The following is a 143,847-nucleotide window of genomic DNA, read 5'->3' on the forward strand; positions in this document are numbered from 1 at the left end:
TATCTATCTATCTATCTATCTATTTGATACATCCTGTTTGCTACTTCATTCCAAATTCAGTTAAATTAAAAAAAAAATCGTAATTCAATTCTGAATGACACACTAACCTATGCAGAACAAGACGTTCTAAAGGATTTTCTTCTAAACTGATTTTCTTATCTTCATCACTGAGTCTATTGTATTTAAAACACACCAACATGGATTTGAAATAGATTTGAAACTCATGATTTGATTTAGCAAATCATATTAAAACAGGTGTGACACTGGAGTGAACAAAAACCGACAGGGCTGTTTAGAACACTTAGTAAACCATTGATTGGTGACTACAAGCGCTGACAGATTATTGGCACAGGAACAGGTATTTGTTTCTTTTACTGAATCCGTCCTTAATTTCAACCAGGCTCCCATTATAAATAGGTCCGACCTTTGGTTGAACGGTTGATTGAGGCATACCATTCTCATTGCACAAAAAACATCTTTTGTTCCTTTTATTCACTATTATCAACATAATGGTCGTTATCTGCAGCCTTTAGCAATGCTGCTGATGGTTAATAGAGAGGGCTTTAATAGATTTTAGGAGGACAAAGGTAGGCAATGTTTAGCTGCACATGTCAGTCTTTTTGTGTGCAGGGAGAGTTTGCATTAAAAACCTCATTCACAAGGCTGGTTGATGTGTAATTAAATGTGATTACAGCCGCAGTCTGTGTGTGTCCTTTCTGAGGTCACTTGCGCACACACACACACGCTGCAACTCTCCGTCGCCAGGTTTCATCCCCCTTCCTTGGCTTCCTGAGGAGCCTGTGACTTTGGTGGCTGATGGGAAATTTTGTGCATGCCTGAGCTCACAAAGGCTCCCTTTCAGCTGCATGCATGCTTGACCTCTTGCAGTTCATCGCCCCGCTTTGTGCTCCCGTGACCTCGCGCTGACCAGGGGTTTCCCCTGGAGGTCAGCGGTTCAATCGGGTGCCTGTGTCTAATTTCTTGCTGGCTACAGAATCTCTCTCCCCCCGCTGCCAAATCTGCCCAGCAATCTGCCCACGGTCTCCCCTTCTGCTGCTTGGGCCTAATTCCAATCTTCAGGGATTAGGTGTGGAGTGACAAGACCCTCGGGCCAATAGGCTGACTTGTCAGTTAGGTTCGAAGGCCAATGGTACACAATAGCCAGACTTTTCCTGTCTCCTACCTAAAACCAGCCCCCCTAAAACAACACACTAAAATCCCCTCCCAGGAGAGCATATGCCTAACTGGGGCACGCTGGTCCCAACCTCTCCTCCAAAAACACTAGCAACAGAAAAGAAGCCTATGTTGCCCGGAATCCGCGGAGCTCCTGTTGCAGATCAACATCCCTTGTTCCTGTTTCCCTTTCCTGCTCAAATCTCTGTCCAAATGAAACAACACCGTGTTTCGTCTGTGTAGGTGCTGTTGACAGACAGAGCCATTGATGTGATCTCTGCATGCATAAAACCTACACCGTGTGTCAAAGTAAAGCATTGCGGGACTCAAAGATATTGCAGGTGTTGGTTACTTAGAAAACAAAACGAACAAACCGTCAACTTCCAATTTCAGCAATATTTGTCAAATGAAAGTGAACCTGACTAACCGTGACATGCTGTGACGCTGTAGGCAACATGTAATTCCACCCCTGGCCACTGGAGGCAACAGGGCGCTAGTGTCTTTGAGAACGCCACACTGGCAGCACTGCGCGTACTTCCTGGTTACAGATTGTGGAAACAAGGTTTTTTGTGTGCCTATTTCAGGAAATATCTTTCTAAATATTTGTTGAAACTCCTTTAACTTTATACAGACGGCATAAACATCACCGGACGTTTATTAATAATCGTTTTAAAACAGGTATGAACCGATGATGACATAGAAATGAATGACTGATGAGAAAAGTGTGGACGTGGTATGTAAACAAGCTTTTTTTTTATAGCATCCTCAGTCCTGAGATGGGAAACTTTATGAACTGTCAATGTGGTTAGTTATGAGACATGTTAATTTTTGCAATATGTATAGCATATTAAATTGGCAAATTAGATATATAGTATAGAACAACTAACGTTACTTGATGGGTTACTGTAAAGTGTTATACACACTGTCACATGAACTCGTAATATTAATCTGATAGACTAAAGTGTTTATTTTCTCCATTGATTCAAGATAAAAGCAAGCACTGCATATTTTCTGTTTATACTCTATGCAAACATGCTGCCATTTGTGATTTTATTGTAAACTGACCCCCCCCCCCCCCCCAACAAAAAAAAAAAAAAATCTTCCTACAAAAATGACTAAACAACATGTTCTATGAGTATAAAAGTACGTTACTCAAAGTGCTTCTGACAACACAACTGTTGCCATATGGCAAGCAAACCAAAAACACATTTGACAACTACACTTGCTGTTTGTAATCAGTGCAGCAATTAGATATATGCCATTGTTAATGTTTTCAAGGAATCAGGTTAGTTGAACTTGTCTGTAGACCAACTATAGAAAAATTAAAAAAATGTATTCCAGGTCATTCTGTGATGATCTGCCTATCTGATGATGATGCTATCTCTTATAAATTTAGCATCTTTTCAATATTTCAGAGTTTATTTGGAGGTGGTTTATTAGTATAAACTATATATATTATAGTATATTAGTTTATTAGTATAGAATTTGTATTGATTTTATGTATGTGTGTATATATATATATATATATATATATATATATATATATATACCAGTCAAAAGTTTGGAAACATTACTATTTTTAATGTTTTTGAAAGAAGTCTCTTATGCTCATCAAGCCTGCAGTTAAAAAAAACAAAAAAACAAACAAAAAAAAACAGTAATATTATGAAATATTATTACAATTTAAAATAATGGTTCTCTTTTTTAATATACTTTAAAATATAATTTATTTTTGTGATGCAAAGCTGAATTTTCATCAGCAAGTACTCCAGTCTTTGGTGTCTTATGATCCTTCAGAAATCATTCTAATATGCTGATTTATGATCAATGTTGGAAACAGTTGTGCTGCTTAATATTTTTTTTATAACCTGAGACGCTTTTTTCAGGATTATTTGATGAATAAAAAGTTAAAAAGAACTGTATTTATTTAGAATATAAATCTTTTGTAACAATATACACTACCGTTCAAAAGTTTGGGAACAATAACTATTTTTTTTTAAAGAAATTAGTGCTTTAATTCAACAAGGATGCGTTAAATTGATAAAAGGTGATGGTAACGATTTATATTGTTAGAAATGTTTTTTATTTTGAATAAATGCTGTTTTTATGAATAAATGCTGTTAACGTTTTACTCATCAATGAATCCTGAAAAAAGTATTCCAAAAAAATATATTAAACAGCACAACTGTTTCCATCATTGATAATAACTGAGTATCAAATCATCATATTAGAATGATTTCTGAAGGATCATAAGACACCAAAGACTGGAGTACTTGCTGATGAAAATTCAGCTTTGCATCACAAAAATAAATTACATTTTAAAATATATTAAAAAAGAGAACCATTATTTTAAATTGTAATAATATTTCATAATATTAGTGTTTTTTTTTGGTTTTGTTTTTTTTTAACTGCAGGCTTGATGAGCATAAGAGACTTCTTTCAAAAACATTAAAAATAGTAACGTTTCCAAACTTTTGTCTGGTACTGTATATATATATATATATATATATATATATATATATATATATATATATATATATATATTGCCTATGCTTTGAATTGCATTGATTACTGTTTTTAAGAAACTGTTTGCATATTCTTCTTCTGTCATACAGGATAATAAATAAACAATTGTTGAAAAATTATGTATAAATTGCTATTTTTTATTAACCTGTATATTCCTCTTCATATAAAAACCATGACACTATAAACAAAAAAATCAAAAATCTCTTAATTTCATTGCTGAATGTTTTTTGTTTTCTTCTGTGTCTCCACAGAGCATTGTAGCGAACAGTTAAAGGACATCTGTGTCAACCCACTTATCTCAATTAAACCTTGAGCCAGTGTAGAAGCACCACACATACCCGTCTGGACATTAGAGATCTCAGCTGTCCGAGAGCCAAAATGACTGGGTCAAATTCGGGTCTGATCATGAACGTTGTAAACAGCATTGTGGGTGTGAGTGTCTTGACGATGCCCTTCTGCTTCAAACAGGTAAACACATTGTTAAAGGGGTTATGGGAAAGTGTGCTGTGCAGTTTTGTGTGCTGATAGGAGGATTCCATATGATTAGGTCTGCCAAATGCACTTACAGTGGTTTACACACAACTTTGCTGGTTAATAATCTGTAAGCTGAGCGAATCAGAAATTGATAAGCTGCAATTTTAGTTTGTCCACACTAGTTTGTATCAGTACAAGAATCAGTGTAAGCATTTGACTTTGATTTTAAACATGTAGGACATCTGTGTTCATCTATTATATGGATTTTTTTATTTATTTTTATTCTCTATGCAGTGTGGAATTGTGTTGGGCACATTGTTGTTGTTCTTCTGTTCGTGGATGACCCATCAGTCCTGCATGTTTCTAGTCCACTCAGCCAGTAACACCAAACGCAGGACTTATGCTGGACTAGGTGAGAGTGAACAAAAGCAACAAACACACAGAGGTCACATTCATTTTCCATTAATAATTACTGTCATTAATAATTACTCACCCTCACGTCGTTCCAAACCTGTAAGACTTTTGTTCATCTTCGGAACACAAATGAAGATCTTTTTGATGAAAACAAAAGACCTTTCTTTCCCTCCATAAACAGTTATGCAACTAGCACTTTGACGCTTCAAAAGGTTCATGAAGAGATTGTAAAACTCTGAAGAGACTCACTCGATCGCTTTATATGATGAACAGATTGAATTTAGGCTTTTATTTAATTTAATTCACTTCTTTTCTTAAGATTAAGAGATCATTATGAAACAATATCCTGAAATTAAATGCATATACAAAGTTCGAGAAGGCAGCTAAAAGAAAATATCTAACTTTATCAATGCAAGTGAATCAAACAAATAGGCCTTTTAATTTATATAATTTCACAAAAGCTATACCTAAAACTCATCGTTACGCAGATTGAAAGATCTCCTGCCACAGCAGTGTTTGTGAAGTAGTGTCACATTAAAATGTTATTCAAGAGAAATGTACAACCTTTATTGTCAAAAAATAATAATAAAAAAAATTAACTTTTACAAGACACTTTTGGAAGAAACTTCCTTTTTTGGTTTTGGTGTTGAAATTTGCTAACTCAACATTTTTTTCTCTATCTTTCCCTTCCCAGCTTTTCATGCTTATGGAAAACCAGGGAAAGCACTTGTGGAATTGAGGTAAGATTCCGCTTTGTGGAGATTTAACTTTTTCAGCTTCGACCTTATGAATGAAGTAAGGTCTTATTGCTTGTATTTTCTACTTACATTCTCTCTCTTTTCAGCATGATTGGACTCATGCTGGGGACATGCATTGCTTTCTATGTCGTCATCGCAGATCTGGGGTCCAACTTCTTTGCTCAGCTGCTTGGGCTGCAGGTAAGAAATAACCTTCCTACTTTTAGGTTGTCACCTGGCTAAAATTTGTTAAACTCTGTTTGCTACTCCAACACCTTTCTTCCAAATCAATTAATTGTTGATAAGCAGTTTACAGAACTGATCATTGCCCTTGTTCACAATCCTCCTGTAATGATAAATTCAAAGGCCACTATCTATAAAAAGTGCTGAGCTAATAAAAAAAGAACACTTCATAGACTTTTTATAACTCTAGAGTAGATTAGATCACAGTTTCTGTGTGAAAATGAACTTTTTATCACACCTTATCGCACCAGGTGAATTGAGAAATATTACTGGCCATGAATATATCTTACTAGTGGTCAAATGATATATCGGCTTCTCAACCTTATATTGGCCTTTGGCCACCCTGCTCTCTAAGATATCGCCATTGGTCATCAAAAAAATAATATCGGTCGACCACTAGTAATTACATTTTTTATATATTTTTAAATATATATATATATATATATATATATATATATAATATAATATTTTTTCCAGTTTTGTTGCCCTGAATATTGCCAGTAACTGCTTTTTCTTTTGCTTTTTCAGGTGACATGGAGCTTCCGTATCGTGTTACTGATCTCAGTCTCGCTGTTAGTCGTACTACCCCTCAGCTTGCAGAGAAACATGATGTCATCCATCCAGTCGTTCTCGGCCATGGCGCTGATCTTCTACACACTCTTCATGTTCACGGTGAGTCGTTCCCCTTTCCACCGTTCCAAACTCCAACCCTGTAAAATGTAATATCAGATCCCATCAGCACACCTTCATACAGATGTAGGCAGTTTACTATATATATATATATATATAAATATGGCTTTGATAAGAGGAAGTAAAGGAGTAATTTGATCTTTTAGCGTTTTGAATATTTAATTAAATGATATAAAATGTTTTGTAAAACGTAAGCACTTCAAATTACAGCTGCTCATTATGGTTGCTTTAAGGACATGTTTTTGAAAGTCACTTCAGTGATGTAGTGTATTGTGTGAAATTCATTTATAGCTTTTTTAAAATTAAATTAGCCAATTTCTGTTTCTTTTGAGAAGTTTAATGTGGCGATTGGCTGATTTTTGTGAATACAATGCGAGTATGCATCACCATGGCAGCAGGACTTCAATGTCTGTGGATTTTTTGGAAGCTTAAAAGTGAAGCGTAAGCTCTTAAACAACTAAAGAGAGCTGTCACAGAACATGATAAAACTCTATTAGGAAAAGATGTTGAATGCGGTGGAGAACAGTTTTTAAATCAAATTCAATGAACATTCAATGTAAAAAAATTTCGAGTTATGTACAGTGAATAATTGCTGAGATCATATTGAAATTCTGTCATTTAACCTGTACGTGTACGTTTTAGAATTTTGAGAAATGTAAAACAAATTAGCTTCAAAATGAATAAGACCGATATTTAAGATTCTGCATTCTAGGTCAGTAATTAAATGTAATACTGATGATAAATTATTTTATTTCTCATAAATATGATATTGATCAACCTCTTTGTAAAGATGGTCAGGTGTTCTTTCTTCCATTGAAGCAAAAAATGCTTGAAGTTCAGGATTTCACTTGAATTGTGTTGATAATATAATTTGTAATAATAAAATGACAAAAAGGCATTTTCCTCACAACATAGAAGCACTAATGGTTACTAAAGGTCCTGATATAGACATTTTTGACCCAACTTTATGTAATCTGAATATTTTATAACATTGACATTGCAAACATGGATGTTCCTGGAGTTTTTTTGTCTATTGCATCACAGTGTAATCACCTTAACAGTTTATATACCTTTTATCCAGCTCCACGGTGTGTTTTTTTCCCCCCCAGCCCAATTTATTAGTCTAGCATTTAACCATCTATATGTCTTCCCTCTGCCCCCATCTCAACCTCTGCCCCGCCCCCATTCCTGATGCTGACTTCTGACTGACCATCTGATGTACCGGCCTATAGATAGTGTTGTCGTCTCTGCGTTACGGAATAATCAGTGGCTCCTGGGTGGAGCAAGTACATCTGTGGCGCTTCAAGGGTGTCATACAGTGTCTGCCAATTATCGCCACCACCTTCTGCTGCCACCCGTAAGTAATCTGCCCCGGAGAACGGACCACTCCACTGCCATGGATTCAGCTACATTATCCAAAAACCCCTTCCTCCTCTGTCCACCTTCATCCAATCCAAAACTCTGTTTGTCGGCGCTGTCTGGTTTTGGGTATTTTTGTGTGCGTCTTTGTGTGTGTGTGTGAGGTTAGTGCGTTCGTGGCAGAATTCATATGAATCGTGGGTCGTCAGAGTTGTCTTGACTCTTTGGTAATACCCAGAGTCCCCTGATATATTTCCCGCTAGAATTATACCCTATGACTGGGTAAGCAGATCTGATAGGGTTGGGATTGGTGGTGATTCTGATGGTTACACGGGCTGGCGCTCTTGATTTTGAAAGTTGCTGTGAATGTTTTCTGCAAACGTGTGCAGCAATCAGATTTTATCCTTCAAGATTGTTCTGCATGAAACTAAAAAGTTTTCCTGTTCTTTAGAGATGAACTCGTATTGAAAATCATGTGTGGAAGTTGATCAGTACAATTTGTTGCCCCTTTAGTTGGCAAATTAATTTATTTGTTTCTCTCCTTAAAGAATAGCTAACTCAAAAATGAAAATTCTGTAATGATTTACTCATGACAGAACTATTGTTCTAAACCTGATTACTTTCTTTCTTCCATGAAACACAAAAGAAAAAAGTCTATGCTGTTTTGATGTTTTCAAGCTTCTAAAAGGATGCAAAACCCATAAAAGTGGTCCATACAACTAATGCGCTGTTCTGAACCCATGTGATAGCTTTGTGTGAGAAGCAGTCTGAAGTCAGTTTGTGGTCAGTAAGATATTTTTTTAAAAGAAATTAATACTTTTATTCAGCAAGGATGCATTAAATTGACAAAAAGTGACAATAAAGTCCTTTTTAAAAATTATTTTTCAAATAAATGTTATTGTGAATGAAAATGTATCACGGTTTCCACAAAAATAAGAAATGGTACAACTGTTTTCATCCTTGATAACAATATGAAATGTTACCTGAGAGCTAAATCGGCATATTAGAATGAACAGTGCAATTGCTGCTAAAAATTCAGCTTTTCCATCACAGGAATAATTTACATTTTAAAATATATTAAAATAGAAAACAAATTTCAATACTATTTCACAATATTGCTGCTTTTACTGTATTTTTGATCAAATAAATGTAGCTTTGTTGAGCATAAGAGGCTTTTTGAGTAGTGTAGTTTTAGAAGACTTGAAAAATAGTTATCAATCACTTTTTGTGTTTTTTTTTAAGCTTTAAAATTAAATAGCCAAATTGCATTGAAAAGAGCGACTAGTCTCATTTTGTGTTCCAAAATAACGTCATACTGGTTTGGAACGACATGAGGGTGAGTAAAAGTTGACAGAATTTAAATTTTAGGGTGAAGTCTTTAAATCTCTTTAAACAGATTACAGTGTCTCCATGCACTCTTCGTAGTCAGTCTAAGGGTTTAATCACAGCATCATCACTGCCCTCCTCGTCTTCCCCCCCCCCCCCCTCCCTTCTTTCTGGGATGTTCTGTAACCCTCCTGCTCTCCCCTCCACCACAGATGGTGCTCTCCTCCTTCAAACACGGCCTCCTCACTGGCCAGTGGCTGAACAAGGTCATTTACGTTCGGTGGGACGGCGTCTTTCGCTGCATCCCTATCTGTGGCATGGCATTTGCCTGTCAGTCGTAAGTACTCCCCAATCCTCGCACTGCCTCTTCCCTCCTTTCTGTCGCCAGTTAGGCTTAATTTAAGGCTCCATTTTAATGGTGCAAAAGAACATTCAAGAGCCGATGCATCTAACACAAGTGTATTTGCTTTGAGAAAATGGACCTTTGAAGCTGCTTATTAGCTTGTCATTACTATATTCTTTATCAAATATCTCTAATCTGCGTGGAATGCCTAACTTGTTGCCTTGTGCACACTGTTTTTACCCTATTCTTAACACTAACTCTGTTCCTTAAAGGCATAGTTGACTCAAAAATGAAAAATCTGTCATGATTTACTCGCCATCATGTCGTTCCAAATCTGTATGACATTCTTTCTTTCATGGAGGAAAAGTTTTTATTCACTGTTTGTCTTGCTTCCGCTGTAGCTTTTAAATCTTTCGCACATGTGCATAATGAAAACAAAAAAAAGGGAAGAAAGTCATACAGGTTTGGAACAACGAGTGAGTGAATAATGGCAGAATGCGTTTCAGTTGTGAGTGAACTATTCCTTTCCATGAAAGGCCTCTTTTCCTTTTTGACATGTTTGAATAGCTTCGGTTTTCTTTGCAATAATGATTGACCCACAAGGCCGTCTTGATTTATTCTGTCAGTGGACATCTTGTCAGATCCGCATACAGTTGAACTATAAGTGCATTTTGATAGAAGCATAAATGATGAGTTTTTGCAGCTTTTCATAGTTCTTCCATAAGGAGCTCACCGTGACTGGATCGTCCCCTGATGAATTCAACCACTGTGCACTGACACAGTCTTTGTTTTGTATTATGTTGAAACTCTGATATGTTGTGGGAGTACCATTAACTAGTGCTGAGATCATAGTTAACATTATTACAGCTCTTTGATTCTGCTGGGATACATTTGTCCAGTGTTTATTCACATCGATAAGAATTCACATTATTTTTCTCTGTCTTGAACTAATTTCATGTCTCTATTCTTTCCTTTCCGCTAGCTCAAATATACTAACCATGAAGCGGGGGTTTGTTAATCTCAGTGCTTACCTGATCAGGTATTCTCAAGCTTGGGGAGGGAGCGTCATTTACACACTCCTTTCTGTTTCTAATGTTTCACAACATTAACGCCATTCACCACGCCATGTCCATTCATCTTCCACTCCCAGTTCCTTCTGCTCCTTTTATTCTCTTTTTTTTTATTGTGCAGATCATTCTTACTGTAGTTTTTCTATATCCACATTATATTAAATAAAATATCTACAATACACATACGGTTATCGTAGTTTTGACCTGTCTAATATTGTCTGTCAAATGGATGTTTTTTTAAACAATTAAACTATCAACATACACGGACATTAAAAAAAAAAAAAAAATACATTAATGTAATAATTTTCCTACGTATAAATGTTTATATTTAAACATTACTGTTCAAAAGTTTGGGTTCTGCAAGATTTGTAAATGTTTTTGAGATAAAAATGCACAGACAAAAACAGCAATTTGCAATTTTATAGAAATACATATCACACATACATAGGCCTATACATATAAGGTTCCTTCTGTTATCTTTAACATGGTGCATGTTTGTGTGTGTCTTGGTTTTTATGTGTTTGGAAGTGAATAGAATTGAGGTGTCTAAGTGTGCGGATGCCAGCACAAATGTGTGTGTGTGTGTGTGTGTGTGTGTGTGTGTGTGTGTGTGTGTGTGTGTGTGTGTGTGTTTGAGAGTGAGGGTGTTGGGGTGGAGGAGGTGTCAGTGTTGGATTCTGGTGTGGATGAGGTAATGTGGTTCTTGAGGCTGACTGTAACTCTCCTTTACACACACACACACACACACACACACACACACACACACACACACACACACACACACACACTCACACTCTTTCTCTGAAGGGTGATGAGTGATATTTGGCTGTGACTTCTTGGCCAGCATTGACATACAATGCCACTTACACCCGATCATTAGAAGAGCGAGACGATGCTACATGACCCCTGATCCGACCAACAGTTCCTGTCATCGCCTACGTTTATCCATCCATTTACATTTATTACTTTAGTACATTTAGTACAAGCTCTGTTTGATGCCAAATTGATTCATTAGAGAAAAGTTGACTTGTTTGCTCTTTTTACTTCGAGAACAGAAACTGTTTATTGAAGAGCAGCATTCTGGGTCCACTGGTGCCCTTATACGGCTCCTGCTTAATGTGTAAATACCTCTGTAATGTGTAAACACCATAATAGTGTTATTCCTATCGTAAAATTGTCATGTCAGCTTACATAGCATCAAGTCACAGATTCACAGCTTTAGGTGTTATGACGGAATCATTTTAGTAATATTACAAAATAATTACTGTGTCAACACTTGGTAGAGGTGTAGAGAAATTGCAGTGGGACTGTAGCATCACCGATCTTCCCCCTTCACGCACACTGAAATTTCATCAGGAATGGCTTTGCTGGGGTCTTTTCTCTCCATCATATGACACTGAATTCTACAAATCTATATAATTCTATAGTTATGTGTCTGAATTCCAGTTTGTGTCCATGTCATGGCTGTAAAAGCATTTGACTGGCCATGCTACTAACATATGCTCCCATTTCATTCTCTCTCTCTCTCTCTCTCTCTCTCTCTCTCTCTCTCTCTCTCTCTCTCTCTCTCTCTCTCTCTCTCTCTCTCTCTCTCTCTCTCTCTCTCTCTCTCTCTCAATTCAATTTGAACTATATTGGCAACATGAAAGATATTGTGAAAAAGCATTTGGAAGGACTTGAAAGATAAACTTACACTGAAGGAAATTATGTGACCCTGGATGACAAAACCAGTCACAAGTCGCACGGGTATATTTGTGGCAATAGCCAACAATACATTGTATGGGTCAAAATTTTCTTTTATGCCAAAAATCATTAGGATATTAAGTAAAGATCATGTTCCATGAAGATATTTTGTAAATTTCCTACCGTAAATATATAAAACATTTAGTTTTGTGAGTGGATGCAGCACAATCGCGAACATAAATGAAAAACTTTAAAGGCGATTTTTTTTTTTTTTTTTTTTTTTTTTTTTTTTTTTTTTTGCACCCTCAGATTCCAGATTTTCAAATAGTTGTATCTCGGCCAAATATTGTCCTATCCCTAACAAACCATACACCAATGGAAATCTTATTTATTCAGCTTTCAGGTGATGCATAAATCTCAATTTCATAAAATTGACCCATGTGACTGGTTTTGTGGTGCAGGGTCACATATTTGCATTTCCTGAAGGAAAAAAACAGGGCTTGCATTTTTTTTAAATGAAGTCAGATTTTAGATTTGGGTTCTGGGTAAATTGCGCATCACGTGTTGCACATCTCGTTGCCATGAGACTCAATATGTGACTGGTTTGTAGTGTATGAGAATCAACCATTGGCTTCTAAATGGTGTCAGTTAATAAGTATTTCCTAGGAGAAACAACGGTAGCATTTACTGGCCTTAAAATACAAATCCTCAATTATGCCTCATTCAGATCACATTTTTTGTCTTTCTGAAGACATTTGTTGATATTTATACTATACAGTATGCAAATTTTACAATGACAAGACAACATCTATTCATTTTCAAAAGTTTGGGGTCGATAAAATTTTAAATGTTTTTGAAATAATACTCTTATGCTCACCAAGCCTGCATTTATTTGATCAAAAATGCAATAAATAATTAAAAACTTGTTTTCTATTTTAATATATTTTAAAATGTAATTATTATTGTGATGGCAAAGCTGAATTACCTTAGTCTTCAGTGTCACATGATCCATAAGAAATCATTGTAATATGCTGATTTAGTGCTGGAGAAACATCATATTATTATCAATGTTGAAAACAGTTGTGCTGCTTAATATTTTGGGTTAAAATTTTAGGATTCTCTGATGCATAGAAAGTAAAACAAAAACAGCATTTATTTTAAATAGAAATCTTTTATAACATTTATAAATGTCTTTACTGTCACTTTTGATCAATTTAATGCATCCTTGTTGAATAAAAGTGTTATTTTCTCCTATCAAGAAAAAACTTGAATGGTAGGCCAAGTCAATGGGAGATTTTCAAATTTCAAATGGACTTTGAATGGAAAATGAATGTTTGAGCAATATCATAACAGTGCTGTGTTGCAAATACTGTAATGAACACGTGAAAAAAAAAAAAACACACACATAAAATGTGTAAGTCTACATAGATGTCTCTCTCTCCTCCTTCTCTGGTTTTTATTGGAAGTGGGTTCCTGCTATGAGACAGACTGGTCTTTGGTGTGAGATCAGGCGTTGGCTTAAAAAGCCCAGAACGTGGTACTGTATATCCCAATAAAAGCAGGAATGGGCTCCGACTGTGTCTACAAGAGCTGTGAGTGGGCTGAGAGCAAGAGAGCCCGAACAAAAGCCCATACTGCCAGGAAATTTTATAACATGCTAAAGTCTGACTAGCACTTGTCGATAATATATAGCCGTTGTAAATTCCCCATTTAATGTTTTGCTGGCATCTGGTTTTATTAGTTGTCCTGATGACAGACATAGATTCTTTTTGTAGCTGTTTTTTGTTTCTCTGTGATACTGAACCCTTTATCAGTGCTCGTTTCATCCAATTCGGCTCTCCCTCCTTCCCACCCTCCCTCCATTTTGTCTTTTGTATGTCTGAAATGAGTGATGGCCTTTCTATATTAAATTCCTGCTTCTCTTGCTCTCTTGCATGTTTATGTCTCTAGAGCTCAAATGCACAGTTCAGTATGTCCTTATGCTAAATAATGATGATTATACTGTGACTGGTCAGTTTGAGTTAACCCATAAATAAGCATTTATGTGATTTCACATAATGTTATATTTTGTCATAACGTTACTATAAATCTGACATTGCAAAAATTGTGCATCTGTTATAATAATATTTTTTACACTAAAGTGTCTTTTTTAAAGGAATGCTTTGGGTTTGATGCACGAATTTATCAGTGACGTGCTGTCGATTACCACATGGTGTCCCTCAGTTTGTAAAAACATAAAAGTCAGTCCGTCCATATAAAACTGTTAGACCCCGTAACATTGACATATGTGCAAAGACACAAGAAATGGGCTTTAAAAAATAAAATAAAAAAATTCACCCACAATAATTACATCAGTTATGCACAACCAAATGTTCCTCCACCTAGAACACTGTTAAATAATGATTTAGATGCTTTACAGTTCAAATAACGGACATTTTGGAAAGAGCTAATACAAACGTTATGAAATATATGATTTCCAACTGAATTTTTGTCTGTGGTAATCAACAGTATGTCATAGTCTTAACTTGTATTGACCCACTTCAACGTGTGCATCTTGAGCCTGATGTATATAAAAACGTTTTTTCTTCCATAGGCAAGTATTACCCACTTATGACAGCCTGGATGAGCCTTCGGTGAAGAGAATGAGCACAATATTCACCTCTTCCCTCAACGTGGTCACCACCTTCTACATCACAGTAAGTGTGTGAGACTCTTCATCAACTGTTAACTGATAAATCTGCAGCTTGTTGAGGCCAAAACAATAACCATTTTGTTTTTGTATTTTATCCTTTTCTTCTGTTTTAACCTTTTCTGGAGTGATTAAAACTAAATAGCTTATTGATTTTCTGACCAATGAGAAGTGCTCTATGTCATACTTATTATAATCTTATTTCATAAATAATATTAGGAATCAGTAAAACATCATACACATCGGATAGTCATGTCATATGTTTTTCAGTCATTTGAAAGGGTATCGATTAGTAACAACTTTTATTCAGTAAGGATGCATTAAATTGATCAAAAGTGACAGTAAAGACATTTATAATGTTACAGAAGATTTCTGTTTCAAACAAATACTGTTCTTTGGAACTTTCTATTCATTAAATCCTGAAAAAATATATCATGTTTTCCACAAAAATATTAAGCAGCACAACTGTTTCTACATTGATTATAATGTGAAATGTTCCTTAAGCAGAAAATCAGTATATTAGAATGATTTCCGTAGGATCATGAGACTAAAAATATATTAAAATAGAAAATTTGTAATATTTCTTAATATTGTTTAATATAGTTTTTGATCAAATAAACGCAGCCTTGGTGAGCATAACAGATTTCTTTCAAAAACATAAAATCTTACTGACCCCAAACATTTGAACAGTAGTGTATAACATGCATTTTTCTTTACACAAACTGTAGCATTTATATAAAACTTATAACACTTGCTCTGTTGCTGCTCTGTCCTTATTGGCTCCTGGGAACCTGTGCCCTCAGACACGGGAAAGAAATGAGGATTCAAGAATGGTAGAGTTGCTGTCGTCTCACGTTCTTGCTTTTAGATCCATATCCGTCCCCTACAGGTGATTGCCCTTCCCCTTCTGTGGGTTTTGGGTTCACGCTGATACCCTGGAAAATCCTTCCAATTCCCATTTGGAGCTCAGAGGAAGAGAAAGAACTCAGACGATGGGGTCAGACCCACTGGCACGTTCCTCTATAACCCACATACACTGACACGCTCCATCAACATCAAATGCCTTGTCTCTTTTATTCCTTCATAAATATTTTCAGGGACACTTTGTGTGGAATGTGTTTTAAGACATCGTCAGAATGTTTCTGGTCCCCATTCTCTTCTCTGAAAGCTAAAGTATAAACGTTACCTTGAGAGATAATATTGCTCGTGATTTTTTTTTTTTTTTAACTGTGTTCTTTGTATTCTGCTTTTATATTTCATCATCTTTTTGCTTTTTTCTCTTTGAACAAAAGCTGAATTGATTCAGGGGAGGGTTTGTAGAATAGAATAGAGAGGGAGTTTTGTGGCAGGCTCAAGGACTTCTGCCTGGTGTTGCTACTTAAGGGAACCTTTTCCTCTGCGGATAGATCAAGGCCAGCAAGGTCGGGAAAGGAGGGAAAGCACTGCTTTGTTTCTCTGTAGAGAGGGCCTTCAGGGGGCCGATAGGCTTTAAAGACCTTTGAAAAGCAGCTCGCTATTTTTCATAGCATAAAAACAATATCATTGCACAGTCAGGAGGGGTTGTGAGGTCATCAAAGAGACATGGATCTCTGTTAGGCCGCTTCTGTATAATGCCATAAGAAGTTTTAGTCCTGATCATTGCAAGCAGGATCAAGTGACCCCATATGAAATTTTACACTTCACATACTGAAGTGGAAAGTCAGTGTAACAGAATTCTTCTCCTTGCTCGCCTCCAAACAAACATTACTTCAGTATTGAGTATCCATCTTTTTAAATTGAAAAACTGCAGTGAAACTAGGACTGTGCCAAAATTATCATTAATATATCACAAAATAATTTATCACACATGATGCACAAAAGTACATTAGCAAAAATGTTTTTAGATGATTTTAATATAAAATAATATAATGACTTTCTCAGCCTCTCCAATCAAATCCTGATGAGTCCTACACTACATTAATTTTTGCCTAATTTTTAGTTTGAATTGAAAATGGATCACTACTGAATGCTGTTTCATATTTTTTGTTCTGTCTGTTATGCAGATTTGTCTTTCTTTAGTCTCAAATGATTAACTGTACTTCGTTCCGTGTTCCTCCAGGTGGGGTTCTTCGGCTATGTGAGCTTCACGGATAACATTGCTGGGAACGTACTGATGAACTTTCCATCTAACCTGGTGACGGAGATGATCCGTGTGGGCTTTATGATGTCTGTGGCTGTGGGCTTCCCCATGATGATCCTGCCCTGCAGACAGGCCATCAACACAATGCTATTCGAGCAGCAGGTAACAGTCTTACAAAGACTTTTTTTTTACTTTTTGATGCCATGAACCCTCTCAATATGATGTTTCCCTTGTGACCGACCACTTTCCTAAAACATAAAGACAGCAATTTACTTTCATGAATAAAAAAAACATTTATACTGTAAAATAACCTGTTGTATAATGTAATATTATATATACATTTATAATATTATATGGAAAATATGTATTTTCTATTTTGTAAAATTTGGTTTATTATTTCAATTAATTACTTTTATTTATTTATTTATTTATTTGTTTTATTATTATTTAATTTATTTATAAATCATTTTTACACAATGTTTCTCATTAAACTTGCAGATTTTAGTTTTTACTTTAGCTTTATTATAGTTTTACTAAAAATATAGAAATAAAACCTGTCATGTTAATTTTAGTTAAATGTTTTAGTAATTTAATTTCATCATTTTATATATATATATATATATATATATTTATAAATATATTTATATAAATATATATAAATATATTTATAAATATATTTATATAAATATATATAATTTATTTTTTAAATATTGCTATTTGGGTTTAATTTATTTTTATTTCAGTTGTAGTTTAGTTTTTATTTATTTATCATTTTAATGCTTCAACTTCAGTTTATTGCCAAGGCAACATTTCTCATTTTCATTTAGTTTAAGTTTTTCAACTAATATTTATATTTTATTTTATTTAAGCTTAATTTCATTTAACATAAATTATTTTTGTTAGTTTTAGTTTTAGTTGATGATAATAACCCTGCCCAGACCTAGGGTTGGGAATTGAAATCGATTCCAATTCTGGAATCGGATTCGGATACTTATTATGAAATTAATATTTCAAATCCTGCATGCTTTTTTCTGTGCTGCATACTCATCCAAAGTGCGCGTACACAAAAAGTGATTTTAATGTGATTTTAAACCATCCAAGTGCAAGAAGACTGTATAGTGCACGATACTGAACTGAGTTCTCTACCGCATCTTTTTGCACTTGACCGGACAAATACGCTCAAAATATAGCAAAATATCGCCGTGAACGTAAGCTGTTTACGAAGAAAATGCATAACAGTATAGATCCATACAGCTCTTAAAAGTGACAGAAGCCTAATATTCCTGCTGTTAATCAAACAACTAAAGACAACGAGAAAATTAACTTGCTATATTCTTGACAATAACTTTTTAAACTATATTTGTTATGTATATTTTATTTATAAAATGCAATGTTATTTTACATTTGATTACATAGTTTCTGTACATGAACATATTAAAACACTGTTTTCAATCGTATCTTTGTTCAGTTGTATTTTGTGCTATTGCTAATTTGTTTATTTGTTTACTTGTTTTGTATAATGCTTGAAATTTATTTTAGTTATTTAGCTATTTTTTTTTTTAGGTATTCTTGTTTTAAGTGTTCTTTAGCCTGTTGATTTCTATCCATGGTATTCAGCTACAATAAAATGCAATGCAAGAAGACTTTTTTTTTTACCTTATTGGAATCTAAATTAATAGGAATCGAGAAGAATCGGAATCGATAAGCGGAATTGGAATCGGAATCGTTAAAATTCAAATGATACCCAACCCTACCCAGACCCCAGTTTGATGACCCCTTTTCTAACCCCAGCACCTCATTGTTTGCTTGCTTTCTGTTCTGTTTTCTGTTTTTATTGCATTTGTCATTTACTTTTGTGAAACCGAACAGTGCAAATTTGTTTTGACCTATTTTGAAGGAGAATTGAGAAAGAACTGTTAAAAGTGATGTGTATTGTGACTGATTTGACGTATCAACAAAGACATCCCATTTTATCCACACCAAATTAACCCTCAATATGTATCCCCTTTTTTTAAAATGCCAAAATTCTTGGCCCACATTTAAAATCCTTTACCTTGCACCGTCTGGACAAACTCAGGTGTCTCCTCCTTACTGATGCACATAAACTGCACCAGCTGCAGAAGTATTTTGCTAAATTTAATGGACTCCATAAAGACTTCATTGAGTCTAACAGATTTACACAGGGCTGATGTCAGACCCCAAGTCTGGTCTCAGTCAGCATGCATTTGCATGCTCTGTCCCTCGGTATGGATCCCTTGAGATTCCTTGAGTCTCCTTCCACTACCCAGACACCAGTGATCCGGCCTCCACGGACAGCAGACAGAGATTCAAGAGGAAATAAAAGGGGCTGGATTGATGAGAACAGGTCCAGATCTCCTCCATAAAGCAGCCAAGATTTCAGTTTGCTGTCTCACCATCGCTGCCACGCTGAATCAGCTCAAATCACGGCTGGATTCGCAGTCGGTTGAAGGGTTTTATGCTGTCGTTAAATCTGGCATTTTGACAACTGAGCAGAGGGGGGGTTTATGAAGCTTGCATGCCAAACCCAATATCCTTACATGCATTTTACTTGTTCAACCATAACAGAGGCTTGGAGAACTACATGCATGTCTGGAGTCTAGTAACAGCTTTGTGAAGGTGATCTGTTTGTCTCTGTTTTTCAGCAAAAGGATGGCACCTTCGCCGCAGGCGGGTATATGCCACCCCTTCGTTTCAAGAGCATCACTCTTTGCATTGTTTTTGGCACCATGTTGGGCGGCATCCTCATTCCTAATGGTAAGTCTGTGTGTGCTCGCGTCTCTCAAGTTTCACTCTCTCTAATACCGTCATGACATCACACCCCACTTCATCTTCCCTTTTAAAGTATCTCTCCGTCAATCACTCCTTATCCTTCCTCTCTGTACCGTCCATTCATTATCAGTGGAACAGGATGATAAAGATGTGTGTTTTAGGCGATGGTGGGGTGGGCCATGTTTTATTCATTCTTCATGGAGATTGGCTGTCGCTGGCGTGGGCTCTATTTGGCTCAGTGGGCCCAATTAGACTAATAGAGAGGGGAAGGTGAGACTCGCAGAGACGATTGAATGGGGGAGAGGCATAGCTCTGTCCTCCATGACGGCTCGGCTGGCCACCGGCGTGTCCTCATGGCCACAAATCCAACCATAGGGAAGCAGACATTGCAGGGCATAAATTTGAGTAAAACAATATGGCTGCTCTCAGGATGAAAAATTCCCCCTGGGCCCACTGCCCAGCCTTGCAACACAAGGGCAACATAGAGGAAGGATGGTAGGAGGCAGATAGAGGGATGAGGGGGGAGTGTGTGATGGAAAGGTCAGGGGAGAAAGACTGATGGAGGATGGATGTGGTGATTCAGGAGATGAGATGGTGTGGATTGCCTGTGCCATTTTTTTCCGCTTTAAACTGGTGGGTCTGAATATAGTGCAGGTTGGAATGGATTTTTACCCTGAGTTAGATCAGCTTGCTCTTGTATTTTGGTTTATATACTAAAGCAATTCGCCATCTAAGGATGCACATTACAGTGATTTATACAACTGTTAAAGGGTGGTGTTATATCACTTACATTGTGTGTCAAGGTCAGTAAGTTTGAATGTCAGATAATATTAAACAAAAATCAGATAATATTACCTTTTTATGTTAAGTTAGTTCAGACTGTCTTCAGAAATATGATATAGGTTTTATATTTGCACTACTATTCAAAAGTTTGGGTCAGTAATATTTTTTTAAAGAAATTAATACTTTCATGCAGCAAGGATGCATTAAATTAATCCAAAATTTCTGTAAAGGCATTTATAATGTTACAAAAGATTAATATTTTGAATAAATGCTGTTCTTTTGAACTTTATATTCATCAAAGTATCCCGAAAGACAATGTGTAATAGTGTCCACAAAAATATTCAGCAGCATAACTGTTTTCAACCATGATAATAAGAACTGTTTCTTGAGCACCAAATCAGCATATTAGAATGATTTCTGAAGGATCATGTGACGCTAAAAATTCAGCTTTGCCATCACAACAATAAATTACATTTGAAAGTATATTAAAATAAAAACAGATATTTTATATTGTAGTAATATTTCACAATATTTGTGTTTTTACTGTTTATTTCTTATCAAATCTTGGTGAGCATAAGAGACTTCTTTAAAAAAAAAAAAAAAAATCTTTGTAACCTCAATCTTTTGAATGGTAGTGTATTTATGTAGTTTTTAAAAAATACTCTTATCTTAAAAAAGTATTCTTTGGAAAATTGGTTTGAATAAAATTATTAACATGTACACTTGTAACTGTACATGTCTTCAAGATGTAAAGAAAAAATGTATTGTTGTAAAAACAATTTTTTTTTGTTACACCACCAGAAATTCTAGAAGCCATTTGTAACATTTGAAAGTTTATAGAAAATGTAATGAGCAATACAAAGTAGAAAAGTGAACTAATATTTGACATATTTTCTAAAAAGACACTAATGTCCAATGAATAATTACAATTCTTAATTGCAAAACACTTACACAAATAAATTCTTCCAAATAATACAGGTCATTATCATTAGCTTTGTTTGTTTTTTTGTTTTTGTAATGTAGCAACTTAATACATTAATATAGAATGCAAGTGATGTGTGCATGGGCGATTTTACAGCTTCAAATATGTCTTGTCCAATCATATTTTAGAGCCAAATTATTAAATTACTACCAAATTACGATATTGGTTATATAGTATGATTTTTTTTTGTTTGTTTTTAGATTCTTAATTAGTAGTGCACTCACATTTTTGTGATTACAGAATGATATTATAAAATAAATGTACGTGTCTGTGTGCCATAGTGGAAACCATCCTGGGTCTGACTGGAGCCACCATGGGCAGTCTGATCTGCTTCATCTGCCCAGCTCTCATCTACAAGAAGATCATGAAGAACGCCTGGACTGCACAGGTACAGCACACCCGACGGTTCATTTTTTACCCATATGATATATATATATATATATATATATATATGAAAATATGAAACGGTTATTTTAAATTCCTATTAATATTTCACAATAGTACTGTTTTTACTATATTTTTTTATCAAATATATGCGAATCTTTCGAAAACATTGAAAAATCTTACAGACATCAAATTTTTGTCTGTGTGAAATCTGATGTGAGCTGAAACAGGAATGCACTGGGATTGTGTGTGAGGAAGAAAAGGCAGCTGTTCTTCTCTTTGTAATGGAGTTTGTCATTAATTTTGATATCCTGCAAGTGCATTGACTTGCTGTGTGGAGTCACTCCCACAGTGTGTGTGCTGGCACTGTCTGGCTCTGTGCCTCGAGCTGTGCCCCCTCCGTCTCCCGCCCAAATTACAGATGCCTTTGCTCTCACAATAGAGTGAAAACAACTGAGGTCTCATCTTAGATGATGTGTAACCACAATGCTGATGTCTCCCTCACCTCTCTTGCATTGTGTGGTTTGCGAGCAGCCAACATACTGATGTTCATTGTTCAGTAGTGCCAACCATGCCACACTTCCATGCCCATGAGTGTTTGCCACCAGGGTCGCTTCCCAAACACTGGAGTCCACCCAAATGGGTGGTGTTTCTGATATTGGGGCGAGGATCATTCCAAAAGAGCTTCTTGTCATAATGAGTGCAGCAGATGTTTGTGTTGGCGTGAGTGTATTATGCCAGTCTTCCATGTCTCATGCCAAGCAGCCTGACATGTCCAGGTCCACTGCTGCACAAAGAATACCCACAGATCAGGGGCAGTGAAACTGTGAAGGGCCTGCTTTAATAGATTTCATCAGCGTTTGGGGCACCATTAATGACTGTAGGACATTATTTTAGATCAGATGCCAATGATACCCTTGCCAGCCTTGTGTATTGAGCAGAGCGGTGCTGTACTGGGACAGTTTAGAGAGCACACACCTCACGCCATGAGCAGGAAGTGCAGCAGAAGTGGAGTATCCTTGAGCAAAGGAGGGGGTAAAATGAATACATCCTTCCCATTTTCAGTGAGGTCAAGCACTTGAACAAACTTTTGATTTTATCATCTCTAGGGGAAGCTTGACAAGGTGTATGCAAAACGCAAGCTGTGTAAAGTCAAAGTGAAGTATGTTAGGTACACTACAAACATGAGGACTCACATTGAACGCATTCCAGAGATGAAAGATGTGGATCAAAAACCCACAATCGCAAACATTCTGGTCAGCCAACGCACCAATTTTCTAAACTTCTGGCTAACTCTGAATGGGCGAGGATAATAACTCCATCCATACTTTTTCTAAATCTAGAAAATTTGAATTTGCTAAAAAAAAAAGAAAAAAAGATATCTTCTAAAAAATAAAAAACACTTATTACCATTTTATTCTTTCATTTCACTTACCAGTTTTTACCATCAAAGACATGGTGTGTTTAAGTCCTTGTCTGTATAAATTGTATTTTTATTATATTTTTGAGTGCATTTAATAGAGCCTGAAATAAAATAAAATAAAAAAGAAGACAAATCTGAATCACACCATTGATCTTTTACTGAAGTATTTCAGATGACCATATACACTAACTCTCTTTTCTCTCTTCGTTCCTCTCTTTCTGTTTTAGCTGGTTCTGTGGGTCGGTCTCGGTATCCTGCTCATCAGTACCTTCACCACGCTGTCCATTTCCTCCAACGAGCCGCAGAAATTAAACCCCCCTCTGGATGTCCCCGCAAGAACTGAGGACAAGCTTCCTATCCTTATCCCCCAAGAGTTGCCCAAAGTACCAGGTACATCTATGCCTAATATTTATGGAGAGAGACTCATAATGAGTTGAAAAATGGTACAAAATAGAAAATGAAGTTCTGAAAAGATGAGTTATAATGAGAAAAAAAGAGAAAGTGAAGGAGCACAAATGAATAGCTCCAGTAGAAGGCCTCTGTTTGAATCAGTGACCTGAATGACGCCCTTCAAACCTGAGCGCTCGGTGTCCCAGAGCAGCAGTGAAACGGCCGGTGGCGTTTTCCCGTTATGGCTCCGGTCAGGGGAGGAAGATGGGAGGGCGTCCAATTCTGGGAGAGGGCAGAAACGACAGTGCTCCCTCCAACACAGGCTGATACAGGACAGAGGCTCGTAAAAAGGCACATACCAGGAGCGTCCCAACAACTTCATCCACCATTACCTCTCCTTTTCTGTTCTGCCACTCCTCCTTCCTCTCCCTCTCACTCCCTCCTGCTGACTGACACTGGCATTTATCATTGAGCGGACACCCACTTCCACACCTGTTTCCTGTTTACAGCGTGCTGTTGAGGGCAGCTGTATGAAAACGCAGGGCTCAGCGAGCGAGCGAGTGGAACATGGGGCCCGCGGGCATGTAGAGGTGTGCGTTTGCAGCTGTACACGCAGGCACGCTTTGCTTTTCAGGATTGTAGGGAAGTGCACCCAACCCCCTTTACTATACGCTCGCTCTTTCTTTCCAACTCCCTTCTTCTTGTCTCGCTCCCTTAGATAATGTTTATCAAGACTGCTATCCTTTCTCATTGGAAATGTGTAACTCCTTTCTGCATATCCATAAATGCTGTCGTGCAATAGATTATCTGTTACGGTAGTGGACTCCGGTTAAAGAAAGGTGTGGACATTGTAAATATTCAAAGGCTGTTTTGCACAGGATGAGTGGCAAGGTTATATGGAAAGCACTGAGCATCCATCTCATACCCTTATTATAAATCTTTACTGTTCTGCTCGTATCCTGTTGGTCTTTCATGCTCTGCTGCCCTCTACTGGTATTTGTGTGGTGCACTCTGGGATTTTTAAGACTGGGCTGCAGCTGAAAAGCATGCACATATTTTAGTTTCAGGCTTCTTGCTATGGCTAGGAGTAAAACGAATATTGTATATGACAGTGGTACTCAGCCTTAGCCAGTTTAAGATACAAGTTCTTTGGTTTGAGAGACTCACATTTGTAAAAAAGCCTTCTTAATGTGCACAAAATGTGCACATTGTCGTATTGTGAAATACTATTCAAAAGAAAAAAATGTGGTTTATTATTTAGTATTACCTTTCTCTGAAACAGCTTTACTTTTTGACTCATGTCACCAAACCCTCTAATTTGTCAATTCTATATAGGCTACCATAGTTGTAATTTTTTTGAAAGAAGTCTATTATTCTCTCCAAGGCAGCTCTTATTTGGTGAAACATTCAGTAAAAACAAACAGCAATATTATTTTGTTTATTTGTTTATTTTATCAGGGGCAATACACATTAATAATACATGACTATATGTCAAATGTGCCAGATTCAGCTAAATTGGCTCATTTTCATCCATAGTCCCTTGTGAAATATTTAAAAACAAATGTAAAATACTTTTCTATTTTAATATATTTTAAAATGTGGTTTATTCCTGTAATGGCAAAGCTGAATTTTCAGCAGCAAGTACTCTATTCTTCAGTTTCACATGGTCACATGGTCAGAAATCATCTTTCTTATATGCGGATTCCGTGCTCAAGAAACATGTTTATTATTAATAATGTTGAGAACAGTTTTTCTGCTACAAGATACAAGAAAATACAAGATGGTTTTGATTTGTTTGAATGCTCACTGGATAAATTAAATGCATACCTTCAACTTTGGGGATTTTTGCCATAATGAAGACCAATGCAGTATTGTTACCATAATTTTGCTTTATTTGGATTAGTTTGTCTGTACCTAAAGTAGGGTTTTTGTCAAAGAGTCACACTGCAAATGCCTTTTACCTTGCACAGAAATTTGAAATCATTTTTTTGTTTTTTGCACATTGTGACATCTAGTTTGTCTGTCTGTTTCTAATGCAAGAGAATGGAGTGGATCCTCATCCAGGAGAGAAGCCAGATAGGCCCCCAATAGAGATTAAACAGCCAGCAGAGCAGGAAGCAGCAGAGCCCCCTCAAATTAAAGTACCTGTGGAAGTGGCTGAGGGAAAGAATAAGGAGGAAGAGGTTCAGCTGAATCGCCCTGGAGCAGGTAATGCATTTAGCTTTGTAATTTTGATGGCTTTATGAACTTCTTAGCAGTTAAGAGTTATGACTTATCTTCTACAGGTGTAGCGGTCCCAGAAGGGGAAGCCCACCGCCATGAGCCGCCCATCCCTCATGACAGAGTTCAGGTAGATGAGATCAAAAACCAGGAGGAGCTAGAGGATGAAAAGAAACAACCTGTAGCTGTGGAGGAAGAAAAGAAACTGCCTGCCAGAGAGGAGGAGGAGATTCTTGCTGAGCAGGGGGCAGGGCAAGCACAAGACTTAGGGCAGGAATCTATAAAAGAGGAGAAGTCAAAAGAAAGAATAAATGTGGTGAAAAGGGTTGTAGATCAAGACCAGCTTGCAGCTAATGAGGTATTGGACAAGGCAGAAAATCCAGAAGATCTGAAGAAGGTTGAGCCCTTGGTGGTACATAAAGAACCAGAAAACCTGCCTGAAGTGAATGAGAAGCATGATGAGAATGAAGTGGCCAGAGACAAGATACCAGAGGAGATTGTGAAAGCCCCTGAACCCCAGGATGAGAAATGTAAGTGAACACATTAGCATCTCCTTAACAAATCTCTGGCAACCTCCCAGATCTTCATAATATGTAAACATCTAGTTTCTGTTTAGCGTCCATGACTGATAAACTCTTAAGTAGTAGCCTTTGACCTTTTGTATTTATTCATATTCTGTTTATATGGCACATCATAAGGCCCAAGCAAATGATTTGTTCATTCATTGACTGTGCTTCCTCCAGCGAAGGAGAAGCTTCTTGTGCAGGAGCACAAGGAAGAGAAGGTTCCAGATGGAAAGGATGGAGGAGCAGACAAGGATGAAGATGGGGACAAGATGGAAGGTAAGTGCTTTATCCATCACAGAACATTGTCCATAAGCTATAGGAAGTGTTGTTTGAAATAGGTTTGAAAAATAGTGGTTCCTGTTCTGTTATTCAGTCAGATGTGTGAGCTCACAGTTGCAATTTTCCTTTCTCTTTTTCTGGTTCTGTTATCCTTCATAACTCCTGGCCAGATGGTTTCTACCCTTGTTTCTTAGTGGGAAATGGACAATGGACTTTCTCTCTCTCTCTCTCTCTCTCTCTCTCTCTCTCTCTCTCTCTCTCTCTCTCTCTCTCCATTAATCATAGGTTTATTGTTACACAATATCTAAGATTCATAATATTCATAATTAATTTATAAATATATAACTCCTTTACCCATGACTTAGTAGGATACAATACAGGATCATTTTATTAAGCAAATTCATTTTATGCAATCCATACACTAGAAAGTAGTATTTGATATGTGAACCTATTTTGCCCTTTTTCTTTTCTAAGTAATTGTTTTTCTTTCTCTGTTGACTTTTCTCTTCTCTGGCCGACATCTGAACTGTCATATTGCATTGCTATGCTCAGATATACTGCAAGGAAGCACCAAATCTTAAATCTGTCTCTTTCACGTGGCTTGTTTTTTTATTAAGGCACTTTGCACTCTTTCTGCTGTCTTTTTCTCTTTTGTTTCTCGATTTCTTATCTTCCTCCACCATTCTGTTGTGCCATGGACTCCTGCCTCCTACAGTGATTAAAAAGATTGTTGCAGGTACGAGATGATGTGTATTATATCTGCTGTTCTCAGTTCATTCAGTCTGTCATCTTTGCTATTATTTTTAAGTCATTCTCTCACACTTCAGTCATAACTGTTAATAATAGTTTAGTTTACTGTATATAGCCGCTTTTCCACCATCGGGCCAAGCAGTTCTCTTTGCTTAACCGTTCCATTCCGTGCCGATCCAGGCCAGCCGGTACAGATATGGTTTCATTTTCCACTGTGGTGCTGATAACAGAACTCTTCGGAATGTAATACAAATGTGTCAGTCATTGCCTTGCTAACACAAGAGTTTACAGACGATATGAGAGAATAGCGACCGTTATGGAGGATGATCAGATATTTCTTTTAATTTTATTATTAATTTGTGTTTATATTGCTGAAATAGTGCACAGAGAAATTGGTAGCCAGGCAACAGACAAGTGACCAACCGTGCTGATAATTCCGGGGCCGAGAACGGTTTGTAATCATGTCGTGGTGAACCAGGCTCAAGTGGAAATACAACTGGAACCAGTCCTTACTGTTCTTAGAACTGTTCGGCCCGACTCTGGAAAAGCGGCTTATGTGTGTATAGTGTCCTATAGCTCTGGAAGTACAACTGTCTCTTGTTTTATGATGAAAGTGGTTTATTTGGTAGAATTCCATATTAATGTTTTTAGGATTCCATATTGCCTAGCAATGCTTTAGCACATGCATAGAACCACCCTAGTAACTATCTAGCAACTGGCAAGCAGTGCATAAAAAATCACACAGAACAACACTGCAATCGCCTAGCAGCCACCTAACAATACACTACTAACTGCATAGAAACACCCTAGCAACAACCTAGAAGAACTTAACAATACGCTTGAGAATCAGAACACCTTGTTTTGATTATTGCTTGGCAAATACTGGGAAAGTTATCAGGCCAACTACAACATCACGGCGGCAGGTTTTGTATAGGCATTCACCACTAACATTTTCTTAAGAAAAATTTCAAATCTAGTTTTAATTTGATAAACAATCAGATTGACAACTGTTTTGGCCGTAGATAATTACATTGCAATTATATTCAAAGGATTTTAAATTTAAAATCAAATTTTACATTTTTACGTATTATTGTCCATTTTAAGGCATGTTGGATCATTGTTTCTTCTCTTTTTTCTTTCTGTTTGACTGATCCTCAGAGGGTCAGTTGGACCATGCTGTGCTGCTGCAGGTCATTAAGGAGCAGCAAAAACAGCAGAAAAGGCTTCTGGACCAACAGGAAAAACTTCTGGCGGTGATTGAGGAGCAACACAAGGAGATCCACCAAATTAAGGAGGGAGAAGAAGAACCAAAGGCAGTAGAACAGCAGAAAAGACATGTGGACCAGGAGGAGGTCCATCAAGTAAAGGAAGGAGAAGCTGAACCAAAGGCAGTAGCAGGTTAGTCTCTAAAGTCAGATAATGATCCTGTTTACAAGCACACCAGTATGGTGATAACTTACAAAAATCAGCTTATTGAAATAATTTGTTGTTTACATGAAAACCAATAACCAGACAACGCAAGTAAACCGCCTTTACAAGACTTTATTAATAAATCAGGTTATTTCCCGGTAGTGCCATCAAAACTTAATTTGCGTTTCTGACTCAGAGTATGTCATTTGTTTATGTCGGTTGTGATGTTAAATAAAGCATTAAAAAGAGTATTGCAATGTCAGCGGGAAACTTACGGCTCAAATATTATCCTCTCGTGCAGTTACAGATGCAGCATTTTCACTGTACCACTTCTGCACGAGATTTCAAGAAAAGAGTGTGATCAAAAAAGAGTTGCCCTGTCTGGATGCGTTCCGGTCACGTATCACACATGCGCACTTCAACAAGCCAACCGAAAGCTGGTTAATGCGTTTACATGCTGGGCGAAATCGCCGTAAGGGGGAAAAATCTAGCTGTGATGATAGGTTTATGCATAAGCCTTTTATGACCTTACTCCGATAAAGGAAACCGGGTTAATGCAGTTACACGAACACGTGCACTGCCGGCTTATTAAGCATAATCTAGTTAAGAATGTGCATTTAAACGCATTCATTGTTTCATATTGGTGGTATTAATACAGACACAGCTCTTCTCAAATTTATTTGTGGCCCTGGTCATGTAGTGAAAAATAAAGAGAATGAGCAGTATTGTTGCTCCCTTCTGAAGTGATTTTGCTTGCAGTGCAGTAATGAAACACATCATGTCTTTTGTAGGAGAGGGTGCAGGTGAGGTGGAGAATGTTGTGCAGAGGCAGCTGGAAGGGATGGCGGGATCAGTGAAGCCTAAAGTTGCCGCTGTCATTTCGGCCCAGTTGCAACAGGGTGAGCCGGTTCCTGAGGACCAAGCAGCAAAAGAGGCTGATGTTGTAGCCGGTCTTCCCCACAATGCCCTTGAATCAGTGCAAGAAGGAGGTGCTGAAGTTCTCAATAAGGAGCACCAAGCAGGGCAAGGCGAAGCAGTACCTGCAGAGGTCGATGCCCAAGGTCTTCCGCTGCACCAACGAGAACCAGAACCATCCAAAATCAATCCTGACCCTCTTGCTGAGGAGCAGAGATTGAATCAGAAACTGGCCCAACTGGAGGCGGAGAAGGAGAGAATAGAGAAAGACAAGTTGGATAAGGAAAGGATTGAGAAGGAGGTGCAGGCCCGTGTTGAGAAGGAGAGGAAGGAGCGGGAAAGACGAGAGGAACTGGCACGCGAGCAGGAGCTGGAACACGTGCGGCAGCAAAAGGAACAGCTAGAGAAGGAAAGGCTTGAAGCAGAGAGGTTAAAACAGGAACAAGAGAAGATTGATAAAGAGATCATGGACCGTGCCGAGAAGGAGAAAAGATTGTCCGAGCACAAGGAACGGCTAGACCAGATGCAACAGGTCATTGATGCGCGACGTGAGCGGCAGGAGAAGGAGCGGCGGGACAAGGGAAGTCTTGAGGATGAGAGTTTAAAACGGGAACGAGAGAAGACGGATAAAGAGATCGTGGAACGTGCCGAGAAGGAGAAATCAATACTTGAGCATAAGGAACGACTAGACCAACTACAGCAGGTCATTGACGCGAAGAAAGAGCAAGGTGCACCCAAAGCAGAACTCCCGTCGATGCCCAAGCAAAAAGGAGGCAGGGACTTGAAGGAGAATGTAGAGGAAAAGAGGAGCGGACAGAATGACCTTAGGAGGAGGCGCAGAGCTGTGGACCCTGAGGGTGGAGGAGGTGCTGACCTGGATCTTCTGCGGGACGTAGGAGGTTTAGACTTAAACGCTGACCTAAAGGAACAGCTGCTGGCAGGGTCTCTGGTTCACACACGCCAGCTTAAACAGACATTTCAAAGGCAGGAGAATGAAGACTAGAGTAGAATGTTCTGGAAAGACAACCTCTGGACCTCTCAAATGGACGTGCAGACAAAGTGATCTGGCTGTGAGAAGAATCTCTTTCCTCCTCATTTTAAAAGTAGACACAACAGTCCTTTTGGGTTCATGATGACAGTGGGCACTTTGATGTGATCCTTTAGTTGTCCGCCGGGAACACTGAATCCATAGTCCCTTATGAGCTTCCATTATTGTTTTGTGTGAGATTTTGCTGAATCTGGTGCAATAAACAGAATGTCTGGTGTAATAAACTGAGCGGGCATCACATTAAAAATGGGCCTTGATGGGCACGCTGGGCATTTAAGAATATTGTGTTTTGGACCATCGCATAGGAAGGAAAACGGCACAAGTGTACCCCCTTGTGTCTGCTATGGTAAAATGTAATTTAGTTATTGCATACTTCCTTCTGTGAATGAAAATAGAAGCCAGAAACTTCCGTCGGCTTTACAATTAACTATTGGACCATTTACTGTGTGTGCCTTAGTGTTTTCAATCTGCTACTCTGTATTCTGAACATGGAGTGTTAATGTTACCTTGGCCAATATGTTCAGTGGTCAGTCTGATTGGTAAAAATGAGTTTCTTATCTGAGACTACAGTCACTGACATCTTTGTTTTTCCGATGTACATTAAGTCCAGCCGGAGACTTCCTTAATGGGTTTCAGAAAAATCCTGCAAATAATATTTCTTTCATTTTCATCCAAAGTCCTTTATGAAACACATTTTGATCTAATTTTTTAAGTTCTTTCTCTTTTTAATGCAATCAAATGTACACCTTTTAAAGGAGTGTCTTTCTATGTGGGTCTGCTGCAGTATCAGATTTTTCTTCCAAAGAGTTAACTTAATAATTAATAGTATATTTAAAAGTGAACTATATTGTTAACTGTTACATCTAATAGTTAGTCAAACCGGCTATAAGTGAATGAAGTATGAGAATCGCTGATGTTCCGACTGATGCAAAATGTCTGATGTATTGCTAGCTGACTAAAATTATTGTGCGTTTTGTTTTTCTCTTTTGATTTGTTTGTGTGTTCAGCTTGTCTTTGACTGTTTTATCACTATGAAAGTATTCAACTCTCATCTTTTGAGGTTTTCTGAAATTGGACCATATAGATTCTTGATTTAGTGTTGAACGTAACTGTTTCCCATAGTCAATTATTTGTTTTCACTGTGCAATGGATTTCTTTTCAGGGTTGCATTGCTTTGTTGTTCTACATTCCATATTTGCCTATGAAGATGTGATTCTTATCAGTGCCTCATGGGTTTATGTTCTGCAGTGATGTGTATCTGAAGTCTGTTACACCCACACTGTGTGTGGATTGTGTCTTTTTTCCCCCAACTGCATTTTTTTATACCTTGCTGGTTAAACTAATCATGGTAATTGATTATTCTTTTGATAAATTTCCTGATCTCGCTTCTGGGGATCTTACGTTTTATATTTCAAAAGAGCAAATTTATATATATATAGAGAGAGAGATATGGTTTGAAATCAGAAGATATTAATGGAAAAATGCTGCCTTCTCAGTAACACGGCTTACTTATCCATGTACAGGTGTTTAAAAGTTAGCAGATGACGTGGAGACCTCTAAAAATGCTCAAGTTACATGTTAGCAGACTTCAGAAGTTGATAACTGTTTGGCCTAAACCATTTTAGTGTGTTCTTTTGGGTGAAAATTGGGTTAAATTAATAAAAAGATTTATGTATAACAGAACTTCTATGCAAAATGTTCTTTGTGTTCATATTTCGAGTTATTATATATTATATTAGATGTACAAATTATCCTTTCCCCTCAAGTTTAGGATTTTAGGTTACATTTTATAGTGAATAGTACATTTTTCATACTTTTTTGTTCATTTAAAGGGATAGTTCACCCAAAAATGAAAGTTCTGTCATCATTTACTCCTCTTCAAGTGGTCTGTATGAATTTCTTTCTTCAGCTGAACACACAAAAAAAGATATTTTGAAGAATGTGGGTAACCAAAAAGTTGATGGGCCCCATTGACCCAAATAAAAACTAACAGAAAAAAAAAAAACTCAGGAAGTCAGTGGGCCCCAGCAACTGTTTAGTGACCCGAATTCATCAAAATATCTTCTTTTCTGTTCAGCAGAAGAAAGAAAAGCAGGTTTGGAACAACTTTAGAGTGACTAAATGATTATTTTTGGGTGAACTATCCCTTTAAACAGTCCTGCACTGTGACAAACTTTTTTTTGAATGCACAACATCCTGTTTAGTCTCTCAATTATATGCCATGCTTGATGACTATATAAGAATTAGAAATGTTTAAAACATTGTTGCTGTCCCTGGTTGATTTTCCATGTCGAGTATCCGTACAACGTGCTACATTAATGCTCAATGTGCACAGAACCGATTGTCCGCATAAGCCTTTTTAAAGTCAAGACGAGTTCCCCAGCCTAAACCTTTCGATTTTATAGCCAATTTGGACCAAACACAACCGTTTCCAAAGGACCATTCTCTTTCAATTAACACCTTGTAGTGCACTAAAAATGTGCGAATGAAGGACGGCCACAAACACTGATTGTGACTAAGCTAAAGCATAACCTGTAGCATGTGTTTTCTTATAGATATACAGGTCATTGCTTTGCTTGAAACATTTTTTTAATACCGGAGCCAATCTTCGTTTGTTGATCCCCAGTCATTAGTGGCTGCCTTTATGGCCCTTCTATCAATTAACATGTGGCTAATGAGGGTGCGGGTTGTGCAGGAAGGGTGTATTTAACAGTGGCACAGTTTTACATTCCATACGAGACGACTAAGAGCCCATAATCTTTTGTGGTGCCAGTGACATACACCCCACGGATACACATTAATCAGCTGGCCTTTCATGTTTCAGCCTGCTTTTGTTTGATTGGAAACAAACCCCTTAAAACCGCCATCCTAGATTTCAGGAGCGAGTCCAAATTTGGAGCCTGACTGGAGTGCTGATCTGCAATCGGCGGTCAAGGGCGTGATAATGACCACCCATCACGCAACACCTCATATCTCATTTCTCATTCTGACACTCCCTCATCAATTACACACTCCAAACAACACACAACGTCTGGTTATCATTAGTCTGCCTCTTTTATCCCAATTCTGATATATTGATATGTGAAAACAGCAAAGTAATGATGCAGATGGTGATATAATTCAGTCTAAACTGCCTCTATATATTATAATGTAACGATATGTCTGAACAAAGGAAGATAATTATGATTCCACGTTTTTATGAAAAAAATTTATTGTGGTTTTGTGCACAATGCAATTATCCATTTGAAACACATTATTAATATATCTGTGTGTATTTACAGAGAGAGAGAAATGACAAAAGCAACTATGAAAGAAGATATTCATCACCAGATGTTTTACTGGCTAATTAATTAAAATGATCTCCAACGCTGTCAAGGTTAACATGATATTTATTCATGATGTTGTTCACTTTACTCCCTTTTTCGCCTGCAAATATAAAACAATTAGTTAGGAAAAGCCAACAAAATATAGCCTATTACATACACATTTTTTTTTTTATATTACAATATCTAGACAGAGAATATTTATAAACATTAATATAAAATTTGTCATTTACATTGATGCATTTGGCAGATGCATTTAACCAAAGCTACTTGCATTGCATTCAAGGTTTCATGCATTCCCTGGGAATCAAACCTATGACCTTGGTGTTAGCGCCATGCTCTAATGTTTAAGCCACAACAATTTAATAATAATTAAAGTATAAAATAATTTAAATATTACTTTATGATACTTTATAATCTTAAACATTGTTTTCTGATTAATGTCTCTAATGTAGGTTTGTGTGAATAGGATACTTGTCAAAAAAAAAAAACTTGTCTATATGCAGAATAATCGCAATAAAACACTCACAGCAGATTGAAAGCAGCTTCTCAGTGCTTCAAATTCTTTGACGCACATGTTTTTGGTCAGCTCCTGTTTTCCAGTGGTTGTGGCGGCCACACATTTCCCATAAGCAGCTGCCTAATAATATAATAATAGAAAAACAGACAGCTTTACAAAACGATAATATAATGCATCTATCTATCTATCCATCTATAATGCAAACCTGCTCTACTGGACTGAGATCTGGTGACCGTGGAGGCCATTTGAGTATAGTCATTGTCATGTTCAACCAGTTTGAGATTATTTGGGCTTTGTGACATGGACTATATCCTACTGGAAGTAGCCATCAGAAGATGGGTACACTGTGGTCATAAAGAGATGGAAATGGACAGCAACAATACTCAGATAGACTGTGGTGTTTAAACGATGCTCAATTGGTACTAAGAGGTCCAAAGTGTGCCAAGAAAATATTTGAAACACCTTTACACCACCAGATTTATGTTAAATTCTGACCCTACCATTTGAATGTCGCTACAGAAATCAAGACTCATCAGACGAGGCAACATTTTTACAATCTTATATTGTCCAATTTTGGTGAGCCTATGCGAATTGTAGCCTCATTTTCCTGTTCTTAGCTAAGTAGGTGTACCTAATAAAGTGGCCGGTGAGTGTGTGTGTGTGTGTATATATATATATATATATATATATATATGCACACACCACACAAATATATATATATGAAGAGTTCAGATGCAAAAGCCTCTAAGTGCCATCTTGTGCCATATCAAGCTCGTATATTTAAGTTCAGTAATTTCACTTAAATGACAATTAATATGTAATTTTCATTGCCATTTAAGTGAAATTACTGAACTTAAATATACGAGCTTGATAAAAATGATCATTCTAGAAGAAAATTTCAGATGGCACTTAGAGGCTTTTGCATCTGAACTCTTCATATATACATACACACATGACAATACTGATTAAACTAATAAGGAATACTGAATGAATGAATACCTCTCCTGAGCACTGAGCCAACAGCTCTGGGAAGAGTCTCATTCTCGCTCTGCTGCGAGTCCAAACATTTGAACCAGACATAGTTCAAAGACTTGAAAATAATCCTTTAAATAACAGCAAAATAATACTTTGGTGTGTCGAAGTTCATTTAAAATCTCTGTGACCCATCATAGTTATTCACAAAAGTCATACACTCAGAGATTTATTCAACATGGACAGCGCCATTCTGTTGACCTCTGAGATAACGTGTGTGAACCTCCCATTGACGAGTAATTGGCCAATCAAAGCGTTAATATGGAACCAGAAATATCTTCGCTGCTTTCTGATTGGTTGATTTTTCTGTTGTAGTTTCCTGCGTCTGATGAAGAGCCAATAGTAACATGAGTTGATTTCAAAGACATTTTCAGGATGGTCAAAAAATCCACTCCAGATGAACTTCCATATCCAGTCACGTGTTCTTTAGGACCGCGTTCTATTGGCTACAATTCATTTCCGCGAATCGCTTGCGTTGAACAGATCTTTTCAATGGAGTCATTCGTGATCAAATACATAGATATATCTATGATCAAATATGTCTGAACCTGTTCAACTGTTTCACTGAAAAGATCCGATTCACAAACCGGACAGCGCTGTGTCAAATCAGAGTGGGCGAGCTAAACAGAGGTTCGTGTGATTGAGGATATTCTCGGGCAGGAAGGATCCGCACGGTCACCCGCCCTGTGAGCAATGGTACATAGACCGGCGAAAAAACACAGATTGCTCCATCATGGCTACATTACTGGAACGTTTGATTTTCCTACAAAAAGTACGTATCCGTGGCACCAGGGATATTATGTCATTTCAGCTATCTTTTACGCCAAACCTAGTTTCCTACGTTGTTTACTGTATGTCTGGCCGTTAAATAGACTGTAAACAGACACTTAAAAATACTCGACCAAAATACCATGGTACTTCCATGGTGTTTTGGACATGTACTGTGGTCCTACCATGTTTTTTTTTTACTTGTACCATAGCAGCAACATGAGTGCCTATGTTATATAGTGAAACTAGTGTCCTATAATGGAGTGTTATATAAATACCATGTTACTTTCATTGTATATAGTAACGTACGTACCATGATATCACTCTACCATGGTAATTTAGATGGTAATAATACCACAGTACTTCTAAGAATACGAAACACGTTGTGTGTGTGTGTGTGTGTGTGTGTGTGTGTGTGTGTGTGTGTATATATATATATATATATATATATATATATATATATATATATATACATACATACATACATATACACATATAGAGCGAGTTAAAGTCACCATGAAAGCAAAATTTGCAATTCTTATTTTTTTATGGAATATTTCAGTATTTATTATAAATGATTTATCTGTGCACATAAAACATTTTTTGAATTCATGTGGCCTCATATTCTTTAATCAAAATAATTTCGAAGAACAATAGCGAAGAAAAGACTATTGCAACTTCCGTTTCAAACTGACTTTAAAGGTGACTTTTTAAAAAGACACCTCTTTTTTTGTGTCTCAGGTGCCAACGCTTATGCGGGCAACATCAGATGACGAATCGCCTTGTCCCGGCTATCTTTTTGAGGAAATCGGCAGTATCCTTTTTGAGGCATTACAGAAGAAAGTAGAGTAGGGCAGAATAAAGAATTCTCTGTCATCAGTGGACCTTGACAGTCATGGTAACTAAGAAATTTCCCATGAGTCAGTGGGCTGCTGCCAGTGTCTTCTCGAGTACCTCTTGGAGAGACTACAGGTGGAGTCCTGCCACGTCAAACTTAAGGTGAGAGAGAGTGGTGTGGCTCAGTCTTATTTGGGTTGGTAATAAGAAGATTGTAGGTTCAAACCCTGCAAAGAGTAATTCATAAACTCCCTTCATTGAGCTCAATGTTCTGAAGTATTTTTGATATGTTTTGTTGGTCTGTGGTGTTTATTGTGCTTTTAACCCTGTCCAAGGTCCTGAAGATTCTCCTGCATTTATGTGGCCATGGACCACCTCACTTCCTCACAGAGCTACGGCGGAATGCTACATTTATACAGGAAGTAATAGGTAAGCAGGTCTAAACGATTCAAGGTAAACACAGGAAGTCTTATTGACTGATTCTTAGGAGTCAGTGTACACATAAAACCCTAATGTTTCAGTCATCAAAACCAGAGCATCAGTAACATGTGAAAATCTTATAATCAAGATGCAGGGATGTTTGCAACCTGCTTTATTATATACAATGAGATTAAACTGTAGGACAGGACTTGATTTTAGCCACTGATATTTGATTAGATTGTTAAAAGTGGTCTTTGTATTACTTTAAAATTGGGACGGATTGGTGAAGTCAGCAAAATTTGGAAGTCGTTTTAAAAGCAAAGAAATAATTTATATTTTGATGAAAGTTTGCAAACACATTTTTTCTTTGGAATAACATGCACTGTTGAATAAGTAACAATATCAGCAGGAAAGTTTGCGGTCAGTGGATTTATTTTAAAAGAAATGAATACTTTTATACAGTAAAGACATTAAATTGAGAATTGGTATCAGTAAAGAATTTCATAATGTTACAAAAGATTTCTATTTGAAATAAAAGCTGCTTTTTTGAACTTCATATTCATTTTAAAATTAGTTATTTATAATAATATTTCACAATATTTCTGTTTTTACTGTATTTTCCATATAATAAATGCAGCCTTGGTGAGCATAAATGACTTCTTAGTTTAAATACTATTACAAAAAGCACACTGACCCCAAACCTTTGAACAGTAAAGTATTTTAAAGAAGTAAATAGATTGAGTTATGTTTTGAGTTTATTTGAGTCAATAAAAAGGGTGACCGTATTATGTCTTTCTTAGTCTACAGCGGCCCCCCGGACCCCATCCATGGAAGTGCTCTTTTTCAGAAAGTCAGAAGCTCGGCACAGGTAAAACTTTAAATCAATATCATTGACCCATTAAACTCCAGTTAAGTGCTTTTTGTAGTCTTGTATGTTGACCTTCTGTTTATTACTTTAATATATGTTTTACAGTTTATGGTATATATAGAAAACAACCATAGATGCACTTCTATTCATAAAGAATATGAAATGTATAATTAATACAGCAGGCATTCACTCTTCTGTCTATTTGTTGTCTGAATTGAGCCAGCATTTGTTTCTGTACAGGAGTTGGCTAGCCTACTATTTAATGATACCATGTCCTCAGATTCTGGACTGTCTCAACACAAAACACTGACACAGTCTGTGGGTGAGTGCTGTTTTGGTATTTTCACCATATTATGCTTTTTTGTTTTTATTTTGGAGGTCTTCTACCATAGGTTTACATGAATACATGGTCAAAACACACTTTTATTTTCATAAAATATAATATACATTTCAGCATCGCCTCTTTTATCACAATGTCCGAAACCACTGTCTGGTTCGATCAAGGTCTCTCTAAACTCCTCTGCTCTGATTGGTCAGATGACCCAGTCTGTTGTGATTGGTCTACCTCTTCTAGCGCATGTCAGAAACCAAACGCCTATTACCATATCTGTATTTCAGCTCCAGAGGCTTCCTCAGAGCACAATACACAGTGATACAAACAGTAACAATGGCGTTAGTTTCATCGTATCAATTTGACCGACTGCAATGTGGATTTGCTTTCGCAAATGTGGATCTTCTTAACATATCAAAAGCACAAACTAAACTCTTCCCAGCATCAGCTACAACTAGTGTTTTAAGGCGGGTCAAAGCAGACACTGTTCACAGGCAGCCGACGAAGACCATTGGCTGGCATTATGCAAATTTGTTACAAACCTACGTAGGTTCGAGCTGGAAGTAAGACTGGAATTACTGGCGACTCGTTTCAGACAGTTCACAATCGGTTCTTTCTTTTGGGAGACATTAACTCCATTTATCCTGCACTTTGATCTTTGAAACTTTGCAGACATTTTACATTCCCAAACAGCTTTATAACACTACATAAAAGGTATTATCCGAAAAAGTATAATAGGTATACTTTAATATAAGTTACATTTTTTTAAATAGGTATAGTATGTGAATAATACCAAGATTTCTGTGTGCAGGAATGGGCTCAGAGTCGCACAGGTCTGGCATGCAGGGGTTTGGATACAGCCCAGGAAGGAAAGAGTCCAGTAAGACACAGACATTTAATGTTATTCATCCAAGTCCTGAGCTCAACACTAATATTTACAACTGGAAGGCATTCTGGTGTGTGTCCTGTCACATTTCCCTCTCTCGTTCAGGTGGAGGGACTCTATTGGACAAGATTCAGAAAGCTGCCGAGGTGGTTGCCAGCGCTGTCCTTCCTCCAACAGAGCATCCTGGCATCCGTCTACATGATAACCACTACCACGCTGTGGTGGCGCCCTCTGCTACTGTGGAGATGGCAGTGCCAGCATGTGCCTACAACATCCCGTCCCACAGCCACAGAGGTGAGCCATGCACCAGGTTATAAAAGCAGTGCATGTTAATAGTTTCAGAGAAATGACCGTTTCTCCTTCTCTTAGCATCTCACAGGTGCCCAGGGCAGGCTGGTGGAGGCTGGGAGGAAACAGACAGTGGGCACAGCTCCTCCCACAACTCGTCCCAGGAGACTGCGGAAGCCAGCCAGGCCTCACTGGGAAGAAGCAGTAAGTCGGGCGACTCGAGTCGGGAGAGTGGTGACCTATCGGAACGGTAAGGGACAGACTGCTACAGGGCTTCAGTTCTTAATGGTGGTCAACACACATTGCTTTCTTAAGTGTTAGAGGTCATTAACGCCAGGTCATTGCATCACCAAGGGGCATTTTAATGCTGGCATCTCATTTCCAGAACTAAAATAGCAGCGTACAGAGTCATGTCATTTATCATATTTCACACAAAATACATTTTCGGACCAACATGACTGATAATTAAGTATAAATACTCATTATCATAATGAATCAGTATGGTTGAGATTATTTATTTATTAAAATCTGCATACATTAAAGGCAGTATAACAAATATTACCATTATTTATATGGTAATTTGATACAAAAGTCCCTTGTGGTCACTGAAGCTGCATTTATTTGATCAAAAATAACTTTCTATTTTAATATATTTTAAAATGTAACTTATTCCTGTGATGTCAAAGCTGATGTCAAAGTCCTCATTGTCACATGATCCTTGAGAACTCATTCTAAAATGCTGATTTGCTGCTCAAGAAACATTTCTTATTATATCTTATTATTAATATTTTTGGGGAATTCATGATCAATTTTTTCAGGATTCTTTGACGTTTAGAAAGTTAAAAAGAACAGCATTTATTTGACATAGAAATGATTTGTAACATTATATTGTCACTTTTGATCAGTTTAATCTTACTGACCCCAAACCTTTGAACAGTACTGTACTTTTTTCACAAAGTGGTAATAAGAATGAATAAATGGGCATCATGTTCACAAAACAAAATACAGTACATTAATTATTTTTTTCTTTTGATTAGATTCTTTTGAGGTTTTGTGAGATTCACATATTTATTCTGAGATATTCATTCTTTTAGTATTTGTTCTTTTAAATCAGTGTGGAGGCCATTCAGTTGGGGGACTGTGGTCAGGAGACGGCGCTTATCAACCGACTGACCAATGGTTCCAAAGTCTTCCTGTCCAGAGAAGAGAGCCAGTACTTCATCAAAGAGTAAAAAATTCCATACGAGACATGTTCTTGATTAGTTTTGGCATCAGTGTTGATCATTACTGATCTGCAATACACCCTTGGCTTATAATGTCAGCGTTTCTTTTCACAGATGTGTATTCCAGTGGCCAGTAATGTCATAGTTAAAATAACTGATGTCTTGCTCCTGTTTTCTTTCAGATGCTCAACTCTCAACTGTGAGGTGGTTGTTGAACTTCTCTCTCGCAGACTTCAGGACCACACACAAATCGTCCAGATGGTAATGTTTCCTATTCTGCAACATTTAGTATATATATTTTTTTTAATAAACCTAAATAGAAAAATTTGCTTTGATAACACACAGCATAACCAATTTGTGTTTGCTTCCTGCAGAGGGCGTTGTGTGCTCTGGCCTGCCTGATGTCTTCAGATTTCCTCTCTCTAGATCATATTTTCAACATCACACACAAACGCCTCGGACAACTTAGTGACGGAACCGCAGGCCCTGTCGCCAACAAGGCAACCAAGGTACCGTCACCAAAACCATGTGTAAATGAGTGGAAGCAGGATATTCAATGATAATAAAGCTAAAATTAAAGCTATAATACTTTTTTACAATTTTAACTTTGTTTAGTGTGTAATGTTGTACATGAAAAAGGTCTGCAAAGTTAACCACTCCACTCCAAATTCTCGATCTACCTTATTTTTAACTTACGAGTGGATTCGGCCATTTGTAATTTGAATGTTTGAGCCTTCCATTGACATTCGCTTCCAGTTATTTTAGCTGTACAAAAACAGTTTGTTAATCTGCTTTATACTGCGAAATGGTAATAATTAATTCCCCCAAAATAATTCCCACCCAAGGAATACGCAAAAAAAGGGTGTGAGGCAGGGCTGAGTTGCGTTTGTAGTGTGTTGTTGCTTTGTCCAAGTGTTATGGAGCACATCGCGCTTTTCGGAAAGAAGAGCTTCGTAGAGACAGAAACTAAACGGAGTGTTACTGACAGACTGTGAAGAGAGGTGCTGCAACAATGAAAAACTATGTTTTTTGAACATTCAAGCATGAAAACCTACTTTAGTAGATCCCAAAAACAAAATCAAGACGTTGTAACGTTTAATAATAATTAATACAGCTAATATTTACTGATAAGCACAATTGCCCTTGTTCTATCCTCTTGTAATTTTGTGGGACTAACAGATTCTCTTTTTTTTAACTAGCTCCTAAGGCAGTTTGAGGCCTTGCTTGGTTGTGTCACAAATCCCAGGTGTGACCCTGCTGGGCGTCCAACCATCGCCAGCTCTTCACTATCAGACCAGCCCTCTGAATCTATGACCATCCCATTTGTTCCAGGACGACTTGAAGGAATCGCAACCTCGGTTATCCCATCAGAGGAGACCCCATCTACACAACACCCACAGGGTAACAGCGCTGCACCTGGGTCTCATATGACAAGAGAGCAAGAAGAGGGGGGAAACAGAAACCCGAACACCTCCAAGATCTCAGAACCAATCAGACTGTCGCTCTTCAGTGGAATGGAGCTAGTGAACAGAAGCAAACCTGTGTGTTTGGTTGAGCCTGTTCCCTTCGAGTCAGACGCCCAGACAAGTGTAGAAGCCACTACAGGCATAGACTGTGCGAGCCAGAAAAGCTGTGAGAGAACTGCAGGCTCACCCACATCAAGTGAGCAAGTGTCTGCCTTCTCCTTCCTTAATCTCTGATGCCAACTTACATTTACAATTGTGTACTGACATGGGGGGAAAAAACCATTCCATTCATGTTCACATGATTCAGCCTATGAGTGATTTCTTCTAGCACAGAATCAGCTTTGCAGTGAAAGAAATTGTTGATTGGAATGGTTAACAACCTTGTGATATTAAGGATAATAATATTATTATTATAATTGCTGAAAGTGACTACATTTACATGCACATGCAAATTTTAGTCTGCAGTAACATGATCGCCATGACCCGATTAGACCAAATATTCTGGTGGTTTCCAGAAATCTGAATAGAGACCACTGGCTGATGCTTGAATTAATCATAATTTTGAGTCACTTAAACACCTTGTTAGGAAACTTACCGACCCCAAACCTGTACATATTGCATGTCAATGTGCTCTTGATGAGTTGATGTCAATATGCTAAGTTACTAAGAAGAAACTCCAGTATTTCCACCAGAGAACAGCAGAAAAAGAACATGCATGTCTTTGTTTATATGCCGATTACATGTATGCAGGAATATTCCAGTTGCTGTCAAGGATTTCTTGTGCATGTGAATGTGGTTACTGACTTAACCCGTGCTTATGGAGATAACTTCTACCTATAATTGCAACATACTCTTTACGCATCGTCTAAATGTTCACATTAAGGCTGGGAATAGTCTTGATGATCAGTATGGTACATCTCTTCAAATCATTCTGAATTCTTTGCGATACTATTAAGAAACAACTCAGGACGCTTTTCAGTTGAGGTGTTAAACACGAGTGTTACTGAAACGGCTGCTACTATTTGCACTACAGTCTTTCCTCTTGCTAAAAGCATTTATTGTGTGCATTATAAAATAAGAACAAACATTAACACCCACATAGTCGAGTTTGATCAGAATACATCCTGCCAAACCATTGTCTACCTTGTGTGCAAATATGTAAATTCTCTTGTGTGAAAATGTTACAGCAACTTATAAAACTAAAGCCATGAGTTTTGAAAAGCAGGTTTGAATACAAATGTCCGTTTGGAGACTGAAACGGGAATAAAATAAATGATACATCTAATTAAAAAAATCTTTATTTAATTTACATCAGAGGAACAATTCGTAAAATAACAATGATTTCAAATATTGTATATATGCTAGCTATATATTATGTACAGTCCTACATACAAAACAATGGTGACTGCAGGGACGATTTTCATCATCAAAAGCTAATAGTCTTTCACACAAAGCACAGTGCCTGGGTTGTACAGTATTGTGTGCACTGAGTAGCTGAAAGTGTATCAGTATCTTGTACACAATTAGATCACCTGCTTGAAATGATGTAAGTATCCTCATACAACTGTTTGGACTAAGCTGAAGTTTAGTTGAGGATGTGTATCTAAAAAGGACTGAACTATACTTGTGCATACTACATTTAGGAACACTACCATTCCAGTTTGTTTTCCCATTCTGAAATGAATCAAGCCATCATTTATATTGGTCAGACACGGGCATAAGTGTGTTGTATGGACATTTTATGGTAAAATATTTAGGATTTTGTGGTGACATGACACTGCAGAGTGCTTAGTTAGGTGCAAGCTAATTTTAGGTCATTCCTTAGGTCTGCCCATAGAAGACGAGTCCTCGTATTACATTGAGCCTAGTGAATGATCTAAACTAGCGTATTTCAAGCTCTGATCATTTTATAATTCGTATATGAATATCAGACATGGCTTTCAATTTGCAGTCACTGGATTTACACACTAATTCACTAATTGAGTTGGCTTACACCTTCTCTAAGAGTGCTTCATTATGTACATTAACAGAGTCCAGCATGCATTTTCAGAATAGTCTCTACAGTGTGATGTGCTAGTATGGGTTTCCTCGTCTAAGGTAAAGAGATTTTTTTTTTTTTTTTTTTTTTAATTCGACGGATCTGGCACCAAGTTCCTCGTTTGAAGTCTCAACCTTCATGGCACACAGGGAGAAATCCTCTAGACCTGAGTTTTGGATATGTAAGCAATCATCAAGCCTCCCCTCCCCCCAAAAAAACTTCCTGAAAGAGTCTAAATTCCAGTGAGAACCAAACCGGCATCTTCTGTAAACAACAGCATTATTGATCATCCTGGAATGACTCCAAAGCAGGGCTGCAAATATAATCACATGGTTTACCTCAGCTCCTAAATAAAGGATATTATTTTATTTATTTTTCCTTATCTAGACCAACCAAAGAGTGTCAAAAGTGGCCAAATGCATGTGTCTGAGTAAATGACCCAGAACCGCAGTAGCACCATGTGTGACTGTCTTGTAAAGGGGAAAAGCTTACAAGAACTTGATGTTGTTGGTTTTTTTCAAGATAGTTCTTTTATATAGCACCTATGTGAAGTTCATGGTCAACACATCAAGTAGAGCCCCACATAAACACTATGAACATGAAAAAGTGCTATAAGAAAGAACATAAATGCATTTAGAGGGCCTATATTTGTGCCAGGCCTTAAAGCGACCCATAAAATCCCTCTAAAAGCTCCCCAGTACATTGTTCCTTAATGCAAATGGGTGCTGGAAGAGTCACTGTCCATCACGTTGGACCTTGCTGACCACGAGTTTGCAGGCTACTGAAGTGGGCCTCCCTCAAGATACGGTTGATGTGATCATACGAGACGTTGTGGCTCAAGGAAATGGCCGGCTCTTCTGCTGCAATAGTGGGGCTGCAGGGAGCCTGGGAAACAGGGAGTCCTCTTTGGTCGGTCTTCTGGATGCTTGAACTGGCACCTGCCATGCGGTCCGGACTGCTAATCCCACTGCTGTCACTGCTGGAAGACTGTTGGGAAACAAAGATTCGAGGGTTTCTGTGCTGTACCACTTCTGGTTAAAGTTTCCAATGAAAAAATGTCTTACAATTGGCCTGTCAACTAATATAATAATCAAAAAGTGATTAAGGGTGTGTTCACACCTTTAAAACTAGTTGGATTAAAACTAACCCTGGAGTGATTGCGGTTCATTTGAATAAGCGTGAACACTGCCATCCGAACCCTGGTGCGCACTAAACAAGCAGACCAAGACCGCAGAAAATATGGGTCTCGGTCTGCTTCCAAACAAACTCGGTTCGATATGAAATATGAATGCAACACGGACCAAAGATATGTAAAAGGACCAAAAATGGGACATGATGTCTCAAGATACGACCCTAAAAAGGACAGAATGCTAAAGCATACCTGATGTATCTCGTTATAGTCGCGATGTTTCTGCATCTAACGCGTCTCCTCACAGCAGATCTTCATTTGTGTGTGTGACGGAGGGATTCCTGCTGCTGTTTCGACTCCTTTACATATTTTAGAAGCTTTTCGAGAGTTCTCAGCTAGTCAAAATACCATCACATATAGGCTACGCACAAACAACAAGCGCATTTAACCCAGCACACAGCATTGTTTTGGATGTTCGGCAAGTTCCATCTCGAAACGTTATAAAAGCCAACCAATCAGGTTGTGAATGTATCCCTATGCCAGGGATGGGCAACTTCGGTCCTGGAGGGCCACTGTCCTACAGAGTTTAGCTCCAACCCTGAAAAAATCACCTGCCTGTAATTTTCAAGTAATCCTGAGGACCTTGATTAGCTTGTTCAGGTGTGTTTGATTAGGGTTGAAGCTAAACTCTGTGGGACATTGGCCCTCCAGGACCGAAGTTGCCTATCCCTGCCCTATGCCTTTAGGTTTGATGTTAAAGTGCCAATGTGAACTCTAAGCGGACCAGGACTAAAAGTTTTTGTTTTTTGGTCCGGACCAAACAAACCGAACTGTAAGTGTGAACACACCCTAAAATTAGGTTCATTCATCACACTGGAAAGTCAAATACCTTCCATTTGATACAGCTTTGGAATCAAGACTTAACTCTATACTTTTGTAAGAGCTTAGTGTGTGCCTTTACGAAACACATCATTCTACAGGGTGGGCCATTTATATGGATACACCGTAATAACATGGGAATGGTTGGTGATATTAAAGTCCTGTTTGTGGCACATTAGTATATGTCATGGTCACCACCCATCTTGAGGAGTTTGCCCCCTCACATATACTAATGTGCCACAAACAGGACTTTAATATCACCAACCATTCCCATGTTATTACGGTGTATCCATATAAATGGCCCACCCTGTAGAATGAACGTCAGCAGTTGACCGTTCTTGAACGAAAGAATGCTCTTGGCCAGCTGTTGCGTCGTCTTACCTCAGAGTCCCAGACATCACGGCCAACCTCAGGAAGAAAGGAATAACCTCCAGACCTCTTTGCCTGGGGTAAGACCTGGAGTTGCTCAGCATCACAGCTGCGTCTGCGTTTTCTGTTGACAGAGGCCATTAATAATTAACTTTATAGAAACTAAATATGTTCCAAATAATATTTCGATATATTTATAATATAAATTGTGCTACAACAGGATACTAAATAGATGCCTTTAAAATTTCAGGATGGGTATCCCTCGCACGAGGATGATTATATTTAGGGGGGTCCGTGGATTGAAAAGGACGAAGATTGAAAACTGTCTTAAGAAATGGAGCGCTGCAGACTTGATTGCAACCATTAGTCATCAATATGTCCACTGCAGGATTATGACTCAGATTTTAGAATAAAAAAGTCATCAACACAAAGAGCTATCAAAGCCTGATGGATAACAGCACAGACTTGTTTAACCGATATAGTAGTAGCTAGTCAAGAGGATCAGCCTTCTAAAAGAACATCTAAAAATAACCACCCCCAGACATGAAGTACTGACAACAGCAGCCACATGGATGTTTACAGGACATGCGTTACATAAAAGCAACATGAAACATGCGTGCAGACACAATTAAAAGCGAATTATGTTACCTGCTTTCTGTCAACATGTCGTATTTGTGCATTTGACAGCAAAATAAGGGCACACAACACCTCTTCGACTCGGAAACCACCGGCTTCTTTTCAGCAAAATGAAGGGATCTGCCAAGATTTCCCCTAATGATGATGAGCGACATGACAAATAGAATTCATTGTGAGAAGATGCAGACACGTTTACATTGCAGTACAGGTGTGCAGAAAACGTAATATTAATATCTATTATCAGCTAAGATGCATTCGTGAGATACACTGAGCTGTTATATTCATACTAGAAAAATGATCTGCATAGGAGTGACGAGGAACGGAAGGGAACCACCTTATCTACATATAATTTAAATGTAAACGTCTAGTATTAATTGACGTTATTGAGACAAAATGGCTCATGGGCATAAGTCACACTGATACAAAACGATAATAATGTTGCCATGCAAAAATAGTGCGTTCAGGGTGTCAAGCTGAGAGAGACAGATAGCACAATGCTATGTGTAGTTCACTTTACTTCCTCCTAGCGATGAACTGTTCCTACTACAGAACCGACGAAGTCATTTAAACGGAATAAATGGAGTTTGTGAAGAGACGAAAGGGGTGTGATGTACTCTACCTCTCTCTGTTCACAGATGGATCTTGAGTTCAGTCATTTTCTGAAGTTACAACGTATCCATTTTCGCCGGATCTCATTCTTTCTCTCTCTCTCACTCGCTCACACTTCTTCCATCTGTTGCTGTCATAATGACGTAGCTTGCGTGCCTTTGAGCGAGGGGTGACGTACGATTCGCACGTAACGTTTTATTTTTAATTGAATTATTATTTTTGAGATTTGTTTTTCTACATTAAATAATACATTTAAGGTGATTTGGATTAGACAAGTTATCAATTAATTTGAAATGTTGTCCCATTCAACATTTTATTCAGTCATGATGCCAATTTGTAGGCCTATCCGCAAAGCTAATTCGAATTTATAAATAAATAAATAAAAGACTCTTTGAAAATAGACCCTTTTCACATTGTTTTTTTTTTTTTTTTTTTTTACTATTTTTTGCGAAATGTACATTTACATACATTTATAAAGAAAATAGCCTAACTTATTTTTATTTTCACTAAAGATGTTTTATATATATATATATATATATATATATATATATATATATATCAATTCTTTATAGAAATTGCTTGTAAGACACTTCGACTGTGTAATACTTATAATTAGTATAAAGATATAATACGTTTTAGTTCATTTTAGAATTCCATGTATTGTAACCACTGATCTATATAGAATGACATTATGTCATTATATAGATCAGTGATTGTAACCTAGTTTTTTACAGTCTATGATTGTAACCCCATATATAGGCTAGGCCTATTTATAATATTTTGTTATTGCCTTTCTGCTTGTAAGTGCTGAGTTCTTACTTCTTTGTCGATAGATAGATAGATAGATAGATAGATGGATAGATAGATAGATAGATAGACAGATAGATAGATAGATAGATAGATAGATAGATAGATAGATAGATAGATAGATAGATAGATAGATAGATAGATAGATAGATAGATAGATAGATAGATAGATAGATAGATAGTAAACCTTCCTTCCGAGAAAAAAAAGAGAGAAAAAAACTTTCTTTCGGAAAAGAATGTGCAATTGCTTTCGTGATCAACGGTGTTATGCATACATGTAGTAGGCTACTTACACACAGGCATTAATAGAGACGGCTAACTGGGTCTTTCGTAACTCAAAATAATCCAGTATGTCCTCTAGTGGGTCCATCGCATATCGCAGGGTCCGTTATTTTACTGGATGTCCCATGGTAACAAACAGCAGATTTCATACATGCGCAAACGAGCTAGTTAAAATACAACCGACTTGGTTAAAAGTGGCTGCATGAGAAAGGTTCCCAAGTCAAGAGTTTAATAATGATTAATTTAAAAGACACCAGAAAGAAGACCTTTCCCTCTTCCATTGAACGATGGCAGTGAGTGAAATTATAAAAGATGAGTGTAGGTGAGTGGCAAATCTAAATATTTGATAGATTATTTGTCCATTTTAGTATCCCATGCCTTGTTTGCAGTTTTTAAGACCCCATTAAATCAAGTTGTGGAGTTTTGTGGCTGTTAGCCCATAGCCTATCTGTTTTGAGGCCATCTAAATGTCTGTGTACTACTTGGAAGTTGACAAAATTAACTATCAGTTAAACAGATATTTAAAATGTATAGCTATTTAATAGATAGGTTAAAGGAATTACGTCAACAACACAGAAAACTGCTCTTAAAATGATTGCATGTTTCTTCTAAGAGATATGGGGGAAAATATTAAAGTTCTTGGTTTCTTCAAACAATACAGTGATTTCAAACCTATTGATCCAGTCCTGTAATATCTGATTTATTTATTTTTTTATTCTTTTCTCTTTCAGAAGAATGTCCATTTTGTGGAAAGCCGTTCAAGAGGCTGAAAACCCACCTACCACACTGCAAAATGGCACCAGTTACACAACCCCCAAAAAGCATTAAGGCGCCAAAAGAACTGACTGCAACCACATCCAGACAGAAGATCCATAAAAAGACAACAAATGGTGTCATCTTTGATGAGAGACTAACCCCCAAAAGCAGGAGGAAAGAAGATACTCACAATGCAGACAGTCTTCTCACAACTACTGAGGTCAAAGTCTTATCATCTGAAACTCTGGACATGGAGAGGCCTAAAAACAAATGGCTTGCTAAAAGACAAAGGGAACTTGAGAGATTACACCTGTTAGTGCCAATCTCAAAGATACCAAGCATCCCTACCTCATTATCCAAGCATGAGGGAGATAAAAGCTTTTGTGAGATCTCCAAAGGACCAAATCAGGGAACATCTCAAACTAATGGAAAAAGTGCTAAAGGCAAAAAGAAGCTAAAGATGGCACCATTATCAGAGCAGTTGTCAATCACCAAGAGTAAAATCAATACCCCTGGATTTGTGCCAGGCACTCTGAAAAACTTTAGCCTCCCATCTGAGTGCAGTGTACAGCATGAAAATCCAAAACTCAAAACAAAAGTTTACTTCTTGGAGGAGCTTGAAAGACTTGCGAACAGCCAGAACAAGAATATCGATCTAGTATCAAGAGCAAAAGAGCATAAAGCTCATGCTTTCTTAACATCCAAGACTTCTGTGTGGGACCACATCAATTACAGTTTGTATTACAAGAGGTCTTATAATCTGTTTGTGCCTTATCCTGTTATTGAAACATCCAAAGATTCTGCTCTGGAGACTATGCTAAAATCAAACAAGCCTGAAACAGCAGTTACCAAGGTTGCCTTTCCACCCTCGCTGACTTTATCAGAAACCATTCATCAACCTTCAGAAGACATCCTTAGTTCAAGACTGCAAGGTGCAAGAAGTCTATCATGTAGTCCAGAGTCAGTTTACAACAGAATACAGATCTCCTCAGTACCTTTAGGCAGCTATGCTAATGAAACTATTTGGAAGGAGGGTCAATTTCCTGGACCGTTCCCCCAAAGTGAAGGTAATCCATAATTTATGCGATGTTTGGTTGTTTACATAGTTATTTTCATGTGAAGAGAAATCCCTTTAAAAAGAGAAATGACTTAGTTTAAAAGCATGTTCACACCAAGGACTCTAAATTTAAGAGAATAGCAGAGTCCACACCACAACAATAATGATAACGATATCATTGGAATCAGTTTCACAACGTTTTTTTCCAGCTGATAACAACAGTGACAGCCAATCAGAATCCGCCCTGCTTTAAAGATCCCAAGAACATTATTGTGTGTTGGTGTGGACGCTATGCTAGTTATCTTTATTGTTATCGTTCTTGGTGTGAACGGGGCTTAATACTTGTATCTGTTTTTTTTTTTTTTCAATTTTTACTTAATTAGATTAACTACATTTTAGTTAAAGATTGAACGGCCCCAAAAATGAAAAAAAACAAGTTGCCAGTGTATTGTTTTTACACGGTAAAGTTTAAAGGCCTATATGTAAGGGCCCTCTGATGTCTGCGATGCGGAAAACCTGGACAGGAGTCACAAAATCAAGTAATAACAATAGAATTTGCTCTATAATGCGTAAAGTCACTGAATTTGGCATGAATAAATCAAAAGTGGAGATGTACACTTAAAGGAGAACTCCGGTCAATTTTAACATTGAGCTCATTTTTTTGTACATTTGGAGTGCTGTTGTCGTTGTTCTCTGTATTGACAGCACTCCAAATGTACAAAAAAATGAGCTCAATGTTAAAATTGACCGGAGTTCTCCTTTAATAAAATCACGATATGTGAATGTTTAACTGTAAAAAGTCTGCTATTGGAATAGGAAATCTGCATGTTCTGCGTGTTTCTGTGTGAATGAGCGGCGCAGTATCTACTACATACTCAAGCACGTAAATAAAATTTTTATTTTTTATTTTTTAATGATGAAACCTTTTTAGACAACCTTTACTGTGAGCTACGAGGTTGTTAACTGATGGTATTATGCTTCCGTTGAACCCGCGAGCCTGTATAATTTTAACTTATTTTTAAAATTACCCTGTTTAACAGTGGAATATGTGGTGAGAACTGTATTACATGATGCTGTATAGAAAATCGACTGTCGAATATTTGTATGTATATACATATTTTCCAATGAACTTAAAATACATTGTTTCTGTAGATACATTCTATAGATAATTTCAACAAATGAGTAGTTTTATATTTCAACATCAATTTTAATTTGATTTTGTTGTTCGCAATGCTTCATGGGATCGTAGTTCTTTCCTCACTAAAGCTGTTAAGTACACAGTCTTGTACCTTTGTATTTTTTATCAAATTTTCAAGTATATTTTTGCTTCGAATCTAAGTTTTTAATGCTGTGATTCACCTCGTAGCTGGTTGGCTTAGTTCATGGCTTATAACGCTTTAACAAAGACTTCCTATGGTAGAAATTAATGAAAAAATACCATTTCCAACATTTAGGTTTATGTTTACATTTAGGTACCTTAGAATTAAGCACATTCTTAAGTGCCTTTCTGATAGTAAATGAGCTACACTTTCATCAGCTTGGCTGGAAAGGGACGTTGGTCCATGAAACAGTTTCATCTCATTCCTCCTATTACCATTTATATTCATTCTTTCATGTGAATTTCATGAAGTTCCACATCCACATTGTGCTTCCACACTAGTTTTCATGACATGCACGTTAAAATAATGAATTTCTCATACCGATTCAAAAGAAACAAGAGAGTTGAAATGATAAAAATATGAAATTATAAAAATGCCTTTGTTCATATAGTGCCTCTAGTGCAGCGGAAACTTGGAGATGTCAGATTGAATAAACTTGGTGTCTGGCTTGCCGCTCGAACTCCGGTGTCACCTGGAGAGATTGTGACCATGTTAAAGCAAGGTTTGTTCCTTATCCAACATAATATAACGTAACATTTGTGTTAGTGGTTTTTCTAGTGTTTTCTGGTTGTGTGATCAGGTTGGCAGTGGTACTACAGGAAGTATATTGATGTTCGTAGAGGAGGAATCGGTGGGATATCCATGCTGTTGACTGGATACTGCGTTCTGTGTTACATATGGAGATACCCACATCTCAGTGAGTCTGAATCCACGTCATCAACAAACATCCCATAATCATTGGCATGCATGATTGAAATGTCTGTTTTATTCTGTTTTACAGAGAACGAACGCTGGAGGAAGTACCATTAAGGACGTTTGGTAGTCTTTGTAATTGTTTTCAGGGCCATATGGGCACAATAAGATTAATAATTAATAGTGCAAGATTATAATACCAGCAACTATTGGTTTACTACAATTGAGGTTTGCTGTGTTTTTGTTGACAAGTTAGTTAGAAATGTCAAGACTGTGACTGACTTATGAATTTAAATTTTTGATAGGAACCTATTTTGAAGCACAGATAATGGAATTATTTGAATTAAATATTTGTAAATGTTCATTTATTTGCCAAAAAAAAAATAAAAAAAATAGAATGCTTTTAACCAAAACAATTTAACATTTTGTTTATCATGTAACCAAAAAGAGGACTTACCTGAGATCTAATAAATTATACAATATTGTTTTTTTTTTCATGAGACCTGTCATATGGTTCTTTTGTTTGTTGTTTACATGATCTTGTTTAATTTCCTAATTTGTATGTAATATTGTTGCATGTAAATATCCACAATTTGTTAAAAAGGAAGACATTACGACAGATTGGCTGTATTCAAAATGGATTTAATATTTATCTCTGCTGTTGTAATGAACACTCACAAAAACAACAAATCATGAACTGACCACATATACAGTATGACGTGTGTACACCTAACATAATAAAAATAACTTTTTTGTTTTACATTCTTTTTCTTTACAAAAAGTATAAATATTTTGTGTTTCATGTTTTTATTTTTTGTAATACAAACATTACAAATCAAGTTTTAGGTGATGCAGAAAATAAAACGTTAAAAGCAACTTTTACCATGGGGGTATTACGATAACTGAAGGCCACACTCGCACAACAAAAAGCAGTAAAAACAAACGATACACTATTTAAACTTGTTTTCACTCGCTCTGTCCTAAGGCAAAGAAGCCCTTCGAAGTGAAGGTCTTTCAGAATGCTCCCTAACACCGACCTCTAGAGCTCAGATCAGAGAGAAGAATATTTCACTTTTTTTTTTCTGTCTGTCATTTTTGGTTGAATTGCTGGGAAAGACGGTGGGCGTTTAGTGTTAATGATGCAAAAACAATGGGATGACATTAGATGAAAACAAGCAACCTTCCCTTCAGGTCGGGAATGGATGCTAATGGAAACAGACTTGTGAAAATGTATGCACACTGCAGTTTAGCCAACTATGGTCACAAATTCAAGAAAATTGTTGGAAACAATGGAACCTACGACTTTAGTTGGCTTTGGGAAACGCTCCCCAGGTCAGTTTTTGACATTGTCTTGGTCATACTCCTATCGTTGACTGACAAAGCCCTGTAATGGCACAGTTAACATAGGTTCTAGTCTATAAAACAGGACTGAATGCTTACAGTCTCCTCTTTAGAAATGATTTCTCAAAATGGGTTCTTGAAATGTGGGCCTGTCCACTAACCAAACTGCATTATCTCAGGAAGCAGCCATCTCATAATGCTACCAATAAAAACCTAATATGCCGTGACATCACTACTTCTGCTTTCACCGATTAAAAAGTGCGCAAATTTGAGAAGTGATCTGCAGAGGGGCTGTAAGAGCTGTGATCATGGCTATCTAAAGTACAAGGTCACGTCCACATGTGCAAATATAAGCTGCCACTAGAGGCAGAAACTGCAAACTGACTGCCAAGACTACAGCCTGACCAGCAGGGGACTCAACGCACAAGGGAAAATGAAAAGTTTCAAACAACATCAGTCTTGGTAAATCTCACAAAAATCCCCAAATCAAAGCAAAGAAATAAGAAATTATATTTTGCACAGAGAAATCAAGCCTGTTGTAGGACCACGGAGATTGTGATGACAATATTTCATGACAAGCACAATTACAACCAATTTGCATTACCATAATGCGGAAAAAAATAAATCAAATTTGTTATGAGAAAAGATTGTAATGTACTTGTACATAATGGTAGAGATTGTTGCACTGCCTTAAATCTTCTAAATTCTTTCAAAATGTAATAAGAATTTGATGACAATAAAGAAAATGTAAATGTGATTAAAATGTGCTTCCTTGATATTTTTTTTAAAAAAAGGTACCACAATGTAATAAATATATATTACCGGTCCAAAAATAGGTTTCATCTACTTTGTGCAAAATTTTTGCAGTTTTATTAAGAATTTTATTTCTTAAATTTTCCATTGATTTTGGGTTGAAATGTGACTGACATGTTTTCATGAGATTCACCAGTGAGGGTTCTTTGAGACACTAACTAAAGGTGCAAAACAGCACATATTATCTCCAGACAGGGAGCAGCACAGAATTTAAAAAATATATATATAATGCATCATTTCAAAAAATGAATTAAACAAAAAAGATAAACATCATGTAACATTGTACCCTCAATCTGAGGACTTAACTTTCCCCTGCACAAAACCACCCAAGTGAGTTTTGTCTCTGTGGAGAGGTAACATACCTGTAAGGTACAAAACTAATTGCAAAACAAATGTTAAAAAAAAAAAAAGAAAGAGCACAACCAATGTTTAAAAACAATTAAACGCGCAGGTGTGTTTGTGTGCCTTACTTGGTCAAAGTCTACTGCAATGATACAACATAAGTGTTGAGACAACCATAAAACCTTAAGTGCGGACAGACTATTAGACTAAGTGTCTGATATTGATCGATACGCTACAATATCAATGTCTACTCATGACATTCCAAACATCACACTTACTTACTGCTTGATTGTGTGTGTGTGTGTGTGTGTGTGTGTGTGTGTGCATATATTAATGTGTGTGTGATTGCAAGTGTATCCTGTAAAGCATTGTCAAAAAGGCTTTCTTATGTAAACTTCTCTAGAACAACAGGCACAGTATTAGAGTATCACTATCATTAGATTCACCTTCCTGTTCCTCAACCTAGTCAGAGCTGCTGTGTGCATTTCAAACCGTGATAATGCCGACGTACGTCCGTTCACACATGCCGTGGAGTTCAGCTCGCACACACATGGCATGAAATGAAATGAGATTAACATGGAACAACTAACAAACATAAATATGGCACTGTCTAACATTCTAAGATGCTATTCACAGCAGCCTCGAGCACAGAGTCTGTGTCAGCCAATGAAGTGTGATTATGATCTGAGGGAACTTGTTCTTCATGGCCCCGTCCCAGACTCGAAGGGTAGCCTTGGGCAGAGCTATGCTGTGATTGGCTGGGAGATGTAGGGTAGTGAGCATGTTGACTGTTGCTGCTGATTACGGTGCTGGATGTCTTTTTTTTTAGGTCCAGGATGCACTTGATGGGAGTTCTTCTGTGTTCTTCCATTCCTTGTTGTTTAGATTCTGTCCTATAAGCAGGTTCTGTGTGGCTGTTCATACCCTGCTCATCTTTTATGGTGAGACTTATGGAATGCCTTGGGGATGTTTCCATTGTGCTGGGATTGCTCTCATTGCTGACTGGGGTCAAGACTTCGGGACTTGGGATCCTTAGTTTACGGCCACAGCAGAAGTCTTCCAGGAAGCCATCTGAGGAGCAATGTGGCAAAAAATTACAAAAATACATTCAATCAAGCAAGTGCAAAACATTTTTTAAATTATATCATTTTGTTTGCATTTGGTATAATTACAGTACAACATGGTAAAAGCGTTCCATAAATCACAACAATTTCAAAAGAAACCAAAATCTACCGTGCAGTTTATGTCTGAATGATTAAAAATTACCAGCACCACCTTCACACTCTACTTTTGAGATGATTGAAATTATATATATGACACATATATATATATACATATATATATATATATATATATATATATATGTGTGCATGCATTATAATATATATATTCACACACACACACACACACACACACACATATTATTTTAAATGTTTAAATTATTTTTAAATTATTCATATAAGAAATTAATTTCTTAAATTGTTCTCCAAGGCATTGCCAATTATATATATAATTATGCATGTTACTTTGCATATAACAAAATCGATGTGTACATTTAAAATATTAAATAATCACACAAAAAACCCTCCAAAATATACATTGCAAATACTACTTAACTGTATTCAACCAAAATAAAACTAATTGTAAACACCGTGAAATTACTTTGTCAACTCATAACATTAGTATTAGTTAATTCGTTTAATATAATATAAAAAACTGTGGAAATGCAACCAGGCTCCCATGTCTCACCTGGATCCACTAATATCATTCGTTTGTCTTGGGTCAAGTTGCCCCGTTCCTCTTGGTTAAAAGTCCTGTCAATCATCACCATTTCTGATGAAGGGCTAGACCTCTGAAAGAGCATAAAGCAGTGACATTAGAGTAATTAATTACCTACAAATAACTAGTATTTTGTGCATTTAAGTTTTAAGCTGAACCTACCTCTGCTTCCACCATGAGTAAGCGTCTGTATTTGTTCACCATGGCCTGCGTTCTGTTTAGCACTTGTGTGGCAACTGCCTCAAACTCGTCATCAACTGTAAAGTCAAAAATGATCATCAGAACCTGTGACAGATTTATCTATGGTTAAATATTGATTATGTAGAGGAAAAGTTGAAAATGCACTTTTGGCGAAATCTTCATCTTGTGGTGGTGAGCCTTGGAAAACATGATAGGGCAGTAATCTGTAAATGCCATCATTTAATGAAGTGAAGGGTGTCCGCTCTGAAGACATGACTCTACAGTGATCCTGTCTTAACTGCTGGAGGACCCTGTCAAATAAGCCCCAATGTTACAATCATTATTTCTGCAATTCTATTCGTTGACACTAATGGTGCAGAAATTAAACACTTCATCTGTAACGGGTGTACAATTTGGGCACTCACATTCCTCCTCTAGTAAGTTGCTGAGTTGCAGGTCGCTTCGGTGTAAGAGGCAATTCCTGACTGGCAGGAGTGAGTGTTTTCACAGCTAAGATTAAAAAGAATAAAGAAAAATTACTTCATGGATCCAAGAGAGGAAATTCAGGTGCAAAAAAAAAACTAAACAAAAGACACATAATAATATATACACTACCATTCAAATGTCAGTAATGTTCTTTTAAAAGAAATTAATAGTTTGATCAAAAGTGACAGTTAAGACATTTATAATGTTACACATGATTTCTATTTCAAATAAGTGCTGTTCTTTTGAACTTTCTATTCATAAAAGCAGCCTGCATTTTTTTTATCACGATTCCCACAAAAATATCAAGCAGTTATTACTGTTTTTAACACTGATAATTATAAGAAATGTTTCTTGAGCATCAAATTAGCATATTAGAATGATGCCATGACAAAATAAATTACATTTTAAATATATAAAATTAGAAAACATTTCATTTAAATTGTATATGTAAAAACCTTATCAAATCTCACTTATGGTCACTGATGGAAACACAAAAAGGATTCAAAGTAGTCTTACCTTTGGTACCAAGGAGATTAACTAATTGTGTTTGCCCTCTTTGTGTTGCTGCTGTGGTGTTCTATGAAATTGAAGAAACATTCAAATTTAATGAAACAATACAACTTTGAAGAGGCACTTTGGATAAATTAATCCAAATATATTTCACCTGGTTTAGAGAGACTTGAAACTCCGGAACGCCTGAAGAAGTTGGAGCGTTCTGGCCCACAGGCATAAGGTGCTGGAGGTGCTGTCCTGGACTCACAGATAACTGCTGACAAACCTGTGGGCCTTGAACACCAGAACTGACCATGGTGAGGTGGCTTGAAGTCTGTGACGTCTGTAGAGGCGATGGGCTAGGCGACGCGCTGGCATTCCAAACTTTGGCCGAGGCACCAGGCCTTTGACACACCTCCATTACAGGTGTGGGTGAAGCTTGGCCTATTTGACCTCCACTAACCAAACCTTGATTGACTATTAGCTGCCCTCCAGCTGAAAAGTTCTGCCCAGCGATAAGCTGTACTGTTGTGTTCTGATTGGTGAGGATGGAGTAGGTGGTAGTGCTTATTGAACCCGGGTCACCCACTTGAGTGTTTGTTTGTAACACCTGCCCATTCACAGCCTGGAAGCTGTGAACAGTCGTACCAGGGGTTAGGGAAATAGAACTGGGTAGCAAAAACTGCCCCTGAGGCAGATTGGACTGGGACTGTGGTTGCACTTGTTGCCCCAGCGGTGAATGCATTACAATGCTGCTGGATGGATTGACCACTTTCACCTGTTGAGTAGACTGAGGAGAGCCAGTAGCTGTGTAGGGGCTACTGACTAAATTCGCAGCAGTGTTGGTGCTAGGTTGAAGCCCAATGTTGCTGATATTGTATACAGTTTGTCCTCCTGCCTGTAAGGGTTTAGGCTGAATAGGTCTAACCAATGCCTGTTGCGTAGGGCCTCTCTGGATGATAATATTCTGAAGTGGTATCGTTCCTTTATTGAAAGACATTGACACCTGACCAGCTGCGGAAGGGGTGAACATGGTACCCTGCCCGCTGTTGTTTGTTACTACATTTCCACTCTGCCTCAACAGGATCTGAGGCTGTTCCAAACTATTGATAGTCATCATAGAGGAGGCACTGCCACTGAAGGATCCCACTACCTGGATGTGTCCAGTGGGGCCATTTGGCAAGGGTAGTTGGGGAACCTGCTGGATAAAAGCCTGAGGTTGTGCCAATGGTGCCGCCACACCAGGACCCGAGACGCCTCCAAACCCTCCAGAGACCAGCTGCTGAGGGAAGGCGGTAGCTGTAGGAATGAGAGATGGCTGGGAGTCCAAAAGGGCTTCTTGAGCCAATGTCTGCTCTGTGATATCTGCTTCCAGCAATGACTTCTGGAGGATGTCAAACGGTTGGTCCTCGCCACTGAGATCGACCCCATCTGGAGAGGTTCCACCGTCAAGCTCATCCTCGATGAACGGAAGACTGCTTGAGAGCTGAAGCTCAGCTCCACCAGCCTCCCCAAACTCTCCCAAATGATTGTGGCCATCTTTGAGTTCTTCATTGGAGCCACTCTGAGTAGAAAACCAAATAAGTTGTTGTTCAGATGCTCCTACTAAATTCTAGGTATACCCATTGCTTGCAATCTTTACCAGACTGTATATACAGTATACCAAGACGGTTCACTCATTTCTATGAACGGGAGAAAGTACAACACACAATGTGGCTAGAAAACTCCCGCCTTCTAAATAAAAGAGCCCATCGCCAATTGGTAAAGTCGTCACGACACTGCAGATGTCATTATAAGCTTCTGTTCCTAAAGAAACAGTTAAGCCCAGTTAACGTGTAGTAGACGTGCACTTGGCACATGACTGCACATGCGCATTAACATAACCAACCTAAAATATGTGCTTTTTAAAGCTATTTGAGCATAATAAATATATTTATAGGACAGATCATGTCAGATTTAGTTGCCTTGCCTTGCCTTACCTACATATGAGTTTGGCAAGCAGTTTTTGAGATTTGCGTTTATTCCCATTCAAGTAGGTAGGAGCTTGTCTTTATGACCAAAATTGCCTCCAGGAAGCATTGCAAATATGGCCGCCATGTGAACTGACTTTACTTGATAGGGACTTTAACTATACTCACGGTGTCACTGGTGAAGAATGAGCTGGCTGACCCAAATGCTGCATTTGTCACATCATCTTCTCCAATCTGTTTGAATGTCAAAGAAAGTTGTCAATAACCTTTCAACATAAAACATAAATGTCATATAGTGTAAGTATACTTACAGATTTACTATTTGAACCGTGAAGATACTCATTCAACGCTTGCACATCTCTGTTGAAATAAAACAGTTCATTAAAGCTTGTTTAATGTTTGATGGGCAAAATTTATTTTTGAACTATGTTTAAAACATAAAGCTCCTTAAAAACCATAACCATCAAATTATAAAGCTGATTACCCTAAAAAATCCAGAAGACGGCGGTCGTCTTCATCATCCATGACACCTGCGACAGTAACAGATTTTGAGATATTACAATGGACACAATTTCCCTGCCGTTTGGCTACAGTGAGACATACTTTGTATATAAATTGTTTCTGAATACACCTAAGGGTCCAATAAATGTACTGTGCATAGTGTTCTACACAAAATCAAAGCATTGAAATGTGTCAGGATCCCCAGTTTTATAACCTCTGGTGCTCTTTGGTCACAATTTTACGTTTTTTTTAATTATTTTTTTACTTCATCGGAATGGTACGAAACTTGGTAAAGGTTTTGGCAATTGCTATGCGAGCACAACAAAAATCACAGATATGATTCGAAAAGTGAATCATAGTCCTGAAAAAAAAATGGTCCTGAAAAAAATGACTGCATTGGAAACGAATGGGAAATAAAAAAATAAGTTTTTATATCAACCTCAAATTTGGAACACAACTTGTTTAGATTTATGGCTTTATTTTGAAAACATGTTTTGGGAAATATATAATTCATCTAAAATTTGAAAATAGTATTTTTATGCATTTTTCATAACAATAGGCTACAATTTTTTTTTATTTCAACTTCAATCTGCTTGTGTCTTCTTTTAAAATGAGTCCAAACCATGCTCCAAAGCATTCAACATTTACGAAAAGTGGTTAACAGGTTATAAATGGATTATAACTAATACATATAATTTAGTACCATAGGATCCCCTAAAAATACAAAATATTAAATAAAAAGCTATCAAACTAAAATATAGTACATTAATTTCATTGAAAAGAAAAGAAAATTGGTCATTTTTCACTGCCACGCAAGGAGCAACAGAGGGTTAAAGAACATTCTCAGGACAGGTATAATAGACTTCAGGTATAATAATAAATACATGCAAGCATTTGACATTAATAGGCCAAAGAACTGTTCTCTGCAAACTGTTCTCTGCCAAGTTTTTTGACATAACGCTATGTTGGCAATGCGAATACACACACTTGTGACAAACAAATGAATTAAGAATCAGAAATTTAGAGTTTTTATAGTGTGACCGCCTCAAGTAAATTCTTTTTCTCAGTGGAGAATAAATACACAACATAAAAATAACTATAGCTGATATTCTTGTTAACAGTAAGAAATGGTTTGACTTCGCAACAAACACAATTTCATCCTAATCAGCTAGGAAACATGTTTTCAGTGTTTAAGTACACATAAAGAAAGTAAAATAGCCTAACATACATTGTAGTGTAACACAAATATGATCTTTATGTTTAAAAATGCACAAGTCTGACAAAGAATGGCTGTACTCTTTGCTGCAGATACATGCGCAGCCAAGAGACTTTAAAATGGCGGCTGCTGATTGAAACTGCGCCACTGCTCGCTACAGTCGACAGACAAAAGGGCATTATGACGCAGAGAACTTGTGCAGTGTAAAAATGCCACTCGATTGTAATTTCAGATCACATTTTTGTAAAGCTGCCATAGAAATGTGAACAACTTGAAAATTCATGTGTGGAAATGTGACAGAGGAATAAACGTGGGGGATGGGTGAAACATGTTTGGCCAGTTTGATTGTTCACACTCGCACTTCACAAGCTTCTGTAAATGCTTTATAACACATAATAGTGAGGGAACGAAATGTGTTGTCTGTTTTTCCCAAAGTGATTAAATGTTTGAACACCATTCGATGGATATGTATTTTTTGCCTTTGTTTCAAAACAAACGACGTCGTGCGTTGTGAAAAACAGCTTGAACTTGCAGAAATCCAAAACTGCGAATTTCATTAATTCATTATTAAACCGCATACACACAGAAAAATAAACACACTGATCGGACCGTCTAAATAGATACGAATGAATTATAAGATTAGTCAATATATTTAAAACGGAACATTTTCTAACTAGCAAGTCTAAGCTTAGAGCAATATCCGTGTTAGTGCAATCTTAATGAAGAAAAAAGTATGACAGGTTAATCCGGCCCATGTCCTTGATAAACAACTTCGAAATATATTTATAAAAACCTGAATTTGCATGTAAATGAACGGGTTTTAATAAACTAAACGATGTACTAGAGATGTGAGGTATATTTAACACTTATATTCGTTAAACCTGTAGTCAACTTAGCAAGCCAAATGAGGGAGGAGATGAATTATTTTTTCTTCCTCTCTACCAGAGAAAAAAAAACTATCTATCCTCTTTGCCTGATAAGTCAAAGGGGCGGAAAAGAGACACGTAGAAAACCAGCAACCCCTCAAAATACAGAGTAAAACCCTGTTGAAGCAAGGCGACGCATTTTACTGATTCACTTGTCAAACAGGGTGGACTAAAAAGGCTCTCCATGGCGCAAGGGCAGGACGCACAAAACCCGCCTTAATCTCGCTGAAAGTAACAGCTAGAAACACACAGGGACTTTGTCCATAAATAGACCGAGGCTGGAGAGACTCGTTTTATCGCACGTCTCGAAAAAGCCTTTCTACAATGCATTTTTGCACATCTGTGACAGCCGACGAGCGCAGCGTGGACGGGCGGCACAAAGAAACGCGTAATCGGCATCGGACGGCTCGTTAAATACTGGCACGGATGTCTTAGGTTTGGTGAAGGGTAAACGCGGATCATCAGGCGAGTCTTATGCATTCTTCGTGCTCCGAGCTGTCGACGGCCTTCTTGACGTCGTGGACCTTCCCCACACCTATTAAGAAACGGCTGAATTCGTCGAGGAAAAACCGAACGGAGAACAATTCGTTGGCGAAGCATAAATATTTATTTGAATTTGCATCACATAAAGACGACTTGAAAAAGAGGCAAACCCTTACTCCTGTCTCACTCCTCTTGAAACCCAATATCTCCATTTGGCAACTTTTAATTTGCTCCCCCTCCTCCTCCTCCTCCTCCTCCTTCTTCTTCTTTCTCCCTCTCTCCCACTCATATATTTTTCCCTCACTGTCCTTGCTGCTCAGTCTCAGATAGATTTTTCTCTCTCCACGCTTGCTCTTCCCTCCCCGAAGGAAGGGGAGGAAGGAGGTTGTGTGTGTTTTTTCCTTGAAATTTTTATCACAAAATTATAATACACTCAAAGGGGAAACTCACCGTCATGAAAAAGCAGTGCCGTGTCCACGGGGTTTCCTCGCCATCTCTGCACGGGCCGGTGGAGCAGTGCGGCTCCAGCAGAAGGCAGCATCACTACATAGTGCACTAGACACCAAGGGCTCTTTACTTGTAACTAGAGGGGTTTCTTATTCTGTTTGTTTACTACTGTAAAGGCTTCTTCTGTATCTTCTGCCAAATGTAAATAAAAGCTGCTGTTTTGATTGATCACTTCAAATGCCTGACATGCATAACTGAATAAAAATTGTGTTTGTTATGGGGGGCGGGGCCCTCGTGGACCACACCTTTAAAAAAAAATTGTTTTAAAAAAACCAATAATATGCATATGAAAATATTCCCAAAAATAACATGTAGTTAAATCGCAATTCGTATATATATATGTCATGTGTATAAAAGAAACAACTACAATAAACAAAAACATAATCTTCCAACACTTAAAGTTGGGAAAAAATAAATAAATTAAACTTAAAAAATGTAAGCATGTACAAAATCTTAAAAGGAGATCACATCACCCAAAAGTGTGAACCTGAAGCAAAATAAGAAATGTATAATAAATGTTTTATTTTTAGCTATTTGATTATGAGATTGTTGCTACAGCAAGCATGTCAATGTTATTATTTATGAAACTAAATTAAAACATTGAAAACTTAAATAAAACTAACATTTACTGACAAACAATACATTTTCATCACTTCAAAACGAGCTAAGTTTATTTTGTGCTGATTTAATTTTTATGCCCATAGTGCACACAGTGATCATGTACGAAATTCAATACAAAATCAATATAAATTGTTAGGTAGGCTATATCAAAAGATAAAAACAGTTGGCAAACTGTGCAGCTAAAAAAAACTAAACATTGTTTGTTTTCTCTACAGTCACGAGGTGATTTTGCCATTCTAAAATAAATAAATCAACACTTATAATATGATATAAACTTGTAATAACATTTCATGTTGTGAAAAATAAATCTCACATAAATAATTTAATTAAAATATGAATCAAATACAAATATGAGAGAAGAAAGGGGTCTATGGGGTCTAAACAAAGTAATAAATAATTTGTGTGAGAAAACAGTTTATTATGAACGTGAATATTTAATGAGCCAATAGAAAGCCGCGTTACTAATGGTACAGATTTTTTGTCCAATCATTGATCAGTACGCTTAGACGAGTTGTCACATGATCAGCGCGCGTTTACCACACCTCTTTAGAGAAGCAACATGGCGGCACTAGGAGTGCAAGTTAATGTGGCGAATGATGACGGAGAAACAAATACAGCTGTCAATGTTCCCGAAAGCGTGTTACGAAGAGATCAAGCGCGGCTGGAAGAGGCAGAGCGCCGGAGAAATGTCAAGGAGAGCCAGACCGTGAAGGAAGAAAAGAGCGATTTCTTCACGTCCACCTTTAATGCTGAGAAGACAGCAGTCGAGGAGATGCTCTCCAGCCCTAACCTCAGTGACCGCGACAAAGCCGCAAAAACACTGGAGGAAGTCACTGTGAGAATTCAACAGCTCCAGAAGTTCCTCAACGACAGCATGTTGTTTCTAACCCAATATGAAATAAGACAGGCACAGGCATCCATGCAGAAACTCCAGAGCTCTCTTGATGAGAAGAGGGACTTGGTGTTGCCTAAAAAGAAATTCGCTTTCAGATCCAGGAATGCCGGAGCTAGTAAGCAGCCTGAACCGAGTAAACAAACAACAGATAAGTCTGCTATTGATGTTGGTGGTACTGTAGTAGTGGATGCTGCAATCTCTGTATACCAGTGTGGATTCTCTAATGCTGAAAATCAAGTCCTGATCATGAAAGCTGAGGAGATCCAGCAACAAGATGTTCTGTTATCTCATCTGACAAACTGTAAAGTGAGACTCTATGGCTGTCCGAGCACCCTGCACATCAAGAACGTCCGGAGCTGCGAGATCCTCTGCGGGCCAGTGTCCAGCTCTGTGTTTGTTGACCAGTGCACTGACAGCACTTTAGTGTTCCCCTGTCAGCAGCTGCGCACCCATAACACCACTGCCACTCAGATATATGTCCATGTGACCAGCCGGGCAATTATAGAGGATTGTCGTGAGGTCAGGTTTGCACCATTCACGTGGACCTATCCAGGTATTCATGATCATTTCAAAGTAGCCGGACTCGATCCAGACAGAAACAATTGGACAGATGTGGATGATTTCAATTGGCTTGCTGCTGGCACACCTTCGCCCAACTGGACTGTCATTCCTGAGACTGAGAGAATAAGTAGTTGGGATTCTGTGGGACCATCTTAAAAAAAATGATGTGATTACATTATCGTGTGCTCAGTAAATATGATGCTGATATTGAGATGCCATAAACATTGAATGTTCCAGAGTTCCGCACTTACAAAGCTCATTAATTAATTGAATGATGTATTAAATATAATGCTGTTAGAAAATAAAAAAGTCTTATCACATCTGTTTATTTGTAGTTCATTCACCAAGACATTTAATTAAACCGAATGAAATCATTGTTAAAGGGACAGTTCACAGAAAAGTGAACATGTCGACGTCGTTCCAAAACTTTAGACTTGTTTTCTTCTGTGGAACATAAAAAGAAGATATTTTGAGAAATGTCTCAGTGTTTTGTTTTTTATTTCTCTCTCTCCATACAGTGGAAGTCAGTGGTCACCAAAACTGTTTGATTACTCTTTGAAATATCCCATTTTGTGTTCTGCAGAAGAAAGAAAGTCATACAGGTTTGGAAAAACATGAAGTTTGAGAGAATTTAAATTTTTTGGCGAACTATCGCATTTAATACTCATTTATACATTTATTATGTAATTTGGTAACAAATTTCAGTCATTTTCTGAAAAGAAGATTTATGGAAAAAAGTGCATTCATTTTTGTGCATTATGTGCAAAACCATGTATAGATATGGAGGTTTAAATTTAATACTTTAAAATGATAACAGATAATTAAACGCTATATTGTAGTTATGCAAGAATTGGCCTGTTTTATTAAGATTTATAGGCTCTAGTTTTTTATACAAATACAATTAATATGCATTCGTTGTGTGACTAGTCATTTTTTTACTTTTATTTGTAAACATTACTGAACTACATTGGTTAACATGAACTATACTTCTTTTTATAATCAAAAGATGTATCTTAACGTTAGTTTATGCACTATAAACTGAACTAATATAAACAATTGCTTTTATTAACTAACAAAAATTTATAAATTCCATAAAATTGTATTGCTCATTGTAGTTCATACTAGCTTTGCATTAACTAATATTAACAAATGAGACCTTATTGTAAAGTGTCTGTGTTTTTGACTATCATTAGTTCCATGAATATTTGAACTTTGAGAAATGTCGAGATCCCCTCAAACAGTGGCTTGTTTGTCATGAATTCTAAGGCACTTGAAGTGGAAGTGTAATGGTCTTAAATCTTTGCCTCCTGGTTTTTGGTGTTTCTTTAGTTATGCCAGTCAAACCATCTGACCAATCAAGCCAATCACACGGCACGGCAGCAGCTTACAGATAGGCTCATCTGCTGGCCAGGGATTTCTGTAAATGGGATGAGGGTGATTAGCTGGGTTTAGGATGACGTACAGTAACTTTGTGTTTAATCATTTGGATCCTTGGCTTTTGTCCTCCCTTTGCAGATAGAGGGACACCACTATTTGCGTCAGCACCAGGGCACGCTGTTGTTTTTAAGTATTGTAGATGAAAATCCATTTTTAAGATTGTGAAGAAGATAATGTATTAGACTGGTGTTTACCTGTAAAAGAACCTGAGTTGGATTTTGTCTATAATGGGTGCAAAGATCATCATGAAAATAGCTACCAAGTTCTCGCTCCACTGGAATGGATTACACATTGCGCCTTGAACGTACTTTCAACGTTCAGCTTCTGTGAGGTACATTGCACAGCTGTCTTTGGAGATCATCAAACTCTGTTTTTTCTTTCTTTGGACTTGAACTAGTTGTTCAACATGGCTCTCATGAAGGTAAAGTTTGACCTGAAGAAACGGGTGAAGCTGGCCCAGATGCTATGGCTCATGTACTGGTTTTCTGTTATGGCCGGTGTTCTTGTCTTCAGCATGGGCCTTTTCTTTAAAATTGAACTTCGCAAGAGAAGTGAACTTATGGACAACAATGAGAGTCATTTTGTACCCAACATTCTAATCATTGTGGGTCTTTTAGCATGTTTTCTCAATGCCTTTGGCGGCAAAATCTGCTATGACTCCCTCGACTCCACCAAGTTTGCGAAATGGAAGTCCATTCTGAAGCCCTTTCTCATTTGTTGTGTGTTCTTCAACTTCCTCCTCATCCTCACGGCGGGTCTGTGTTTTGCCATGCGCATTCCTCTAGAGTTTACCCTTGCCGAGGGCCTGAAAAATGGAATGAAGTTCTACAAGGACACCGATACACCCGGTCGCTGCTACATGAAGAGAACTCTGGATCTCATGCAGATAGAGTTCCGCTGCTGTGGCAACAACAACTACAAAGACTGGTTCGAGATCCAGTGGGTGAGCAACCGTTACCTGGACTTCAGCTCCAAGGAAGTCAAAGAGTGAGTGTCCTTTTGCAGCTTAATGATTGGATGAAGTGTAAACATTCATTCCTTTCAGGTCTTTTCAATTAAATTTGTTCATATACAGTTTAGACGATTAGATAATGAGCTGAGAAGTTTCATTTAAGATGCTTGCCACAGTGAGTTTATTTTGAAGGTTTTTAGAACGCCTGTTTTTATCCTGTTTGTGGAATTATTTAGCAAGTTTAAAGTGAGGCTAGGTACTGGGTGATTTGCAGGGGTCAATGTGCAGTGTAAGTGGTATCAGGTATGTTAACCAGTTTAGATTTAGTCACTAATCTTATTGGATCACATTTTCTTGCCCTCAGAGCTTACTGTCCCTTTCAATCAGTTGAATACCTGGTAGATTGGCTTGGAATAGACATTGAAATTACCAGCCTTAATATCAGAGTGTGTGATATTTTCATCACAGTGCTTTTTGATGTTTAACACCTAACCCATACAGTTTTCCAAAGTGATTCAAATTATTCGATTTATCGATAAATTCATTTAAATAAATTCGATTTTATTGATAACAATAATAAGGAAGTTATAAAGTATAATTTTGTGGAAGTTGCTTACTTTGCCAGCATTCACAGCTTTCAATCAGAACAAAGAATGTCAGCATTTTTCAAAACAATTCTGACACGAAAGGGAAAGTTTCACAATGGTATATTGCTTTGCCATTTTTTTTTATTTCTGTACATTTGAGTCCTACTTTTGTCTTATGCATTCTGAAATGTAATATAAAACCGATATACAGTATATTTGCAAAAACAGTTTTTTTGTGTGTGTGCCTTTAGTCGAATCAGCAGCAATGTGGATGGAAAATACCTAATGGATGGCGTGCCCTTCAGCTGTTGCAACCCTAGCTCGCCACGGCCCTGCATCCAGCAGCAAGTAACCAACAACTCGGCTCACTACAGCTATGACCACTACACCGAAGAACTGAACATCTGGAAACGTGGCTGCCGAGGCGCTCTTGTATCATACTATGGAGGAATGATGAACTCTATTGGGATACTTGTGTTGGCGGTCACCCTCTTGCAAGTAAGATGTTTCGCTTTGGATTGTCTTAATGTGCTGATCCAGGATCAGACCTTAATGACTTACATTACGTACCTCTAATCTCAATGGATTGTGCTGTAAAGGTCAGACTGATCTTTGATCAGTACTTAAGGAACGTTTTGTCCAGTCTAGATACTTAATCTTGTAAACAGCCATCATAAGGTGTTTTTGTTGTCTGCCCCCTAATAAGGTAAATTTTAACTACACATTGTTTTGGCTACAGATTTGAGGACCATGTCCTTCTTATCAGACTATCCCAAAAGGTGCAAAAGTAAAGGTTAGTTAGAGGGGTAATTGCTCATCTTTATGACGTGATACCATGTTTACTGACAGAAGCCTCATTCCCTCAATCAATCATCTAATATGGCACCATCAGGGAAAACATCTAACTGACTTGGGTATTAATAAATGTGATAAATCTTCTGATTACCTTGTAGCAGTTCTGAAATATTGACTTACCTGCTGGGATAAATTAAAATACATATCTCAGGAATTTGCACACGTATACCTTAAGGAGGTATTTTTACCTGATCTAACTTTTAAAAAGATTGGTAAATAATATTAATAATCGTTTATTTGACTTAATTTTTACCTGAAAAAAAATAAAAAAATAAATTATATATTTTTTTAATTTATTTGGATTATACATAAAGCAAATATTAGTTTACCCAATAAAAAAACATTTTGTATTAACATTTTTTAGTATTAATGGAAACGTATGGAAATAAACATTGATTTAAACAAAATCTGCCAAGCTTACAACAGTCTGTAGCAACAACAAGACCTTGAACTAGGGTTGGTGGAGATTAGGAGTGTGAGATGGTGTGATGACTGAAGATTCACAGGGATCAAATGTTCTAATCTGCAGTGCGGAGTTAAATCTTGCTTTCTTGGAAAAGGTGATTTCAAATCACCAATTAAAGATGTAGAACATTCCATCCATTGATTTTACAGACACACACACACACACACACACACACGTGTGTGTGTGTGTGTGTGTGTGTGTGTGTGTGTAAGGAAGGGGTTGCTTATTTTTCTAAAGTATTTATACATCGTGGTAATTTTTGTTGTTTTGAATTTAATTGTTCTGCTGATTTAAATAAAAAAGTATTGTTTTTATTACTGACAAAAATATATATTATAATAAAAATTATTTTATTGCTGTCACAGTAAAATTACAGTTGAGAATTACAGAATGAGAATCATAGGAAGTGAGATTGATAGAAATATTGTATATAAAAATAGAAATCTAACTATCTATCTATCTGTGAAATGTAGCCTGGACATGTGTTAAAGGCACACTATGCACGATGGTAAACAAACTCGTAGTAGGGCGAATCATCCCGATAGCAAAGCAGGGGGGGGGGGGGATGCCGCTGGCAAAACCAGCAATGCAAGTTTGAGAGGTGGCGCCCCGCCAAATCTTGTGAGAATCACTACTTGCTTTACGGCACGACGTCACATACATCAACAACATATGAAGCAGCCTCTATGGAAGACACTAGCACGCATTTCAGACGTGAATCATGGCAGAGTCGGCGAAGAAAACGAAGAAAGCGCGGTCGGAAGAGTGCAGACACGGCTCTGCGTGAGTGGTATTTACGACAGTAACGTTAAATACTAGCCTGGCAAGCCAGACCTACATCAAGATGTTAGGTCTGGCAACTCACCATTGACACGGCTCAATCCGAGGGGCGGGATAAACGGCTGTCTTTCAAATTCACTCTGCACGCAATAGGACAGCGCTTCAACCAACCAGAGCGTTTTCCCAACAGCGGAGCTTACGTTAGTTGATAGATTCAACTTTTGAATCTGGCTGGCAAAACTACAAACACATCTTCCTTTTTTAAGAATGACTTAAGTGCCGTTCTTTGCTCTTTTATCAAAGAAAAACTTAAAGGGATAGTTCACTTTGAAATTAAATTTTGGTATGTTTTAGCTTACCTCAAGGGCATCCAAGATGTAGGTGTCTTTTTTTCCGCAGTAGTTTCAATTTTGATATTTTTAGGTCAAACCGTTCTTGTCTGTCAGTCATTTAATGCAGGTCTGTGGTCACTGTCTCAAAGAGCATGCACAGAGTCCAAATTAAAACAATTCCCCATCGTCCAAATTAAACAATTCCCCATCGTAAGTACACATTGATGGCCTAAGACACGAAACGAGCGGTTTGTGTGAGAAAACGAACAGTATTTATATCGTTTTTTAACTCTTGTACACAGCCACGTCCAAGTGATCTGAGGGCGCGTGCGCATCCTGGTGTGTGACGTGTGCGCAGACTGGTGCAGACTGGTGCAAAAAACGATATAAATACTGTTAGTTTTCTCACACAAACCGCTCGTTTCGTGTCTTAGGCCATCAATGTGTACTTACGATGGGGAATTGTTTAATTTGGACGATGGGGAATTGTTTTAATTTGGACTCTGTGCATGCTCTTTGAGACAGTGACCATAGACCTGCATTAAATGACTGACAGACAAGAACGGTTTGACCTAAAAATATAAAAATTGAAACTACTGCGGAAAAAAAGACACCTACATCTTGGATGCCCTTGAGGTAAGCTAAAACATACCAAAATTTAATTTCAAAGTGAACTATCCCTTTAACTCCAAGTCCTCCAGAGTCGCGGCCAAAGCCGATTCGAAAGACTGTTCGCCAGAAGCAGCAACACTTCTTTGTTTTCAAGTCGCAACTCTGTCGTCATTATGTTAAGCCCGCCCCGCCTACTCTATACGCGATGTGATTGGCCTGACCCAATTTAGGTTTTTACAGCTCCGAAAGTCAACGGAGAGTTGCTAGACTACCCTGGCTGCAAAATACATTTTGCTGCCGCTAGGGTGCATTTAGATTTCTAGGCTAGTTAAATACAAGTACTCCACAGCGACTCTAGGGGACTTTGTTTGAGAAAAACGGAAACTACAGAGTGTGCCTTTAAATATGAATAAACATATCACTCTGTGCAGCTATCTAAATCATATCTTTCATGCTTTTATTTAGACTGCTGTAATGATTGGACTTCAGTACATAAACACCTCTCTGTCCACGCTGGTCAACCCAGAAGATCCTGAGAGTGAGAGCGAGGGCTGGATCCTGGAGAAAACAGTCAAAGAGACCTTCACTGATATCATGGCTACGATGAAGGCCATGGGCAAAGGCAATCAAGTGGACGAGGGGGCAAATGAAGAGGCTGTTGCCGCTGCGAGCTGAGCTAACCCCGCCCACCAAACTTTGGCCACACCTACCTGAGGTAGAGAGCTGTGGGACACAGCCTAAAACTGTAACTATATCATCCACACTACACAAAGTGTAGACAAAGCCAATTAATGAAGAACTGGTGAAGAAAATATCTAAATACAAACCTTTGTCAGTCATTTACATTCCTTTAAATAATTTGGTATATTAGAAACCAATATCATGGTGAAAACACTTATTAGTATACAAATGATTGGCTTGTAAAGAGGGGCTTTAAATATAATATAATCAAATTGTAATTTTACCAGCTTCGCTTTCCCCTTTGACTTTGTACTTCGCTACAAAAAATCTAAACGTTTTTATAGTCATTTTTATAGTCATATTTTGTTTTATTTATGAGTTGATATTCAACCTAAGAATGGCTAGTCACGGATTTGGCATAGTGTGAACGGTTAAAATAAGGAAACTAGCCTCAGTACAGTCAGTACTTTTATTTATTAGGAATAAACAACACAATTTGTCATGGGACAGGTGTGGCAAATGCAAAGAAAACACATTTTTAGACAGGTGATCTGTTAAAAAATATATTTTTTGTGACCTGCCTGATGATGCTTTGTGCATAAGTTCAGCATCAGATAACATACTTGATTTCAACAGCACTGAAAGGAGAGGCTGATTTTGCAGGTTTAGGAGACCCCAATGTGTGCTATGGTACAGAGGGATAACCAGGTACAGGGTGAGGGGATGCTTGAGAAGTCCCCTGGAGTTGAGGAGACAGCTTAAGACTGGCAGCTAAACCCTGACCTGTGACTTCTGCATTCCCACTGCTGGGTGCTCCTGTGCTTTTACATCCGCACAATTACTCCACGAAACGTCCCAGGCCAGAGACTGAAACTCTATGCTCAAACCTGTAATTTTTTGTAATTATTTTATTTTAATTCAAACTATGTGTCTATGTAAATAGTGTAGAATTATTACAAATATATTTTTCCTTTTGTAAAAATACAATTTAATTATAAGAAAAAGCTGACTACTCTAGGACAATGTTTGGTGCGTAGTGATATTATTGTGAATAAAACTTGTTCAATTGTAAAAAAAAAAAAACATGCAGATTTCTGTTGTCCAGTCATTTGCTGAGATCAAAGTGCAAGGCATTCTGGGAGCTCTGTGGGAGGTTTGCCTTATCCAATAAGATCAGCAGAGAATTATGTGATTATTGCGTTCACATGGTGTTTGTTGTGCATGGCACATGGCAGTGAATCTGAATAGTAGGTCTGGTGAGTTTCATCATATGGTCTGTATTTAAAAAGTGTTGTACATGTAATACCTCTCACTGATCAATAACATATGTTAACAAAAACATCGAAAAACTGCTAGATTAATTTGAAAAGTCATCAAGATAAATAATCCACACTAACAATTCTGTTATGCTTTTAGGAAAGAAGCAGAATATTAGCATGGAACACTATGGGAAATGATAAGGCCGTAAAGAGGGTGACTTTCTTTGGGTATGTTGATTTTCCGACAAGCACGTAAACACAGATGATCTGATAAAGACAGTAAGCTGCTTTTGAGTGTGTTCAGCTTAACTTCTTGGAAGGTGACCTGGACTTCTGCTGCATATCCGGTGAAGAGTATCAAGCATTGATAGAAACAGAATGTCCTTGAGCAGGGACAGAATGTGTCAAACAAAGCTGTGCACTTCTCTTTTCCCTCTCATTTTCCCTTTTGGTCACAGGATATTTGGGAGTGGTGGGAAATCATGCAAGTGCTGCTTATCCCCAATTAGCTTTATATTAAGAGAAAGTGATCTTATAGCTGTATTTAGGACATGTCAAACTGGGGTCACGTGAGATTATCATGTGAGATTATGAATAATTTCAAAACAACACATTTCAGGTGAGGTAGGGTACTATTTTGAAAGTTTGTTGACAATAAATATAACTTCAAATTTGTTCAGGTGACATTTGGATTCTGCTCAACAGAAAGATCAGACCACATTCAACAATTTACAGGAGTCAGTGGATCTGAGAGACATATGCACAATATATGCAGAAACAAGAGAGAAAAACATTCTAGCTGTATGTGGATTAACTGGTAAAACAATGTGCGAGTCTGTACGTCAGATGAATCTATGATCTTCAGTACATTATTGGGAAGTAACTTGAAGTATTTGAGTTGGGAGAAGCAATATTTAAGCTATATCCCCCCCCCCCCCCCTTAAATTGTTATGTAGAGCAAATAATTATGATGTTAATGATTATTTATTTATTATTCGGTTTGACGTCAGAACCCGACATCAGATAGACGTCAGAATCCGACGTCATACTGACATCAGAGCCCGACGTTGGGTTGACGTCGGAGCAAATGTTCCTATATGTTCCTTTATCAGGTTAATGGAAATCGCACTTTGACTCATTTAATCAGAGATGATTCTTAAAGGTGAAGTGAGTAATTTTTTATGTAATAAAATATTATCATATACCAGCTTAAACCTCAAAAAGGCCAGAACATAAACATGTATTTATTCATCTACAACTCGATAATGCCTCATTTGGCATTCTTTGTTTATTTATTTATGCAATTTCGTAGAATTACCCTAGTGGCCCAGAAATCTCACTCTTCACCTTTAAAGAGTAAACTCAAAGGATTTGTGCATTGACCTGTGTTTAAATCCTCTTTCTCTGGCTTGAAAAGTAGGGGTCAGTGACAGAACTATAGGCCAACCAGCATAAACACATCATTAAACCTAAACTATCGATTTAAGTCTCAAACACTGCCATCTGTTGGTTTACTTTAATGTATTGTAGTACAGTATTATTGTCAAGATGATGACGCAGTTCTCTCTTAAGTTTCATTTGTTTCTCAGACTGAATTAAGTCTCTATAAACACTGAAAAAACTGCTTCACTGTGTTGTGATGGATAGTCTGTTCTCTCTCAGGGTTTTTTATTTATTTATTTTTTTACCTCCTTTCTCTGTTCCTCTCAGCTGGAAAATTGCCTCATCTCGCGATCCATCTTTTGCCAGCATCTTCAGGCAAAGTTGAGCTCCTCCTACACCCTCTTCAACTCCTTCAACTATAAATGAACTAAAAATGAATATTCTATCATTATTTACTCATCACAAATGAAGACATTTTTCCTTTTTTTGTGAAACTTATGACATGTTTGATCATTATGGTGAGGATTTTGATTCATCCCATATTTAGAGTTTTTATTTTTAATCAGTTCATAAAAAAAGATTCATCCAGTGACCATTTCTTCATATTACATACATATTACGCCAGTAGGTGGCAAAAAAACGAGCGTCTATTATTTTATTTTTAGGCCTATTTTTTTCTTTTCTTTTATGTGTTATGAACAATACATTGAATCATCAAAATCGTATTATCTTTCGTTTCATTAAAATTTGCGTATTTACAAATCCACTAATCATTTCTGAGCCTTATGAAACTATATGATAGTAGCCTACAACATGTTTTTTTTGTTTTGTTTTTTTTCCCTTTCTGGATCTTAACAGGCTCCATAAACTACAAGAACTTTAACCTGCAATTCTTTAAAAAATGTCTACTTTTGTATTGCAAAGGGTAAAAACGGCATATGGACTCGGAACAACACGAAAGTGAGTAGGCTAGGCTACTTGATGACAGAATTAGGCCTATCATTTTGCGCAAACTATTCTTGTAAAACACCTTTTCTGAGTGTTCCTTACACCGCACCCCCCCCCCCCCCCCCCCCTCTCTCTCTCTCTCTCTCTCTCTCTCTCTCTCTCTCTCTCTCTCTCTCTCTCTCTCTCTCTCTCTCACACGCTCATGTTCATAAAATCACTCCCTCTGAGAGTTAATAGGCCTACGCATTGCGCTTTGTGTCTTTAGCCCTCCACAGCCTCATCAGTATAATGTGTCTGAGAGACGGCTTCCACACATTCAGCAGAATGGGATCGTGATCTCTGTCTGTTTGAATGATGCATTGATCTGTGAGGAGTGTAAGTGTGTGTACATCTACTTGTAACTTTTCAGACAGGGAGTAGGCCTGTTCTTTTTATGCACATGACAAATTCTAATCCATTTTCCAAGCCGTTTTTCCTATGTTGGGAAATATAATAACACATAAATTATTTATCTAAATTGTTTAGAGTGCATTTATGTCAATAAGTTGATAATGACACTGACACAAAGCATTCTTCATTTCGATTCACATAGCCTATTTAAAATAAGACAAAATAAGCTTTAAAATACACATCTTTATAGTTAGGCCAAGCTCCTAAATGACCTGGCCTTCACAAATAGTGGAGTCGGGCTAGTTGTCTCAGGTAAGTTGTAACAAGGGTGATGTATTAATAACTATACGGTTTTGATTCAGAGGTCTAATTAAACAATCTGTGCTTTCTCTGGCAGTGATTTTGTATGTTGGTTTCAAACACTTAAATTTGAATCATTTGGTCCAATATCATATTTTATACTGTTGAGCAATCAAGCAAACACAATAAAATATTTGTGTTTTATGTTGTAGACCTAATTGTAAATTAATTACAATATGTTTTTGTTCTTATGCAGAAGTTGGCTACCCTCAGGAAATTTTACTGTATAAAAAGTGTGACCCCAATATAGGCCTACAATATTCTTGAAAATTCCAATGTGATGTTATATATGAAATAATAATTATGTTCATATTTGCAGATGTAACAGGCTTAATTTGAGAACTGCTGTTCCAAAGAGAAAACTTGCTTCTGAGTAATGATTCCTTCTTTCAAATACCCCGAATTCCGTCTGGTCATGTGATCTCAAGATGTTTGTCCCCATGAGGTGACCCGCTTGATGTAAAATATTCTTTTTTTTAAAGCAGTGCACCTTTAAATTATGAGAAAAGCATGAGACATTAACATCATCTTCCTCATGGGGGCAGCATTTACTAGCGTCTCACATTTATTGACAGAGAATCTATTCTGTCAGCATTCAGACAAGTTCCACCCATGTGATCTTTGTATGCAAGTTGCAAACCCCAATAATTTCGCAACAAACATTTAAATCACACCAATGAAAAAAGCGGAACAATGTCATGATGATACTTACACAGTAAATGACCTCGACGTTTCTCTCACCCCATGCGCTCTGTGCTTGGCCTGAGTCCAGGGTTGGTCTCATTCTACGTGACCCGGAGATAAATGCCTGCAAGGGGACTGCGAATGACAAAAACACTCTGGGGACCGAGAAAGGGAGAGATAGATGGACGCATTGAAGTGAAGAATGAGAGGTTCTTTGTAGGTGTAGTTTTATTGTTGCGGGGCAGGTTAAACTCTATGGCTAGAGGAGAGAGTGTTTTGTCTTTTTTTTTTTTTTCTTTTCTTTTTTTTTTTCTTTTTTTTTTTTTGTAGGCTACCGCTGGATGTTGTCCCTCTGAGATCAGGATTAAACAGCAAAGATGGTGAAAGTCTGCGGGGAAAGACTTCATTATGTGATTTACGACATGGCAGCCAGGTTATAGCTCTGATGACTAGGGTCTGTCAGGAGGCCATGATGGCGTTTATAGTTTAAAACACGGACAACTTTACACACTTTTTTTACTCAATTCTTTTTCAAAAATGTTCCAGTCACTGTCAGTGAAGATGAAGGGCTCATATGGGTTTCTTTATTCAGCCTTAGAGCCATTAGCGTGTCAAGTTATGCTGAAGTAAGGCTTCATTGTGAGTTGATGTTGGGTCTGTTTGTTCTCTCTGCACAGCTTTGCAGAGGCAGTTGGCAGCAGATCTTAAAGGTATAATTAGGTTTTGATAATGGTAATCTATATTCATGGTAAGTTGACGGAGCCTTTCACTTTTGCTTCCAAAAGCCCATCTCATCACATCTGTCTGTGTTCTGATTCAAAGTTCTCCCCTTCAAGAATATTTCAGGTTCAAAGGATGTGTCGCATCTGTGACTACAGACACATTTTTTGCCTCATTCCTCAGTTTAAAGGAGAACTCCGGTCAATTTTAACATTGAGCTCATTTTTTTTGTAAATTTGGAGTGCTGTCAGTACAGAGAACAACGACAAATACCTGTATTTTCTTCCTGTTTTCGGGCGAAGTCCGAAGTAGTCGATTGTCGAGTTCACTCGCGTGATAATAACCTATGCGCGTGAACTCGACAATCGACTACTGTGGACTTCGACCGAAAACAGGAAGAAAATACAGGTATTTGCGCTGGCTGAATTAACATCATTTTTATTCATATCTTTCACATCTACTGCAGTCAGATTCACCCGTGTTAACTCTAAAGGAATCACTCACATGGCTGGGCACTTGTAATGACACATCAAGGATGTTAAGAGGCTAAAAGCAGGTTTAAAACTTGCCCCATTGAAGTCAACAGGGTGCAAATTTTAAAAAGAGGATAACACGGTGTAGGCAACACTGATTTTTGTCGTTGTTCTCTGTACTGACAGCACTCCAAATTTACAAAAAAATGAGCTCAATGTTAAAATTGACCGGAGTTCTCCTTTAAGGGTGTCATGCACCCATTTATTTATCTAGGCAATATATGTATGTGTGTATTTCTTTCTTTCTTTCTTTCTTTCTTTCTTTCTTTCTTTCTTTCTTTCTTTCTTTCTTTCTTTCTGTATATACTGTATGTATATATGTGCATTGTGCATGAATGAATGCATAAATAAATAAATAGGTAGGCTGCATACAAATTCTTCATTAATTCATGTATGTGTGCATTTGTTATTTTACCTACAAATATAGTGAAAATTCATTATCATAGATCTTCTGCTGTTTCATTGATTTATGTTATACATACATACATACATATATATATATATATATATATATATATATATATATATATATATATATATTCCTTTAAAAGCCTTTTTTAACACTTTCATGCCAGTCTTCATTTCACTATAGGGCCTGAGAGAAAGAACTGACATGCAGAGAAATACTAATATTGTTCAGTCTCGCATCAATCTATCCAGAGAAAGCAAGAGATAAAGAAACAATACAGGGGAATTCGCCTTCAACCCCAAATCTGGTGTTAGTGCCAGAACCACATTACCTGAGTGAAAGCTTGACAATACACTCATTTCTATTTGGGGTTTGTAAACTGTTTCTGCATCACAATAGAAAGAAGAGTTTATTGTTTTCCACCTAAACCCTTAAACACACATCTACGATTGACTCAATCATTCACAATGACGAGCTATGTCCACACATATCACATATTAGTTTGCCAAGAAAGCTATTTCTATTTGTGTTAAATGGATTACAGTGAAAAGGGGGAGTGGTAGACAAAGGGTAAAAGACAAGATTTCATGGGGAGATAAAATGGCATATGAGGAAGATTCTGGTTTTACAATGGCCATTAAAGCATTTCTAAGGCCTGCATGGCTTTAGAGTCTTTAGAATAACTAAATATTTTAGTCATTTATTTAAATAGATGCGAGGCAGGCCCAAGTTGTGGTATGTTTTTTAGTCATCCAATGATTCATAAACAAAAATTGATAACATTGATTCATTTATTTAATAAACATTGATTTTTGTTATTAGTTATCGATCATAGTGGTGTTACAACCTCGTTTTCCCCCGGGTCTTTTAAATTCAAGCGACGGCTATGCTAAGGCCATGAGCATAGCTGACAACTCCCAGCGACTGAAAGATGCTACTATATAAATAAATGATATTTTCAACTAGAAATATATGCATATAATGTAGGTATTTTAATACATTTTGAATTGTTATTTTGTAAATAAAATAATAGTTATTGTAAATATGTTTGGAGTTATAAATATGTAGGTTTACTATAGAAAAGCTAAAATGTGATTTAAGTGCTAACTGACCAAAGCGACTGGCTCGGTCTGATCCACAACTTTAGTATTTATTTGTTCCAATCTAATTCACATGGACAATTCTGACATTTTAATCAAGTGATAATTTAATGCATTATAAAGATGCTCGAACCGAGATAATAAAAAAATCCAATTAGAACTAACAAGGAGCAAAAAAAAGGAAAGAAACCTGAAAACTTTATATCAAAGTACCACCGTTTTAAGACATTGTGGAGTGATATGAAATTCAATAAGTGGCAAATGTAACTGTCTATAAAATATAGAGGAACATATTCTCCATTATTGAAAAATATCTCTTTGGTAAAGGCTGATTTAACTGAGTGAGTGTGTGTGTATATATGTTTGTGTGTGCGCGTGTGTGTGTGTGTGTTACGTACAGAGCTCAATGACAGGCTCCATCGCACTCGTCTCTGAAGGACAATCTCAAGCAGCAACAACACAACATTATCTGAAAATCAATTTTCTCAAGTTTCCTTTTGATTATTTGAGAGTTCTGAGAGCTGATGCGGAAGGGGAATAAAAGTGTGCGTGCTTTGAAGACAATAAAAATAAAAGGCCTTGAGCTGGAGACTATATAGCATTAATAGGAAATATTGATCCGAATGGGCCTGTTCAGTATGATACACATACTGTTGGGGAAGGACTGTGACATGTAATGCTTTATAAAGTGAAAAACTTTTTAAACTCTTCCTATTTTCTTGTATTTCAAAATGATATGCTATCCTCCACTCAAACCTCTTTAAATAATTATTTAGGTTATCAAAACTACAGTACAAAATAGGGTTACACTTTATTTTAAGGTGATGTAGTTACATTGTTTTTATTCAAATAAGTACTGAGTAATATTAATTAACTACATTAACTACAATCCGCCTCACGACAACTACCCAAGAAAGTACTGGGTAATGTAAGGTAACTACATGGGTTAAGGTGTAAGGGTAGGTTCAGGGTTAGTAAATATTACCCAGTTATTGTAATTATTATAATAAATACATATATGTATGGGGAACAGGACTATAAAAAAAAGTGTAGTAACGTGTAACTACGTAACCTTAAAGTATAAAGTGTTACCCCAAATATTGTGACAAATATGAATTTCTAATTCTATATACTCAAATATTTTAAAATGAGATCATTCCTTTGACAGCAAAGCTGTATTTTCAGCATCATTAGTTCAGTCTTCAGTGTCACATAATCCTTAAGAAATCATTCTAATATGCTGATTTGGTGCTCAAGAAACATTTCTTATTATTATCAGTGTTGAAAACAGTAGTGCTGCTTAATATTTTTGCATGATACAAAACATTATAAATGTATTTACCAATCAATTACCTTTTGATCAATTTAATGTATCCTTGCTGAATAAAAGTAAAAAGTGGTAGGTTTATGTAGAGTAATACCAAATACAAATAAATGGATTTATTTATTAAAGACATTAAGTATTAATATTTCATGTTTATAATATATACAATATATAACATTAGGGGAATGTTAGAATATAACATTAGAAGAATGTTAAAGGATAACATTAGAATATAAAGTTACGGGAACATTAGATTATAATGTTAGGGGAACAGAATATAACGTTAGAGGATCGTTAGATTTTAACATAAGGGGAACATTACAATAACGTTCTACAAACCAAAAACTAATGTTTTGCTTTCATTAGGAACATTCCTAGCTAATCAAAAGCAAACCTGTAAAAAATAACATTCTGGGAACCAAAATTTGTTAACTGAGTTACAAGCTCTACGATTAACTTTTTTTAACGTGTTAACGTTTAGTAGTAATCATGTAATTGTGGTAATTACGACATGGCTTGAATGCACCTACAGTCAAACTCTTAAACAACCACATAAACTAAAAAAACGGATGAAAAGAAGATAAAACATCATCTTGCACCAACATAAATTAGAAAGTGGAGTTCTGAGTGTCAGACACAAACCACATAGTTTGTCATAGTTAAGATATGTTGTGTTTTGAAATTAGAACACAGATTTTTATTCTTATTTTACATGTATACACAGATGTTTCATGGATCGTTAGGTCATGAATATTTGCCTCAAAAGTCATGGAAAAGTATGGAAATTTATTGGTAGAAATGCAAACATAAAGCAAAAGGCGTTATGGTCAGTACTCCTGCTATCACATGCAATCGGCCCCTCATTGCAATCAGGGGGGTGCGTTGTCCCTCAAAGACAGTGTGGCCTTCTGAAACGTGCAATTGTTCTGTTTGCGCGAGAACAATGGGTCGTCTTCGCCCTCACATGCCCACCATACCAGCTGGCGATGACAAAACATGTCACCACACTAACCCTCCTTGTACGTCCAAACGCCCATCGAGCACATAAGACCACTGTTGTCCTTGGCTGGTCAATGGACACTTGATTGTTTGTGAACCAGTGCTATGTGTTGGTCTGCCTGGACTGGGGGTGGAGGGTGGCCTGGACGAGCATTCACGATGCTACATATTTGTCTTAGAGGCCACAATAGAAGTACACATTTGGACTCAATGAGACACATTGAGTTAGACTGGACAAAGGCAGGGCAGTTCACAAACACACTCATGTAAAAACATGGGCAAATATATGTTAGCGCAGCATTAGCATGTCAATACGGAAGAATCCTAAACTGCTTCGGCATGCATTGGATTACCATAAAAAGAAAGCTGGAATTAAAAATGAACCGGCTTATTAAATCATGCCCCGTTTAACCTTTTTCCAGTGTCTTTTCACAGAGGTTGCTTACAAAATTTGGCACATTCCAGCTGAACACAGTGTGCTTGAAAGGAATCTCTTTGAAAATTACAAAAATACTGAACATGCAACAGTTGTTGGCATGTAACAGTTAGTTTTCAAGGCAGATCACAATGGTCACAGTTTTAATATTTTCGATAAACGGGAACTTCACAATGAGGAAGTATGCTTGCGTGACCTGTGTGAGCATTTGCAGTATCCAGTAACAAGCTCTGGAACGAGAGGTTCTCGATATGACAGACTGACAGAACACTGTGTCATTAATGAGCCAAGTCTGAATTACACCGGGCTGTGACATTTGCTCTTTGGAAGATTTTGAGTTCTATGGCTCATGTTTTTCTAAAGGTTGGACGTTAGTCGCTGACAACAAACCACTCATGATGAATTGAAAATGCAATTCTTAGTTTAACCTTGCTGCGGTTAAACAAAGATTGGCATTTTCAGGGTAGTTAGTAGGGATTGGTTGTTTTTCGACTACTTGAACTTGTTATAATTTCAAATAATAGTTTTCTATTTTAAAATATTTCAAGTTAATTTATTCTTGTGATGGCTAAGCTGAATTTTCAGCAGCATTTACTCCAGTCTTCAGTCACAGCAAATCAGACATTAATGACCTCAGGGATGAATGTCACAGAGGCGGAGAGCAGTCCTAAATCTTTTAATAAAACTTGCTCTCAGAAGTAAAGCAAATTCAGATGGACTACCAGCTTTTCAAATCCCATGAGTTCCGTCATGTCTCATTCATTATATACACACAGTTCCCAGTCCTTCCATTTCCTCCCACTTCTGTGAGCACTTCCTCTTTTAGTGCCTGGTCCAAATGTAATATCAGTAGATCAGATGTCTGCGCTTAAATATCTCGAGACGCTATTTACGAGTCGCTATTTATGTTTCCCTATTTATAATTTACTATTTATGATACTATTACTTCTTTTTACTGTCTACTCTTGTTTCTTTTGATTTTGCACTGACATGGTATAGTAGTATCATGTGTTTTTCATTACAAAGTATGGTTGAAGCAATCATAAACATATAGTACTTCCCCACCCATGATTTTATGATGTGGTGAAACTGACAGACAGTGTTATGCCTAATGGGCTGTGCTGCAGTCTTCATACTCTGTTGTTGTGTGCGCTGACATTAAATGTAAACTGAGTGAGATCAGAGAGTAGAGAATCTGATTTCGGCAGATGGCCATGACGTAGTGGAACCTAGAGATATTTCCTTCAACATGTGTGTGTAATGTGCAACACCCCATTCCTGAGCAAGAGAAACGATCATTTGCCAAGAATATTTTGAGCACAGGCTCTTGATCCAGTTTCTTTTGTTCCTACAACTTGTTTTGGACAACTTTGAAGACAATTCCAGGTGTGTAAAGATAAACAGAGCACATTTCCTTCTATAGAGTGAAAGCAATGTGATCCTTATGACACATTTGCTTTTTTAGGGCTATAGAGAATATACATTTTACTACTCACTGTACTAATACTGACTTAGAGAGTATGAGTTCTGTAATTGCGGAAACAATACAACAAAATTATGATCTCGAAGAAGCTCGATTTGTTGTTTTTACAATATGATGATGTCCCATATGATTCCCCAGTGTGTTCTGTGGCAAAAACAAACCAGTTAATTTTTGTGGTAAATCTGGTTTTGAACTTAATGTGCAGGCTAACAGAGATGACAACAGTTTAAAATGAAGCTATAAAATGATATGTTTGCTTTTAATGTGGGTTGTTGGATCCGTTTCAAACCCTCCAAGTCTGTTTATATGACTCTTGAGAGTCAGTTGCTTCACACTGAGAATTTTCGCTCTTGCCCACTTGAGCTTAAAAGACAAATGTACACACAACCAAATAACATGTGCTTCTCTTTTAGCACATCTACTGTTGCAGAATTTCAGCTCAGGATTTTGCTAAACTTTTGACACCATCTTATCAGTCTTTGTGGGTAAAAAAATTAGTCACACCATATATTTAATTAATCCGCCTCACGACAACTGACAACTGATCATCTTATATTAAGCTTATATTGATCAAAATCACAGACTTCTAGAGTAGAAGATCTGGATATATGGAGTGTACCTTCATTAACGGGATAGATAGCACGTCCTAATTTTGCAGAGTTAGTCGCGCTCCTGGGTCAACATATTTTGTTGATATGGTCATAACCATATCCCTACCCCTAACCCCATAAGTTATCCCTAAAATCAGAGGGAAATGATAGGTGAATAACACTGATATAGAAGCACCAAACCCTGGTTCTAAGCCTAAACTTGACATAAACTGTAAACTTTATATCTGATTGGATGATCGGAAAGTTGTTCCTGGATCAACAAATATGTTGATCCAGGAACATGATGCACTTGGTCAGGTTTGGAAAAAACATGAGGGTGAGTAAATAATATTTATTTTTTCATTTTTGGTTGAGCTATTTCTTTAAAACCCCTTTTCTAAGTCATCAGTCTTTCAGAATATTTCATCAGTGTTTTCTGCGGCAGTCATATGATTTTCAGATGTTGCTCATCTGGTTTAGTCTGTCGGATGATTGGAACTGACAGATCAATCCGTAGGCAGCTGTGGTGATGTCATTGCTTAGACTGCTAGCTCAATTAATGAAGTCACTTCTCTGTTCTAAAAACAACAGACCACAGCCTTTCGATCCTTCAAACCCTCACTGATTGGCGTTTTGGAACCAAATCAAACTCAGGAATAGATATCTATCTAATCACATCCATTGATCGTGAAGTGGACGTCTGAACCAGGTGATCCTTAATGTATCTGTCATCAATGTGAAAGGCAGACGATTATCTTGATACCACAGACGTGCTCTCTGGACTCTTTCTGTCCCAAGACTCAATCTCTCCCTGAATCAGTGTTATATCTGCTTGGATCAAACAGTGGAAAAAACAAGGCATAGATTCCTGTAATCATGCCTGTCTCTGACACACATCTTGGTCGGCCATGACTGTCACACCCTCCCAGCCCCCCCGATTAATAGCCATCTGTCTCTCATTTGGATTTGTGACAAGGGCACCAGGACCTTGGGGCATGTGCGACATGCAGCGGAGGTAAGGTGGTGATGTGAAGGGCTTTACAAAGACCTATCTATAGCACTCAACCGGCCCAGTGCCCAAGGTGTCAACTTGAACATATTGATCTCCCTCTGTTGCCCATAAATCAACCGTAATTGTTATGATGCTGGCCACACTTTAGTGGATGTCCTCTCTTGTAAAGTTCATATAAATGAACCACTGTAGTCAATGTGATGAGTCACTGAGATTCAGTTTACCTAAAAGCATCCATATGGCATTTTCATATGTTTACTATTTCCCTTCATACTGACTAAAACCTAAACGTCCGATAAAACGGAGAATAAAGTGCACATATGGGTTTGATTAAAGACCTGGAAAACAAACTTCTTCTTTTTTTTAATAAATAAGGAATACTGTACAATTAAGGCCCGTTCACATCAAGGGTGATAACCTGATAACGATAACTATATAGTTTTAAAAATCATCCTAAATGTAGAAGAATAGCAGAGTCCACACCACAACTAACGGTAACAGCACAGAGGCACGATATCGTTGGAATTACTTTCCAAATGATTCTTTTCCCCATCCGGTGGATGATAAAAACATTGACAGCCAATAAGTATCCATCATGATTTAACGAGCTTGAGCATTTAAAGTCACAGAATACAAAACTACAGTGCTCTTATATTAAACAGAACGTTATCGTATGTTGGTGTGGACGCTAATATCATTCTAAAATATCTTTATAGTTAGTTCTTGGTGTAAAATAAACCCTAACAGGGTGATCAGGATTTATATATATTTCTATATCAGGCTTTTATATCCATGTAAAGCTTAAATATGATTTTATTATCTTAAGCATAATGTACAGTATGTGTGCTACTTAATTGTATTTAACTGAGCCGTATATGCTTTTTATCTCTATTGTATTCATTTAAGGGCTGTTTCCTTTCATTTTGCAAAGGGACTGTTGATGAAAATTAGCCTTTCAGCTAACTCGAGTTCATTTACATGTATTTGAATTTTGTTTAATGTACATTGGCCCTTTTTAAATTAATAAAAAAGAAAGACACAGATGCGAAATGATGTGAGCATTTTTTGAACTGAATCGCATCAACCCCACAGCCTCACACCAGTACGCCGATTTCCATACTGTCTGGCATCATTCCGTGCCTATTAGCATTTAGTGGCTACATGTGGGTTCGAGAGTCACCTCAGGGTATCTCTTTGCCTTAAGCGAACTTTCCTTTTTATTGAGAGGGAAAGAAGAAGAAATGAAGTGACAGCAATGGAAGTGTGGTTGGAGGCCAGGACTGCCCATCTACTTGCAGGCTGGCATGTTGTGATGCCTGTGGATTTCTCTGCTCTCCAGTTTTCCAGTCTAATGTTCAATGCACTTAAACCCTCTTTTTCTTCCCGCTGTGCGTCTGTGCATTGGATATGTTACATTACCCACTATGCATAATGGATTAGCAATAAATCTATTTCTGTAACGGGGCTATGTCTCCTGCATTATGTCTCTGAGGTCTTTATTAGTGAATACCAATGATTTTGTGCAGAAAGAAGTGGTGGGAGAATGAAAAGGGGTGATGAGGGGGAGGAATGGAGCTAAAATAGCTGTTGTGGATAAACCAGAGAGAGAAATGAGTACGGTGGCACTGTATTATTCAGTGTCGATAAAACACTAATGCATTCTCTGCATCTGAAGATAATAGATTCGTGATCTGTGCATCAGAAAAACAAAAATAAACAGATTACATGATGTATCCGAAAAGGAATACATCTGATGTAATTCTTAGTTTCAACCATTGAGCATGATCAGGGATGTACGCAATCTTTGCCACAGAAAGTTTGTAAAATTTTCGTAGAACTCCTAATATTCACAAAAATCTTTCCCTCATCCCTTGCAATTTATTGATAAAACTAAATGTTATAAAAAGTAATTTTATAAAATAATGTATAGCTATTTCTATTATGATTTCAGCTAGCAATAAAAGTCAAACACTTTTAAATTCATTCCATCTAATTCTCTAAGTAAGCGTCTATAGCGATTTCTGAGAAACGCTGTTGACATTTGAAATCACCAATCCAAACACGCTCCTTCCGAAAAGGATCACACCCCTTTCTTGATAGCTCCGCCCCCAAATTCTTGAACAAGCTGTGTAGCACAGGCACCTCCCCCCTCATGAGTACTGCTGATTGGCTAAGGGTGTTTTGGTGTTCGGTCCGATCCACTCGCTTACTGCACCTTTAAAATAAGCGCAGAGAATGCCAAAGAAAGTATGTCCGAACATGATCATACATACACAGAAATATTTAATTATTTCTAGCATACTGATGCTTTTTGAAAAGATAAATTTCCTTTGGCGTTCTTCAGATTCAGAATGTTCCAGCAGAATATGGTTGAGAAAATTATTCATCCTCTGAATTTAAGGGAGCCACAGGTGTGTACCCCAGTCTAGAGGTCTTTTTTATTTTGGAAAGAAAAAAAATGGTGTTTTTCTCAAGCTGACTAAATTATTCTTCAAACAGAGCAACAAATTGTCTCACTATGGCCTCTCAACAGTTAGGACCACCAGCTGACTGGTGAGTGACAGGTGATGGGCAGCTGAATCTACGGCTAAGGTGGGCTGCCTCACTGGGGGTGGTCTTAAGAATATCTGCTGAAACCTGCAGGCCACATATGAATTGCAGTCAAGCAGAAAGGATTTTGATATGACTTGTAGAGAAATCATGAAATGAGGAATCTTTTGACTCTATACACATTTAAGAGACTCACTGCATGTGCTTGAGTCCTTCTGAAATGAGACTGATGGTCTAAATAAGGATAAAAAGATAAAAAATTCAGTGTTATTTATGTGGGCAGTAGCTCACAGAATTATTGTCACATTCAGTGTAAATTTACACACATGTTTAGCAATCACTTCTTGCCAATGCAACTTAATCACAATTAACTGTATAGGAGCTATAGTCCTTGTTTTCTTTAATGCGTTTTTTATATAATTATGTACATTTATATAAATACACTACTGTCATTTTTTTAGAAGTTTATACTTTTATTCAGCAAGGATGCATTCAATTGATCAAAAGTGACAGTAAAGACTTTTACATTGTTACAAAAAAATACATATTTCAAATAAATGCTGTTCTTTTGACGTTTCTATTCGTCAAAGAATCCTGGAAAAAATTTATCATGTATATCAATTATTAAGCAGCAAAATATTTTTTAACATTGATGATAATAAGAAATGTTTCTTGAGCACCAAATCAGCATATTAAAATGATTTCCGAAAAATCATGTGACACTGAAGACTGGAGTAATTAGTAAAGGGACTTATATAATAATAAATAAATTATATATATATATTTTTTTAAAATATCAATATATATAAATATATAAATATATATATATATATATTTAACAAAATATGTTTTAAAAAATATCAAATGTGATAAATACAACACACAATGAATGATAAATTATCTTAATGCCATGAATGTCTGTGTATCATATTCCTTGCTTTACATGGATACTTTGCACCACTTGTATCAATAGATTATAATGGAATGTCAGAAGATGCAGACATGAAGCCTAAGCATGGGATGAACTTTGACCTTTCAACTGACCCAGGCCCCATGCTGAATGTAAAGCTTGTTGGGCTTGTTGACAGAACAGCATGCGTGCACAGAGCAAAGGCAAATGCACTAGCCTGTTTAACTCCTTCTTGGCTTTGGTATGTGTGCTATGACGTGGGAGAGACACTTAATAGTCTCTCTGCATTCATCATAACATCACAGACAAAGCATGTTCATTCTCTGTATTCCACTAATATATACACACGCTGGATTGCAGAGTACCGACAGGCTACAAACCAACTTTGTTAGTACACAAAGGCCCAGTGGCAAAACATGCATCATACACTGTCATACCCAACGTACATTCCCAGACATACAGCATTATTACACACACACACACACACACACACACACACACACACACACACACACACACACACACACACACACACACACACACACACACACACACACACTGGATGCTTATGTACATAGACATGATTGTTAGATGAGCATATATTCATACCCAAACATGCAAACATGCAAAAATATACAGTCATTCTCAAACAAACTGTGAACAAACATTGTTTAACATAATCACACAACTGGGACACACACACTCTCATCGCCATGTCACAAGTAGTTGCCAGCCTGTCTACCCATGAAAGCAAAACAGTTGCATAAGTTCCCTGTATCTGTTTAACAATAATACAATTTGTCTTATGACCAAAATAACGTTTTCAAATGGTTTTCCTGTCAGCATACAGTCCTCATTATGGAGCCCCTAAAGGGATATGGTGGTGGAAATTTTTTTTTTTTTGCAAGCGAAACCAAAGTTTCTTGGGACAACACAAAACATTTGCAAGAGAACACAAAAACATTGACTTATAATTTTTCCGCCTGTCTCATATTTTTTTCCATCACCATGTACGGGGCTCCGTACTTCTTAAAGTCAGCATGAATAAAAACCGTCTAACTTATTTGAATGTACTTTTAGGCATTTACATTTAATCATTTAGCTGACGCTTTTATCCAAAGCGAACGTTCTTTCAATCTTAAATTTGTCCTGTTGTCGACAGACTCAAGCGCATTGAGAATGTCAGAATGTGTGTCTGTATATTGTATCCAGTGTAGACAGTGTCAGTGATTATAATGGCTTCTAGTTGTTTTTGACATGACATAATGCTCACATCCAGTGTAGGCAAATATCAGCCATTAAAGGGTTAGTTCACCCAAAGACTGTACTCACACTCAAGTCCTCCTAGGTGTTTATGACTTTCTTCTTTCAGCCAAACACAATCAGAGTTAAAAATATCCTGGCTCTTCCAAGCTTTATGATGGGAGTGAATGGTACCATTTTTTTAAGCCCCCCCCAAAAAAGCACACCCATCCATCATATAAGTAATCCATATGGCTCCAGGTGGTTAATAAATCCATTATTATAACATTATACACTGTAAAAAGTGAACAGTTGGATCAACTTAAAAAAATTACTTCAATTGGTAACACCTAAAGAAATTAAGTTTTCTCAACTTAAATATAATTTTTTTAAGTTGATCCAACTGTTCACTTTTTACAGTGTAAACTGTAATCACTAGATTCCGGTAACGTCCGTCCGCACATTCATGAGAGAGTCAAGTTCCGGCGTATGACATATGATGATTGGCATAAGCAGTTCAAACAAATAGGGCTGGCCAACAAACTCAAGCTTTTCTGACATTTTTTAAAACTTCTCGTTTTAGACTTCTAATTTGTGACCGGTGTTTTGTTTTACTCTATCCTCTTCTGCGCTTCCGTGTTCATCAATACATCATGCGTCGGGTCAGAGGTCACTCTTCCGCCGGAACTAGACTCGCGTATACGCCCGTAACCAGAAGCCAGTGATTAGAGTTATAAAGAAATTTTTTCTTACAAAAACGCACCGCTTAGCTTCAGAAGGCAGTTATCAACCCCCTTATGGATTAGTTTCATGATGTATGGATGTGCTTTTTTGGGGCTTCAAAAAAAATTGTACCATTCACTCCCATTATAAAGCTATAAAACGATATTGTGTTTGGCTGAAAGAAGAAAGTCATATACACCTAGATGGCTTGAAGGTGAGTAAATTATGGGATCATTTTTGGGTGGACTAACCCTTTAAAGTGACTGAATGCCAGTATGGTATGATGATTCACTGTTATTCGCTCTGCAGGCAGTCATATGCAAATGTGTTTACCCGTCTGATGTCACAGACCTCGCAATATCAAAACAAGACGTTTAGAGCCTGATTGAATAAGTGCTTTGTTTATAATGAGGAGGAGGTTTTAAGCTATAAAACTTGCAGGATGTTTTGATATGTCAAAAAATCAAGGCAAATTTGATTTCTCATGTCATGACCCCTTTAAGCTGAAACAGTGAAATCAAACTTGACAGTTTGTATTTGTTTTTAATGGAATATCGCAGTTTATTATAAAGTATTTATCCACACACATTATTATTTTATTTACAATTCACATGCTCTCATAATCTTTTATCAAAAACATCTTTCGCTCCCCCTTACAACTGACATCTCATCAAATCCTGCCCTACAGTTTTCTCATTCAAGAACTCATATATGCGTCACAACAGAAAATGTGAAGTTTGTAATTTTATAAGTTAACAATTTATACTGTAGTACTATTACACATGGTCTAAAACAGCCCCTATCTGTTTGTACAACCAATGGCAGACAGAAATTGTGAAAACCTCTTTGAAAAATAGTATTTTTTTGCACATTTCAGTTGTATTTAATGGTTGCAGCCATCACTAAATGAATGCTTCAATAAGCCTCTGTTGAAAGAGTGTGTGTGTGATGCGCACATCAGCATAACAAATCTGTGTAGTTTCTTGTGTAGTGTAACTTTCCACAAAGACAATTAAAAACTTTTTCTTTGTTTTTCTCAAAGCCTATAATATTCTTATTGAGCTGTCAATCAAATGACAATTGTGTGTTTTTCCTTTTTTTCTCCCATAGATTTGCACATAGTCTTTTGTCAATACATCTCACTGCATGGCTTTGCCTAGTGAACTGTTTTCTCTTTCTCTCTCTATCAGAAGAAGGTGCAGTAATGAAACGGTCTGTTCTCTCACTAGTCTGTTAATTACTTCTCTATTTATTTAGCCGTTGTGCTGTGGTGATGGGAGGCCCTGGGGATTGTCTGACTCCCATGCTAAATAGCCTGCATTCCAATCCCTTGATGCCCAGGCTAATACCATCCTCACTTTCATCTCCTCGGCCTGGCAAATTAGCACCCATCTGACTCCCCATAGTGAAAAATAAGGGTATAAAGGGTCGCATAGCATCCCGGAGGAATGTTCCGACCACTGAAATATAGTTACATGCTCATACACATACAGTGACTTGACAGTTTTCTGCTAGGTAATGTTTTAGCCATAAACCGTGATCCTCAAAAAAATCCTGTCTGAAAAATATTTATCTTTAAAAAAAAAAAAAAAATCTCAACCTGTATTTTTGTACTGTTTTCAGTTTCATATATGCTCAAAACAAGAAAAAGTCAAATAAAATAAAGGGGGAAAACAGTTTAGGTAATGGCATTTTTCTTTCAAATATAAATGTGGTGATGTGGTATATTTATAATAGAATATATATGTATATATATATATATATTGTCTCAAGTAAATTGATCTTTACTGTATATTTTTGGGTATTTTTACTAGGAAAAAATGTGCTGATTATGTTATTTATTTATTTATTTTACAGTGTGTGCGTATAGTTTAGCATGCTAACCACGATCACTCAGTGTACAATCACAAAGGCAGCAGGAACACTAACTTTTTCTCCTGTTTTTGGATCTGTTTCTTTTTGCATTTACCATAGTTGCTTAAAATGTCACATGGCACAAATCTGATCCCAGGTCAGCATTTCATCATCAAACTGTTCCCTGTAAGAGGGCCTCTCATTCTGGCCTTTTGCTGTTGTGAGAGCAATAGCTGAAGTCTGTTCATCTACATAAGAATGCTGCCCACTTCACAGAGGAAAGAGGAGGGCCGCACAAACTGATGAAAACTTTTCCTGTTCCCCCAAGCCCTTTCATTCCTCTCTCTTTCCTTTTTCTCAAGACTTGGCTCAAGATGTTTCACACACACTCAGAAATAAAACCTTCTTAAAATGAGGCGTTTGAACATGTATAACACATGCTTATAAAACAAGGTCAGTGTAGTAACTGGAAAGTACAGACACAGCTAGTCAAACTTGATTTTACAGACCATGATATCCACCATGCTTCCTCCAAGATAATGCTATCTCTGAGACAGTCGCATGCTTAAATATTTAGCAATGCATTGGAATGCAGAAAAATAGCCTGCCCACTTTTTTGACTCATGTCATCGCTTCGGGGTTATTGAGTGTGTGTATTTGTTTTATGAGGGCAGAATGTCTGAAAATGTAGTAAGTTTGGTTTAGGGTTATGAAGTGCACCTTGGCTAGTTGTCACACAAGAAAATTGCCTATATCTCAGTAACTACCCAGCTAACAAAAGTGTTCATTTGTTAACGTCCTCACTCTGTTCAACATTCAAAAATAATGTTTTTTTTTTGTGCTAACATTTTGATGACGTTATTAAAGACCAGATCAATTTAAATGAATGTCATATTAACGTTCCTAGAATAACGTTTGCTCATAACTTTAAGAGAACATTGCCAGAACGTTAGCCCCGTTCGAATGTCCAATTACATATTTTGCATATTCTCGCTATGGCATATTGTCACAAACTGTTTTTTTAATGGGAATGTTTCATTTAAAAAGCGTAACAACTAGGCTCTAGCCCCTGGCTGGCTTCCCATACAAAGAGCCTGTAGAATTCATAATGACTTTAATGTAAGAAAAACGTTGTGAATGGGAGCTCCTCCTCAACCTCAAGTATAGGCTACTGTAGGCTATGTGTACAAGTTTGAAAGAGAGAGAGAGAGAGAGAGAGAGAGAGAGAGAGAGAGAGAGAGAGAGAGAGAGAGAGAGAGATTGTGCTGGTTTCTCCTCCCATTGGCGACTTCGCACGATGGCAATGTTGAGCAGTGTAGGGTTGATCATGATCATGTGACTGACAGACAGCTTTGGGAGAGAACGGCACTGAACACAGTAACATCAGGCGCGACTAAAGGAGTTTCCACAGCGCGAGAGATAGAGCCTACAAGTGAACATTGCCCCTGCTTTAAAACCGTTATTCAAGTGCTCTGAAACACATCGACGGTGGTTGAAAAAGTCCTGGGAGGAGAAGAAGCTGTTTTCAACAGCCTGGATAGAGGTTTGGTGCGGTGGCTATAAAACATACTCTGTTGAAGAGGAGAGACGAACAAATCTCAGCGGGCATGCGGGAGTTTTTGGAGTTATTTGACTGCAAACATTCTACAAACAAATAAGAACTTTCGCGCAGATTCGTTTCGTTAATTGCGTCATCAGTTTTTTTTAAGCGGATGATTGAGGGTGATACAAAGTTGGAACTTTGTGTTTGAAAAGTAGCAACATCGGGTCAAAAGTTTGGAATAAAACGGAAAACATATCAAACCCCTCCGTTTGCGTTTTTGTGGGGGGCTGTCGTGTTTTTCCAAAGCTCAACGCATTTTTTGTAGCTTTTTTTTTTTTTTTTTTTTTTGGGCCAATATTTTAAACATGGTTGGGGAAATGGAAACGAAGGAGAAGCCTAAGCCGACTCCTGATTATCTGATGCAGCTCATGAATGACAAGAAACTGATGAGCAGCCTGCCAAACTTCTGTGGCATTTTCAACCATCTCGAGCGACTGTTAGATGAAGGTGAGAGTTCTGGTATTTTATCAAAAAGCTCGCAATTTTATGCGAAAGCTCGCAGTAACGTTAGGCTATCCTAAAAATGTCAGTGTTGTTATTTTTCTGTTTCAGTGTTGTTGTAAAAACGCTCTTAAGTTTGTTGTTAATATGTTTTGATCACTTTTATTCATTCCAGTCATTCGTGTTTTTATATTTTTTATTTGTATTCGTTATCCGATTAATTTAGTAAGTAGCCTACACTTAGCAAGTAACACTATGTTGTTACGCCAATGGGTGGCGACAAGTGCATATGATTATGAGTGAGTCTTTGAATCATTCACTCCTGATTCGTTGAAAGCATCAAGTCTTATGATACTTTACTAAAATTTCCTTGCTTGCTAATCTACTATGAGACTATGGACCTAAGTGTTTATGCATCATTCATTCATGTTTTCCTATAGAACACAAAAAGCAAATTTTTCACCTATGCTGGAAAAAGCTATGACTTCTGTCATGCAATATCAGAGAGTCAAAGAAATTTCTACACATAATTTCTCTCTTCTTTATTGTGAACAAGATTAACTCTGTGCTGCCTCAAAACAACGACTTGTTCAGTGAAGGAAGTGTGTATTTTCAATTGATCCAACTAATGAAATTATTCTTCACAGCTGTTACTTTAAAGCGGTTTAGTCAGTATTTGAAACCAGGAAAGCAGTCAAAAGGAAGGGACTTTGATGAACGAAAGATAGATGTCTCCATGGAAGCAAACAACAGCGATTTGTTCGTGGACATGGCTTATTTAAAAAAAAAAAAAGATTAGTTCATGAACGAAAGAACATTTGCTTATCACTACAGGTTATTCATTCTTTCAGACTGTAACAATGATGGTTAAGACCACGTTCTGATTTTTTCAGAAACATTTCAGATGGTAAAATTTCTTCCCTAAACGACCATAGCTGAAAAAGTTTTTTTTTTAGTTTGCTCAAATGAATCAGTTAGGCTACATGACCTGGAAATGTCTTTAATCTTATCCAAACACACTGAGATATTTTGCAGCAAGCTTATTAAATCAGCACAGATGCATTCAATTACAAAATATCTTAACGGGCCATGACGCAGTTGGATGATACTCCGATTTAGGGAACTGGTGGCTGTAATCGAGACTAACCTACTTGTTTGCTTTGTGAATTTAGAGGTATGGCTATTTTTAACACGTACTACAGTGGCACGACATCTGTCTAGGCTCTCCAGACCTGGATGGTATTGTAAAATAAGTTTTGTACATAATAAGGTTGCTCAGAGTTGACACTTCTAACATATTCAAATGCTGCAGAACGCATGTAACAGTTTTCCTCTGAGAATGCAGGGGAAGTGAAGGATGTGATAACAGAACCACTTCTCTATTTCTCCCTCTCATTCTAATCAGCCCATGGCCCTGGTTTATTTCATTCCCAGTTTATTGCTGATAATCCAGTGTAATAATATAAATGGTATCACTGCAATACTTCCATGGAGAGAAGGGTGATCTGTTAGAATTATATATAGAGTATCTTGCAATCCATATTAGAGTGGATTTCGTCTGTCTGCTTCATTGGTACACTGAAATCTCTCTAGATTCATCATAGCTCACCCATAGCTTGTGGCGTATTGAAGGATGTGTCATAAATAAACTCACAAAAAGAGGGTTTTCAGTTCCTCTGTTTAGAGCTAATTTAGCCTTATCTGTTCTCTTCAGTTGAGCAAATCACAAACAGTTTGGAGCTCTTGAAATGTTGATTGTCAGGTGGAATTACAAAGTTTAGCTTTCTTTAATCTAGCTTTCTTCTCACAATCACAGTTTCTGAATCACCCACTACATTTTGTATAGCTTTAGTGTCTCATATATTTTCCTTGAATGAGAATCCCAGTTCTGTCAGGTTATTTTAAAGAGGTTACTGTATAATAAGCTTGGTATTTTGCTTGAGCACAGGCTATTTTTTCAACACACTCATTGGATTTTATGATGCCAGAGAACTGCATTGTTTGGGTTTGCAGTTTTCAAATGTGTTAATTTTTTACGTAAAATTCAAGGCATCCTGACAGTTTCTAGTTGCTCTTATAGGTTTATCTCTGCATTATTTAAAATGTAGGCTACTGTTTATTGCAGTTGTTCTTACGTGCATTGTCTGTAGTGTTCTAAATTAACACAACCTGTTATACATAATATTTTATAACCCATATTATTTAATATTGTGCACTCTTCTGGGAATTATAAATCTCCAGTGTTGGTTTTCCAAGTGCTGCTCTTTTTCTTCTCACTTATTTTGAGTTCCCTCTGAGGAACATACAGTATGCAGCTAATTGAATTATTTGAGTAATTATGCCATCATTGAAGGAAAATATCTGGGAGCGAATCCAGAAGTAGTGTTGAACCTCTCTTTGAAAACACTGGCTTTTCTTTATCTGATTTAGATATAAAAAGAGACTTCGGAGCCCCAGGGGACCTACTAGTGATTCAAAGATGAAATTGTTGCAAAATGTGCTTTTTTGTTCTTTTTACGGCAACTGTTCTGTTGCCTCTTATAATTGCGTAATATAAATAATATTGGGCTTGCATTAACAACATTGCTCAAATGTTATTTTTGGAGGCACTTTCAATAAATGGGGTACAAAATATGGCCATTTTAACTTTTTTTCAATAAATGGTCATCAAAAGAATGTTCTTATCCTTCATGAGGTCAAATAAATAGTATTTTATTAGAGGTTTTACAAGAGTATAACCCCCCCTGCCACCCGATTTTTGTTTTCTATGATTAAAAGTTTAATAAATCTTGCAATTAAACAGGCAAAATGTATAAAATAATAAATTACATAAATTTGAAGAGAAAAAAAAGAAAAACTTTTTTGATTGTGTTTTCTATCAATACACTTTAAATAAACGTTGAAATGAAATGGTTAACACACTGTAAAAAAAGTTGCTGCCTTAAATATACAATCAACTTGGATGTTTAAGTCATTTCAACTTAAATTACATTTATTGACTTAAAAAAAAAAAAAAAAAAAATTTTTTTACAGTGCATAAAATGAAGAAAAGTATTCGTTTGATTGTGTTTTCGTGTAATAGGCTACTTTGGGTAAATTTTGCATCCCATTTATAAAGTGCCTTGAACATTGTGATTTTCTTTTCTTTTTTCTGGTGGGGTATCTTTTAATGCTTGTATTTAAGTCTGTCACTTAAATTAGTAATTTAAGTTTTCTAAATGTCTCCATAGCATAATGTATTTCCTAAAAGGGTGAAAGTTTGAATTTTCACTAGTGCCTCTTGACCTCTGATTGTCCTCACATTATGGTCTTCTCGGTTAAACTGTAAAGCGTGGTGCTCTGGTCCCCCCGTCCAAACATAGAGTGGCACACGCAGTGAAGAGATGCCTCTCTGACCTATATGCATCATATGACCGTGACAAGGGCACACACAGAGTGGAGTGAAGCAAAGATCACATGATTCTTCATGAGTCTGTCATCACTTCATGACTGTTAGAAGTGCTGAATGTTCCACAGATAGAGATCAAGTGAATATATGTGTATGTGTGAGAGAGAGAGAGAGAGAGAGAGAGAGAGTATCGGGTATTCCAGGAAACATTTTGTCACATATAATTGTGTCCATGTATCTATTATTTAACAAGTTCATGATTGTTCCATATATTCATGCTCCCCTGAAATGCCTTTCAGTATGAATGTGTGTGAGTGAGTGTAGTTAAATGACCTTTTCGACTCAGAATACATGTGACATTCATGGTCTTTGATTTTGACTGCATTAAGCTATTACCTCCTTAGCCAGATCCCGTGACACAGACAGAGCGAGATGCTGAAAGTCCCGGGGGATCAGGGTTTGGGGTGAAGGCAACAGGTGAATGAAAAAGGCTTAAATCACTGTTCAACCAAATGAAAAGCTCCATCAGGGTGTCGCACCAGTTATTATATTTAGCATCAGAATATATTGCAATTAGAAAACGTTTTATTAATAAAGCAATATTTTATTATTACATTTACACTACTGTTCAAAAGTTTGGGCTCAGTTAGATTTTTTTAAATTCTTTTATTCATCAAAGAATCCTGAAAAAAAAAATGTATCTTGGTTTCTACAAAAATATTAAGCAGCACAACTGTTTTCAACATTGATGATAATAAGAAATGTTACCAAATCAGCATATTTGAATGATTTCTGAAGGATCATGTGACAATGGTTGCAAAATTGTAATAAATTACATTTGACAAATATATTAAAATATTAAACCATTCATTTAAATTGTAATAATATTTTACAATATTACTGTTTTTAGTATTTTTTGATCAAATAAATGCAAATAAATGGTGCAAAAAAAGAGACATCTTTCTTTTTTTCTTTCCTTTTTAACGCCATGCCAGCTTCTTTGGCTATATTAATGGCAAGAGTCAGGTTTAGCTATTAAAAAAAAAAATTTAAGGGGTGGTATAATGCCCTTTTCACAAGATGTAAAATAAATCTCTGATGTCCCCAGAGTGTGTATGTGAAGTTTTAGCTCAAAATACCCCACAGATAATATATTTTATATAGCATGTTAAAGTTGTCACTTTTGGAGGGTGAGCAAAAACGCCTCGTTTTGTGAGCCCCTTTAAATGCAAATGCACAAATGCTCCCAGCACAGGGGGCGGAGCTACAAGAGCTCTTGTCCTTAGCAGCTTTGATTACCTCACACAGACATGCGCTGAAAATTTTAAAAACTTTTAGCCTTTTATGTTCAAACCAGAGTCAGAAAGATGGAGAGACTCAAGAAGAAGTGACAACATGTAGACAACTTTCCTGAATGGTTAGTTCATGAATTTATGTAGCTTATGTGTAGTTATCTTCTAGTCACTGATTAGCAAATTCTGTCTTGATAATATATAAATCGTGTTCAGGGGGCGGGGTTTATGTAAATATTGTGGTTGGTGATGTCACTGTACTAACCCGGGAGGAATGTCGTGTAGTCCATACCAGCCGTTTGTTGTAGTCCTTAAAAAGCAATTTCTTTAAAAGAAAATATCTCTCTTTGCTTTGAACTTGAACGTCGTAACTTTGCAGATGTTGTTTATGCTCAAACAGCAACATTACACACTAACTAAAGTTAGAAAAGTGAAATCATAATCAACCACCCATTTAAGATTTTTTTTTTTTTCTCTAAAAACCTTAAGGCTAAATTTGGATTTATTTGGTTAAAAACCTTTTCAAAAGTATCAACAGAATAAAATATGTTCCTCAAAGGGGTAGAAGTATTACATATGTAGCCGCGTTTCCATTAAAGCTTCGGGCAAAACTTTTGCGATTTTTTATTTTATTTATTATTATTATTTTTTTTTTAAATATCGCTAAAAAACGATTGCGAAATGACGGCGTTTCCATTAACCGATGTTATGCGACTAAAACGTCATTTTTTCCTCTCGCGATAAGTCATTCCAAAAATCATGGCAACGGACGTTGGTAAGTTTATATAGGCCTATATATATCACAGCCATGTACCGCACTAGACATTATTATTATTAATGGAAGGGAACTTAGGCGTGTTATCCAAGCATTAATGACAAGGAAAGACCCTTATACTGTGTCTGTGAGCGGCACATATTAAGTGTTTCTGGGTTTTTCTCACTCATTTCTGCTCCGAGGTCTTGATTGTGGCATTTCTTTGAGGTTTAGAATCCAGGATTTCTGTCATTCTTTTGTCTTTTATGAATTCAATAAAGAACTCCGTCTCGTATTCTGTCCAAACACCTGTAAATGCGCAAAAACTGTTTCCATTGCAGTTTTGCAAAATATTTATTTTTCGAATTGCCTGAAAAACCACCTCATGCCAGCGTAAAAACTTTTTTGCGATAAATGGGAGTTTTTGCGCAATTGACGTGTTTCCATTGAGCGTATTTTCAATTCGCAATTTCAATTTGCGCAATTTGAAGAGTAATGGAAACGCGGCTTGTGTTTAAGTGGAATCTGACAAGAGGAACTCTTTGTGGAATTTTCTCTTGATAGTAAAAATGTATGTGCAAGTCTTGAGTGTTCTATCCAGCATTGTATGCAAATGACTTGATCCCAGCGATTATTAAAATGGAATATATGTTTTGTCCCAACATTTTGGTAATTTGTTGTTTAAGCACTGATCCCATTCCAAATCCCATTCCGACTGTCATTTATTTTTGGGTGTATACATTTCATTTTGGTCTCAGATCTGTGAAAGGCACAGCATTTTACTGGTCCTACAGATAATGCTTCTTTGACAGCACTGTCTGGAGACTTCCTTCAAAAACATTAAAAAAATCTTACCGACCTCAAACTTTTGACCGGTAGTTGATTTTTATTATATTTATATTTTTCAAGACATGATTTTATCCATCAGGAATTTATTGCTTCATAAAAAGTGGTCACTTTGACAAGTGGTTTAAAAATAAGAGGGTTTAGTGATGTCTGCCGAAAAGTCGTTTCAGAGGTCAGCACAAGTTCTTACATTTAGATTAAAGATGACAAATGTTTTTCTGTGGAATAACAATCATAATTGGCCTCAATTGATTTTCTTTCCCAGAGAAAAGCTAAATAAATACTCATCCACAAAGGGATTTAACATATCTGGCTTTTGCTAGGGAGTTTTAGAGGTGAATCTCAAACAATATTGGGGAAAAATGGTTTTAATGATGTTTAAATCTGACTAGATCTGACTCCCTGACCATCAGACAGTTTTTCACAATGGCTTTTCTGAGTAAAACTGCTTTGTTTGGCAGTGGCAGACATGACCTTGAGCTATAAAGTGACAGTCATAATGTCGTTTTCAGGTCAAATCTTAGCTTCAGTGTCAATCCTCGTGTCTTGTGTGTTTGTGAAGGTGCTTTTCAGTTGTTTGTGTGTGTGTCTGTTTTTCTTTGTCTCCCTTTTTTGGCCGTTTCTTTGATAAGATAAATGTTGATTATCAAACGTGTCAGTGATCTCATCAGTCTCCTGCTCTTTCCAGGCAGCTTAGCTTGCATCTGTAAATACTCAATACTTATCTCACCCTTAACTGCCAGTTTGCCCTGCAGTCGTCTTGACACCACCAGACAATTCCTGTCTCTCTCAACCTAAACTCAATCAGCAATCATCCAATCACAATAGCACGTTACTGCTGACCAACACAATCAGAGTGATAAGCGCAAGCTGCACATTCAAATTTCCTGATTGCTTGGAGAATCAAGATGACCTTGATTGGAAATTCAGTCATGTACATGTACTCACCCTTGTGTAGTTCCAAATCTGTATACTGTTTTTCTTATAGTCAAAATAAGCATTTGAACCATCTTAATTTGTCTTAATCATTACAAAATTCAGTTTATATTTATATGTTTTGAAGTCATTTGATAGTTTTGATGAGCAGATCAAATGTTTAAGTCTATATTTTCAGAAAATCCTGCACTCCGCTGTACCTTTTGAGTGATTTATGGTGCCTTTCAGTGCTTCACATGTCAGGTTGGATGTCAATGACATCATCAGAGCTCATTGGTCCTTGTGGCACATCACATGGTCAGCCATCATTGACATCATGCTTGATTTAAGAGCTATGGCAGAAGGCATGATTTTCAGTGAAACATGACTTAAAGTCCCCATGAAATCAAAATGGACCCTATTTACTTTGTTAGCGCATATACAAGTCTTGTGGTGAACAATTAATCCGTGCAAGTAAATATTAAAAAAAAAATTTTTTTTACCATGGTAATCTTTAATCAAAATCTGAAAAGTTTCTTCCGGTCTGGAATGGCGTCATTTTCTGATGACGTAGGTTTGACGGCTTGGTTTGAAAACGCTTAAAGGTCCCGTATTATGCCCATTTTCACAAGATGTAAAATAAGTCTCTGATGTCCCCAGAGTGTGTATGTGAAGTTTCAGCTCAAAATACCCAACAGATCATTTTTTACAGCATGTTTAAATTGTCATTTTTTGGGGGCTCAGAAAAACGCGCTGTTTTAGTGTGTGCCCTTTAAATGCAAATAAGCTGCTGCTGGACGACGCAGGGGGCGGAGCTTCATGAGCTCGCGCTCAGTCTCTCAGGACAATTTTTCATCTCACGGAATGATTATAATATCAGAAACTCTCAGTAACGTGTTCATTTCGAGTCGGACAATAATGCCTACAGAGTCAGAGTGCTGTATAGAGATGAAACGGGTATAGTTTAGTAGTTTAATTACGGTTATTATAACGTATTTGTCATCTGCTTGTATGTATCCATTATTTATTAATAGCCTACAAGTCTGCTGTCTGAATGATGATCAAACATATACTGATGAGTTTAATAACGTTTATTGTACATCACACAAAAGATGAAGCGTCAGTTTTACTCCAGAAAATCACCGTAAGAGCTGAGTAAACACAGTAAGTTATTAGAAGTGCGCAAGTACATAAACGAATTTCAGTAGAGTTGAGGGAGCATTCCTGTGGGCGGAGGTTAGTCAAAACACGGTTTTAATGACGTCATTAAAGAAGGAAGTAGAGGGATGTAGTCCAAACGGGCCGTTCGATGTAGGCGACTTCTGTTAAATAAAATATCTTGCTTGGCATTGAACTTTGAGCTTTATAATTTTACAGATATTATTTATACTCTAACAACAACATTACACACTAACTAAAGTTTGAAACATGGGATCACGAAGAACGGGACCTTTAACCACTCCCCTCAAACCGTTAGTCTGCTATGAGCAGAGATGGAGAGGAGGAGCGCTAAGTAAAACCCTGCCCTCTGTTCAATATTACGTTTCACTTGGAAATACGTCATAACACTGGAGAAAAGTCGTTTGCAACTTCCGGTTCACGGGGACTTTATATTTGTGTCTGTTCGTCATGCATGGCTTTCGCAATTAAATAATGACAGATTTTTTCAAAATGTTGTTAATTAGAATAATTTATGTATGTTACATTTTTAAGTCATTAATTGTTGGTTAAAAATGACGGTAGTTGCAGTTGAAACAGATCTGCTTTCACCACAGGTATTTGGTCTGAAGCTGAATGTGATTTAGTTTGAAGATATTTTGTCAGAGCAAAGGGAAATATTGTTCTTTCATGTACACATTTGTTTTTACACTGTCACTAACAGCCTGACAATTGCAGTAACTGTGGTGTCTGCTCTCTGTGTGAAAACGGAGGAGTCGTCGGACCGTTTCCTGGCAGTCGACGATTATCCAGATGGTTTCACGGTTTGCGGTCTACTCTTTCATCCCTCTTGCAACCTTTTCTAGCTTTTATTTTATATTATTTTATTTTTTTTACCTTTTATCATGTTTTCTCTGTTCATCTCAGCGTCTCTCATCTCTCCCACACTGCCACAGATGGTCAACTCGCTGTCTGTGTGTTAGAGACTGAAATAATCTGTTTCTGTTCCAAAGTCTTAAAACTCTGGTGCCTGACTAAGAATCAGTTAAATAAAATTATTTTATTTAAGACTTTGATAAATCAGTGGGGAACTTGAATGGGCACAATAGGCCAATAAAACAGTATTTTGAAATATTACATTTTAATTAGAGCAGCACGATATATTGAAAATGTACATATCGCGATAAGCATTTCTTAATGGCTTACTATAACTGAATGATTTTAATACTTCAAAAGGTCTAAGTTTTAGGTAGAAGCAGACAGCAGAGAATAGACTGGACACATGACTGTTACATACGTGTGACATGCTTAATGTTGTAAACAGTTACACAGAAAGAAAGTGCGCATGTAACAACATATTGGATCCATGCAGCTCTTAAAGTGACAGCGGCCTAATAAACCTTCTTCAATCTGTGTGCTTAATGTTAATCAAACAACAATAGACAAAGAGAAAATCACTTACTGATCTTGATGGAATAACTTTTGTAGCTTTAATAAAAATCAGTGTATATTTAATTCATACAGAGAAGACTAGGCAGTGTTTTATTTTTACATTTTATTATTCAATTTCTGTTGTTAAATAAACATAATGTCCTACCTGAAGCCCTAAACCCCCTTTGGTGGGTTAAATGACATTAAAATGACACTTACTTTTATGTAATGCTACTGTAAAACACTGCTGTTTACTTTCAGAAGTTGTAGGGATGCTTTCTTCTCACAAATAGAATGTGAAAAATGTATGTTGGTTATATCATTTTCAGTTTTTAAATATATTTAAATAGAATTTATTTTACACACTTAAAGGTGCAATGTGTAAAATGTATGAGTATCTATTTTCAAAAATCCATTATAATATACATAACTATGTTTTGAGTGGTGTATAAAGACAAAATGAACCGTTATGTTTTTATTACTTTAGAATGAGCCATTTCTATCTACATACACCGCGGGTCACCTTACATGTTAAGTCGCCATTTTGCGCCGCCATGTTTCTACAGTAGCCCTAAACGGACAAACTTCTCTACAGAGCGCGTTTCGTCACTCGATTCGTCAGTTGTTTTTGCTTCTTCTTCGTTGGTGTTTTTAGAGGCAATTTGCACCGTCACTACATTGAATACGCACGAAGAAGTAGTAGTAATAACGAAGTACGATTGTAAGTAGTGAAATTTTAACAAATGGAGGATCACACGTATCATTTTGCACAAGAGCCGACAAAGAGGCAATCTTCGTCGGCAAAGAAGAGAAAACAAGATGCAGCCAGACGAAGTCGGGACATACGACGGCATAAATCCCGTATTAAAGGGTTAGTTCACCCAAAAATGAAAATTCTGTCAGTAATTACTCACCCTCATGTTGTTCCAACCCCGTAAGACTTTCGTTCATCTTCGGAACACAAATTAAGATATTTTTGATGAAATCTGAGAGCTGGCTCACTCCTTCATAGGCTTCTATGTAATCGATATCTTCCATGCCAGAAAAGTTAGTAAAGACATCGTTAAAATAGTCCAAGTGACTACAGTTGCTCAACCTTAAGTTTATCAAGTGACGAGAATACTTTTTGTGCGCAAAAAAATCTAAAATAACAAACAAAATAACTTTATTCAACTATTCAGTGAGTTCACGTAGTGTAACAGCGCAGCGCCTCTGGGTTGTACGTCAGAACGTAGGCTCACTATTGGCCGACATTGGTCATGTGTGTGATGCTGGCCAATAGTGAGCCTAGGTTCTGACGTACAAGGCTTTTTCCTGATGGACCATGTTGAAGCAGAAAAATGTTTTAAAAGCGACAGCGAAGTTGCCTGTTTTCTGCTGGACAGGTAAGTTTGTCCAACTTTAGCACTTTCTGTGGTACAGAAACAGTGACAATGGTACACACTCTTGGCTTACATTTCCCATGTTATCTCTTGGTGGCCAAAATGTATTTATTTATTTTTTTGTAAAGAAACCTTGTTGCTTGACTGGCTACTCTCTGCTGTCTCAGACGACGACATGTTTGTTTTGTTTTGGCCACTGTAGCTTCTTCGAAAGGGAGGGGTGAGCGGGGGCTGAGCCGTTGGTTGCAATTCGCAACCGAACCACTAGAAGCTGTTAAATTTCACACACTGCACCTTTAAAGCATTATCGTATCGCACATCAAATATCACAATATTTAACCAATATTGCATATCACATTGTTATTTAATATTGTGCAGCTCTAATTTTAATATATTTCAAAATATAATTTAATTTATTCATGTGATGACACAGCTGAATTTTCAGCATAATTACTCCAGTCTTCAGTGTCACATGATCCTTCAGAAATCATTCTAATATGCTGATTTGGTGCTCAAGAAAGATTTACTATTATTATCAATGTTAAAAACATTCATGCTGCTTAATATTTTTGTGGAAACTGGACGTGTTCTTTCATTCAAAAAAGAAAGTACTTGCGTACTTGGTTGATATTTCTGTTAAGTATCTGAATTGACAGCCTTCCTTAAATGATTCATTCATAGTGTTGTTTTTCTTGTTATCTCCACTTCTGTTGTTTCTATGAATTTGTGTGTGTGTACTTCTTTTCAAACCTTATGTAATGGCACACACTATGAAGCAGTGTTTGGTTGAGTAAACGCTTTGTCTTTATCCAGCGTCCAGCATGGTCTGGAGACCGCCAGCTCTCGCAGGCAACAACACTTTTGTTCACTAAACGACCAAAGAATGTGTCTGACATCTCACATTAAATCACGCTTGTTTTTCTGCCAGCACATATCTCTGCGTTCCAATTCTTAGGTTTATAAAGTCAAAAGTTTCAGAAAGTCTAAAAACTGCATCCAAATTTGCCTGTTTGAAAGTTATCATATAGGTGCAAACTTTCCATGGCTGACACTGAAAGTGTGAAAAATACTAAAGTTGTCAGAAGAAGTAATTTAAACCAGACGCATGACAGTGTGCCATTAGTAAATAACAGCAACTGAATAGGTTATCCATAGCGCTGTGTGTTTAGAGTGCAGGATCTACTGGCATTATGGAGGTGATATTTATGTCACAGTGATGTAGTTGTTGCTCGCTCACAGCCATACCAGACCAAGTGTATCATACTGTAGTATTGGACAGACTCAGATGACAGCAAGCAAACACAAACTGTAATCAGAGTCGTCTTGCTCGCTCTCTCTCTCTCTCTCTCTCTCTCTCTCTCTCTCTCTCTCTCTCTCTCTCTCTCTCTCTCTCTCTCTCTCTCTCTCTCTCTCTCTCTCTGTCACACACACACGTAAATGATGGTCTGCAGCAGCAGTAGGAAGGACTATCTCACTGTCTGTGTATGTTGTGGTTGGCAGTGTTGACCAGTCGCCTCTAATGTTTGTTTTTAGTGCACTTGAAGCTTGTGCTAATAACAGCCAAACTGAGGGTGGATAATTATATGTCTTATGTCACCTCAGCTGTTCTTCAGACAAAATACATATGGTTAAAACAGATAGTATTTATTTTTAAATTTGCATTTCTATTTATGCATTTGTTCTGTATTTTTATTTTATATATGAGGAAGTACCATCTCAACCAAAAAGTGATTGCTTCCGTATAGATCCAAAATGTTTTCACATTGATATTTACCAATTGAACACAAATAAGATTGATTTTCATATTAATATTGATCGTTTTCATTTGCACCAATATAAAACCCAATATGTCAACATTTTTTAAGATTCATTTGTATCAATATATTAGCATGGAAATAGCATGCAAAGAATTCTGTTAAAATGTTTGTGTGATGCAAACAAATCATTGAGTTTTGAATCTATTCTTTGAAATGGACAATGGACAAAACTGATTCCCAGAATTGAATTCCCTGTTAAAGCCATTTGGTTTTCTCCTGAATTTTAAAAACATATAGGCCTGGTTCCACAGACAGGGCTTAGATTAAGTAGCTTTTATAAATGTGCCTCAGAAAAAACATTACTGGTGTGCATCTTGAGACAAATCAATGGCACTGACATATTTTAAGATATGCCATTGCAAGTTGCTTTCAATTAAGACAGCTCAAACATGCATTTTGGTCTGGGACTAGCTTAAGCCTGGTCTGTGAAACCATGCACTAATGACAGGTATAGTTCTCCCAAAAAAATGAAAATTCTGTCATTTACTCACCCTCATGTTGTTCCAAATCCATAAGACTTTCGTTCATCTTTAGAACACAAATGAAGATATTTTTTAATATTCTCTCATCATTTTTGTCCATCCATTAAAAGTCCCTGCAACCAAAGATTTAATGCATCAAAAAGTTCATCCATATCCAAATGAATTGAGCTTTTTAGTACAAGTCATCTGAAGAGACACGATCACTTTATATAAGAAACAGATCTCATTTAGGTCATTTTGGTTCCGAAGTCTTGTGAGGGTGAGTAAATGATGGCAGAATTTTCATTTTTGTGTGAACTATCCTATCCCTTCAACTTAATGGGCAAACAAAAAACATTAAAATTGAGATGGGAATATTGTATTTATCGCCCAGCCCTTGTGACTCATGGCATAAATCATACTTAATCCAAAATGTCGAGACTGTTGGAATGTTAAGCCGCAGAGTCACACAAAACCCAATATAAACTTCTGACTGACTGTTTAATCCCCTTTCAACACTCAATGTAAAGTGACCAATTATACCAATTTCACGAGTAAGTCTCAGAATGTGTAAATTAATCGGCTTTGAGCAGTTTGAGCTGATGTTTGGATTTGTGCTTCATTGTGGGACCTCAAATGGCTGGTTTTACTCTGAGGGTTTATTTAATCAGCTTTATTCTGAATGATAGCAAATGAACAGATGAAACCAGTCCTAATGTGACAGTGCAGTCTGGATTCATTTAAAACACTGTAAATCAGAAAACGCTGTGTCTCATGGCAGGGATCGAACACATGGTTAGATGGGGCAGTGCCAAGAGCATGTGTTGCATGTAATTGAGTGTAAATGTGCTTACATGCCTGTGTTCACTTATGTAAGTCATATGAAAACAATCCTGTCCGTTCTTCGGGAAGGGGTGGTGGTGTCGGTGGAGTTCAGAAGACCACATCCTGCTGAGTACTGTTGAGTTATTGCTTATGAGATCTTGTTGAGGTTCTCTGCTTTACTCTGGGAGGATCCTATGGGAGCCCAACAAGCTACAGCTAGCTCAGATCAGGGTTATATTTAGGTCATTTTAATCTGTAGGCCTGGGCCATGCTTTGATGTTGTTATTTTGAACCATATTGTACATCGGTGTAAATCCATTCTAATATACTGCTGCTTCTTCCCAATATCCTCTAAAGAGCTTTAGTTAAAAAATAATTATTGCTTCAGTCTTTTAAGCTGGTCTCTTTGGAATTCCTCGGTTTGGACCAGCAAGCATTCAAAAGGCTGGTGTCTGATTCACTCTTTGTGAATGCACATCATGTTGCGCTAGCTCCTCTATGGCTGGCTGGGCTCTCATGCCCTTTGGGAGTTGTTTTTATATTTAAATAGTTGCATGAACTCATCAAGACTTCTGCAAGTCATTTTTAACAAAAACAAAAGCAACTTTTCTTTGTTTTTAAAGATAGATGAGGCAACTTTTATGGATTAAGCCTCCAAATAATTGTTTTTTTAATGTGTCTGTTTGGCAGAAATTGGACGGGTACGGAAGGACATGTACAATGACACTATGAACGGCACAGATAAAAGGACTTCCGAGCTCCCAGACGCTGTGGGGCCCATTGCACAACTCCAAGAGAAACTCTATGTGCCTGTAAAAGAATTCCCAGACGTAAGTATTACTTCACTGCTATTGTAACTTAAATCAAGTTTTTAGAAATGTTTAGTTAGTAGCTACACTGTCAGAAAAAAAGTCAAAAAAATTAGCTTGTTAGTGGGGCAGTACACCTTTTGTATGCCATCTTACCCTAAAGAGCACATACCTTAATGCCAGGTTCAGACTACACGATAGCAGCCCGATTTTGTCACGATCCGTTTGAGGTAGGGTGTCGTGGTGATTTGTAAACAACACACTTCACATCTGTAAGTACAGAAGCTCTTCTGTGCACAGCTTTCAAACAAGGTGAAACACAAGAGAGATGATGGTATTGTTGCTGCTAGGTGGAATGATGCAATGGAGGAAAGGTTTGAGGGGATATGGCAACAGTCCTACTGCCTTTATAATGTTTTTTTGAGGGACTACCAGGACAGAGTGAAAAAAAGATAAATGCTGGCCAATGATAGCGGAGCCGCTTCAGCAACCCGGTATGTACGCGGCTTCTGTAGCCATTGTTTGTTTACGCTCTTGTTTCCGGAAGTCAGTCGCTAGTTCCGCCTTCTTGATGACATCACACACATTGTTAAAGACGACAAGTGATGATTGGTCGGGAAGCAACGTGTAGTCTGACATGTTAGTCAAAATTGCATAATCTGACACAGTGACTATCATAACAGACAAAAATATTGCGTAGTCTAAACCTGAGATAAGATACTAATAGGTTAAGGTACTAATATGCACACCTAATATACTAATAGACAGTCTTTAGGGGTAGATAAGATACAAATCTGTCTCATTAAGGCTACTGCACAGAAACAATCTGTTGTACCCCTAAAGATGTATTTCTGACAGTGTATGTTTTCTATAGAATCAACACATTTATGCCAATGGTTTGTAAAGGAAGCAAGTAAACAGTAGAAAACCATTTCTGACACTAATGACTTGCAAAACTAATGTTTGGCCCTGTCCCAAATGCTGCCAAAAGTCCTTGCTGTTTTCTTCCAACTCATAGACTGTTGAGTAGCAGTTTACTGTTTAATCTCCATCAGTGTGGGCATGTTTATGCAACATTAAGGTCAATAAAGCTGTTTTACAGAAGATTATTATTTTGATAAGATCATTGCCACTTCATGGTATTACTGGAAAAGTAATGTACCGAAACTGCCTTTTTTACCTCCTGAAAATGTTTATGAGGGATTAAAATGCACCCTGACTAGTGCATGTAAATAAAGAGAGACACATGTCTTTGTGTTAACACATGGTTTTTTTTTTTAGATTACTCAAATGACAGAAAATTGGTAATTTGTCCATGAAAGCACATTTATTTCAAGTTTATAATCACAGGTGGATCCTCTGGGGGGTTTTTTTTTTTGCACGTTGATTGTTTTACCTTAGACGTTGACTCAGGGGAGCTTGAGAAGCCTGCAGCAGATTGATCCAATTAACTTGTCTCTACCAGGACAGCAATAATCAAATGATTATAATTAGCATGGTAAATATTGCTTAATACTGCAATCCTAGGCATTGTTTGACTCACAGCCTGTGTTTAATTTGAATACATCGTGACTTTCAAATCTCGATGCAAGGGCAGCTTTCACACTCTTCTCAGAGAACATAATTTATGCAGAAACGCTCATCAGGCCCGAGAGTGGATTACGCGAGGAGTCCGATCTGAAACATTTGTGTATGAACTGAACAAAGTGTTGGGATGTACGTTTTCACAGTGGGCGATTATCTGGCTCGTTTGATCTTGAACAGGTTTAGGGTTGAGACTGAGTTTAAGGAGATGTTAAGTAGACGGAGGAGTGTTTCTGGCTGTCAGCTCTCACGATTCTGCCATTTTAAAGAGCTGATAAGAGTGATAGTAGGGTCAGGGTTAATCGAGTTTGAATGAGAGATGCGTTACTGGGGCTTCTCACTTATCTCTCGTTTAGTTATAATTAACCTCTGTGAATTGTCCTCTGTATTAGGGTGAAACCCAATCAACTACTGACAGCACTTGAGCAAGTGTGCAAAATTAACTTGTTTGAAAAGTTATGTAGAGAAATTGGAACTCACAAAATGTAAAACATCTCATTCTGATGCTGTTCTTGCGTCAAGTAAACACATTTTGAAGAAAGAAAAGCTTTTGAATAGATTAGCCTTGATGGATGACAAAACACAGGAACTTCCAATTTGATGTCTGGTGTCTAGTGTATTAAAATGTGATACATTTTGACAACCTGCTCAGAATTTCCCATTGTAGAGTGACTTATTGAGGTCACAAATTCATAAAGCAACAAAGTCATTTGGAGTAGCACACCAGCAGCACCAATAGGTCTGGTTCATGTGCAATATTACCCAGTTATTGTGATTAATCAGGCTCAACAATAGGGATTTTTCAGGCCTATGAGATCTTTAATCGCCTAGCCAACATTTTCACTGGCCCACTTCAAAATAAGGCACATTTTATTCTTTGGCAAAATGTTTTTAAATTAAATTATGTTGCTGAAAAAAAAAAAAAAAAAAAAAAAAAAAAAAAAAATATATATATATATATATATATATATATATATATATATATATATATATATATATATATATATATATATATTATTATTTTTTTTTTTATAAAATTGATTCATATAAAGATTGTTTTTAAATTTCAATATAGCTGGACATTTTACAATTTCAAATAATTAAAATGAACAAACTACACAAGTACTTTTGCTAGAATAGTGGCATATCGTGCAATACATTATTGATTTTGTTTATTTTCAAATATTTCTATTGATGCTTCCTAGAATATTCTTGACAATTCAACATAGCTGTCAACCAGCTAGAGTTGCCTTTAATCAACATTCAATTCAATTGTTCACGTCACAGAAAATCGAATGTTTGCAAGGTTTTAAACAAATGTACATGATAAGCAAATGTAAAATACTGTTATTCCCTGTTTTTTTTTCCTTTGTTGCTTTGCCTCTACCTTTTTTCCTCTTTACACTTTGTTGGGCGTTGTCTTTTAAAGATCAGTCGGGGCCCAACAAATCTTATCTTATTTGCAGCCATCAATCATCAGGCTTGTTTTGAGAGTGACTTTGCTCCCCTGTAATAGAACCAGAATTCCGATAATCCCGCGGGAACCTGTCAGGGTTAACACCATCCCACAATCAGTGCCAAGTGCGGGTGAGAGACATGCAGGTCACTGGCCTTTCTGTCCTCCGTCGCCTTTTGGAGAGAATGATCTAGAACATTATCCCTGCCTGCATAGTCTGTGTGAAAACAAATGTGGACTTTGATGAGGAGATGGGAGGGGTCGGGAATGATGATTAGATTTCTATTCTGCATGCTCTCACTGTTTCTATGTAAAGACCATTCAGAATGATTCTCAGGCCGTCGCCTCAGTCTGTCATCCTCTTCCCACTCTTTTCTCTCTTGCTGTCGACTGGTAATGAGGTTTTTCCAATGCTCCATTGTTGTTCATTAAGAGCCTTGAACTTGTTAAAAATCACAAAAAAGACACTGTTTACTTTTTGTCAGGATTCTGTGACTTTCTTTGTTTTCTTAAAGGAATAGTCTGCCCAAAAATGATTATTCTCTCATCAATAACTCCATCAATAACTCAATAAGCCATCCCAGATGTATATTACTTGCTTTCTTCAGATGAACACAAATGAAAAAATAAAAAAATCTGTGAGTCCATATAATGGGTGCAATTAAAATGTTTGGGGTCAGTAAGATTTTTAGTGTGTTGTTTTTACATATTTTTGTTCAGCAAGGGCACATTAATATTTCCACAAAAACATTGAGCAGCACAACTGTTTTCAACATTGATAATAATAATAAATGTTTCTTGAGCAGCAAAAACATTAGAATGATTTCTGAAGGGTCATGTGACACTGAAGACTGGAGTAATGATACTAAATATTCAGCTTTATCATCGCAGGAATAAAATACATTTTAAAATATATTCAAATAGAAATCAGTTATTTTTAAATAGTTATAATATTTCACAGTATTACTGTACTTTTGATCAAATAAAAATGTTCTTTTTTTTCTTCTTAATTTTTCCCCAATTTCCACTTATAATGTTAGTAAAGTGTATTTTTGTGCTGTAAACACAAAAATATATCCACCCTCTATCCGACTCTTCGAAATGAATTGTCTTTTTTTCTTTTCTTTTTTTCTGCTGTTGTCCCTTTGTTTTGGAGATTATACACTAGCAGTCATTTCTGTCATTTATTCTGTGCGGTTACGTAGACCAGCGGTGACTCATCTCGCTGTTATACGGCTTACCAGTCAGAATGAGAGGAAGGTAGCAAAAAACATCTAGACTGACAAAAAGTTCACGAAGTCAACAGTTGCACAAACATTACCTAAAAACGACAATAACACAAGGACACAGACAAGACAGACAGTGCCATCCACACAGTAGTCTGATGAGCTCAACTCTAAATATACAGCACAGAGAGCCAACGACCCCCAGCAGCTGTGAACGGCCCGAGAAGACATGAGCTTTAAAAGGAAGAGAATGCATTGTGACCCTGAGAGAGATGCAGCTGCCTGGCTTATCACTCAACCCTTGTGACAGATAAGGTTAAATGCTGAAAGAGCGGCGCTGCCACTGGCCCACAAATGCCAAAAAGCACAATGTTCTGGCCTCGCGACTGTTAAAGGGGAAGCGCAACAAATCACGCCATTGGTCGAATCACAGCTTCACTAATCATTCAGTATGCTCGCCTGGTGGTTTCCCTACCAAGACGTCGAAAAACATCATTTTTAATGTTTGCGGTATTCAATTGATTGTGGAAACTAGTGGAAACGGTTCAAACCAACTTGGTTTTTGAAAATAGTATGTCAATGTAAGAATACAAATTATTGTTGATTGTTCATAGTCCCACATGTCAGGTTTGTTTTGTTTGACTTTTAAAGCAGAAATCAATTGGAACATGAATTTGGATTGGACTAAATAACAAACAAGTAATCACTTTCGTGTACATCCTGTACCTATTCCAAGTCATATTGGCTGTTAAATATGGTAGGTATTTGTGTTTCTATGACACTTTGACCCCTTTGTTAGGTTAAATTTGTTCCATGTGACTTGTGTCTGTGCAGGAATAGGGTGGAGCACAGTTAAGGCTTCCCTGTGGCAAATGGTACATTCCAAAACCGCATTTGGTCTCTAGATGTTCCCCTTTCAATAAAAGGGGATTAAACATTCCTCGCATTCTTGCCAGGGTTTACAAAGTCCCTTTGATTGAATTATACAATTATGTTACCATGCTGCAGTTTACGTCGAGCTCTGCCAAAACCTCCATATGGGAGAACCATTAGCTGAGGGGATGATGGTCCGTGTTTTGTAACCTTGAGGATGTGACTATGGCTGCCTCTGCCTCTAGTTTTTAAAGGTCTTTTTTAACCAAGTTAAGTAGTTTTATAATGACTAAAATATCAGAGCTATGCGCATTAAAAATGAATGCGTGTGCACAGTGATAAAGCACACATCATTCAGTCACGGCGAGACTGCAACACAAATGATTTCAGATCCGTTTCAGCTTTTCAGCACTGGGATCCTCATACCAGATGTGTAAAATGCAGATGTTTTCCACTGAAAGAATTCTCTTGTTTTCCTTACCTTTTGATGTCTCTTCACAGTTCAATTTTGTGGGAAGAATCCTGGGGCCCCGGGGCCTGACAGCCAAACAATTGGAGGCAGAGACGGGCTGCAAGATCATGGTGCGAGGCAAAGGCTCCATGAGAGACAAGAAGAAGGTGAGATCTTTTTTTTTCTTTTGCATTTTAATATTTTTTACTTTTTCTCTTTTATTTCTTTTTACTGTGTTTTCATTTTTATTTCAATATCTTTTTCTCTTTTCCTTCCCTTTTTCCTATTCCTTTTTGTTCTTTTTTTCACTGTAAAATGACAACATGTTTTTACATTACTTTAACTCATCAAAATAAGTTGAGCAATTTTCAACATTTTTGTTAGTTATACAAGATTAAATTATCATAAATGAGTCAGTTTAAATTAATTTAAGTTAAATGACTCAAACATCCAAGTTGATTGTACTTAAACATTTGTCTGCAACTTTTTTCTGTTTTCTTTCTTTCTTTCTTTCTTTCTTTCTTTCTTTCTTTCTTTCTTTCTTTCTTTCTTTCTTTCTTTCTTTCTTTCTTTCTTTCTTTCTTTCTTTCTTTCTTTCTTTCTTTCTTTCTTTCTTTCTTTCTTTCTTTGATGATGGAAGAGCTTGTGAGACGTTTTTACTGCATGTTTTATAGTGACGAAGACCATATACTATCTTTGCGACAGCGCATAACTAATAGATACCAAATGGGAGGAGACAAAATCCAGGCAATTCCATTTTAATGGAATTCCTGACAGAGTCTGCATGGCCTTCCCAACTGTAGAACTGAGGCAGACGATCTGCCTGCCTCCAAGGCTGCCTGACACAGAGGAAAAATGACTCGCATTAAAATGAAAATGAGTGCTATTAGATAAAGGAGAATGCTCTGTTTTTCAAGCTCAAAGAATACGGTTTCACTTCCTTGAAATGTCTCATCCTACAACCATTTAGTCCCAAGTTTTTAGGTAAGAGGAAGTATGGGCATGTTGCAAATAGCCAGTACTTTAAACTATCAAAATCAAGAAAAGAACAAATAATGCTACAAAATGTTGTTATGCTTTAATGGCATTGCATTGGTGCTTTTCTAAAGTGCTTTATGTCATCCTGTTTGATTTCAATGTGGTATACAGGCACTAGCAACTACCGTTTTGAGTTCAGGCCTGTTTCCCACTCCCACACACCAAGCCTGTAGTAGTGATTCACAGATGGATCATAAATGTCTCTTTTTTACATAATAGAAATCACTTGTTTCATCAGTTTGAGATTTTTGAGGATACACCATCTGTGTTTATTCCTCACAGTGCAACTTCTACTGCCTACACAGGCATGCACATAAAACATTAAGAGCAAACACTGTAAAATATTGGGTTAGACGCATTGATGAGATTCCGATTGATGGGGAATTAATGGAACACAATGAGCTGAGATGCCTTAGGCAAAGTGCCATTCTCTCACTGTATTGCACAATCTATGTCTATCACACCAGAGATGCTTATAAAGGCTGTTTCGTACTGTGGGTCAAGACAGAAAAACAGACTGGTGGCTCAGCATTCTTTGCCAGACTATAGTGTTGCACATCTAGGAAGCGCAGAACAGACAATTGAAATGGAAAGTATAAACCTCAGCTGTTTCCTCAAGTTTGACATAATTGTTTTCTGACAGCAGTGCAAAAAGCTGTTGTCATAATAGCATGTCAAAATTAAATCTGTGAAGTTTTTGAGTATTGTGCTAAAATGAATGTGAGATTATGAAACCATCAAGCCCTCTGGTGTTCTGCAAACTTATTTTCTGTAACACTGAAACTACTCTGACAGCAGAGCGAAACTTAATAAATGCATAAATCTTGTGAAAAATTATGGCAATCAAGGAAGCGAGAAAAATAAGAAAAGTTACAGCCAGGGGCAAACAAGCCATGCATCAAATGGAGATGCTGTCTGCATCTGTTCTCTTTCTCTAAATTAGATTTACTGTCACATTTCCTGGAATAAACAAATAATAGGGTTAGGTTTTTTGGCTGTGAAAGGTGTTCGTAATTAAAGCATGAATTTATCCAAGTATTAAAACGTTGTTGGTTATTTACTCACCTTCATGTCATTCCAAACCTGTATGACTTTCTTTTCTCTGTGGAACACTAAAGGATAAGCTTATCCTGGTTGCTCTTTTCTTCTTCAGTGAAAGTGGATGGGTGCCAGGAACTGTCAGGTTCCAAAACAAGCAAAAAAGTACCATAAAATAAATTTAAGTAGTGTTATGCTTCAAGCCATTTGATTATCTTTATGTGAGGAACATCTTATGGTTTCATTTTATGGAAAAGAGCAACTTGGATATCCTTTCATATTCCACTGAAGAAAGTCATACTGATTTTGAAATAAATGATAGCAGATTTATTTTTTTGTAAGTTATTCAAACTGCTACGTTTATAATATCACATGACATGACAGAATAGCCTGTTTAGGCTGTACGCTGTAATTCGGATCATGCAAAAGTAAAATAAAGATTCTAAGTTTGAGGGAAGTTTGCGTACAAATGAAAATGGAAAATAGACCAAATGCACCATTAGGTGCACAATCCTTCTATGAAAGCTTGCTAAAATCGTGTTGATGTGAACTTTCTGTAATTTACAGCTTGTGTTGGATTGGCCTTTTACATTCACTGTTGATCTATAGCTGTTATTAACTTTTTCATACTTTGCTGTGTTGTGCACAAAAATGCCGACCCACCAAAAGTAGGCCAGAAGACCTCTATGCATTGTGCTGCTGCTTAGACTTTATCAGAGTCAAAATTACAGTTATTATTAGCACATAACCAGCTGTGCTCAAGACTACAACCTTATCTGATGCACATATTTGATCATCTAATTACTCTATATTTTGAGGAGGTGGCAGCCACTTATTAGCAAATATAACGCCACCAACTGTGATCTGAGGCTGGCGTCCCCCGGTCAAGGATGAGGCCGGCCCGTCTATGTCTTTGTTACTCTCATTCAAACTTTTCCCTTGAGGCCATGGTGATGTCTGTGATTGCTTGAAGTGGGAACCTCAGAAGGCAGCGAGCGAGTTCACAGTAATGGATTGTTCTGTAGGCCTGAGCTGTGTTGTAAACATAAGCCCCGCTGTGATGAAAAACCCAGCTGGAGACAATGCATTCAATAAGGCTCAACGCCCCATTTCTATGGCAACAGGATTGTCACTGCTGTTGGCGTTCTGAACCCTGAGATTAACCGACAGTCTCTTGTCTCTAAGCTAACTGTTGCTAAGTGTCTGTTGATGTTTTAGGTTATGTCCATGTTTAGCTGTACAGTTGGAAAAAGAGTCTGGAAAAGTTTCCATGGAAACTGTGGCACTGCGTATTCAAAGGAAGCGGTCTGTGCGCTCATAGGCAATTGATCCAAAGTCTTACAAATGTCCCTGGAAAATACTTTCGAAAAATGTCTTGTTGGAAATGTGGCCTGGCCGGTTGTGTATGTTCTCCGACACGTCTACCAGTAGTTCTTATGTGGGCGAATCAAGTCATTTGCCAATCTCACCCCACCCCTTTCTATCTGTCTATTTGTCTGTCTATCTGTCTGTCCGAAGAATTGACTCCCTTGCAATTTAAAGGATTAGTTCACCTTCAAAAAATGTTTTGCTGATAATTTACTCACCCCGATGTCATCCAAGATATCCACGTCTTTCTTTCTTCAGTCGAAAAGAAATTAGGGTTTTTCAGAAAAATATTCCAGGATTTTCCTACACAGAATGGACTTCAATGGCAACCAACTATTCCAATGTTCAAAGAAGGCTCAAATGTCCGTCTCAATGCAGCTTCAAAGTCTCTACACGATCCCAGTAGAGAAATAAGAGTCTTATCTAGCGAAACGATCGGTCATTTTCTAAAAAAATAAAATATATAGAATAGAATAGAATAGAATAGAATAGAATAGAATAGAATAGAATAGAATGAGGCATTTATATAGCGCTTTCATATGTACTACTGTACACCCAAAGCGCTTTTTACAATCATATCAAGGGATCTCTCCTCAACCACCACCAGTGTGCAGCATCCACTTGGATGATGCGACAGCAGCCACAGTACAACGGCGCCAGTGCGCTCACCACACACCAGCTATAGGTGGAGAGAGGAGAGAGAGTGATAGAGCCAATTCAATGTAAGGGGATTATTAGGAGCCCATGATTGGTAAGGGCCAATGGGTGGAATGTGGCCAGGACATATATATATATATATATATATATATATATATATATATATATATATATATATATATATATATATATATATATATATATATATATATATATATATATATATATATATATACTTTTTAACCACAAATGCCCGTCTTGTACCATCTCTGAGATGCGCCACGCATTGCGTCATCAAGTTGGAAAGGTCATGCGCCACGTCATCTATCTAAGTTATTATCTGTGTACTCCGGTTCAAAAAGGTAGGGAAGGGCGAAAAACTCCATCTCATTTTCTCCTCCAACTTCAAAATCGTCCGACATCTTTGTTTTAATTCATTTTTATAATACTTTTTTTTGTTTTTGTGACCTTTCCAACGTGATGACGTAATACGTGGCGCATCTCAGAGATGGTACAAGACGGGCATTTGTGGCTAAAAAGTGTATATATATATATATATATATATATATAAAACATTTTTTTTTTTTTTTTTTAGAAAATGACCGATCGTTTCGCTAGATAAGACCCTTATTTCTCGACTGGGATCGTGTAGAGACTTTGAAGCTGCATTGGGATGGATTAATTTTGCTTGCATTTAAATTCGAATTGCAATTCTGCGTCCTGTTTGACACATCAATTCAAATTCGGGAATTGATTTAAAAAAAAAATCTTAATTCAGCTTTGAATAGTGCACACAGCCCCGGTTCTCAAACGGTTCTTCTGTTTTCATTTGAACAGGAAGAGCAAAACAGAGGAAAGCCCAACTGGGAACACCTGAACGAAGACCTGCATGTCCTCATCACTGTGGAAGACTCTCAGAACCGTGCCGAGATCAAACTCAAGAGAGCCGTCGAGGAGGTCAAGAAGCTGCTTGTCCCGGCGGTGAGTGATTTGTCCCTTTGATCTCCTGATCTTGTGTGTATTTATTGAGAAGAGGTTTTAAAAAAGAATGTGTAGAGTGGAAAAATCACATGGATTTGCAAACAAGACTCGTGGAAAAGCTGCTTGGGCACTGATACATATATTTACTCTGAGGAGAACACTATTAATCGAAAGAGCTGCGCTCAGCAGGTTTTCTGTTTTCCTGCTAGTTGCTCTGCATCCTCAGACTGGTAAATGTGAGCAGGGAGCAGAAACAGAGGAGTTGCTTTCCTCCATGAGAATAAATTTGGAGCCAATGAGCACACATGACTCCAGATGTGCAAAGGTGAGCACCGTGTGCAGTTTTTAATAGGCTTAATTACCTTTGCTTATAAATTAATGAGGAGCTCAGGACTGAAGGGTCAAGACTCAAAAGATCCCCACAGGGGAGCAACAGAAGTCTCAGCATTGCCCTGGGACGCAGAGCTGAATGCCAATTAACCTTTGGGTCTAAAGGAAGTGACAGCAGGTTAGGAGGAAGTGCCATTAGAAGCCTGGTGAGATTTGAGAGAAATGTTATTTTTCTGTAGTGTTTTTCACAACGTTTTTTCTTTTTTTCATTTATAAAATAGCTACGAGGTCAGACATTGAAATATAGCAATATTCTTGCATCAGAGTTATCTAATCTTAGCTGGATACATTGAAATGTCAAGAAGAACAATTTTTACTTTTTAAAAGTTTGTTTTTTAGGACTTTAAACTAAAATGTAATATTAAAGTAAAAAAAAAAGATTGAAATCAAAATTGATCATAGTTGCTTTAATACTATTTCCATGTCCTCTGAAACGATTTTGCTTTGTCGCTTAACATCAAAATGCCTTCTTAAATTTAACTTTTTTTCTTCGTTTTTTATCCATCAAGTAGAGACATAATCCAGTCAATGACTGATATTATTCTTGTTCAGTACCTGGTTGCATAGTTTTTTTTCTCAGTTATTGTTCCATTTCACTCAAAAATATGTAACATTACAGACATAATGTTTGTGTTGGTATTGTTAAAATTTTAATTTATTACAGAAAATGATTTTGAACAGATCATTTAAACAATGATTAAAACGCTAATTCAAATATTAATAAATACTGTAATAGTTTTTAAATAATACTAAAATAATACTGTTGCAAATGTTGTTTTGTTAACTTTAAAGTGAAATACAGAAAAAGCATTTCTTGAGTCTGTGGTATTTCTTGTGAAAAGCAGCTATTTAATGTAGAAAGCACTATAGAATTAGAGAATGGAATTCAGGAATATTGTATAATTGTGGATTGTAATGCCTCCTCTGCTGTCAAAGAGAGAGGGTTTCTGGACTCCCTGTGGTGCTACTATGGAAACCCTCTTGGGATGCACTGATCCTTGATTGACAGTTGTGCCCTTTCTCTGCAATGGAATCCTGAATGGGGAATAAGCTCTTTATAAAGTTTAGCACTGTTTACTCCAGGAAGCTCTCGTCTTAAAGGTAAACCCACTGCGTTTGTGTTTGTCTTCATCAAACCATCCAGGGGAAGTGGTCAGCTTTTTTTTTTTTTTTTTTAGGCACTGCCTACTCATTTAAAGCTGTGAGAAATTTGTAGAAGTTGCTTTTTGTAATAAAATAGTGTTCAAAGATAATGTTTTTGAATTATTTTGAATTCAGTTTGATCTGTTTTAGGCAAGTCAGTGTCATGCACTTCTTCTTCACCATTTTCATATTTCAAAAATGTTGAATGTTTCACTGCCAGTGTAGAAAAAAAGTTATTGTGGCGTTTGTTTTCCAGCTCAAGGCCCAAAACATATGGAAGACATCTTTTCCCCTCAGAGACTAGAATCTCTAGTCTTTGTCTCACTTGGGAGAAAAAAATTGTCTCTGCAATCCCCATAGCAACAAATCACTGTCTAAGCAAATTCATCCCATTCATTTCTTTCCTGAATTGAATGGGGACTAAACTAAAGCTTTGGCATCCTGTATACATTTTTTTCAATGTATTTTTTTAATAACCTAAATATATGGATCAGTGTCCAGATGTTTCATTAATAGTTCATGCTAGTATTGTGTATTTACCATGGTAAATGTAGTTTCCGTAGTCTTAACCTGAAATACCACTTTATTTTACTTTCTGCTATTTTCTATATTTTTGATGACTGTGGTGGCTCATCATACCAACTTACTAGTTATATTCTTACAATTTATGTGTATGTTAAGTAAAGTGGGACGGTAGGCCTACTTGTGTGTGTTTCAGCCACTTTTGAGAAATAAATTAGTTTGGTTCAAATCCCTAAAAATTTGGATTGTGGCTTCATGACCATGGGAAGATGTAGGTCCAAATCAGTTTAGAACCACTGATTTATAGTACATAGAGTTTTTAAATGTCTTTTCATAACAGGTTTGAGCTTGACTTGTGCTCTTCCACCATTTTCTGCTAAAAGCTAATGGAAGAGAAGTTAATTTCATGAAAATAATTCCGATTTTTCAGCAATTTTTGTTGAATTCAGCATTTCCTTCATCAAAAGATTATAAATGTTATATATGTATTTTCACTAACACACAGTCTGAATAGTGGTTGAAATTCACTAGCTTCAGTCAGTTGGCTGGCAGATCTCAGCAAAGCAAGCAGAGAGAAGGGTGGTACACACACACACACACACACACACACACACACACACACACACACACACACACACACACACACACACACACACACACACACACACACACACACACACACACACACACACACACACACACACACACACACACACACACACACATTCTCACACTGATCCCACTTTGAAAAGCTCCGCTTTTCTTTCGCTTCTCTGCTTGCTGACATAGTTCATATTATTCTGTGGACTGTCTGCCATGCCCCTCCCTGGCCTGCTCTGAACTCAGACTTTACTGTCTGAGAGCTTGACGAAAAGTCAGTTGCTGATCTTTTCACTTATTTAGGCTTGAATTTTTATACAGTTGCTGTCGATAGATCAGTGCATTTATGGCTGTTTATTTATGTCATGCACAGATAAATGATTAGGTGGAAAACAAGTGTTGTAGACAATATAATATTGTCCACATTATTTGAAGGCCTCATAACTTTTCCAGGCGTTCATGATATTACAAGATTAATGTAATTTTTTTTTAAGTGTTTAGCATAACTAGAAAAATATATAAAATACATATTTAAAATGAATGTACATTTAAATTTAAAAAATGGATAAATATTTATATATTATAATAATAATAATAATAATAATAATATATAATATAAATTGATAAATATATATATACATGCATGCATACATAATTTCTTTTTTTTTTTTTACACGATTTTATTAATTTACATGACTTTTCCTGGTCTAGAAACACATTATTTAAAATTAGGCTAACTCATATTTCCAAGTTTTTAAAGACTGTGGGAATCCTGGTTCTTCGTCTTCTTCTTCTTCAAAAATAAATAAATAAATATTTATCATTATTCTTATTTTAATAATTGTAAGTCATCTTGTGGCATCTTTGGAGGTTTGCTGAGGCCCCCTGACTGAGAATCAGTGGTTCATAATGAACCACTTCATCATTAATTGACAAGAAAGTGTCCACTTCAGGGGAAGTGAACTATGCAGAGGGGGAAACAGCTTGTAGGATGAGCCACGGAAAACGGGAATGCAGAGAGGCGTTGGTCGCAGTATTCGCTGCTGAGAGTAATGCTATCTGTTTTTTTAACCTCTTGCTCTTTGGGGCTGGCTTGTTTTAACAGTGGCAGAGTAAATCATCTGCTAGCTGTTAGCAAGTGTGAAACATTAGCTTACCCACGCCACTGCACTGCCTACTTCTCAAACATTCTAGTAAACAAAAAGTGTAGTCATGTAGAATCCAGCTTTTTTAAGTAAGCTAAACAATGTTAAAATTATTCCAAACAACTGTTTTTCATGTGTATGTGCAGGCTGAAGGTGAAGACAGCTTGAAAAAAATGCAGCTGATGGAGCTGGCCATACTCAACGGCACATACAGAGACGCCAATATCAAGTCACGTAAGAATGACATCATCAAACATCGACCTGTTTATCTGTCCAGATTCTCCTCCCCTCTAATATTCATCCCTCTATATTAAACTAATTTATTTTCAAAGTTTTACTTTTTTGCAATACAACTCGCCTCTATTGGGCTCTTTAGCTTTGTTTACAGTGCTTGCAAGATATTGGAGCACCATATTGATATTCCTCAAACATTCTGATTAGGGTTTTGTTATAAACCAATCTTTTCTTGCAATTAATTCAACTCGAGCCTTTTTGTACATCATTTCAGTTTTAGATATGCTGTCTATTTTGGGGTTTTGTGAACTTGATTAAAAAGAAAGTTTGAATATTGACTTACAATAATAATGACCTAAACCAGGGATGGGCAACTTCGGTCCTGGAGGACCACTGTCCTGCTCCAACCCTAATCAAGCACACCTGAACAAGCTAATCAATAGCTGTGTCCCAATTCAAAGGCTGCATCCTTCGAAGTCAGCGAAGGTCGGAACGAGCACTGTTAACTGGGACGGTCGAGCCTACGGAAGATTGTTCTTGTCTCCAAGCAACTGACAGCTGTTGTTGTTGATGAGTGTTAAACTGTCTGAAAACAAAACAGGGTTCACAAACTATGTAAATATGTTCACCATGGTCTCAAATATCTAATGATACAAATGTTGAATCATTAGATATATGAGTAAGCTGAAACCAAATACTTAGGTTTAAAAGTGTAATTCATCAATTTCTGTAAAAAAAATATTTCTACAAAATCTGGCCACGAAAGATCCATCTGTTTTATCCAGCCCGTTCTCATCCCAAGGCGTCATATACTGACGCTTTTGACATTTCGTCTACATCGAACGCACATGGCACCCTTTAGCGTCAATATGAGACGCAGATAGATATGGGCCAGAAGGCGCCTCCTAGCGGTCTAACCCTAACCCTACCCCAGATCTAAACCTACCCATAACCGAACAAAGCTCTGTGCGTGTCATATTGACGCTAAAGGGTGCCATGTGCGTTGGATGTAGACGAAATGTCAAAAGCGTCAGTATATGACGCCCTAGGATGAGAATGCGTTGTTTTATCCTTCATTGCACGGGAAACAAAGGACACATTTGAAGGACCCTTCGAATTGGGACTGCCTTTGTCGCGCCACCGTGACACAATCGGCCTTCGAAAGATGCAGGTTATGTCTTCGGGAATGCTTGAAAGCAGGCAGGCGAGTTTTTATCAGGGTTGGAGCTAAATTCTGCAGTACAGTGGCCCTCCAGGGCCAAAGTTGCCCATCTCTAATTTTTTGTTGCCATGTGGATGAATTAATATGCAAATAGGCAGCTGGTTTGCTTTTTGGAATGTAAAACAAGGTAGATTGATTAGCACCTGAGTTTCTTTTCCCCTCACATCTTCTTTGTGTATTTGCTCTTGTGCATCTTGTTCTGTTTAGCAGCTTTGGCCTTCTCCCTGGCCGCCACAGCACAAGCTCCCCGCATTATCACCGGCCCCTCCCCGGGGATGCCCACTGGGGCACTGCGTACCCCTGCACCCAACGCACCCACCCTCATGCCCCTCATCCGACAGATCCAGACCTCTGCCCTCATGCCCACGGGCACGCCGCACCACCTCTTACCCCAGACCCCCGAGTCAGGCATCATCTATGCACCCTACGATTACCCCTACACCCTAGCCCCTGCCTCCATTCTTGAATATCCTATTGACTCCAGTGGTGTTTTAGGTAAGAGATTTGATAATTTGTTTGTCTTTAAAGGTGTTTTGTACAGATTATGTGATTACCATGATTTGGAGTTATGACTGGTATGATATACCCAAAATGCATGGTATTTGTCAACAGTTGCTATACTGTTCATCTGTCTGTAGCAGTTTATATTCATAATAATATTAATAATAATAAGGTAACACTTTATATAATACTTTGAAACATTTTAAGGAACTCTTAATACTAATGTAATTAATGTCCAGTAAAGGCTGGATTAAAGCGCTTGATGAAGGACATTTTCCGATTTTCCATAACGCAATCTAAAGTGTGAAATATTCATGGTTTATAAGTTGTTAACAAAGCATTATCTAACTCTTTACATATGAGCTAATTAAACAATAACACTTTTTTAATTACAGTGACAATGAATGAAGAGCTCCCTATTTGTTTTTAGTCTGCAGTTTATAAACTATTAACTATAAACTAGTAGTTTGCAAATTAGATTATTTCTTTGTTACTCTATACTTATTATAAAGAGTTACCAATAATAATACATTTTATGTTAATATATTGTTTTATTTTATTAAACAATAAAATGCATAATTTTTTTATATTTGTTTTATTATATACATTTGATTATATTTAAAAAAAGATACTTTTTATTTTATTTTATTTCACATTATATTCTGTATGTCCAGCCCTGTTTGGAGTACACAGTTTGTCCTCATTTGCTCAGAGATCCAGTAGACTAACTCCAGCGTTCTGTCTTGTCCTTGTAGGTATGGCTTTCCCGACAAAAGGCTAGTAATGCTCAGGGGTTTTACACAGTCTTCAGCCCATACGAGTGTTAAAAATGCTTTGCTTTACAGCTGCCTTGGAACAAAAGAGCAAACGAAGAAACTGATTTTTATAAGAAACAAAAGACTAAAGATCATTACTACTCATGTTTACACTGGTCTTAACTGTTTTGTTGACTTATTCATAGATTAAAAAAAATGATATTTTCAGATAAATACTGATAATTAAGCCTTATTACATTCCTCTGTTGGAAAATAATCTATATTTGTTTAGCTTGTAATATTTGTATCACTTAATTTCTCCTGCAACTGTATCTTAGATATTTAGAGAGTGATCAGTATTATTGCTAATATAACGTGCTTGTGAAAAACATTCTCCATGAAAGCCTGTAGTGAATTCATTTTATCTGAAGCATCTTGTGAATTGAGAGGAATACAAGGGCTCTATAGTTTAAATTAGTCAGAGCATTAAGCAGAATTTGTGTTTTGATGGAAATACTTCAGATTTACTGGGAAATTGAGAAGGGGAACAACATATGATGTGATTTCACAATGGAGAAAAGGTCACTTGTGCCTTGTAATTTGGACTTCCAAGCCTTGTTTGTGAAACAATTTTGTGTGAAATGTTGTTTTAATGTATTTTGATGAATAATCTGTTAATTCTTGTTTTGTTGGCAATGTTGCGCTCTGAGCAGGTGCAGTGACTACTAAAGTACGAAGGCAGGATATGCGCGTCCATCCTTACCAAAGGGTAGTGACCGCAGAACGAGGTTAGTTTAGCTCCAGTGTTCAAACTGTGCTCTGTGTGTGTGTGTGTGTACTTTGTCGTCTTCAGTAAGCTGATTACACTGTCTTTTTCATTGCATCTCACTCAATACAAAGAGATGAACTGTTTTTAGCAACTTCTAACCTGCCAAACAAAAGCATCATTTGAGATTTCAGTGTTGCTGTTATCGGGTAAAGTACATGCCAGTTATACTGTGCAGGGTTTGTTTACCCACTAAACCTGCCAACCTAGAAATGCATTGAAACTGAAGGTGTTATCATCTTACTCGTATTATATGTTGAGCATGTTCTTGGGGTCACTGAAAGGTTAAAAAAATAGAATACTGGAGAAAAAAAATATGATAATTGATTTACAATAGGTCAAAACATCCTTATGGCTTATGAAAACATTCCAAACTCAGAGATTTCAGCTCTGTTCCAAAATCTAGTGAGCTACCTTCAAAAAGAGCATCCTAACCACCATGGAACACTGTTAATGTACAATTTGGAACACTCTACTTATAACATAAATTGCATTCCGCACTGGAAACTCGACTTGCAATTGATTTCAATAGTTTCAAAGTTTGCAGTTAGCATGTTGCTAAGCTAACAGTGTGATACTTTGAGGATATATAGATACGTAGAGGGGGTTGATGTGTGAACCGTTTTAGCGGGGTCTCAGAGAATGCTCCCTTATGACATTTATTTGTTTGTTTATTTGTTTAATTTAGCAAAATGGTCTTTTGTGGTATCTTACCTAGTCCACAAATGCAAAGTTGGTTGATAACATAACTGCAATAAAGAAATAGCCTATAGTTAACAATTACTTGTTTACATAGGATATGTATTTTATATTATTTAAGCATCTGGAACCTTATCAGTTTGACAGAATTTTCTACTTCAAAATGCCATGGGAAGTCAAACTAACTTTACATTTTCTTATATTGAAATGATTTATTTCCTATTCCTTAACAGTTCAACAGGCTCTTAATGATTACAACTATGTCATCTCTTGGAATATCTGAAGGCCAGGTTTTTCCTGTCCGTCATCATTAGAACAGAACACATTTTACACATGGTGAAAAACTGCTTGTTTGGTCAGTAATTCAAGAACGTCCATACTTTAATCTTGTACTTGCCCTAATGAAAATGTATCATATAGTTCTTGTAATTGTTTAACTATAGCATTCGTTACGATAAGGCTAGAATTACATTCGAGACCATTGATGGCTCCTCAATGTTGACTTTTTTTCTTTTTTTTATTAATCTACAAATAGCAACTCAAAAAAATTAAAACAGTGATAAATTCTAGTATGGGTGGTCATGAGTAGTTGATTGTTTTCTCCTGTTTTCATCAGTCTTTTTAGTTTTGTAGCTGTTTTAGATCATGTTTGACTTTCTCCATAGCGTTTCAAAGTTGTTAATTCTCAAATAATACAAATGGATCGCACATTTTATCATGGGCGTCGCGATAGGAACAGCTCGCGTAACGCATGCACAGTATTAGGTGATTTGCGCGCCACAAACGTAGAATTAAATAAACTGGAGTTCAATTTTGTGCTGATAATTTGTCCATTCAGTTCAGACGGGAACTTAGCGCGTATAAAAGCTTCAAACTAACAAACTACGCTCCTGCATAGAACACAAATACTTGATAGAGTATACTGAACTCAATACTTGTCAGTAATTAAATGAATGCAGCGTCACAATGCATTCTCGGATTGCCTTTTCTGTGAAGGATATATACCATTCCGCCTTAGGCTAACATGAGATAAAACGAGGCTATCTTTAGTCCTCACATTGCGAATGGCCTTAAAGTCAGAATGGAATCAGTGAGCATATTACTTGGCTCATAACAACTGCTCACCAGGTTTTGGAACAGACTATTGGTATGATCTGATAACTTCAGCACTTACATGCATTGTATATTGAGACAAACATGACCTGAAGTTTAGTTGTGGACGTATGCAGATGAAAAACTAGTGTGATAGTGTTAGAACCACTTTGGGTTCACAGAACCTACATGGAGCAAAACTGACTGTCCACTGCACTCCTTACACTGATGACGTTGTGATGGCCTTCAGGCTCATAGTCAATGAAGGGTAATGGAGCTCACCTGTTTATTTGCTTCGGTTTATTCTTCATTTGTCATTCCTTTAATATTCTTTCATAGTTTTAGTGTATTTGAAGATCATTTTATGCCGCTTGAATACAGTAGTGTCCCATTTAAATCTACTTTCCAATCCTGATCCTTTGAAACAGTTTTTGGCAGCTTACAAAGAGTTTTTCTGAATAATGGAACAACTTTTAAACAAGATTTAGGTTTTGGAGGAAGATCTAAGATTTTTTTTTTTTAAAGTCTCACATAATGAAACATAATCTTATTTATCATAGTTCAACCTGGCCAGACAAGCATAAATAATGTTTAGAAGATGATCCAGATGTATACTTAATCATATTAATTGAGAAACTTCAAACTACTGAATATTATTTCTGGCTTGTTATAAGCTGTATCTCATTACAGTATTTCTTCTGTAAAGATACTTTGATTTCTGCAAAATCTGTTTTTTTCCCCCTCATATTTTCTAATGCAATCTTTCCTCAACTTACATATTTTATTTATACCTTTTACTGCAGTTTTTATGTATAGATCAGTTGATCATTGTATTTTAAGTTAAAAGTAATCATTTCTGGCCCGTGTCACTGAGCATATTCATGATAAAAAAAATTCTTTCAAATGCCTTAAATGGAATAAACTGGATCTAAGGGAATTACAGCAGCAGCTTTTAAAGATTGCTGTAATTGAAACTGAATTAAACAACTCATATTACAAACATGTGAATGTGCCAAAACTGTACATATAATAACTATGACTCCTGAAAAAAACTTTAAATGTGAGAATCTACTGATCAATATAAGTGAATTTCACTCCCATAAGACTTTAACATGTCATAATTTAATAGACCAATACAACTGACCAGTTTAATGCATAACAATTGTGAAATTGCACAAAAAAGTCAAATCTACCTGGTCTGGCTTACTGTCCACAGCCACAGAAAGATGTCTGATAATTTGTAAAAGATTCCTGTGCAGGGAAAATGCCCTTGAATGAAATGCATTGCTAGCACCTGGCTTGGACAGTGTCACATGAGATAGACTAGACAGTTATGAAGGTTAGGACTTGTTTGAGAGCGTAAGTCATCATATGCACTACTTGTTTTTAAAACAGTTGCTCGGCGCATTATAAAGGTGCTTATGATCCCTTAAACTCTCCATTCAAGAAATTTCTCATCATAAAAATATGGCACAAGTATTTTGCACTGAAGATTTTAAATCACCAGCTCCTAGTCTGCGCTACTCAGACAGAGCAAAGTGAAACAAGAAACGCAAAAAACCTCATGAGATGTTAGGTTGTTTATCAAAGCAGGACGGTTACACACTGTGCCTGCCTGTTAGCACAAGAACAACAGATGAACTGGCGAAATATTCCATTTTTGGTTTGTTTGTTTCTTTGTTGTTTTGCAGTAAGCTTCTTTTTTGAATTTTGTCAAATGTATGGAAAACCAGTTATCGTGTGTGATCTTTTAAAGATGAGTTTATGAAAGCAATATGTTTAACTATAAAGCAAGAACATTTATGAAATTCTATTGTATTTGTAAATGAATAGGGAATTTATAAACATGTAAGCTTGGAGAACAATGCCATGTTATTTTTCCATAAGGGGTACATTTTGTTTTTAGGATGTCGTACCTGTGACAGTCTTGCTACACTGTCTTCTAAGGTTTTAGAGTTTATCAGCTTGCGAAACAAGTGTTCATTGTGTTTGTAGTGTTGTTTTAGCCCTAAATTTCAGCCAATGTGCTTTAGTATCATTCTGTTTGATTAGCATTCTGTATTTTTTTTTTTGTGTAAATAGTCCAATTTTAAAGGCAATAAAATTTGAGTTAAAAAAACCACCGAACTTTTTGTGCTGTCTAGAAATCTTTTGATTAGCCTGTCACTCTCTGATTTTACTTCTCTCGTCACATCTCTGTAACTACTCATGAATCCATATCATTATCACTAGCAGCTTTGTGGCTTTTGTATTGAAGCAGCACTCTAATGCTTAATAGCAGTCAGAGGATCCTCGCATCTCGGTTTTTCCAAACACCCAAACTCTGTTGACTGCTACTAACTATTAAGTGCTGTTAGTTTAATTCGTAATGACTCTGTAATTGATTTGCCTTTTTGCTTCTTTAACCATTTTCACCTGGGAGATGGGTTCTGGAGTTAAATCATGAGGCTTTCATGATTTTGCCGTGTTAATGTAGACTTTGAGCAGTTTTCTCTTACGGTAGCTGTAATTAGTAATGTCATATTGTCATCCAACCGTCACTAGCTGAAACTAATCTCCTTCTCTATCTTTTTTCTTTTGTGTTCTTTTTATGTCCTTTTATTTTATTTTTTTTCGTTTCCCCTCTGTCTGTCCATTTCTTTTTTTTTCTCTAACAACCCAGCCGCCACCGGCAACTAACCAATGACCCTCTGAACTCTTCACCCAATGATGACCTGACCATTGCCTGCCTGCTGACCAGTTCTCTGGCTCTCGTCCTTCGCTTCTATGTTTTGGCAGCCTGCTGGTGAGCCCAGAAGCAGCTTTAATTCGCTTAACACAGCCGAGAAGCCGTGATGGCCCCACGCCACCACCCGCAGAACCGAATCACTCCCCTTCTCAAACTGAGGACCTCCTTGGTCAGGTGACCTGGGCTTCCCAGCCTGCACTGAAGTGTCATAAAGCAATAACACTGTCTGGGCGACACCTAAAATCCTAATGTTAGCCTTTCACATGCACATGCACACACTAAATAAACAAACACATCTTTATTTGTTTCTAAAAAAGAATAATTGAGCATAATGTTTAACACTCTAAGTTTGTGCACTGCAAAATCCTGAATAGTTAAAAGAAAAACCCTGCAGTTTACTTTAAAACTGACTTAGAGGTCCAAATGTCCATAAGGGATGTAAAAGCCATGCTTGCCTACCAGCGTTTTCTTCAGAGAGCTGTCGAAAAGCATTCAGTGACATGAGGAAGTGTACAAACACAACATCAATTAATATCTTTTTGATACGAGGGTGCTGCACAGGAAATGATTATATATTTTTCACAGGTGATCCTTTTTTGTATTAAAAAAAACCAGTATTGTCTAAATGTGATGAACAAACAATGCTTATTTCCTTATGACAAATATTTAGAGACCAAAATGGTGTCTTTTTGAAATAAAAACAAACAAGCAAGTGCCTTATTTTACACTATCATCAATTACGAACAAGTATGAATGTCCATCAATGTGTTATATGCCAACATATCAGGTATTTCTGTTCAATTCCTCTTTATCGTGATCATGAAAACAAGAGGTGTACAGAACAATGTTGCAGGCGTTACACTCAAAAACTAGTGTTTTTATGTGCGTTTCATATTTTTCTTTACAAGTAATGATTAATAGAGTTTTACCCTGTCCACTACATTAGGTACTTCTTGAGCTATTTACGCTCGCAATTTGATTGTTTGTGAAATTATATGTGTATGTTTATAGAGCCATCACTACATCTGTTATACAGCAATGAAGCACATCAATATGAAACTTCTAAACTATTACTTCGATTCTGCAGCTTATATCTCAAGGAGCGTTTTTTCAATTCAGCAGGTTGAAATTGATAAAGGTTTGGGGTTGATTAGTACAGAACTCATTTTATTCCTTTTGAAGAATTGAAGTGTACTAGAAGTTGTGTGCAGACATGTCACATTTCCTTCCTATGCAAATGATTTTCAGTTTTATTCAAATTACCGAATAAATGTCCTTCAGTTGGTCTTCCAGTACCATTTCAGAAACTAAAAGCCTATTAACAAATTATGATTACATTTTGTTATTTGGTTATCATAACTGGATTTTGAGAAGATACATCTCCTTTTTTAAAAATAATATTGGTTGTATTTATGCAGAGCAAATGCAATACTTTTTAGACGTTTGCGTTTGTGATCAAGTTGCATGTCATTTTTTTTTATTATTATTACTATTAATCGGGATATTGCTAAAGGAAAAATCCTTCAAATATATTTAACGGATGGAATTTGTTTTTACGACCAGGAACTGGAGTTGTTTGTTAATGTGTGTTTTTTGGTTTAGTGTTTGCCTTCCATGCAGTATTATTATAGACCGTGTCGACATGTGTGAGCATGTTTACTGATGATTGTGTGAGTGAGTGTTTGTGTATTGTATATGCCAATGAACTGCAACTCGCCATTCAAGCATATTATTATTGTCTTTTTTTTTTTTTTTTTTTGCAAACCCAAGCAGCTCCCTGCATTGGAAAATATACAGTCCTATTTATAACCATTGTAACATTTTATAATGTATTTTTCTATCATATTTTGTATGTGAGAAATAACATTAAATCACATTTCCAGATATGAACAGTATGCCTTATTACAAAAATGATATGAGAGACGTATTTTTTCCATGACGACATAATTCCATAGGTGGTGGAAAATGGAAACCCCCATTCGATGAACAATATTATTTGGTTCCAGCCTCACTCTGAGCAAGTTTTAAAGTGGTTATTATTTGCTGGGGCGTTTGGTTTGTCATTGTTGCTTTGCCTATGTGCCTTCTTATGTAAATTGTAAGCTATTAACCATTTCTAGTTATATAATTTGATTAATCTTTTCTTGCCGATTGTTCTAACATTTGATGATTTCTTTACATTAACCCCGTCAATAATTTCTTTTGTCTGCTTTGAATCTTTAGAACAGGATTTGTGTGAAATTAAGCAAAAGAGTGTGTTACTGACTGAAATATGCTGGACTAAACTCTGTAATGAGAAGCAACAGCGGAATATTAAAATCATAGTTTTAAAAAAGAAACTAACTTGGTCGCTCTTTCTCTTGTGCTTTTTACATGTGCCAGAACACTTTGCCTACTAATCTGATTCAGGTCTGCTGTAGATAATGGAGAAGATCTGGGTCCAAACTTCTCTATACTGTTTAAGTGATCATCCTGAACAAAGCTGCACTTAACAGGAAAGTGACAGGATGATTATGGGGCAGAAAAAAAAGGAAGAAGTAAAATCTATATAAATGGTACGGTTGCTTGAGTTGGAAGAACACCCACCTCTTTTTCACACAGTTTCATTATTCTTTCTTTCTCAACACTCCATTATGTGTGCTTGTTTTTGTATTGTAGCCATCTGTTGAGCTGTTTTGGAAAGTCATAAGAGTCACCAAGAAAAGAGTATCCACAGATAGATTACACCGGTAATTGTCTTTCAAAGGAGTCCATTGAAACCATACAATGCGAGCAAAACTTTCCAGATTCTCTGAAATGTGTAAGAAAACAAAATAAGCTAACAACGTCTTTTGTATAATAACTGGAGGTCAGTCCAATAACACCAACTAACTGGAATATTTTTCAGCTATGCTCATCAGCAGCACTGTCTAACTATAGTAACAAACATCAGGCTTATAAAATGTAAGTTTCAAATCACTTCCTCATTTGAAAAGTGAATATCCTAAGAGAATAACGCTTTCTATTCGTCAATGGTTCAGTGGTGAGAGGAATTGGCGTTGAGAAGGAAATCTGAATAACCTTACAAAAACTGTTTTTCAATTTTCCAAATGTTCACACATTGTTTTAATGAGCTGCTGTTGTGTGTAATGGTCTGTGTTTAGCTGATAAGGCTAATCAGACACTTTTAGTTCCCACAAGACCTCATCACTGCACCTAAGAGTCCTAGTTACTAGCTTTTGTTCCCTTTTCAGTTTAAATGGCTGTAAATAATAGCTATAATAGCAAAGTCACCAACCATTAAACAAACCTAGTCATATCCAAAAGAATAGCAACAGAGCTTAATCTGTGACAACAAAGATTGGTTTAAAAGAATAGTGTAGGCCTACTGTAAAATGAAGAATATAACATTATTTATTTGTCCTAATTTTATTCTGAACTCAAATGCTCTTATTTTTCCTTGGAAAATAATTATGGAAAATTATGCTATTTTCTAACGACCACAGTTTATCGAGCTTTTAGCCTCTGGCCAAAACAACACTCATAAAGGTTCACAAATGAGGGACTGTAGGCTATTAAATGTTTTCTAAAGCCTTTTTTTTTTTTGAGAAACTAATCGAAAGACAAAGCTTTCTGTTGTTCAAATCGGAGATTTGGGGTGACCAACTTAAACACATTGGCGAAATCGGAGAGAGGAACTCTTTGGCGCTCGCGCGAAATTCCTGAACGCTTGGATTGGAATTTCTAGATTTCGCCAGCGAAAAATCTACGAACAACGGTAAAGCCAGGAGAACAAAAATGTTACATAAATGTTGGTCTGCTCACTAGCCTACCTTTTTAAGTGTTTTGGGGGCTTAAAATTGTGGCCAATGAGATGTTGTATGAAAATGTTTTTGCTTTTGTTGAAAGCAGCATATATTTGGGATGACGCATGAAGGTGAGTAAATAGGCCCAATGAAAGGATTTTCATTTTAGTTCGACACTGTTCCTTTTATAGCACACAAAAATGGACGTGCACTGAGAGGGAGAAAATGAAATGGATGGAAAAGGAGAGAGTGCAATTAATTCGCTCCCGCAGAAGGCAAACTGTTCATTAAACAACACACGTTTTGTGTTAAATGGTTCATGCCTTTCTTAAATTACTAGCTGCTATGTTAGGTAATCATTCCCTCTTTCCTTTTTTCCCTCTCATCCTCGCTCCATCTCTAACCTGCAATTAAAACTTCTGAGGTCTGATGCCCCCTCCTACCTCCTTAACTTTACAGCGCTGCTTACCTTATCAAAACACATATAGGCTATCTAAAGTAATGGAGTGTGATGCAGAAGATGAGTGGAATGAATAACAGTTTTGCTGAGGGCCAAAGAGGAAAGATGAACTGGGTGAGACCCTTTATAGAGCCTAGAGAGAGACACAGTATCCTCTTAACTCGCACTCTGACTTCCCCCTCAGAGGCTGTGATGACCTTTACAACCTTTATGCCCACAAACAAACTCAGAACTCTCTGTCCCAACTAACCAAACCAAAATAGAACCCTTTACTTCCCTCCTTCCTTCCTTCCTTGTCAATCTACCGATCTTACTGGATGCCGATGGCAGGCCAAACCCACAGTCAGTTTAAGGAAGAGGCGACAGATTCCTTGTAGATAAAATGAACAGGGATGTCGCAATGCAACTCAATATGGCGGCTGTAAAGAACGGCTTTCAGAAGGCGGTGTGATTTCCATTTTGCTAGCTTCAACCACACACCCTCCCTAAAACGTCCACTCTCCTTCCCAGTAATATCTGTCAGATACTGGACTACGTTTAATTGGTTGTTTAAATTTTTTTAAATTCCTCTCACAGTTGCACATTAGACCAAGATTATATATGCAGTTTTTAGCCTGATTTCCACTGAAGAAGCTGGTATGGTTGAAAATTTTGTTCGTTTTATTAGCGATTTTAATGTTATTGAAACAAAATTAGGCAACGGGGCAATTGTGCACTCTTAAAACTGCAGGTATACGAAGAAGCGTAACATTAAATATTAAAATATTTAATGCTGTTTAATGCTGTTTGACAATATGTTATGAGTATGATTGATGTGGTGTATACCAGCATTTAAAAAAAATGAAAACCTTTGCAACCTTTCAAACACCTGTAGACCAGTGGTTCTCAGCAAACTTCAATGGGGGCTGCAGAATTACTTAAAATTATATAAATTCATTATTTATTATTAATATATTAAAACAACCTAACTTAACTAAAATGCAAAAAAAATAAAAAATAAACATTCAATATGTAACAAGTACCTATTGTTTTTATTGAAAAAGTTCTTAAAACCTCTGGATTCACAATCGATGAATGTACAGTTTTAATAGTTTAGTTGTAATAGATTTAATAATTTATAAGCTCATTAGGTGACCTTTGAATGGTGTGGACTCACACCCCTCCCATTTAGCTTTGAATGATGTCTTGCATCGCTTGAAGAATCAGGATTTCATCAGCTTCCCTCAGTTTTGTTGAACCAAGGGGGGTGTCAGCATATGTGTGGGTCTTCTAGGAAACAAACTGCACTTGATCTTAAACAATGACGACCACAAAGACATGTCCAGCATGAGGATATGGAGAGGGTGGGGAATGTCCTCCCAACGGGCTCAGCCAGAACAAATCTCAAGGAACACTTCCTTCTGCTCTATTAAAGATCCGTTTCCAAAGACACTTCCATCAGAGTTTATGTAAGAGAGGAAGTCATCGCTGTTTACCTAGCTTGTGTAATTGTTTCTATTCATAGCTAAAGATCTGAGAAATATAGGAGGTGGTGATGGTGGGGTGCATATAAAGGACGCAGCAAATTAAACAGGATGACACAACAGATGTTACGCCACAGCGGAGTTGCACAGTAGGGCGCAGCTGCACTTCGCTTCCATCCAATGGGTTTTCCAAGAAAAGATGTACAAGAACTGAGTTTACTTGTACTTTAGACACATACATTGTGTGTTTGAACTTGTAGGTTGCTTCTCTGTCTTCTATTGGTGTCCCCGTTCCTCTTCCTCTCGTTCTGTGGGGTCCCCCCACCTTTCCTGTCTGCTCTCATGGGATGGGGCTTGGGGTCTGGCTCAGTCCTGGCCCCCCACACTGGCTCCACAAGGCTGGACGTTGTCCAGACTGGTGGGAGAGGACAGCAGAACTTGGCAGGCCACAGTGGAGAACATTCGCAGCCAAGCCAAAGTCCTAAAGCACTGCCAGAGAATAACGGGGAGCTTGAAATGACAAGAGCTATGCCAAGGGACAACTATGGCTCTTGGATTTTAATTTGTATCTGGGATATTATATGGCTGATGTAAATCTATTGCGAGTGTCAGCTGGGCTTTAACGAAACAAATCCACATTAAGGGGGAACTGTTGAGTTTGGGTGGATTTCAAGTTTCCAGAGACTTTAAAACAGGTGATTCAGTTTAACTCTTGAGTTGTTAGCTCTGCACCCCACCCCGTATATATATATATATAGTATATATAACATAACACATTATACTTAATATGATTACATATAAAGTTTGAAATAATTTTACAAAAATTATGTTTTTGAAAGAAGTCTCTGCAGTTATTTGATCAAAAATGAATTTTTTACTTGGTAAAGGTTTTGGCACTTTGTTCACTGTGTGAACACACCAAAATGTCATGGACATGATTCGAAAAGGTTAAATGGTCCTGAAAAAAATAATCACACTTGTATTGTTCACGCATTGGAAATGAATGGGAGACAAATTTCATCTAGTGGAAGCGTTTGGTACTGCGGCCAAACAAAATATTACTGAAAGCTCATTTTTCGGGATATCATCCTCAAATTTGGAACACAGTTTGTTTAGATTTATTTTCACAGTTTTAAGAGAAAACGTGCTTTGGAAAATATATTTATATATATTTCATATAAAATTGAATGGTATTTTTGTGCATTTATTTTTCATAACAATAAATGTAAAATTTTATAACTTTTTTCAAGTTCGCTTTTTTAATTATTACTTTTTTTCACTTCAGCAATAATCTGTCAAGTGTTGTCTTAAAAAAGAGACCAAACTTAAGTCCCTGCTCCAATGCATTAAAGATTTATGAACATTTTAGTTGGAAATTTCATTTTCAGGTCCATGCACAATAAGTGAATAAATGGATTATAACTACTGCATTAAATATAAGTTAGTACCATAAAATCCCCTAGAAATAAAACATATAAAATAAACAATATTATCAAATTAAAATAGCTTATAGTACAGTAATTTCATTGAAATAAAATGAAAATTCAGTCATTTTTGACCGACACGCGAGCAAGGTTAATAAAACTGTGGAAACTGTGATATTTAAAAGTTTAGGTTAAGTACTTTAAAAAAATAAAAAAGAAATGAATACTATTATTACATATACATATTACATGTACATTTATAATGTTACAAAAGATTTCTATTTCACAGAAATGTTGTTCATTAAACTTTCTATTAATCAAAAAATGTATCATGGTTTCCACATAAATATTAAGCATCAAAAACAGTTTTCAACATTAATAATAATAATAATCATTATTAACAATTGAGCAGCACCAATAATAATTGAGCAAATCAGCATACTAGGACGATTTCTGAAGGATCATGTGACACTGATGACTGGAGTAATGGCTAATGGAATTTCAAAACTAACTAAATCTGTTGTATGAATCTCAGACAGCAACAGTATGTCATGCTTGTTTACACTTTAGAGACGAGAAAAAAAGTGTGATGCTTTTATGTCTTCATCTGAAAGGTTTCAGAGGACCCCTTTGAACCCCCACCCCCTCTTATCCTGCCCTCTCATCTCCTCAGAACTAGTTTAAGGAACAGAGGCTCTGGTACGCAGCTTTCATATCTCCATGGAAACACACCCCCTTTGGGGTCCTTGTGGAGTTTTTTGTTATGTTTGAGTTTAGGCACAAAAAGTCTCAATATAAGAGGCCGACAACAAAGTGTGATGATAAAACACAAGCGTGATAAAAAGATAATCTGTGAGATGCATTCATGATGACATCACTGTCATTTCCCAGTGCGGCCAGTTCCTCGGGGTGCCTGTCTCTATTCGACTGCCTCTGGTTCTCTTCAGCACTGTGGGCTGTCTATAGGAGGCCTTCCACTGACTGTGAATGGTCTTTTTGTTGGGGAACAGTGAGCCATTTCTGCTCCCACAGAAAGCCCTGGGTAATTTAGTGTGGATGCCAGGAAGTCTGAGCTCACAGAATGACAACAATGGCAAACGTTATTGCTCCACCTCAAGGGGTGGAAAAGAAAGAGACAGGAAAAAAATTAGCAATGGTGATAGAATTCTGCTTCAGCATCCTCCCACTCTGTGAATTCCTCTTAAATCTCATCAGGCTAGGAGGATCAGAAGACAACCTTTATGGTGCTAAACAACCATTTGTGCTTTCAAGCATGCATTGCGGGACATGCTTTATTGTGGCACATGATTCGGTGTGAGGTAGATCTTTTCCCCCCCCACACAAACTAACAAATCAACTGAAAGGAAGAAGAAAAAACTATCCGACTGTTGAAGAAAAAAAAAAAAGGTAATGTAACTCCATCAGACGCCTTTTGAAATTAGTCCTGGTCTGCCATCTAGTGGGAAAGCATCATCACTGGTTTCAGAGATTTTTCTCCAACCATATCAAACACAAGTCTATTTATGTCTGTCAAATATTTTAAAATTAATCATTTCAAATAAAATAAACAATCAATCTGAACAATCATGGCTGTTATCCATAAAATCAACATCAAATACAAAAGTAGCTGCAAATTATTATTATTAATTTATTATTATAAGTTATTAAACAGTCATATAATGTAATGTAATGCTATGGTAAAATTGAATGTAATTACAGTTTCAAGTTTTAAGTTGTTGTTCTTCAGTTGTTTTCGGCAAAAAAAAATATACTACACTAAAAAATGATGGGTTGTTTCAACCCATATTTGGGTCAAATATGGAAAAACCCAACCGTGTTTCACAGACGCTTAAGCTAGTCCCAGACTAAAATGCATGTTTGAGCTGTTTTAACTGAAAGCAACTTGCTCTGATTTAGCTTATAATAGGCTTATGTCAGTGCCATTGTTTGGTCTCAAGATGCACAAGCAGCACAACAGTGCACATTTATAAAACTACTAAATGCCCTTATCAAACTAAGGCCTAATCCTGGCTTAATCTAAGCATTGTATGTGAAACCAGGCCTAAATGTTTAAACCCAACGGTTGGGTTTGTCCATATTTGACCCAAACATGGGTTGAAATAACCCAGCATTTATATGCCTGACAGCTACATGTCTTACTTTCATTTTTCTTCTCTAACTATTTTTTTATTTAACCATTTAAAAAGACAAAACATTTTTTTTGTCATTGTCATGAATGTTTCTTCAGTTTATTTTTAATTGTAGAATCTATCTTGTTCTGAAATGAAAAACAAAAATCACCCTTGCGCAACAAAACAAAATGTCGCAAAATGTCGTGCAATCAACTGGTAAATTCACTGACAGGTCTTTTCAAGTCTCTTACTTGACACAGATAACACAAATATCGCATATAACACAAATATCGCATACTTTCCATGTTTATATTGCATACGGTACTTTAGCAAACTAATATTTATTTAATTTTAATGTTATACCTACATATATTACTGTTTTGTTGAAATCTTCGAGCTTTTATTACAGTCTATGGACCGATCACACGAGTAATTTTACGGCAGTGTTACGTCAGCAGTGTCCTTACACTTTACGGCAGGGCAGCATGTGGAGGTCAGAGATGCAGATACTCACAGCTAGAGACTGAAAACTCTCTAATTATCCAACATCAACACTTGACAACAATTTTGCACAGTGACATCTATGTGGGATTTTCAGCAGATGATATACAACACAACCCTGTCGGTAAAGAAAATCGTTTAGTGTCCCTAGCGTTCATCAGCTTTACCGGGTCGGTAAGGAAGAAGCAGGATCATCGAGACGGTTTTCTCTGTATCATCTCTAAAGAAATGGATAATAACACGCCGGAATCAGGAGGATATAAAGGGGGAATCGGGAGTCTTTTCGGTGGAGGATCCCCTGAGTATTCAAATACTGAGCTCGCAG

The 143,847-nt window shown here is 37.1% G+C and overlaps 10 protein-coding genes across 28 annotated transcripts in view; 7 read left to right on the forward strand and 3 right to left on the reverse strand.

Moving 5' to 3' along the window:
• Positions 1–1,662: 1,662 nt before the first annotated feature.
• Positions 1,663–31,975, forward strand: slc38a10 (solute carrier family 38 member 10). Of its 8 annotated transcripts, none has more exons than XM_079852308.1 (18): positions 1,687–1,906; positions 3,951–4,167; positions 4,468–4,585; positions 5,282–5,327; positions 5,432–5,525; positions 6,096–6,239; positions 7,490–7,614; positions 14,632–14,734; positions 16,826–17,008; positions 19,510–19,621; positions 21,683–21,789; positions 23,436–23,598; positions 25,639–25,806; positions 25,884–26,348; positions 26,562–26,660; positions 27,379–27,399; positions 28,572–28,811; positions 29,615–31,975. In XM_079852308.1, the coding sequence occupies exons 2-18, from the start codon at positions 4,078–4,080 to the stop codon at positions 30,739–30,741; spliced, it is 3,405 nt and encodes a 1,134-aa protein (XP_079708434.1). In that variant the 5' UTR covers positions 1,687–1,906; positions 3,951–4,077; the 3' UTR covers positions 30,742–31,975. The 8 variants fall into 8 exon arrangements, with proteins under 8 accessions (XP_079708439.1, XP_079708434.1, XP_079708435.1 ...); XM_079852309.1 differs by lacking the exon at positions 7,490–7,614 and adding an exon at positions 9,155–9,279; XM_079852312.1 differs by lacking the exon at positions 7,490–7,614 and adding an exon at positions 9,155–9,279 and having other exon boundaries at positions 1,687–1,851.
• A 2,029-nt stretch (positions 31,976–34,004) lies between these two features.
• On the reverse strand, positions 34,005–35,877 carry ndufaf8 (NADH:ubiquinone oxidoreductase complex assembly factor 8). The gene is made up of 3 exons (XM_079852170.1): positions 35,629–35,877; positions 34,639–34,749; positions 34,005–34,212 (listed from the first exon to the last, which is right to left on the reverse strand). The coding sequence occupies exons 1-3, from the start codon at positions 35,707–35,709 to the stop codon at positions 34,192–34,194; spliced, it is 213 nt and encodes a 70-aa protein (XP_079708296.1). The 5' UTR covers positions 35,710–35,877; the 3' UTR covers positions 34,005–34,191.
• A 256-nt stretch (positions 35,878–36,133) lies between these two features.
• On the forward strand, positions 36,134–43,501 carry tepsin (TEPSIN adaptor related protein complex 4 accessory protein). The gene is made up of 13 exons (XM_079852316.1): positions 36,134–36,433; positions 37,171–37,243; positions 37,337–37,428; positions 37,602–37,695; positions 38,487–38,554; positions 38,795–38,876; positions 39,697–39,765; positions 39,877–40,065; positions 40,141–40,309; positions 41,174–41,287; positions 41,465–41,543; positions 41,657–41,791; positions 42,482–43,501. The coding sequence occupies exons 1-13, from the start codon at positions 36,395–36,397 to the stop codon at positions 42,980–42,982; spliced, it is 1,704 nt and encodes a 567-aa protein (XP_079708442.1). The 5' UTR covers positions 36,134–36,394; the 3' UTR covers positions 42,983–43,501.
• Positions 43,502–44,372: 871 nt separating this feature from the next.
• LOC307147539 (protein VCF1) lies at positions 44,373–48,553 on the reverse strand. The gene is made up of 4 exons (XM_079852321.1): positions 48,419–48,553; positions 47,812–47,934; positions 47,176–47,287; positions 44,373–45,773 (listed from the first exon to the last, which is right to left on the reverse strand). Exons 2-4 carry the CDS (start codon positions 47,841–47,843, stop codon positions 45,531–45,533), a joined length of 387 nt encoding a protein of 128 aa, XP_079708447.1. The 5' UTR covers positions 47,844–47,934; positions 48,419–48,553; the 3' UTR covers positions 44,373–45,530.
• Positions 48,554–49,551: 998 nt separating this feature from the next.
• On the forward strand, positions 49,552–54,142 carry LOC307146971 (uncharacterized protein). 6 transcript variants are annotated; one of them, XM_079851376.1, is made up of 5 exons: positions 49,552–49,625; positions 50,229–51,320; positions 53,081–53,191; positions 53,270–53,386; positions 53,471–54,142. In XM_079851376.1, exons 1-5 carry the CDS (start codon positions 49,616–49,618, stop codon positions 53,497–53,499), a joined length of 1,359 nt encoding a protein of 452 aa, XP_079707502.1. In that variant the 5' UTR covers positions 49,552–49,615; the 3' UTR covers positions 53,500–54,142. The 6 variants fall into 6 exon arrangements, 4 of the variants coding, with proteins under 4 accessions (XP_079707502.1, XP_079707501.1, XP_079707504.1 ...); XM_079851375.1 differs by having other exon boundaries at positions 49,596–49,819; XM_079851378.1 differs by lacking the exon at positions 49,552–49,625 and adding an exon at positions 49,685–49,819 and having other exon boundaries at positions 50,229–51,185; positions 53,471–53,756.
• An 8-nt stretch (positions 54,143–54,150) lies between these two features.
• Positions 54,151–64,601, reverse strand: bicral (BICRA like chromatin remodeling complex associated protein). 2 transcript variants are annotated; one of them, XM_079851373.1, is made up of 11 exons: positions 64,362–64,601; positions 61,270–61,315; positions 61,097–61,145; positions 60,954–61,019; positions 58,988–60,379; positions 58,840–58,900; positions 58,263–58,347; positions 58,003–58,148; positions 57,820–57,914; positions 57,628–57,730; positions 54,151–56,949 (listed from the first exon to the last, which is right to left on the reverse strand). In XM_079851373.1, the coding sequence occupies exons 1-11, from the start codon at positions 64,450–64,452 to the stop codon at positions 56,489–56,491; spliced, it is 2,595 nt and encodes an 864-aa protein (XP_079707499.1). In that variant the 5' UTR covers positions 64,453–64,601; the 3' UTR covers positions 54,151–56,488. The 2 variants fall into 2 exon arrangements, with proteins under 2 accessions (XP_079707499.1, XP_079707500.1); XM_079851374.1 differs by lacking the exon at positions 64,362–64,601 and adding an exon at positions 64,088–64,337.
• A 947-nt stretch (positions 64,602–65,548) lies between these two features.
• tbcc (tubulin folding cofactor C) lies at positions 65,549–66,961 on the forward strand. The gene has a single exon (XM_079852317.1). The coding sequence runs from the start codon at positions 65,599–65,601 to the stop codon at positions 66,649–66,651; it is 1,053 nt and encodes a 350-aa protein (XP_079708443.1). The 5' UTR covers positions 65,549–65,598; the 3' UTR covers positions 66,652–66,961.
• Positions 66,962–67,920: 959 nt separating this feature from the next.
• Positions 67,921–74,541, forward strand: prph2a (peripherin 2a (retinal degeneration, slow)). Of its 3 annotated transcripts, none has more exons than XM_079852319.1 (4): positions 67,980–68,919; positions 69,723–69,969; positions 72,982–73,231; positions 73,834–74,267. In XM_079852319.1, the coding sequence occupies exons 1-3, from the start codon at positions 68,339–68,341 to the stop codon at positions 73,189–73,191; spliced, it is 1,038 nt and encodes a 345-aa protein (XP_079708445.1). In that variant the 5' UTR covers positions 67,980–68,338; the 3' UTR covers positions 73,192–73,231; positions 73,834–74,267. The 3 variants fall into 3 exon arrangements, with proteins under 3 accessions (XP_079708444.1, XP_079708445.1, XP_079708446.1); XM_079852320.1 differs by having other exon boundaries at positions 73,861–74,267; XM_079852318.1 differs by having other exon boundaries at positions 67,921–68,919; positions 72,982–74,541.
• A 20,851-nt stretch (positions 74,542–95,392) lies between these two features.
• On the forward strand, positions 95,393–136,086 carry qki2 (QKI, KH domain containing, RNA binding 2). 4 transcript variants are annotated; one of them, XM_079852380.1, is made up of 8 exons: positions 95,393–96,156; positions 111,110–111,249; positions 116,869–116,985; positions 121,757–121,900; positions 125,847–125,934; positions 127,364–127,651; positions 129,126–129,200; positions 133,692–136,086. In XM_079852380.1, the coding sequence occupies exons 1-8, from the start codon at positions 96,015–96,017 to the stop codon at positions 133,706–133,708; spliced, it is 1,011 nt and encodes a 336-aa protein (XP_079708506.1). In that variant the 5' UTR covers positions 95,393–96,014; the 3' UTR covers positions 133,709–136,086. The 4 variants fall into 4 exon arrangements, 2 of the variants coding, with proteins under 2 accessions (XP_079708506.1, XP_079708507.1); XM_079852381.1 differs by having other exon boundaries at positions 127,367–127,651; XR_013819326.1 differs by having other exon boundaries at positions 95,406–96,156; positions 128,413–129,200; positions 133,692–135,640.
• A 7,115-nt stretch (positions 136,087–143,201) lies between these two features.
• The window catches only part of timm23a (translocase of inner mitochondrial membrane 23 homolog a (yeast)), a 4,921-nt gene continuing 4,275 nt past the window's right edge, over positions 143,202–143,847 (forward strand). The window contains exon 1 of the mRNA XM_079852387.1: positions 143,202–143,847. This exon is cut by the window's right edge and continues 9 nt beyond it. Within this exon, the coding sequence (XP_079708513.1) occupies positions 143,751–143,847 (97 nt within the window). The 5' untranslated portion in view covers positions 143,202–143,750.

Source organism: Squalius cephalus (assembly GCF_949319135.1).
Source record: "Squalius cephalus genome assembly, chromosome: 19".
Taxonomy (NCBI): Eukaryota; Metazoa; Chordata; class Actinopteri; order Cypriniformes; family Leuciscidae; genus Squalius; species Squalius cephalus.

Excerpts from the sequence above, each read along its gene's own strand:
- slc38a10 (XM_079852308.1), top strand. The coding sequence starts at position 4,078 with ATGACTGGGTCAAATTCGGGTCTGATCATGAACGTTGTAAACAGCATT. Across the intron at positions 25,807-25,883 it reads GCTGAATCGCCCTGGAGCAG|GTGTAGCGGTCCCAGAAGGG; the intron begins GTAATGCATTTA and ends TATCTTCTACAG. Across the intron at positions 26,661-27,378 it reads AGATGGGGACAAGATGGAAG|TGATTAAAAAGATTGTTGCA; the intron begins GTAAGTGCTTTA and ends TGCCTCCTACAG.
- ndufaf8 (XM_079852170.1), bottom strand. The coding sequence starts at position 35,709 with ATGTCTGGTTCAAATGTTTGGACTCGCAGCAGAGCGAGAATGAGACTC. Across the intron at positions 34,750-35,628 it reads TGGCTCAGTGCTCAGGAGAG|GCAGCTGCTTATGGGAAATG; the intron begins GTATTCATTCAT and ends TTATATTATTAG. Across the intron at positions 34,213-34,638 it reads GAAGCTGCTTTCAATCTGCT|GCGAAAAAGGGAGTAAAGTG; the intron begins GTGAGTGTTTTA and ends TTATATTTGCAG.
- tepsin (XM_079852316.1), top strand. The coding sequence starts at position 36,395 with ATGGCTACATTACTGGAACGTTTGATTTTCCTACAAAAA. Across the intron at positions 36,434-37,170 it reads GTTTGATTTTCCTACAAAAA|GTGCCAACGCTTATGCGGGC; the intron begins GTACGTATCCGT and ends TTTGTGTCTCAG. Across the intron at positions 37,244-37,336 it reads TCTTTTTGAGGAAATCGGCA|AAATTTCCCATGAGTCAGTG; the intron begins GTATCCTTTTTG and ends ATGGTAACTAAG.
- LOC307147539 (XM_079852321.1), bottom strand. The coding sequence starts at position 47,843 with ATGCACAAATACGACATGTTGACAGAAAGCAG. Across the intron at positions 47,288-47,811 it reads GACATGTTGACAGAAAGCAG|AAAACGCAGACGCAGCTGTG; the intron begins GTAACATAATTC and ends CTCTGTCAACAG. Across the intron at positions 45,774-47,175 it reads GTGATGTCTGGGACTCTGAG|TCTTCCAGCAGTGACAGCAG; the intron begins GTAAGACGACGC and ends GTTTCCCAACAG.
- LOC307146971 (XM_079851376.1), top strand. Across the intron at positions 51,321-53,080 it reads ACCGTTCCCCCAAAGTGAAG|TGCCTCTAGTGCAGCGGAAA; the intron begins GTAATCCATAAT and ends TTGTTCATATAG. Across the intron at positions 53,192-53,269 it reads TGTGACCATGTTAAAGCAAG|GTTGGCAGTGGTACTACAGG; the intron begins GTTTGTTCCTTA and ends TTGTGTGATCAG.
- bicral (XM_079851373.1), bottom strand. The coding sequence starts at position 64,452 with ATGCTGCCTTCTGCTGGAGCCGCACTGCTCCACCGGCCCGTGCAGAGA. Across the intron at positions 58,348-58,839 it reads TAATCTCCTTGGTACCAAAG|CTGTGAAAACACTCACTCCT; the intron begins GTAAGACTACTT and ends TTTTAATCTTAG. Across the intron at positions 57,731-57,819 it reads TACTCATGGTGGAAGCAGAG|AGGTCTAGCCCTTCATCAGA; the intron begins GTAGGTTCAGCT and ends ATGCTCTTTCAG.
- tbcc (XM_079852317.1), top strand. The coding sequence starts at position 65,599 with ATGGCGGCACTAGGAGTGCAAGTTAATGTGGCGAATGATGACGGAGAA.
- prph2a (XM_079852318.1), top strand. The coding sequence starts at position 68,339 with ATGGCTCTCATGAAGGTAAAGTTTGACCTGAAGAAACGGGTGAAGCTG. Across the intron at positions 68,920-69,722 it reads AGCTCCAAGGAAGTCAAAGA|TCGAATCAGCAGCAATGTGG; the intron begins GTGAGTGTCCTT and ends GTGTGCCTTTAG. Across the intron at positions 69,970-72,981 it reads TGGCGGTCACCCTCTTGCAA|ACTGCTGTAATGATTGGACT; the intron begins GTAAGATGTTTC and ends GCTTTTATTTAG.
- qki2 (XM_079852380.1), top strand. The coding sequence starts at position 96,015 with ATGGTTGGGGAAATGGAAACGAAGGAGAAGCCTAAGCCGACTCCTGAT. Across the intron at positions 125,935-127,363 it reads AGACGCCAATATCAAGTCAC|CAGCTTTGGCCTTCTCCCTG; the intron begins GTAAGAATGACA and ends TGTTCTGTTTAG. Across the intron at positions 127,652-129,125 it reads TGACTCCAGTGGTGTTTTAG|GTGCAGTGACTACTAAAGTA; the intron begins GTAAGAGATTTG and ends CGCTCTGAGCAG.